Raw genomic sequence first — 129482 nt, 5'->3', positions numbered from 1 at the left:
TATACTTTTAAGGAAAAGTGACTGACTTTAGGCCGTCGGTTAACAATTTAAACATTTAAGTTTGCCTATATGTTTAAAGTTAATGATAAAACACACCAAAACTGAAATTTGAATGCGATAATGTTGGATTAGTTACGATGCTATCATGAAGTATAGATGTGTATGACGATGGTGATCAAGGAAAAAACCCAGCTTTGATCTGAATGTTCCCTTGGTGGTCCTATGCAAACTGAAAAAGGATATTTACTTTTTAATCGCCCAAAACTCTCTCTATAAGTGGGAATATATCGCTTTCCATCCTGCTTTCGGTCGGTTTGTCTGATGGTCGAGCATTCGGTCCATAAATCATTTCGTTTCTGCGCGATATCTAGATAATACTTTAGCCTAAGCTCATGCAACTTGGTTTGATAGTTTAAAAAAAATAAAACTAGCCATATTGAGGTTAACAGGTCAAAGGTGATCATTTGCCCATGGGCATGTAACATCAAAAAGAAGAACATTACATTTCCGCACGATAGCTAGGTCATCCATTGACCTTGGATCATGAATATTCGTATCATAGTTACTTGGGATAAATGAACCACGACTCTTTATTTGCAGGTCAATAGGTCAAATGTCAAGGTCATGAGGCTTGTATTTTGACATTCGAGTCGGCAGGATTTCTGTTGAACGTTTCAAATAGTCTGTATGAGTCACGCTCTGGGAAACATGGCTTAATGCATGTGCGTAAAGTGTCGCCACACATTAGCCTGTGCAGTCCGTGTAGCCAAATCTGGGGACGCTCTTTCCGCTTTAAAACTCCTCCGCATAACCTGAGAGTTGTTGATAGAATAAATTAAACTATTTACTGAATGCTATGCGCTGAAATACCATAATTTTATTTTCTTCAATAACAAGCATTTTATATCTTCAATACCAGTCATTTTTTGTCTACAATTCTGTTTTTGTTTTTATTAATTTCATTTCCGTTGATATACATTCATGCTTTGTTACCGTTCACCAAGAACAATACATTTTAACTCAATTGAGTGTTTCTTTGTTGAGTAAGATTTTTTCCGTGGCACGTAGACACTATTTGTTGGTGAAAAAACGCACACATTGTAATAATATTGATGGAAAACTGTACCTTTATCTGAATGACGACTAGCCCGAACAGTAGTGCCTTTCACGTTTTTTAACGAATAATTAATAGTAGAGGCTGTGTAAGGGTATACCCGGACAAAATTGGAACAGTTTTGAAACGTATATTTTCTGAAAGGTTACAACATGTAGATTCTGAAATCATAAAGTTCCCGAAAATTCCCATCCGGGATACCTAACAATCTAAGATGGCGTCCAAGATGGCGTCTGTGTTAATACTATGAACACTTATAAGGTTATTTCTCTAAAAGTATAACTATTTTTGTGCCTTAATCTTTAAAAATAAGGATATAATAGCAAACTTTTACAAATAGTTTGTTTTCATACTAAAATAACCATTATGGCGTCTAAAATGGCGGCCAAAATGGCGTCCATTTACCTTAAAAAGGCTTTTTTCAAAATTATTTAAACAATTTACAGGATTTTATTGTGGAAATTGTGGCCTTCATTCACGTAATGTCACAACAATAACATGTGTGTACTTATCGTTCTTTTTATTAACTTGAAAATCCAATATGGCGTCCAAAATGGCGTCCAACATGTCTACAATGTGCCTTCAAATGACCTTTTCTTATATTATGTAATAATTTTCACTTAATTTTGAAGTGGAAATTATCAATATAATATACATACTGTCAAAATTAAAGTTTCAACTATAATATTTGTAACTGAATTCAGGTATGTACAACGTTTCAGGTATGTTATTATAGAAGTGGGTGGGGTACCGATATTTTTACGACATACAATTAAACAATCGTTTATTGCTTTTTTTGTTTAATAAATATTTCAAGTACATTTTTTTTTGAAAATACACTTACCAATACTTACTATACTAATACTTGCATCATAAAGAGTAAAGATAAAACAACATTAGTCTTTCAGAGATCATAACCCTTTAAAACATATCATATAATAAAGTATACTTTCTACGCACATACTCTTTTAGAGTTTCGAAAGCAATTATGTTCCATTTCACCATTTGAATTAGTCTATACATATTTGAAAACAGAAGAAAATTTGGTATTACATACTTCATACTTTAAAGTAATTCATTCTAAATAAAGATGATTACAAAATGTCCAAACCATATAACCCTTATCCTATTTGAAATTGTGGCATAAAGTCATGAATCCAAGTTTCAGCTCCAACACATGAACCAATTACCTTTCTTTGAATTAACGACTCTGTCTGAATCCAACTATAATGTACTTATATAGACACCGTTTAGTCCACTGATTGGTTTGCACAGGATCCATCACAATGTTTACAGACACTACTGCATTTGAGTCCAAGTTTTCTGCAGGTACATATTGGATTGGCAGTCCAGGTAAATCATTTGTTGGCTCAAGGCATTTGGTTGAAACTTAGAATAGTCTAGGGTTCTGTAGCTCTTATCAGGAGGTTCTGAAATATGAATCAAGTGCAGTTGTCCTGCATTGAACATCTTTATGAGTACAAAATAACGAATTTGTCCAATACATAGCTGAGAATGTAGACCATAATATTTGTACACTGGATGGGTCAAACACTTTCAATGGAATGGGAATAATTGCAACCATTACACCAACGGTTGAAACAAGTCATCAAGGTAACACGTGAACATGTTATTGACGTTGAAAAAAAACAACAGAAATCATTTCTACAAACAAAAAAAAACAACAATATGGAAGAGACGATATTCAGAGAGCTGGCAGATTTGAATGACATTGAGACACCTGATGCAGAGTTTAAATTTCTCTTAAAAATCACTCGGCCACTGAAACTGCAGTTCCCAGGATGTTCTGGAATAATGCAAATGGTACAGAATGGAACACACCCAGAGTCATATATCGTGTTTATTCCTATGATTATTAGGAGTGCAAGTGACATGTCTTGTATCTACTCAACGTTGCACATTGTAGCACTGCAATCACATTCCTTGGATACAACACCAGTCCTTACTTTTGACCGACCTTTGTACTGGAAAGCTCTTAGCATAGTTACACATGATCCAGCTAAAAGTAAAATTAAATCTGTTGCGTTAAGGTTAGGCGGGTTTCACACTGAGTCGTGTTTCCGAGGCTGCATCGGGAGAGAATAGAAACCTCAGGTCTGAAAGAACTTTGAGAAACTATATATGCAGATAATACAGTAGGTCATATGCTTAGTTGAAAAGCTGTTAATAGGGCAGTAAGAGGCCATTTCCTTGTAGACGATGCACTGAAATCTGTATTGTTTGAAAACATGAAAGGACCACAGACTGATCCCCAAGACTTAAACAATAACTTCAATTGAGACTGATCCCGGTAATGGGAACGAGGAGAAAATAACCGTTGAAGATGACATATACAAGTTGAAAGACATTATGCAAACAGTTCTGAATGGAAAACAAATATCTGACGCACTTAGTCATAACAGTACAATACAAGACTTTATATGGAATGATATGAAAATGTTAAGGCGAACCTCACACAATTCAAAGCTGCTAGACTTTGGTTGCAGTATATGGAGATGATAGATATACTGAAATGTTTCTTAAGGCAGAACGAATAGTAAACTGGAGTCTACACCTAAAAGCTATCAAGAAATTATTGCCCCTTTTCGCGTCGACTGGTCATAATCTATATGTAAAGTCAGCATATTTATATCTTCAGCAGATGTTAGCTTTACCAGACAACAATCACAAAGTCCATGAAGCATTTTGTGATGGATACCATGTGGTTCCAAGATGTAATCGCTATTGGAGAGGTCTTTCGACAGATCTAGTGATTGAACAGGTTGTTAATGCGAAGCATTAAATCAGTAGGGGGGGGGGTCTGACGCGAGGACGCGGTATGACGGAAGCTTAGAGAGCACATTGGTTACTATCTGTTCAGGCAACAGCTGAAATAAATCGTTCAATTCAAGACTTTACAGATCAGAAAGTGGAGACAAGTGAAAGAAGCGAGAATTGTACGAGACAAAAAAGACAGAAACACGCTTCAAGAATTTCTAAATGAAAGGAATCCCTTTTCAGGAGAATCTCATTTGAGAAACAGTGAAACAGGTGTTATAGCAGACACATTTGTAAATGCAGATATTGCAAAAGAAGTGGGACAAAATATAGGTGAAAGACATTAAAAGAAAATATCAGACTTCAGTTTGAAGAGAAAAAAGACAGTGTAAACGTTAACGGTGAAGAGTTAAACGTTAATCCAAAACTTTTATTCCAAAGGCTTATAACTGTAGCTGACAGCTTTCAAGATGATGTAGAATGTATGTTAAACTTTACATAAGAACTTTCTGGGAATCCATCATCTTAATTCGAACCATCGGGCTTATTACGCGAAGCAGAGAAACCATTACTGGCAAATTCCATATGGGAACAAGGAGTATGTGGTGTAGATGAAATTTTAGATGACAATTTACAATACGTGTTGGATGGGGGCTCATTAATAAAAAAGATTCCATGGACCTGTGGAGAGACATTTAACACAATTTGTTTGCACTATACAGACTATGTATTAAGGCATTATGGTAGGGCATGTGTTGTATTTGATGGATATGGTGGCGGTCTCAAAAGATGTGACACACAAGAGGAGAACTAAAGGTATTATATGAGCAGAAAAAAACTTTGATGACAAAACTCCCTTCAAGACTAAGAAAATGTCTGTTTTGTCAAATTTTGAAAACAATCGGAGATTCATTAATCTACTATGTACACACATGGGGGAGAAATAAATACGTGTTGTCAATGCCAAAAAATATTCAGACGTACTGATAGTTGAAACCGCCGTAAAATATGCCTTAAATGTGCCAACAGTTCACAGTTGTAGTAGGTGAGGACACAGATTTGTTGATTTTATTATGTTATCATACTGACCAAAATGGAAATAACATGTATTTCACATCAGACCCGAAGAATTACTTGAAAAAGAAAAAGATATTGGATATAAAAAGGACCCAAAATGTATAAGCAATAGGCAATTGCAGACTCTTGCCCTTCGTGCATGCTTTCAGTGAATGCGATAAAACGTCACGCATATTCATTATTGGTAAAGGGGTAGTTTTCAACAACAAACGATGTTGACGGATACTCAATTTAAATCGCGGGCAAATGTTTTTTATCAGTCAGAATTGTTCTCATGATGAAATAGAAAATGCTGGGGAACAATCATTTAAGTGCGTGTGTAATGGTAAAAAGAATGAAAAATTAGATAGCTTAAGGTACATAAAATTTATTGCTAAAACAGCAACAGGTACATGTGTTGTACAAATTAAAACTTTACCCCCAACGCAAGCAGCTGGAAAACACCACAGCTTTAGAGTGTATCATCAAGTACAATTTTGAATTGGACATGAATCAAACACAGGTATTGGGCGCGTGTCCAAGTCACTTTAACACTATCAATATGTCATAAAACAACTTTTTTTCATAAAAAAAAATATTATATCAGATTGTTTTTTTTTAAACAAAAGTACCTGTTGTATTTAAGGGTAGTTTTTTAATGAAGATATTTTATCTGAATATATCACATGTGTCAAAGTAAAGGAGACATACGTTTTTTCCATTTGTTGTCATTTTATACTAGTTTATATTCTGATAAAAGGATTATGAAAAAAAATTCTGTTGAAAACCGGTGCCTTTAAACATGACCCGTTTTCATAAAGTTCCAATCTGCTGCTATTTTTGATAACCAGAGATTGACCCATCAGAAAAAAAACTTATTTTACGTGTTCTCTACTACAGTATTAATATGATATGTTCATCAGAATGCACACCATACGCTTTAAAACACAACTTAAAACAGGCAATTAAATTCCAAATTGATATTGTGACCTTCAATTTGATTTTGTCCTTGACCTTGACCTCCAGTACGACAATTAAAAATGATAAAATGTGTTGATCTAATGGCAATTAGTTACAGGAGTATTTATGTTTCCATTCTCAATCATAGTTTTCGAGGAGTCAAATTTATGATTTTCCTCTATTTCTACATAGTTGATGGCTGCCATCTTGGATGCTATTCTTGCTGTTACCTTGGTAACCAGATATTGCTTTACTTCCAGCAGAGAAACAAGTTTTACTTGTACTCTACTACCGTAAAGATTATTACATCAGAATGCACCATTTACTCTTGCAAACGTAACTTCTTTGTGGTAAAATGGGTAATTTTCTTCAAAATTTGACCTTTGACCTTTAATATGACCATGACCTTGACCTCAAGTATGTTTAAGACAGATGATAACATTTGCTAATCTAATGCCAATAAGTTGCAATAGTATTTATAATACTATTTCTAATCATACCTTTCAAAAAGTGATATTTCTGATTTAACCCCTGATCTTAACTTACGGCGGCCATCTTGGACGCCATCTTGGATTCTGAGGTTTCCCGGATGGGAATTCTCGGGAACTTTCTGAATTCAGAATCTACAAGCTATAACCTTTCAGAAAATCTAAGTTTTAAATCTGTTCTAATTTTGTCCGGGTTAAGACTGATTTTGGGTTCTACAGCCTCTACTATAAGGGCATTAAATAATACAGACCTCGTCAGAATAGTATTTGTTGAATACACACGTACGCTAGTCAATTGTTTCAAGAGTATGTATCAGTATATATCACCTGAAAGATATCGCTAAATAAACTGCGAAGAATTAGTAGCCATTCGGTTGAAGAACATGTAAGTTTCCTGTGTTGTGTACTGTATCTCCATTAACAGCTTCCGCAGGTTCGGCTGCTAAAGCGCGTAGTCCGCCAATGCGCTCGCACACTCTTGTTTATTATAGCCCCATGAAATACTCGTCATCTGTAAACGTGTTGCAATATCGCATTCGAACTAAAAAAGTGCATTACCTAATATGTAAGTCTTTTTCAGCTGTTTAGCGTATTTTTTTTAAATACAATATATAGTGAAATTTAGCTTACATAACATATTTCATTGTAAACATCCGTGTAGTAGTTATTATGTAGCTAATGCATAATGAACGCTGTAGTCACAAATATATTTAACTGACATGTAAGATGTGCATGTTTAAGAGAGAAAAACGTCTTTATACATTCCCGTAAGATCTCGTGTATGTTAAAGCGCCTACTTGATGAATCATAAATAAGAAAGTGCCTTTTAACCATCGGTATAAGCACGCGATGCTTTACCAAGGCAGTCGTGGGGACATCTGAAAATAAAATGGCATTTTTCATTATTCATATTGATAAAAAGTAGATGTAAAAAAGTAAATTCACTAAGAACCAAAACACATGCAAAGAAACTTTTTACAAATTGCGACAACTTTTTTTTTCAAACAAAGGTTAATGCATTTTATTGTAGTAACAGTAGTTTTGATACTATAATTTAAATATGAAGTCTGAAATTACTTTTCCGTTTGTTTTACAAAATTTTGAATACATATTACATGACATGATTGTTTTATAAATGATTGTTATGATACTATTTTCAGAATCGACGATTATCTGCTGCGGCTTGACTATCTGACAAAATCTCCAACGTCCATGCATCCGTTGTACTAGTATTATTAACACATAATGAAACGTATGATGCGCCAACACATAACACTCTAATTTTAAGCGCAAAGTCGTATATTCTTGACAAGTGAAAATTGCATCATCACATTGCATCATAATTGCCAGATTTACTGCACTAAACCAAACACTCACCGAGAATGGGAGCAGCTACATCAGCAGTGAAAGAGCCTGGAATGTATTCAAGCTGGGCGTAAGATTGTCTGTGGTAATGACTCAGTCTACTGATAAACTGTTGATACACGTGAGCTGAAACAGGAAAACACAGTTGTTGTAATTTAAAACACGTGTTGTAATTAAAATGCAATCATACTAAAAATGAATTGTGTTTGTGTTCTGGATGAATTTAAAATAATGCACTTATAATTGAACGTGTAATGATGACAGTTCCTATCGCGAAAGCCGATTTCGGTCCGATATTTTGGTTATGTTTTTTACACATAAGGTGAGTCAGATGGGGACATTTATTTTTCTATAGTATTTCCATATTTGGCATCACGAATGCTAACTTGTATTTCTTGAAATTTACAACGATGGTACCGTGTCAAGTTGTATAATGTCCATGTACCATTCGTTTTGCCGTTTTGGATAGCACACGAGCATGGTGTAGTATCATTGTGAACTTTCCAGGATCCATTGCGTTGCTATTGTGAAACCATTATTGATTGAAAGGAATTTATGATGGTTCAAGCACGCGATACAACATGTTAACAATCAAAATTATAATGTGAGTATTGAATAAGAGTTTCACTAATTATAACATCGTGTGTAAGTGGTAAAATATGCATGCATTTTAAAGTATATTCCAAGTTTGTTTCTTTTTAAATATATCATTTGAGAAATACTTTAGTGGCACATTTTAGAGAATCTACGCCGTTTTTGCATTCATCTAATGCTGCCTGTGGTAGCCCCATGATACATAATAACCTGAATAAGACACTCATTTAATTCATGTAGGTGGTATTATTATGTTGAAATAATACCTTGAGCGATCACGAATTTACATGTATATGTAAATATATATGTCAGGTTGATACATCTAATGCGCTTGCGCTTTACGTATCGTATTGAAATAATAATAAGGTTTGTTTTTATTGTCTATATATCGATACATCTCATCTGCTTGATTTTTATGCGTATTTTATTTAAATGATAGTTTGGTTTGTTTTCGATTTTAAGTATGCAATAATAAGCTGCACTGTTTAAGTTACTATTTGTAGGTCACGGTCTGTTAAATATTTACTTAAAAAGCACAAGGCACTTTTAGAACATTACACCGTCAGAGATTTTACATGTAACAAATCTACGGTTGAGGTCTACCGCGAAATCAGTTTCGGATATGAAACACACAGTGTTGTGTTCATATGTTACTATGACAATTCTCCGTATGTATTATGACAAGTTCTTATCCAGTCGTGAAAAGTATGCCATGCATTATCATAAAATGTTATAATATTTATCACGGCGCTTGGCTTAATGAGTATACCCGGTTACTCTAAAAACATAGACATATATCAATTCAAAGACCTCATATACTTATTTGCACAACATAACGCTTATGCAAAGTTCATGAGGGTACTTAAACTTCCCACTGTCAAGTTATGCATTGTACGTTTAAGTATAACGTCCTTTAATGTGTCTTTATTAAGTTCCGCTCTCGTGATTTGATGCATTTCAACGTCCCATATGCCTGAATAACACACATTAGACCGCGTTAATGTGAATATATCGACAGATCGGTAAATACACCGGCGTACATGTAGGGTAAAAATCTACTCTGACATTACCGTCGTTTCTTTAAAACCTTTAGGTGTGCCTATATGTTTACAGTTAATAAAGAAACACACCACAACTGAAACTTGAATGCAATAGAGTTTGATTCATTGCAATGGTATCTTATATATATCGAGTGTTATGACGATGGTGATCATACATGTTACATTGTACATCTCAAGTGTAAGTGAGAGAATCGAGCATTCTGACATCGCATCCGTGTTCATTTATGTAAATGGTTGCCTTTATTCTGCTTTTAATTAAATACGTTGATATACACACCATTGCAATGCATTCGCAAATAATAACGCCATTATAATACAATTCAAAAAAGTGTCGTCCGAGTGGTGGAAAGTGGTGTTTAGCGCAGAGATAATAGCTTTGTCACTTTGTATTATGTACTGTTAAAATCGTGGTATCATCATCATCATCATCAGCAGCAGCAGCAGCAGCAGCATCAACATCAGCAGCATCAGCATCATCATCATCATCATCATCATCATCATCATCATCATCATCATCATCATCATCATCACCACCATCACCACCATCACCACCACCATCATCATCATCATCATCATCATCACCACTACTTACATCATCATTATCAGCAGCATCTTCATCATCATCATCCTCATCATCATCCTCATCATCATCCTCATCATCATCCTCATCATCCTCATCATCATCATGATCATCACCACCACCACCACCACCACCATCACCACCACCACCATCATCATCATCATTACAACTACTAACATCATCATCAGCAGCAGCAATTTCATCATCATCATCATCATCATCATCCTCCTCATCATCGTCATCATGAAGGTGTGATTTTAACTGTCGAATATATCGCAATTGTTTTACATGAATAATTTCACTGTTTGTTTATATCCTCAACAAGATGTAGTGATTTGTGATGACGTGGTGACGTAATTCATGTATCGAGTAGAAATAATTTGGGCAGAGCCAGATTGCCAGCCTCTGTAAACTGTAAACTTCAGTGTGTGTGTTTTTCTATGACTCGTAATAGGGTATATATGGGACGTTTAGTAAATACAAAACAATATTGATTCAATTGAAACGACATGTATTTGGCCATATCCTGGGAAAAATACATTTAAGAATGTTCCCCCTTTGAATCCTATATCGATGATGTAGAACTCCAACGCAACACTTTTCAAACTTGAATATCTCAGTAATGAGTCAAGATTTTGATTTAAAATATTGTATGTGTGATCATTGGACTACATGCTGCGCAAGCTCACGATAAAATCATTCATCCGTGACGATGGGACACTTAAGCACGTGGGGTAGGTATGATTTCATCTTTTGCACTAGAATATGGTGAAACGCGATATAATTTAAATTTTTCAAATGTTTCAAATTTCTCTGGGTTTGAATAACCATATAAAAATGCCAGAAAGCGGATCACACAAGAATATGCCGATGGTGGTTTAAAACTGTTAGATATTTTTCTATTTTTAACATCCCTCAAAGCCAGTTGGGTGGAAAGATTTATATTTCAACCAGACTCAAAACTGATTAGAATATACACCAATATACTAAATAACTATGGCGGAATATGTATTATCAAATCCAATTTCGATGGAAAAGATGTATGAGACCTAAACATAAAATCTGAGTTTAAAAAAATCCTGTGTGGATGACTTAGTGTCTCACTGGAAAAAAAATGAAACATCAAAACAAAAGCAAATGATCTGGAATGAAATATTTATAAAAAGCGAAAGTAAAACGTTCTTTATGTAAACATAGTTCGGGAGGTATTCAATAAATTGAACATATATATGATTTTAGAAAAAGAGAATTTAACAGTTTCCAAGATATAAGTAATCTTTATGAAATAAATTAAGCACACTTGATAAAATACCCTCACATTGTCAAAAGCATACCCGTCTATTGGAAAAATAACGATGCTCACCATTAAAAATGCTAAACCTACACTTTTTGACCTTTCGTGAGTTTTGCACTGTGTAGGGCGGGAAATCAGTGCGCACATGCCCAGAAAACGGCGAACCGCCTAACCAATCAGAGCACGCCAAACCGGCCGTATGATAAAATTCCGAACAGTATTGAAAATAAAAATGTGCAAAAATGCGAAGCTAAAAATTCAAAAATCGAAGCTGAATATAATTGTAAAATGATTCCATCTGTGCGTCAATATTATTATTGTAACTTCGGCATTTTTCATATAGTTGAACACAAAATAGCCCTCCTGAAAAGTTGTGTTTCTGTAAGTTCGGCTTTTTGAATGGTGAGCATCGATACACTAATAGAAAACGATATCATTTTAACCATCCCGAAATACATGCTTAACAAAATCACAGAACATACACAAACTTGCAAACAAGTTTATCAATCTCTTATACCAAAACACAAACCTGAAGAGTTCAAAGAATTTGACAAATGGAAAGATACGCTTAATAATCCAGGTATTAACCAAAGAACTATCTTCAGTCTTTTAGTCCAATTAAATATTGACAGCAAACTTAAAAACTTCCAATATAAATTTCTCATGCACATTTTACCAAACAATACTTACCTACATAAATGCCATCTCGTTCCGTCAACATTATGCGATTTGTGTAGTATGCATTCAGAAACGAATATTCATGTATTCTGGGATTGTAATTTCATCCAAATGTTTTTGAAGGTATAGCTGACACCAAAAATGCACGTTATAAACTCCGTAATACTATTGGCTAAATACTTTATCTTGAAATGCAAACATGAAAAAGCAACACCACAAATGCATGCATTTTAATAATATAATTAAACTCGAGGAATTGCGACAACACAAAATAAATTACATACTCAATGGGCGCTTGTTATGCTCAATTAGTACACATACACTAAATAATCCTTTCAATATACTTTGTAACATAGGTACACCTACCTTAAAGCAACATACACTTTTGTTCTTATTTTTGGTTGCTGTGTTTCTATCCATATATGTATGTACATTTGCAATTCTATTCCATGTTGGTAAACTTTTATACCTATTTTTTCACACCAGCCATAGTTAGATGCTTTGTACCATAATTGTATCGAAAAATGTAAAACAAATATACTTTATAGTATATATTTCATACATTATTTGTTCTGCAAAATATATTATGTAATACATATATTACGATGGAAATAAAAAATGGAATAACAAGAAAAAAATGCAGGATACCTAGGTTACGATGTCTAAATCAACCGCATGGTGGATCCGTATGGCAGCTTCATCCTCCTCGAGTTGGACGTTCACCGGTGGATCGAAAAGGTTAAGCTGTTTCGGATGAAAAGTTTGGGATGACGCAATGAATCGTAGGCTTCCCAGAAATTGAACCACTTAAATTTTACCAAGTCATTTCAACATGTACCGGAAATAAATTTAAATTAAACCCGTTTTATCTTTATATTTAAAATTAACGTTTTAAAGAGTTCATCCTATTTGAAAAATTAAAACGATACATTATGGTGCAAATTATATAGAAGGCGATATTATTGTGTGTTGTTTGCCCTCAAACATATCAAACGTAATAGTTTTGATAGCGGTCATTACACCTCGCATAGTGTTTTATTCCCCAATTATATCCTATTAGTTTCCGTTTGCATCGATCTTATCATTTCAAGGCATGTGCGAAACGTAACGATTTTCTCGGAATCACATTACTGCGATGTGACACGAAACGAAACAATTCATGGTTTCCAATAACGTTCAATTTGGACATTTGACAAAAAATACAAACATACAATTTGTCGAAACCTGTTTCCTATCACAATGCATTAGATTGAACCCCAACTGAAGTAACTCACATGTAGGGGGGCGGCCAAGGCTCAGGCGCCGGAACGGGTATTCTACGAATATTTACTTGGAATATTGAAGGTCTAAAAGCCCAATTGTGTAATTTTGATATGTGTATATTCGATTAGAAAAATTTACATTTTCGGTTTACATGAACCTTGGAATGTTGACACGGATTATTGTTTGGAATATTTTACAAATCATTTACTATATTTTTGTAAAGCCAAACTGTGATTAGTCGACGGAAGATCAATGGGTGGTGTAGTCGTTGGAGTTAAACACAATATTGCAAAATATATTACTCGTATAGTAGACACTTTTGAGCACGGTGTAATAATAAAAATTGAAAAATCATTATTTGACTTTCATAAAGATGTTATATATATGAATTCCTATATACCCCCGGAGTTGTCACCCACTTTTTGAACGGAGTAATAACCATAGGTCAATTCTGCAACAAATTGAAGATATTATAAGTGAGATAAACGAATGTAGAATGCACTATGAAAAAATTATGCGGAGATCTCAACGCATGCACATCGGATATGTTAGACTTTATAGTTTGCAACAGCAATATTCCAGTGTTTTCAGGATGTTGATGGTATTCTTCATGGTGATATTGGTATGGTACGAGTAAACCGGGACTCCGTAGTTAATAGATATGGGAGAGAACTGGTTGACTTTTGTAAAGCATATGGAAGTTATTTGTAAACGGTCGATTTGGATCCGCAATTTCTGAATAACACGTTTATAATTTCGAATTGGCGAAGTACGATTGACAATTCCATTGTGTCACAAAGTTTTTTAGTTATATAGACAGCTTTGTTATTTTAGACTATCCAGAGAGTTGCCATTTACCATTGTCATTGTGTGTAAAATGTAAAGCGCCATGTACGAATACGTCAAATTCCAAAAGGGAGATTAGTGATTACAATATAAACGATGAAAATGCAGAAAGTTATGTGCAGGGGCTTACAGAAGTTATTTTGAGTGAAACTTGTTGTCTATTGGTAAATAAGCTGGACGATGTGGAAGAAGATACAAATGTTATAATCAGCGAGCTTGAGGGTGGTATTGGTAAATGAAGTGAACGCTTTAAGAGGGTAAAACGAAATTTTGCAAATAGGCGAACAGCGTGGTTTGATGCAACATGTAATGTTGCCAAACATTACTGTAGGAAACTGTTTCGATCTTTCAGATGTAGTCGTACAGATAGCGATTTAGAAATGTATCTCAATTCATAAAAATATTTTAAACAGCTGCGTAAGAGAAAACGCTGTTTATATCATAAGCGGGCAATAAGAAAGCTAGAATCCACATGCAACCGAAACTTTTGGGCATATATAAGGGAACTGACGGGCAAGCCACGCAGCGCAACAAATTTTACACTGGAGGAGTGGTATTGAACATTTAAGGGTGTTTTTACTCTGCCCAATTATGACTCACCGGTAGAGTTAGGCGACAACCAAGTAATTATTGACGATATCAAAGACGTTATATTTAATTCATGTATAATTATGAAGAAACATGTGCTTTAAAAGTCTTAATGTTAAGGAGGTTGTCGGTGGGAATATTATACCGAAGCAACTTATTTATGGTTAAAATGTGCTATTTCCAATGCTTAGTATATTGTTTAATTTATTATATATGACGGGTGAATTTCCAGAACGTTGGACTCAGTGTATCATTGTACCTTTGTATAAGAAAGGTAATATTAATTCTACAAATAACTATAGAGGTATCTCATTACTCGATGTTTTTAGTAAACTGTATATATCGAATATTACAAGAGAGTGGCATTTCATGCTGAAGCGTACGACTTCTTAAAGTGGTTTTCGGGTGGCGCACTCAACGATTGATAATGCATATGTGTTATATGGAATTTTAGAAATATTTTTGTTTAAAGAGAAAAGCTGTATAATTTGCGTGTGTCGATTTCAACAAAGCCTTCGATTCTGTGAATCTTCCTATTCTGTATAATATTTTATAAAAGCAATGTATACAGGGTAAACTGTTTGATGTTATACAATCAGTTTATGTCTCTGTAAAATCATGTGTTAGAACATCACAGGTTTAAAGCCAAAGTTGTTCGTGTCCTTTAGGATAACGTCAGGACTGTAAGCTTAGTCCGATTTTGTTCGTTTTGTTTATTGATAAGTTACATACATTACTAGCTGAAAACAATATCATCGGGATACAAGTGTTTTCAGATATAGTAGAACTATTTCTACTTATGTTTGCCGATGATATTGCACATTTGTCAGATACAGTCATTGGTCTACAAAAGCAACTGAATGTCCTGCAAACGTTTTTGTTCTAACAATATAGTAAGTGTAAATATTGAGAAAACAAATATATTGTGTTTTAAGAGAGGAGGACGTCCTTCTAGAAATGTGAGATGGTCTTACGCAAATTTAACTATTGATATATTTAATGGTTTTACATATGTTGTAGTATATTTTACTACTAAATCATCAATGTATAGAATGGCAGAGGCGCTGTCCTCGAAAGCTAAAAAAAGCTCTTTAATGTCTTTTGGATTCTCTTCAACAGTTTTAGTGTTTACCTTATAGAACTTTCTTAAAGCTGTTTGATAGTAAAGTTGCAACAATATTATTGTATGGTTCCGAATTATGGGGCCTTAAAACTATGCCTGCAGGATAAACTGTACATTAGGCATGTAAGCGTTTCATAGTTTCCAATAAATCTGCATGCAACGAAGCTGTACTTGGTGATTTTGGGAGATATCCAATGCATATATCATCATCAAAAAGGTGTATACAATATTGGGTTGGATTGTTGTGTATGCCAAATGATAGATACTCACGCCTTACATATAACATGTTAATATATTATGATAGTTTAGGTTATTGTAACTGGGTAACTGATGTAAGCAATTGATTGTATTTCAATGGCTTTGGTTATGCATGGGAGGCACAGGCAGTTATAAATGAGAAGCTATATTTAGATTGTTATACTAGGGAGCTTAATGATCAAAGTATTGTAAATTGGAGAGCACGGTGTGTTGGTAATAGTAAATTGTATCATTACATCAATTACAAAGGCGAATTCGGTACTGAACAGTATGTAAATGCTACCGATATCCATAAACGCAGGAAATGCCTCGCAAAATTTAGGCAATGCTTACACGACCTTATGATTGAGAAAGGTAGATATTTTAATTTGTAACGTGAATATAGAACTTGTGTTTATTGTGACGTCTGCGTTGGGGATGAGTATCATGTTGTAATTGTATGTCCATTATATGCAGAATGAAAAAGAACCATATTTTCCGCTTAATTACTTAAATAATGTAACACAAGAGGTATTCAAAAGACTTATGTCAAAAAGGAATGTAACAGCCATTGACAATTTTGCTATGTTTATATATTATACATTAGCAGAGAGGCGTCGGTTTATGTCTATATATGACAATTAATATTTTATGTACAGTTTATGTCTATATTTATATGACTAGTAGCAGATTTTGTTGACCTTCTTTCGATAGCAAACGGTACATAAATAAAGCATGATGTTTGTAATGTTCCTTTTGATAGTTACGCTTGCTTTTGCTTGTGCCATGAGACTATCTATTGTTTCGTTTCGAATAGGTAGTCTAGATTTAGGCAAAGAGACGAGCATTTCTTTTTGTTTTATCTTTAATAAATTTGACATGGAGTCTGTCACGGTTCAGACATTTTTGCGGGTAGGCGACGTTTGTCAAGATTATATGCAAATCTTAGGGAAGAGTTTGATCATCTATGAAAGCAATTACAAAAAATGTCATATATGTTATCTTATGCCTTAAATATAACAAATACTTCGTACACATTCTGATAAAGCCTGAAAGCTATTTACATTGATGTCGTTGACGTTACAACGTCATTTCAGCGAAATAACATAAAACGATTGTTCAAACAAGCAGTAGCTAGTCATTGGAACAATACAAATTTTAGTTTGTATATAACGTAAATGTCGTTAAAATAATATAAGTTAAGACCTAATTAGTTAGTAAATATGGTTGTATGGTAACACTTGTCAGGTGCACACACCTGTTGCTATGTATTAAGATTGCATATTGTATTTTGGCCGGTGGCCATATACATGTATTTACAATAATTTAATGCATGAAACATATCAGATGTCTCGTTCATATGATGCTTCCTATTTAAATTTCACTAAGGCGTACAAAGCCAGAAACGTGCAGTCACACTGTACGGTGTTTCTCTACTTGCATTACGGTCATAGAAAATTATCACGTTACACACTAGTGATATTTACAGTTACAGGTAAATACATTATTTTATGTGTCAACCACCTTTTTTCAGAATTTTTGTTTAAGAACGTATCTTCTGAACGAAAATCCCATTTCGGCGGAAATGGTCGTCCATGATTAGCTTGGACGGACTGCACACTAGGGACGACACTTGACGCACATGCCTTAAGGTACGTTTTACCAGAGCCTAACTGAAATAATGGTTTCATTTCGTTTCGTGCAAAACACAACAACGTATTTGCAATTTTAAAACGAGTCTTTGATTTATAAATGATCAAGATCTCTAAGATGACATGATAAACGGTCCGATTTTAGAGGTCTGAATAAGACAAGTGTCAACGTGTGGACTGAATGAGTGTGTGTATCTAAAAATTACCATCAATACATACAGCAACGGTTGATGACTTCGAAAATTACCACAAGCTCCAAGTATGAGAGGCTATGCATTTAATATTTCAGTACACTGGTATCGAACGCAGATTTTGAGTGAGTTATTGACGTTATTTGTATTGTCTGCGAGAGAGCATTCGAACGAGAGAGTGCTGGTCTTTGAATGGATAAAATTGTTTTCACTCCGTGGTCTTTAAAATTGTGTCGATGGATGAACAAGGCTTTGGCTTAAATCATGATAAAAATAGCAAATGAACGTGCATATTAGTCCCACGTATTATGACATAAGCTGCGAAACCTTAGGGATGCCAACGATCATGACGAAACAGTTATGTCAATTATACGCTAATCCCATCTCGCCTCGTACTCACGGAAAAAAATGTTTAGAGATTTGCCAATATTTTCTATAGCGTTCCTCTATCGTATTATGTTATACATTTCAGATTACAAAGGGTTTTATTTATGGAATGTTTCAACTTAATACAATATTGTGTTGTCGACTTTATTTATGAATGAATGTAACGTATAGTAATGTCAAAAAAACGCTCTTAGCAATGTGCTGTTGATTTAACGTAAGACTGTGTCAAATGTTACACAAAGCGATATAATAATACCGCAAAGCATACATTGCGTGCTAAGAAAACATATTTCTGTTCTTTGAACAAACAAAGTTTATTCAATGAAGAAGGATAAAAAATGTATCGATGTTTTCGATTCCATTTTTTTTGTAAATGGAAAATATTTACTTTATTTCTTTCACCTAGTTTGTAATACAATTTTCGATCGGTACATAGCAAAATCGATCGTTTAATATATTGCACAGATGGACCATTTTTCTTTGTATACTATCCTTAATTCAAATCCTCACTACAACAGGGCGCATGTAGTATACGACTGATACGTATCACTTCCAGTTTTGACATTCATATATGCCACTGTTGTCTGCATGTGTACATTTTGATTGCAATCGTTTAAGATACGCATTCTTTGCTAGGTGAAAGGTCCGGTTAGCCGTCACACCGGTTTAAGCACCAACAGCCTCGTATTGACCGTTTCATTGCGGTGATCTCAGTTTTAAACATATTATGTTTGTATTTGCTGTTTCGTAACAAATGAAGTGGATAAGAACAATAATGTATCTCCTGATAACAGTGCCTGGAGTTTAATTTTTGGTATATTGAACATCACATGACACATTACGCAGTTACCTACAAAAGATCCGCTTAATTGCGTTGTGATGTCGTGACGTAATGTATTACAAACGTTGGAGAGGACATACACCTTATATGACTTTAAAGCATGACATAATGCAGCCCTCTGTACATTAGAACCAGTTGAGCCGAATCAATGGACATCAAAAAGTAACTTCATTTTACGTTTATTATTTTGTATCTCAGTGCACTGAGCCGTCCGTGATCGTACAGCGGTGAGTACGTTGTGTTATGGCCGCCACAATCCAGGGTCAAATCGTTTGTTATATTCTTATATTTCTACACTGATATACTCCAGTCGGTTGTTCTGATGATCGTTTTCACATCGACTCACTTAATACGCTAATCGTGAGCATGTCTTTAGACTTCGGTTGATACAATAATTGTTATGGCTTCCGATGGAGCGCTAGCACTGGCAATTGTTTTGACCAATTCATGTATGGTCTGGTACTCCTTCCTAGAAACATCCAACTTATGTCAGATGGCTTAAGTAACCCTTAAGAACTGATATTGATGAAGCAAGATCACCGGAACTCTTTTAATGAAAAGATCCGTTCTATAACTGGAGGCCGTTTTATCAACAGATCTTAGGGGGATCTTACGTAAGATTCAGTCGTACGTTTATCGTAAGTACCTTGCACCGTTTTATCGAAGAAATCGCAGCTAAGATGTCGTAAGATTTGTGCTTAAAGCTACGACTGGGTAAGACCACTCTTAGCGTTCGTAAATATGGCGGCCATAGGAGCGTTAGACGTCGTGCGACCGAGGGAAAGGAGGCTGATTTGCCAAAGAAAGGGGTTTAGTGATCTAAGAGACGCTGAAATATTGAGTCGCTATAGACTAGATCGACAATCTATTTAACGGCTTGTCGCTTTGTTAAGCCCATACCTGTCCTAAAGCAGGTTTGATTGTTGCATCCATGTGTACTCATTACAACATATTTAATAGTAATTACTTTCATTTGATAGCGTTTTATAATTTCGGTTTATCAATCTCTACGTCCAAAAGGCATAATTTAAGGGTCGCCATGACCAGATATGTTGACTAGATTACCAGAGTGAATAAACATGTTTTAATATAAGATAAGATAAGATTTATTTTGAGTCGGCAAGACATAAATAGACAACATAAGCCATTAAGGCTTTAAAACCGACTATATAAACATGTGTATAAATGTAACAAGTATAAAACAGCTACAATATGGAAATAAAATAAAGCAAAATAAAGTTAATAAATATGATATGCATGCTAATAAGTTAATGAAATCACAGTATTACATTCTAATAGTTTTCATACTATTTAAAGAAATATTGTGCAGGAGGCCGCTGATCTTTATCTATAAGTTGATCTAAAAAAAAATAAAAAAAATAAAATACTGACGTAAAAAATTGTGAGTTTAAAGACTAAGAAGAAACCAAACACGAAATGAGCTAAGAAAGGGTGTAAAGACGAGGTATCAAATCGAAACAGATTCGCATTGAACTGGTCAGCAGCTTCCTCACAAATAAAAGGTCGCAAATACACATAAGCAAATATAAAACTGACAAGCATAGCAAGTTCACATAAGCACATAAAAAACTGACAAGTACACATAAGCATATACACACTGACAAGCACAGCAAGTACATATAAGCACATATAAAACTGACAAGCACAGCAAGTACATATAAGCCCATATAAAACTGACAAGCACAGCGAGTACATATAAGCACATAAAAAAACAACTGACAAGTACACATCAGCATATACAAACTGACAAGCACAGCAAGTACATATAAGCACATATAAAACTGACAATCACGGCAAGTACATATAAGCCCATATAAACACTGACAATAACAGCAGACCGAAGGTAGTTATAGATTTAAGGTAAAAGCAGATTTCATGCTAAACAAAATAATAGTGAAAAATATTAATGGTAAAATGTTCATGGACTGGTATCAAGCACATAAAGACTGACAAACAAGGCAAGCTTTGGGTCGTATTAGAAATTAGGTAATCAGATTACGTAACAAATAAAAAATAGTAATGAAAAGTGAATAATGTGACTGTCACTGGTGTCATGCAATTGGCTCTAAACATACAACATTAATGCATACATGTATACACATAGACGGGTACACAAATAGGCCTAAGCATTTCAGCGCAAACAACAAGCAGTACAGAATATGTATAGACAATAGAACTCAACAGGGTAATGTTGAACATGCAATACAAAAAGCACAAAACGAGCGCACAACGCACAAAATAAGCACAAAACAAGCACAATAAGCATGACAAAGAAGGGCACAGAAACTAGAAACTACTGATTTTGCAGTATGGTGTACCTGTGCTGTGGCCCTGTCCCAGGAACAAGAAGAACATTTACAGACATTTCCATTCCAAGACTGAATAAGATTTTTGAATTGATTATAATTTATGTTGGCTCTAAATTCTTCTGGGAGGGAATTCCACAGCACAGGGGCAGCATACCTGAAAGACTGCTTACCATAGGTTGAAGTCTTTACTCTAGGAATCTGTAAAATATTTGAATTTCTTTTTGCAACTAAGTTAATTAGTACTAGAGGCGCAAGCCCGTTAAGACTTGTGTAGGTTTCAATAGCCATAGTACGCATTCTTTTAATTTAGAGAGATTGAATTTTAACTTTTTGAAGCAAATCATGGTAAGATGAAGAAAAATCATTGTAAACAAATCTAAGTGCCCTTTCTTGCAGTCTTTCCATTTTCTTTGTATTGTTTTCAGAACAGAAATGCCAGGCCTTCGGGCAAAAATTGAAATTGGATAATATAAAAGTATGAAAAACTATCAATTAAGTTAGCTTATTTAGATGTTTACCTATTCTTTTAAGGAGATTTAATTGCCTACCCGCTTTTTTTACAAATATTCCCAATATGATCTTTGAAATTTAGTTTCTAATCGATATATTAATTTGTAATTTGTATGATAATGAATTGTCTAGCAGTTAAAGGGGCCTTTTCACAGATTTTGGCATATTTTGAAGTTGTCATTAAATGCTTTATATTGATAAATGTAAACATTGGATCTTAAAAGCTGCAGTGAAAAATCAAGAATAAAATTAAAAAAGGAAAAAAAGTAGCCGGTACCAGGGCTCGAACCAGTGATCCCCGGAGTCCTGGAATTAGTCTGAAGTAAAAACGCATTAGCCCTTTCGGCTATTCCGCCGGGTATACACAGTTTAAGTATTTGATGCCTTATATAAGCAATCTTCGTAGTTTCGTAAATTTAAACGACAACAACAGAACTCTCCAAATTATTCAATCGTTTCGCGTTGCAACGCTTTATAATTTTTAGGTTTGCAAATCGTCAAAAGATACATATAATGGCTATATTGGACTATGGTAAATGTTCAGTAATAGTGTTTTCTCACAAATATCATAACTAAAACGAAAATTTGCAAATCTGAAACAACCTTTTTCAATTTTGTCAATTTACTAAACCGTGAAAAGATCCCTTTAAAAGGATAAGTATTTATTTTCATTTGTTCGATTTTCATGCAACCAAATGTTCTATCGTTTCTGTTTAAAGTACAACAGTTCAATCGTCATTATATCTTGAATTTTAAATGTGGAAATAGTAGTCGGACAGTACATGTTTCGGACGTTGCTAAACATGTTTGTTTTCGACACAATTTAATGATTTTTGTTCAGATAATGTTTTTAAGTTGTCTTTGTAATGATTCACTGTATAATGTCTGGACTATTTTCCCCGATGATTATAAGTCGTAAACTTATCAAAGTTGAGCATGATCAATGTTCTGTCAATATTGGATTTAGGAATTTACAAAATACATGTATGTACAGCTGAGCAACATCAATCCCACAATAATGTCTGGTTAGCGCAGTGGTTGGTTCACATTCTAACATAGCCAAGGTGTTCTAGATTGACCACACCACAATTGATTTCAGTAAAAAATAATAATCTGGAGTTTGTTGTCAGACATGCATTTATTTATAAACAACTACGGGTCTGGGTGATGTACTGTTATGTGCTCAATAATAATGGACAAATGAAATACCAATCAGTGTAAAAATTAGTTCCAAATTGGCAAGGAGGTTACAAAATCATCCGATGTTCAGTTTAAATACTTGCTTGCTTACTTTTTATCAAACACATTTGTCTGATTTTCTTATTGTTGTTTTGCGTGATTGTATTAAATGATCACATTTGAAACGAATTATTGTGTGTTATTTTGGCTTGTGAGTCTAAGGTACTTGGCGAAAGGTGGCTTTCTGTCTGAGGTTGCTGAGCTTCATGGAATTAGCAGGTAATTTTTCGCATAAAACAGTAGGTACACTATAAGGAAGGAATGTATTGTAAAATAATACATAATAATACATAATAATAACAATTTAAAAGTATATCAATTTATGTGTATTATTATATAATAATGTTCCTATTGAAACTGATGTTCCACTATCAACATGACAAACAACATATTATGAATCAATGTGTTCTTTGAAAGGATCTGCATAAAAACTCATCACGTGGATACCTGAATAGTGTTATAGTTCTATGATTTTTTAATGAAATAAGACATGTTTTAATGTCATTTAACTAAAACATTCATAGCCTTGTTTTGGGCATCATAAAAACATTAATGATTCGTGCTTAAAGTATGAGCAGCTAAAGTCAAATTATTGTGAAAATGAATGTCTTTGCAGGTCAAGTGCATGCGATATTAATGCAGCCTTTGTCGACGCTATCAATTTAAGAATTGATAATGTAAAGTAAGAATGCTTGTTTTAAAATTTATATTAAAACTCATTTATGAGTTTAAATTTACAGTGATTTTTTTTGCCCAAAATTACAGCCTCTTACAGGCTGTTTCCCAATTGCAAAAATTAGAAAAAGGCTGTTTCCCAATGGCATTATTGTGTGTTATTTTGGTAGGTGCTTGTGAGTCTAAGGTACTTGGCGAAAGGTGGCTTTCTGTCTGAGGTTGCTGAGCTTCATGGAATTAGCAGGTAATTTTTCGCATAAAACAGTAGGTACACTATAAGGAAGGAATGTATTGTAAAATAATACATAATAATACATAATAATAACAATTTAAAAGTATATCAATTTATGTGTATTATTATATAATAATGTTCCTATTGAAACTGATGTTCCACTATCAACATGACAAACAACATATTATGAATCAATGTGTTCTTTGAAAGGATCTGCATAAAAACTCATCACGTGGATACCTGAATATTGTTATAGTTCTATGATTTTTTAATGAAATAAGACATGTTTTAATGTCATTTAACTAAAACATTCATAGCCTTATTTTGGGCATCATAAAAACATTAATGGTTCGTGCTTAAAGTATGAGCAGCTAAAGTCAAATTATTGTGAAAATGAATGTCTTTGCAGGTCCAGTGCATGCGATATTAATGCAGCCTTTGTCGACGCTATCAATTTAAGAATTGATAATGTAAAGTAAGAATGCTTGTTTTAAAATTTATATTAAAACTCATTTATGAGTTTAAATTTACAGTGATTTTTTTTGCCCAAAATTACAGCCTCTTACAGGCTGTTTCCCAATTGCAAAAATTAGAAAAAGGCTGTTTCCCAATGGCAAAAAGTAGCATTTTTTCCCCACAAAAATCTGACCAAAATTTGCCCAAAAATAGGCCGAACTTTTCCAATCAACTCAATTATTGATTTATTGAGCTTATAATACAACAATTTAATTCCCTAGCACTTTAAAATATAAATACTAGAAAGCTTGCATTTATAAACAATTGGTATACTGTAATTTATAATAATGTTAATAATGTTTAGTTTTTCCCAATTGCATGGACTATCGCCCTTTTTCCCCAATCCAAACGGCACAGGCTGTAAAATATTAAGCGAAACAAAAATCACTGATTTATTGAAAACTTTCAGAGAAATGGTTTTAATATTTAATTACTGTTGAACAATTTATATTTGATTCAGTATTTAATTGATTTAACTGCTACTTACTTTCTACTTATTTGAACTGCTCTAGAGTCCGTTTCCTGGGCATAAACCAGTACTTGGTGACTTTTGGAGAGAACGTTCCCACAATGGGGATGGAACTCGTAACCTCCTGGTTGCTAGAAGGATACGTTGTCCGCCTAGCGACCGGGAGGTTGCGGGTTCGACCCCTAGTGTGGGAGCGTTCTTTGGATTAAGAGATTTGCATAAACTAATGTTTTTTTTAACTGGTTTAGCATACATTTTTGAAAATGATGTATATAAATACAGGTACATGTATATCAATGAGCTTCAGCCCACGAGCCCTTGGCAAGTTAAATATATTCTGAGATTATTATATTAATAAAATGCTGTGTCTATTTAAATCAAAGTTAGTTTAGATACTTATATAATAATTTGACTTACTGTTCTAAAACATACTCCAACACATTTTGGGCTAGGCTTTTTTCCTTACCTAAATGAAGTACTGCACAGCAGCCTTTTGTGTCCGAATCTGTTGTTCGATCAATTTCTTTTTTAAACGGGTTATTTGTTCAATACAGAATGTATATTGTGCCTGCTGCACATCAGACGAGGTTCTATTGAAACAAATTATTTAATATTTAACATTCTTGAACATGAATTGTGAATTTAAGGTTTATTGAAGGCAAAACAAAGTTAAATATAGAATTACAAATGTATGATCATGCAACATCATAAGTTAATATTTAATGTGTATGGAACTTACATCTTTCTTCTCTTTATTCTGGTAGGCTCTTCACAGTGGGCCTCACACGGGCTATTTGGCGGATCTTCCTATAATGTTTATATATGAATGATTATGACTCGTTATATCACAGAAGTAAGCCAATATATTAGTTTAGCTAATACATATTCGTAAATTTATTTCTACTTTTACAAGTAAGAAACAAAAACTTTTATGTAATGTATGCAAACATGCACATTCAATGATAAAGATATTTTGATGGAACCTATTTATTAAAATCATATCTGCAATTAAGTAACTTTAACATTAACGTACTGTATGTCACATAAATCATTTGTTATTATGATACACATTGTTAAACCTTATTTATGTTACGTGCCATGTAACATTGACACGCTTCCAATAATTAATGTGCCAAATGTATACTGTGTTCTTGATTAAGTATCTTACCAACTCATGTCCAATTGAAGTACACGACGATGTTTTCTCATCCAAACATGGTTTCTTTTTAGCACCTGAAAAGAAATACAATTAAAACACTAAACAGCTGAACAAAATAAGCAATGAATTTATACATAATGCATAAATCTAAGTAATAATTATGATTTATATGTCAGACTTTGTAAAAATTAGTGACATACATGAACTGGACTGAAAGGTTTCCATACCTCCGTCGATTCCCACCAGTGTTTCTTCTGGAATAATGGCTACTTTATTCAATAGAAAACAGCAAACAAACAATTAACGACACGGATTATTTCGTTCAAAATCGATAGTCTAAGTTTCATAACAATATGTTTTTATGTATAGATCAAAGTTTAAATTTTACCTTCTGCTCCCAGTCTGTGAGACAGGTGCCATTTTTGTATTATGTAAAAATATACACTAACGCTTTCAAGTTAATGGCTGTCAGAACCAAACGCAGTAAATTTTGATTGCGTTAATTTCCTAACTAGCAATTCCACATGCAAGCATGCATAAAAACATTTTCAATGTGTCTAGCAAAATATAAAAAAAATGAATTAAAATGAAATCAATCATTTTAATTTACGATAAAAAATTGACAGACACAAACGCTAATATATTTTAAGAAATGATATCGATACATTTACTACACGTACTTCTCACAGGTGTCCGCCAAGAATTCCTCTTTCCTTCTGTTTGTAACCTCAACGCTCATCTTACTTTCTAAGAGAACGTAATTGTCCGTGCATGCCTGCACTAAACAGGCGGTCCCCGACTCCGACCTATTTGGCTTCCGTTTTCCCTTTGTCACTTTATCGGCCATCTTGCTTGTTTTGACAACAGACGACTTTGACATAAACGCGGGAAATCGAATGATGTCTGATGACGTATTTCGACTGGTTCGCGATATTCAAGATCGTACTTTCAACTAAAATCTTAGCTGCGACTCTATACTTACCACGGCGTTCATAAAACGGGTATTAGCGGATCGTAAATGAAATCGATAAGATCCGCTAAGAAACGATATGTTGATAAAACGGCCACCTGGTCTTTTTGCTATCATCTAAAGCAAAGCTATTGTCTTTAGTTGCACTGTAGTTGATTATGCAAACTGGATCTGTCTTAAGTCCAATTTGTTTTCCGAGGTTTTCAAGGCGTTTGTCTTTATCTGAAGGTCATGGCGTTTAATGGTCCGAAGTACCATAGCATTCGCAAAATAAAGATCGCCCAGAGACATTGTGAATAACCATTTGCGTCTCCTAGTTGCTAAAGGTACATACATTCTGAGCCCTAGAGTGAATGTAGAGCGACGAGATGAACCAACTGTAAATAATTGTAGGCCTATATTGTGTATAATGTTCATAATGTTTTCGCCGTGTTGTTATAATAATCTATGCAGTTTGCATTGGCTCTAGAATTCAGTCAATAACATGTCCACGTTTCCCAAAGATCTCATCTGCACATGACCAACCACTTCTAAACTCAGATTTGTTTTCCACAGCAAAGCGTCCTTTAGGACATCTTCCACCATTTTCTACTATTAATAAAGGTGTGAATTTAAATACTATGAAATCATTGCTTTATGAAATAATGTCATTAGCGAAATATTGAGATTAAATTACTTGGACTATATAATTACTGAATAATCACTGTATAACTGTTTACTGATTGCGCTGATTTTATAAATTCCTTATCTGAATAATTATGAACAGTCTCGTTTCTACGAAAATATCGTGAGATATGCAGCTGAAATACATTAAACACGTGCACAAAACCAGTTTGTAAAACCGTGTCGAGCTGACATTATAAATGCAAATTAGGATTAACATAAAATATTTTAAAACTTTGCTAAATCAACATAATTAATACAAAATATATTCGAACTTACTTAGTTTGATCGATTGTATGAACAACGAAACTCCAGAAATAATATCATCATTATCAAGAGTAAATTTCTATTAATGCTCTGTGGTGTTTTTTTTAAGTTCTTAATTGCTTATATGCACGTTTAGTATAACAGCTTCTTAACCCCTTACAATGTAATACAGGGTCAGTATATTAATATTGGGCGAGAGCGCAGATCAAGCACATTGAAATCGTGTACCCTTGAGGGGTCAGTAAGAAGCTGTTTAACAACGTTAACTTACCGGATACCCTTGAAATTCAAACATCAACGTAATTTAAAAAAAAAAAAAACATTTCGCCATACTACATTATTAAACGTCGTCTTGTTTACATCTGGGACGTCATTCAACGTTACTAACCTCATATAAAAAGCTACACATACAAAATCGGTTAATATGCTGCATCCAATATTTGCCTACATCAATACGATGACGATTAACTAAACTGATTTGCACATGATTGACATTTGTGTATAAGTTATTGCCAGTTTTGACACACTCATCAGCGTTGCAGAGTTGCAGACCCAGTCACGAATTGATCTTAAATTCACCAAGATAAGACACGTAAAAGTCTAACAATATCAATATCAGTCTACAATTGAGACGAGACTTCTTTGTATTATGTTATTGGGGTACCTTCCGAATTAGGGTGATTTGGAAATCTGACAATTGCTTTTACGAGATCATATTGGAAAGATATTGTATCGCTACGTCATTCTGTTTAAATCCGAAATACCAATGTATTGGTCGTTTGAAGTGCCGATACATTTGCGGATCGTTTTTTATGGTAAATAATATTGTTCATAGTATGAGTGATAATAAACAGATACACATCCAAATACATAAGACACTCTGTAATAACAACCGCATTACATGATCTTTCTGACATAGTATGCTCATAGTTTTGTAAAAAACTAAACACTCTATTATCGTTTTTTAATTACCTTATTACAATTAGTTTCATGAATTCCATAATAAATAATGATTTAACTGCAAAAATATCCGCTGAAGGAATTCTGATTTAAGTTAAAAAGTTAAAATCTTGCAAAGCTTCTGATCTTGTCTGTAATTATAATATGAAGGCCTCTGTCATAAACGTATGACATTGTAACAATAACATATCCAAAACGGTATTCGTTAGAGGTTTTATTCCTGAATTATGCCTTCTCGGTCCTATACGTTCTGCTTAAACTGTATTTCCGTTTAGATGAAATTAACTTAAGAATTACTGCATATCTCTCGATGTTGTCGAAGAAATAATTGCCAATTAGACTTTTCATAAGCATTCAGATAAGGAATTTATAAAACCAGCGCATTTCAGTGAACAATTTTACGGGATTATACGGTAATTAGACAGTCCAAGTAATTTAATCACAATGTTTCGATAATGACATAATTCAATTAAGCAGCTTTCAAGAAGCTTTTTAAATACAACGGAAATAGAGAATAATCATTACTTACTTATTTTCGTAAATGCACATTCAAATATCATTGGCGTGCCTTGATCAATAGTATTTAGTATACGCACCCAGGTACGGGTGGGTGTAAGGGGCGTGTTGCCTCGGAACAAAATGTTCCACTTGGAACGTAGTTTATTATGTAGCTATATAACACTTAACACAAGTTGTATACATGGCTTTGAAATGAATTGCCTTACAGATGAATGTAAGAAACTTTTCGCAAATGCATAAAGCCCTTTTTTCACAAAGCATTTGTCTAAAATTTACAGGGAAGTTACTTTGTTATGTCCTTTTATTCGGAGTGAAAAGTTCTACCGTCCTGCAGTCTGCTTTTTGTGGGGATTGTAAGTCATATACTGTGTATGTCCTCTCCAACGTTTGGAATATAATACGTTACGACATCACAACGCAAGTATGCCGCTCTATTAACAATGTAAGTCTCTGCGTATTGTGTCATGTGAAGTTCAATATACCAAAAACGAAACTCCAGGCACTTGGATCAGGAGACTTAGGATTGTTCTAATCCACTCTTATTACAAAACTATAACTACAAAGATAACTAGTTTAAAACTGCGATCACCGCTTTGGAACGGTCAATACGAAGCAGTTAGGGCTTAAACCGATTTTACGGCTAGCCGAACCTTAAACCTTGCAAACAATATGTTACACGCTTAACGCGCGTCTAAAACGATCGCAATCCAAATGTACCGATATAGATTAAAATGGAAAATATGAGTACCAGAACTCCAAGTGAATCGTATACTACACGTGATTTTAATGCACAGTTATCGTGAGGATTTGAATCAAAAGCGGAAAATATACAAATAAATAGTAGTCATCTGTCAAATATGTTAAAACAATCAATTTAGCGATGTATCAATCGAACATTGAATAACAAACTAGATGTTTGAAAATAGTAAATATGTTTCATCTTCGAATAAGCTCTTCTGCTAAAGAGCAAACAAAGAGTTGTTTAATGGGAATGATAAACTTCGGTACATTATTCATCCTTCTGTGTTGGTTAAACACTTCAAAGAACAAACACATTCCTTAGCATGCAGTGTAAGTTGTGCGGTAAAATATCTCTGTGTAACTATTGACAAAGTTTAATGTTAAATTGCAACATTCCAGAAATGAAATCCTTGATTATCTTAAATGTATTACACAATACGATATAGGAATTAAAAAAAAACTAGAAAATCTCTCAACGTTTATTTTATTTCGTGAGTACGAGGCGCGATGGGATTAGCGTATAATTGAAGTAGCTGTTTTGTCATGAACGTTGACATTCCTGGGGATTCCTAGCTTAAGTTATAATATGTGGAGACTATTTGCACACTAAGCATTCTATTCCGAGCATGGTTTAAGCCAAATCAATGTTCGTCCATGACCCAATTGTAAGGACCACGGAGTATCAACAGTCTTATTCCATTCAAACACGAGTTCTCTCTCGTTGAAATGCTCTCTTGCAGACAATACAAACAACGACAAAAACTCACCCAAAATCTTCTGTCGATACCAGTGTACTGACATGTTTACCGCATGCAACTCATACTTGGAGTGTGAACAGAGCGCGGTACTTTTCTTGAGTCATCTACCGTTGCTGTAATGTATTGATGGAAATTTTGGGAAACACAAACTGATACGACTTGAATATGTCATCGTGGTCGTGAAATTTTAAGACACACAAACGTATACGACTTGAATATGTCATCGTGGTCGTGAAACAAAAGCAATGGATGTTATCAGCGAATATTATGTCACGCCGGACTGATGGCGGTGAAACATGGATAATGGGTATTATCACAACGCCAAAATAATATGGAGAACAACACATCCTTGCCCAGACTTACAGACTATCATAAGTTTTCATTAAGTCTACACGTTGACATTTGTCATATTCAGACCTCTAAAATCCGTGCGTTCATCATATCATCTTAGAGATCGTGAGTTCGATCATTTATATATCAAGGTCTAATTTTTATAAAATAACAAATACGTTGTTGTGTTTTTGCACGATGATTTCAGTCACGCTCTGGGAAAACGTGGCTAAATGCATGTGCGTTAACCCTTTGCATGCTGGGAAATTTGTCATCTGCTAAAATGTCGTCTGCTGAATTTCTAAAATCATCATTTTCTTTATTTTTTTCAAATAATACTATCAGAATAGCAAACAGTTTGGATCCTGATGAGACGCCACGTTCTGTGGCGTCTCATCTAGATCCAAACTGTTTGCAAAGGCCTTCAAAATCCGGTTCCAGCGCTCAAAGGGTTAAGTGTCGTCCCACCTTAGCCTGTGCAGTCCGTCTAGGTTCACTATGGACGACCCTTACCGCCAAAACAGGGTTTTCGTTAAGAAGAGGGTTATTATTTCTCAGTGACATTCGACTAGGAAGCATAATATAAACGAAACATATGATATGTATCAACAATCAAATACATTGTATCAAAAAACATGTGTCGAAAAATAGTATGATCTATATTATTGTCAAATGCCCAAAATTGAACGTTATTGGAAACCACCAATTGTTTCAATTCGTGTCGTATGACAATACTGTGACTACGAGAACAAACGATACGTTTAGGACATGCATCGAAATGACAAGATTGATGCCAATGGAAGCTAATAGGATATGATTGTGTAATAAAACAATATACGAGGTATGCCCGATATCGAAACTATAAAAATATATTTCAGTGAAAAACAAAAACCTGGAAAGTGCAGCTATAATTTAAAGTTCCTCCCACATTTCAGTGTCGAATAGTTAACCCTTTGCATGCTGGGAAATTTGTCGTCTGCTAAAATGTCGTCTGCTGAATTTCTAAAATAAGCATTTTCTTCGTTTTTTTTCAAAGAATACTATCAGAATAGCAAACAGTTTGGATCCAGATGAGACGCCACGTTCTGTGGCGTCTCATCTGGATCCAAACTGTTTGGAAAGGCCTTCATAATTCGGTTCCCGCACTGAAAGGGTTAATTAGGTAGGAGTGCTGGGATAACAAACCATTGTATTTGCCGACTGAATCGTGTGAACGAGTTTGCTTAGTCGTTCGCCCGATATAGCTTAAATGATCTCCTGTTTTGTTGAATGTTCCCACCCTTTAAGCTATTTCATTGCACTCCTGTTTTATTTAGTTTTGCACTCCAATTTCGTTCCCTCGACTTAGTAAGTCGTTCCAAAGGCATAGCTAACTCGTTCTCACAAGTTAGTAAGTTGTTCACTCGAATAGTATTACGTTGGAACGAGATAGAAAAAAGAGGAGATAAATTTATAAATGGGAAGAGAAGGTCACCTCAATGTCACCGTAAACAAGTGTGTGTCTGTTCTTGTCTGTTGTTGTTTGTATGGTTTATGCTGTTGGGTACTTTGTCATCAAATACTACATGCCATAAATTGGTTTCCCTATTTATATTAATTTATTTATATTTATGCATACATGCGGAACTTCTTGCAACTTGACAACGTAGTTTTAAATTTAAGTCAAATGCAAGTCAAACTATATTTATTTAGAGTGCTTTTATTTTAGAAAACAGAAGTTGTATAAACAATTATGCAGTTGGATTCCACCTGTGACGAAATGTTTCGGGGTCAATGTGACACAATTGTAAGTAAATGACAATTACGAGGAAATGTTTAGGTATCGGCGTAAACTTGGTCGCAATAAATTTGAATGAAGTTAACATTACTTATAAATGGTATCTTATAATGAATGTAACTTAATTAATTTAATATTCAATTCATCGCCAATGTATATGTATTGGCTTCAGATTGCGAGAAAATAATGTTGATGCTGAAATATTATAAGCTCGATTTACAATTTCAGATATTTTGAATTTTATAAGTAGTCAACGTGTTTTAATTTGTTTTAAGAAAACAAACAATAGTTGAAAATTATTCGCTCGTTTCGCGTTTATAACGCGTACTAATTTTCTTATTTTTAAATTATGTTAATTCATAAACGAACCTGCATTTTAAGGTCTTTGTTAGTGGTATTTCACTGCGTGATTTATAATGTTTTTACATTCTGAATCTCTGAAAAAATGATAGCAAATGCGACAATCTATGACCATATATTTTACAGTTAACGTTTCAGTTATATAAATAACTACATTCTAATACAATAAATTAATTAAAATTCTCAATAATGACGAATATTATAATTGAATATTCCGCTTTGTTTCTTCATAGAGCTCTAGTGACCATGGCCGTTTAAGGATAGGTACTATGAACACTTACTTAATCTGCTCATGAACTCGCCTGATTAAAATACAAACAATGTCAGAAACGCACGTAAAAACAAATCAAATGAAATCTTTTTCGAACAAAGATGTCACGCGCCGTTATGCTCCTTTCTTGAACAATCATGTGTCGGCTTTATTTAAAAATTACTTCACCAATCAGATAGAAATTTTGTACGATTACTATTCCAATGGGAAGTTATTAAACGTCATATGATGTATGACGTTACTGGCAGGGATGTTAATTTCAAATAAAGCGTATTCGCAAGGAAGAGATCGTACTTATGAATTGTCATTACATTTCATTTGCAAATAAAAGCCTTGCTCTTGGAAAACATTGCTTCATGCATTTGCGTAAAGTGTCGTCCCAGATTAGCATACACGGTCCGAACAGTTCAATCAGGGACGACTCTGTCCGCCTTAACTCGATATTCTTCAGAAGATACTTACTTTAAACGAAGAATATAAACACAGTGGAGAATGCAGTCTCTGAACAGCCTGTACGAACTGCACAGGCTAATTTGGGACGACACATAAAGCACATGCATTGAGCCATTTGCTCCAGAACGAGGATGTATCAAACTACAGAAACCTCTTTGAAATGTAGCATATACCAGAATGAAGGAAACATCATTATTTATAACCTTGGTAGTTTACAAAATGCACGCGACCACTAGACCTAAATACAGAAAGAAACATACAAAACAACACATAATATAAACATAATTAAAAGTCGGGTAACTGCCTTGAAACGGTCAATGCAGAGCATTGCGAGTTAAAACCAGTAAAACGTCAAGCCGAGTTTTACACATAGCCTTAACATGAATGACATATTACATGTACAAATACAGATAGGAAACTCACACATTTTTGCGTTGGCGTCAATAGAACAAACTCACGTGACTTGTGTTTTCACTTCTCTCCCTGGAAGCCGATTTTGGCTCGTATTGAGGCGGGCCGCCGTTCCTCCACTTGATATCCCGGAACAGGTTCAACTCCTACACGAATTACAAGGTGGTCCAAACATCATATGACATGGTAGTGAAATGACAGGTTCAACTCCTACAAGAACGCCACCATGAGGGTGACATCATATGAATAGAGAGTGCAAGAACAGGTTAAACTCCTTCAAGAAATTACACGGTGATAGTCACATCACAGGACATGGCAGTGAAAGAATAGGTTCAACTCCTATACGAATGACACGGTGGGAGTGATTTTATAGACATAGAACTGAATGATTAGAGCAGAATGTAGATCTTGGAAATTGGGGAAAAATGCATGAGCGTAAGTTGTTGTCCCAGATTGTCCAATGCAGTCCTCACAGGTTAATAAGAGACGATACTTTCCGATTTTATTTTATATTTCGTTCACAGAAAGTGAATCTGAGCGAAAACTCAGTTTATAACTGCATATACTAATAAGCCCGGCTTTACCAGAACACTGATAATACAGTTAATTTTGGGTCACTGTATAAGTTTTAGTGTACGTAAGGCATATTTTGAAAAATGTCATATTTTGTAAACAAATGGCTTTAAGTATTCTCGTATCTGATCAAACTGTGTCAAACGTGTTGATTTATGATTGTTCATAAAATTATGTGGCTCTTTTTTTAGTTACGCTTGACATAAATATCCGACACACGTGCAGACAATCAGGCGGATACTGTCCCTTAATTCGAGGAAAATTCTTTCCGAAAATGATATAGCATAGTGATATATTGATAATTATATAATTAAACCGATTTGTTCACTAATTATTATTCATGCAAGTAACACAACTACCTCTTATTCAGAAATGGTCGATATAACATATATCAATCACCTTTCTATCAGGAAACATGTATCATCAAAAAACATGTGCACATAAAATGAGAACACAGAAAAAAATCCAATTTGTCCATTGCCCGATTTTAATATATTACCATTAATTGCTTAATTCGTGTCATAGCGAACTTAAACTACCCTCCGATAGTATGTTTCGGTAATTGCCTAAAGTCGCGCGATATGTGAGAAGTAACGGAATGACAAACTTTATGCAAATGGATGCTTATAGAATGTCATTAGGTTAAACAATCCATTAACTCCAAACAACATATGCCGTCAATGGGTAATGGCCGCCACGAAAACCAAAATGTTATCAACAACCCATTATTATTTGCTAAATTTGTAATTTACATCATCTTTATCATTTATTACAAAAACTAGTGAAAGCTCTCACAAGGTTTCTGAAAGCATTACAGGAAAGATGTATTGCAAAAAGGGTACTCTAACTGTTTGTTCAAGCATGGCTTGGTAACATTTATCAAGTTTACTTACTGGTATACTTACGCCACCTTGGGTCATCCGGAAGTTGCCAACCGGAAGTAGCTCAACCTGGTTGGTGAACGCCGAACATAAGAAGCGTGTAGTATCCCTCAATATCCCCCTGGCGGTCGATGGAGACATCGTAACCAAGGACATCCATTACGGGATAAAAACAAATTCAAATTTGATTCTTGGGTAAAATTAGATAAAATTGTTTAATTTTCGCGTAAACATGTCTGATTAAAGCATTTGAAAAAATCTAGTTTAAAAAAGACATTTAAATAAAACATATGCATATGTATTACATCGATAATAAATACAATATTGTTCTAAGATGGATCTGATCGTGGTATTCAGTGTTTATGATCATTGCTATTACAAATCTGAATCTTAGAAAACAATGACATAGAATTTATGTTTGGTTAAATTACACCTCGTCTTTTAATTGAACCAAAACGGAGCAATCAAAAATTATATTATGCAAAAAAACTACTTATATGAACCACGTTCTGGGAAAACCGGGCGAAATGCATGTGCGTAAAGTGTGCTTCCAGATCAGCCTTTGGGTTAAAGTTAGGGTTAGGGTTAATGCATGTGCGCAAAGTGTGGTGCTAGATTAGCTTTTCTGTTCACACAGGCTAATCAGAGACAACACTTTCGGCTTTTATGGAATTTTGTGTTTAACAAAAGTTTTTTTTCTGAACGAAAATGAAGTAAGGCGGAACGTGTCGATTGCACAAGCTTATCTTGGACGACACTTAAGGCACATGCATTAAGCCCAGTATTCCCAGAACGAGGCTCATATAATTGCACCATTTTCTCTACAGCTAATACCAAATGTACGACCACATATATTAGAACAGTATTACTTGTGTAAGTGGTATTGCGGATGTAAGCTATGAGCGGCGTGCCGGTTCACATGTCGCCCCCGGATGGGAGCGTATCGTGCAGGGCACGTGCGTACATGTGCACGGCGTCGAACAGAACAGCGGCGTATATTGGAACCTTGCTCTGCAGAACGGAGAGACGGGTTCTTTAAATATAAAAAGACCAATTCAATTAGAAGTAAATCTAATCAAGGACCAGGTTAATCAGGGACAGCATTTTCGCCAAACTGGATTTTAGTTTTGATGAGAACAATTTTAAACGAAAAGTTACATATAAGTGGATAGTATCGTCCCTGATTAGCCAATGCGAGCTGAATTGTCTAATCGGGGACGATACTTCACGCACATTCACAAGGTCCGTTTTTTCCAGCATAAGGCTCACATGTGTTTGAACAGTCAAAATTGGCCGGTCTTTAATCCAGATGGATAGCACAACATTCAAACAAACTCTTAAGCTCTATGCAAAGTTGAATTAAGTTAAAAATTAATTAATGTTCAAATGTCTTTGACAAGTTGTTAAAATCTCGTCTTTGTTTAATAATCAATTTATTTTGGTGTCATATACGTTTTGTTGATTTCCACACAAGGAGGTATATACTATTTCTTAGGGACAACACACGGAGACATTAATTGATCGAAAAAAATATGAAAGCAAATCAACTATGAAATCAATAAAACAACCCATACTCATTTCTCAAGAGCACTAAGTTACAGTCAGTTTTGTGAATTTGATTTGAAACATTACATAAACATGTTAGTATAAATAAGTTTAGATTTGATCTTTGCAGATTAAGGGTTTCATGTCATAGATTAGAAATTGAACAAGCCAGATGTCATATACATGAATCTATACCTTGCCAAGAGAGAACATGTCAATATAGCAATGTTCTTGAGGATGCATCTAAAGTTTTAAAGGAATGTTCCTTAAATAAATATGCAATTAATTAGACAATTGTATATAAATAATGTATATGTAAAAGACCAACGTGATAAAGTTTATTTGATGAATGCAATCTGAAAATACAAGTACCAACACAAACTTAGCCATCTTTGTAAATACAGCATTTAGTCAAACAAACCTGTATAAATAGTATTAAAATTAATTATGTATAATTTATTCCTCAATCTTGATCTCTCTTTTCTTATACATTCGAATTTGTGGTTTTAATGTTATTGTTATAACGTTGTTAAAAACGGATTGTAAATGCTGAAATCATATATTCCTAGACCTTTTCATGTATTGATACTTAATTAAATTCAATACTGATGACGTATCATGCCTTTACATATGTTACTACGTTTTGAACTTGTATACTTATAAACCAAATCATACGGTTAATCACTCGATTGACTTACGTTCAGAATGACGCGAAACTTCCTATGCATGCTTATTTATGGATGCTTTTGATCTTTAAGTGATTTCAGAACTGACCAGATAATTGCTGTCATTTGAGACATAAGAGCTGGTACTTGATATTATTCAATATTATTGACGCTTTACAAATGGGAGCGGACTAGCTATTAAAGTTGACAGCCTTGTGTCTTCTGCTAAAGATTGGCTCGGATTATCTGCGTTATTTCTTATAATATGACTAGCTTAAAGCAAACAACAACCCATTTATATTGTGATGTGACAAATGAAAAATCCTTTGGGAATTCAGTCAATTATATCCTGATGTTTTTGATAAAGCATTCTGGAATATTCTACTTAAATGTGGTGTCGTGTTCGATACTAGCGCTACAAAGTTTCCTTAAGAGAAAAGGAATGACACTAAAACGAGGCCGGATTATTTAGTTGATGGCTTGTTAGAAGACAGCAACAAAGTTACATATCTTGTTTTAATTTAAAACATAAAAGGGAAACAGGAATTTGATTGACCAAGCATTGTCATATACATTCCAAATGAATAACAATGTATAACAAGCATGCGACTACATTTAGAAAATAGATCAGTCATCTGTCAGAAATATGTTGCATAAATAAGGAAGCAAACCCTGTACACATTTATCCAAACGATTCGACAGAGTCAGACTACACGGGAGCCTCTTTCCGGGAAAACTGGGCTTATTGCATATGCGTGAAGTGTCATCCAGATTAGCCAGTGCAGTCAGGTAAATCAGGAATGGCACTTTGTCAGCCTAGCTCGTTTTTGTGTGTTTAAAATAGACTTCCTACTGGTACTTAATAGAGGAATGAAAACTCGATGCACCCGTTCATTGGCCGCTCTGTGTTCCGGCGTCTGACGTCATCCAGAAATTGGTCCCAATCGTCATTGAGTGGCGGACGAAGGACCAGCGTTATGACCATCTCGAACGACTGTACTTGATACGTGTTCAAGTCTTCTTTGGACTCGAATGGTGATGCAAAGTAACAATTCTTTATTATTCATTTTATATTACGGGGTAAACGCGTACTTAAATGGTACTTTCTGCGTTTTTATATCTGTATACTCATTATTGTGTCGCAGTATTATGATTAATGTTCACTTGCAGAACAATTGCAGACCGCTGGCATAAGCACTGTAGAGACCGGATATATTTACAGATCGATAATTAGAAAAACGTAATGTATCTCGACAATAGTTTTTATCTGTAATTAAATAAACGTGAACATAAACATTTCTCGTCCACTATTTTTATTTGCCCAATGTTGTTTGTCCAATTCTTTTAAGTAGATGTAGTTGAATTGGATTTTGCAACAGTGTGTTTTTACATTACTTTATCACTTAGTACTATGTGAAACAAAACGGGTAAATGCGTGTGTGTAACGTGTTGTCCAAGATGAGAATGTGCAGTCTGAACAGGTTTTTCAGGGACGACACTTTCCTCTAAGTGTAGTTAATATATTATTAGTTTTTGCATAACTTCTTCAGGTTAAATTTATTAAATATTTAAAAGTTTAATAAATATAATTTGTAAAATTTATTTATAATATTTTTTTTCAAAACACCATTAGGTCTAGTTGATAATCCTAATTTTCTGGTATATCTTAAGTTCTTATGAATATATGAGTTGTTTTTTATATCATGCTTATGTCTATGTTACTATATAGTTTTTATAACATTCTCAGGTTTAGTTGATTAATACATAGGTGTTCATAACATATTCAGATTAAGTTGATACATACTTTTATCATAGCAACCTGAAATTTAAATTATTTATACTTATTTTTTTATAACATATTTGGGTCTTGTGTATATACACTTAGTTTTCAAAACATGCCTATTTTTCAATAAAATATTAAGGTTTACTTTAAACTTAGTTGTGTATAACATCTTAAGTAATAGTTGATATATAATTAAATATAATTAATTTTCCGTGATATCTTTAGGTTAAGTTAATATATACTTAGTTTTGCATAACATCTTTTTGTTACGGTTTGTGTAAATGAAAGCTTATTAAGAGAAAATTTAATAATTTACGAACTAAACAATGTCACAATTTTCAAAAATAAATATATTCCTTGTTTTATGGACGTTAACACGTATATAAAATACACAGACAGTTCATAAGGTTGAAAACAAGACGTACGATACACGGTAGGACCGTTTGATTAAATACAGTGTGAATAGCACTACGTGAGAGGAAATTATGCGAATGGCGTATGCAAGTTTTCAACATAATTTACGCGTTCTGAATCCATCTGTATTCAATACATTTAATTTATTATGTTAATTTTGCATACTACATCAAACCTGGCATTGGCATCTATTTGTTTTTGCTTGTTGCTTTGTCTCAAAGAAAATGGTTAATTCCATATTTTGAAATTTCTTTTAATATTATTCTGTTTTTATTTTTAGTATCATTCGCACGTTTGCAAGACTTTTTTCATTCATTTCAGTGGTTTCGTTTTTTATTATTTGAACTGTATTATTAATGTGCGTTTATGCAGCCATGGACACGGTTTCATTTTTTAGATTATAAATAATTCAATTACTTCATCCAATTTTATATTAAAATCATATGAAAGTTGTAATTATGTATGAAAGTGCAACCTTACTTATAGATTCAGTTACAGGTTTTGTTGTATTGTTGAAAATAACACTGATTATTCCAATATAGCTGTATAATTTAAACTTCGCATAATAGTGTGTAAAAGTTAATTGCACACGTCTTTCATGACGCTAGCTGATGTAAGGCGTTTTTAAATTAGCACATTTAAGCTGTATATTGACTGCTGTAACAGTTGTGCTGGAAATTCGCAATCGTAAAGTCTAGTTATCAGCCTGGATTATGAGAAATGTGTTTATCTCAGAACTCTTTGTGTCAAACATCGTTCTAGCTTTATTGATAAATGGAATAGACATTGTCGAAAGATCTGATAACCATTCCCTGCCTGTCATTGAAACATGTGAAACGACAGATTTGTTCTGAAAGATAATTACACACGGAATGTTATCCTTTCTGATAGTTTGTTCTAATGATGTTTTGGATGAACAGTTGTGGTTCTCATCTGCACTTCAACAAGAGCAATTGTTGACTTATCACTGATTAAACGCTAGTTAACAAAGTCATCGTTTTGTAAAGATAAAGATTAAACAGCATGCGATCAGTAATGTTATGAACGATTTAAATAGAACACTATTACTTAGTGCCAGCATTTCTTAATTTATGAGCTTCGTGTTTATCAAATTAAGCTGAACACAGAACAAACCATTAACAAAATGCATCAAATAAGATGTATGAAATCAATATGACATTTAAGTAATTCCCTTAATATTCCGTAAATATTCACTAAATATTTATTCATATAGTTTTCTTTGTTTTAATGGCGTACTGCGTAATTCCATTTCGTTTCCTGATAAACAAAGTGAAACTCAAGTTGTATTTGTATTATAATTTCGAGTTTCTTTTAAAAAACAAGTGAATTTAGGATGACACAGTAAAAAATTCATGACGAACATTAACACCAATGAATATTAGTTGTTGTACGTTGTACGTTGTTTGGTTTGTGTATTCTATCGGAAAGTACCTGTGCCTAGTCGCCATTTCATGAAATTTGTTATGTTTCCAATCTTGTGATAGCTGGCTTCCCTGCTCCCTATGAAAGAGTGATGTCGTGTGATAGGAAGCATAACTGTTCCATTGAGTATAGACTTGGACACCTTTCCGGTGATGGCGTGATATCACGTGATAGCAGTCTACCTATTCCATTGGAAGGACTGCAGGATGACGAGTATACATTTTGATACCTTGGTGATGATAGCGTGATATCACGTGATAGATTGCTTACCTGTTCTATTAGTAGTAATGAAGGATAGTGAGTATAGACTTGGACACCTTGCCGGTGATGGCGTGATATCACGTGATAGCGTGTCTACCTATTCCATTGGAAGGACTGCATGATGACGAGTATACATTTTGATACCTTGGTGATGATAGCGTGATATCACGTGATAGATTGCTTACCTGTTCTATTAGTAGTAATGAAGGATGGTGAGTATAGACTTGGACACCTTGCCGGTGATGGCATGATATCACGTGATAGCGTGTCTACCTATTCCATTGGAAGGACTGCAGGATGACGAGTATACATTTTAATACCTTGCCGATGATAGCGTGATATCACGTGATAGCGTGCTTACCTGTCCCGTTGGTAGTACTGCAGGGTTGGTCGTATAAATTTGGACCTATCTGTTCAATTGGCAGCACTGCAGTATAACGAGTGAGGACTACTATACTATATATACGACTACACTATACTTCACTAAGACTACAAAACTCCTAAGACTAGGAAGACAGTAGTAGTGTCGTAGTAGTAATATTAGTAGTAGTAGTAAGTGTAGTAGTAGTAGTAGTAGTCGTAGTAGTAGTAGGAGTAGTAGTAGTAGTGTAGTAGTAGTAGTAGAGTAGTAGTAGTAGTAGTCTAGTCGTCGTAGTAGTCGTCGTAGTAGTAGTACGAGGAGGAGTAGTCGGTAGTAGTGTACGTAGTAGTTCGTAGTGTGTAGTAGTCGTCGTCGTAGTAGTCGTCGTCGTGTCGTACGTGAGTCAGTCGTCGTCGTTGTCTCGTCGTTCTCGTCGTGTCGTAGTAGTAGTTTGTCGTCGTCGTCGTAGTAGTCAGTCGTAGTGTAGAGTCGTGTAGTAGTCGTAGTAGTAGCGTGTATGTAGTCGTAGTCGTCGTCGTCGTAGTATAGTAGGTAAGTGTAGTCGTCGTAGAGTAGTCGTAGTAGTAGTAGTGGTAGCTAGAGTAGTAGTAGTAGTAGTAGTAGTAGTAGTTAGTAGTAGTAGTAGTTAGTGTAGTAGTAGTAGTAGTTGTCGTAGTAGTAGTAGACGTAGACGTAGTAGTAGCATAGTAGTAGTAGTAGTAGTGGTAGTAGTTGTAGTAGAAGTAGTAGTATTAGTAGTAGTAGTAGTAGTAGTAGTAGTAGTAGTAGTAGTAGTCGTAGTAGTCGTAGTATTAGTAGTAATAGTAGTAATGTAGTAGTATTAGTAACAGCAGCAACAACAACATCATCAGCAGCAGTAGTAGTAGGAATAGTGGTACTTATAGTAGTATGTTATGTTATATCAGAGCCTTGTCTGCTTTGACCAGCTATATATATGCGTAAAGCATATTAACACATGTTACCCAAAATTTGATTGGCTGACTAACTCGGGATCTCGAGATAGCTAAAATTCTCTGCTCTTTTGTTTAATAATCTGCCCTTTATTTACTGCAACGCTTTTTTTTAATTGCACTCCGCTTTTATTTAGTTTTGCACTTCTCTTTTTTCTATCTCGTGGCCGCTATATAGCTAACTCGTGGACACGAGATAGAAAAAAAGGAGAGCAATTTAAAAAAGAGAAGTGAATATCACCTCTATGCCACCGTGAAATGTTAATTCATTGATTCCACAGTTTTGCAAAAGATAACATCACTTTAGAATTTCATATACGTAAATAGTATTGTCAGTTGATGACAGTGTATTACTGATTGTGTAACTATTTTTTTTATATGAACATAAATGATGTGAAGCGTTTTGTATCTCCACACAATACCAAACATCTTTTTTATATATGTACTGAATATATATACTAACGTCATTTACATGCTTCTGCTGGCGGCTTACCCAAGAAAGACAATGACTTCTTTAGCGTAAGAATTCCCGGGTACATTTCAGTAAATTTTCCGTACCAGGTGTACATTTAAGTATACTTAAGAATACCCCAGGTACATGTACATATAAGTAGTACCCGAACCAACAATGAGCAGTACTTATAGTCTTAATGGTGATCTTAAGAACGCTCTCACTTAAGGGATCAATACAGAAACCTCCCAGTTACTAAGCAGACATCATATCCACTATACCGCGTCCACCGAACCAGCTTTAAATTCCTGCGATTAGAAAACACACACAATTATAAGATGCTAGATCTTAAAGCCATGAACATGTTACTCGTTTGAAGATTGAATTGTTTGGATGCATTACGTTATTTTTGAAACAATAATACTATTTTGAACACAATAATGTAAAATATTATTTATTAAAAATACATTGTTATCAAAGAAGCTTTTGCCTGTAAATTAGGTAGCACCTATAATCATATTATTGTTGTTGTTATTTTTATTATTATTATTATTATTAGTAGTAGTAGTAGTAGTAGTAGTAGTAGTAGTAGTAGTAGTAGTAGTAGTAGTAGTAGTAGTAGTAGTAGTAGTAGTAGTAGTAGTAGTAGTAGTAGTAGTAGTAGTAGTAGTAGTAGTAGTAGTAGTAGTAGTAGTAGTATTAGTAGTAGTATTGTTATTATTTTAGTAGTATTGTTATTATTAATAGTATTGTAATTATTATTGGTATTATTATAATGATAATAAAAATACTTATTATTATTACTATTATTATTGATTCACAATAAAATACTTTGTTTCAATCCAAAGCAAAGTATAACCCATTCACTTAAAATTAGACGCTTCTAGCAAAACCTTACCAGCGCTTCGTTAAGACGGTGCGGGACTGTGCTTGAATGTATATGATAAAAATCAAAGATATGATTGATTTGATTGATACAAATGCCCGTTGCTAGTCGCCTGTCTTATTTCAATTCAAAACAGTAAGTTAAATAGTTTATTTTCAACCGTCTTTGTTGATTTGAGTATCGAATATGGGGGCAATTAAAAACAGCATCACCTTGAATAAATCAATAATCGCAGAAAACATCTAAAAATAAAAGGAATGAAGAAATAATAACATAAAATCTAACAAATTTCTACTAATAAGTTGTTTAATGTTTATAATCAATACTATTTTGTTGGAATTCCATTTATTTTAACCGTGTCTGGATTTAAAACAGAAACTGTATTTGCAGCTTAAATACAAACAAACGGTAAAATTATTTCCAGTGTATATACTGAATGCGCGAATAGCGACAACACTATAACTCTAAAAAGAGCCGTTTTCAAATATCCATTCGATTCAAGATTGGGATGGATTGAAATCGCATTCAAAGGGTAAAATATGGTTCACAAATTTACTTGACACGACTGATGAAACGAACATTTTGTCAATGAAAATCCTGTTCACGCTTCAGAATTGAAACGCATAACTTTTCAATGTTTCCGCGTTGAGATGTGGGATATAAATATAAGACTTCAACCAAATTAGATGAGGCTTACAATTAAACATAGCGGAAATATTTAAAAAATAATAATACGTTGTATTTAAGTTTTCGGTACGTACAAAAACATATTTACAATTGGCCCAATGTGATGCAAAGTCTAAAAGATAAACAGGATATATTATTTCGTTATAATCGTGTTTACCATTTAAACGTATAGTCAACCTAATGCGTCCAAACTCTGTTTTAAAATAAAAACCTTTAAGTTGTTTGGATAACTTTTGCAAATATCTTGCTCTTTTTTCTGATGTGCTTGTGTGTGTTTTTTTCCACACACGCAATTAACTGAACGCAAAAATTATTACAAATGTTTGGAATTTTTAATAAACTCGAGACACCCTCAACAGACTATCCTTTGATAACTTAGCCAAACATTAAATATTACAAATGGACGCTACGAGCATCTTAGAGGGTAAACCGTCTGAGTTATGTATGCAAATCGTTGTCATTTTATGAAATGACACACTAACGGAACTCGTGTCAAATGGCTACATCAGTTGAACGGACATCATTGACTTCACTTAAGTGGAAGCTATTTATACAATCTTAATAATTAAATATTAAAACAAACAATTCAATATGCCCGTTGTGAACTATAGAACGATACGATACTTCTTTTAAACAATTTGAAACATCGATTTGAAAGGCGCACATTATGTATAGAATATCAAATTCTATGTCCGATGGTACATGTTGCCGAAAAGCTAATATTGAGCGGACTATAAAGCAATATTCTTGCCTTTATGTGATTATGCTTACGGGAATGTCACTGGAGCAATATCACGTTCTTTGAAATATAGTCAACGCCTTTCAAATTTACGCGTCATTTCCCACGCACTATAGTCACTTTCAGTGACGATTTACATGGGAATAAAAGAACTATTGTAATTAATGTAAACCAATACAATGTAATATGTGCATATACATACTAAATATGTTATCGAGATTGTCTTCACCCTGGATTTTGGTTTCTTCTTGATATTCATTACGATAATCTGGGAAGTGAACTTTACGATTTCAGCATTTCAGTCTGATTATTTATAGGTGAATACTAATTTAGAAGATAATATCAAGTAGATATCAAATTACTCAATGAAGTCTCTACAATAAAAAGTATGCGCTAAAACAGTTTTACATACACACATTTTCTTTACTTATATATGTAAACACGTTAACTTTAAGGGACTTGTTGACATATGCTTAACAAAAATTTGAATCTTTTTTGGCACATATCAATCTATTAAAAGAACTCTGTAAATACGGGAGCAAAATAGTGCTAATGACTCAGACTCATACTTAAAAACATAATCTTTTATGTTCATTCATCGATATAAATTGATAATAAATTTAAGCATTAACATCGCCAAACAATTGAATTATTTACAGTGCATATTCTTGTTTTGTCAATCATTTTACAATAATAAATGTGCTTATTTAAAGCATGAGGCATGCAATAAATACAGCCAAGAATGTTGAGTGGCTGTGGAAATAACGTTTTGATCCAAGGGTCAGTGTCTCCTGGCTATTTGGTGTAAACTATTTAATTTTGTTTTTGTTATAATGCATTCTTGAATAAAACTAGAGCTCTTTACTATCATTGCTTTTGTGTATCAATATAAAGCATTAAATGTAAACAAATATATGAACACGTCCATTTAATACCCGTTTTGATCCATTACTAACTTGAGCTTAAGTGGAAATTGTATTTTTCTATTTATTTCAATTTAATAATAAAATATTTATTTCAAATTTAAAAACCTCTTTATAAAATAAATCATCGAAACAGTGTTTTTTTACATCACGTGATGCATTCTATACAGAATAAAAGTTTTATCTAAACAAAATAATTGCTTTTTAGAAGCTTTGTTTCAGACGTCAACAATTGTTTCAAAAACATGGTATGAAGTGAAACGCAATTAGATTGGGTATTCTAAAAAAAACTATTATTCTCTGTTGTTTTACAATGCTAATTGACATGTCAATTGTCCAAAAGTACTTACTAATTAGTTGCAAGTTTGTTTCGCGTCTTGCGCGAAATATTTAGTATATGTGTTCACATAATATCGGCAACAATGGGGACAAATCATTTACTGATTCAGAAAGAAACAATAATAGAAGCATACACGACAGACAAAACAGAAAAGTTTCCTAAAATGGCTCTCCAGTGATTTATGTGTAGTGTACAATTACTTAATTACAAACGCGTTAAAACAGTCACTCAATGGCTCCTCGACCTACGTTCGAAGTATTTCAATCTTAGCAAATGGAGTTATGTGTAGTCACTGGTGCAAGTTCGTTCCTTATCTAAGTGAAAAGGATACCCTTCTTAATAACACTTTTTAAAAAACTGTTATCTAAGAATTGCATCGTATTATTGTTCAAGTACTTGAATTTTATACGTGAAGACATATCTATAAATTTGTTTTACGTTTTATCGCATGCCATACCCTTTTTCTCATGTTATATAACCATTACGAATATTTTTTTTGTTACACATGTGTAATATACTTTTAAAGCGTTTTTATTGGCTTACTTTTCGTTCGATTGACCAATCGCCTATTGTTATTTAGCTGAAATGACGTTGCAACGTCAAATAACGTCATGAAATGTAAACAACATTCGGAATGTATCATTATATTTGCTTAAATATTTATTTCATTTGCTCATTTAAAAGAATGTGATAAAATAGATCTGACACACTTTGTCATTTCATACCATATTTTATTAAACTCGTCCAGGAAATTCGTTAGTAAGCTCGGCAAAGGCTCGCTTACTAACGAAATTCCTGAACTCGTTTATTAAAATATGGTGTGATATGACAACTCGTGCCTGATCCTATATATCTCTGTTTTTCCAATACGAGCAACTCTACACAGTAAATACTAATACTATTACGCTGTCTGGTAATGCTTAACCAGACAGAAACGTATCGAATCTGTCATATTTACGCCAGTTTCTCTGTGAAATACCGTAGCGATGACTTGCTGGAGGATCCGTTGTCAGGACAAATAGCATGCTTACAGCGTTGATGCGAGACTTGTAAATGATTATACGACTAGTTTACCCCTTTCCAAGAAAAAAGCAAACAAGACGTTTGCAATTTATTGATAATGTTATACTTTTCAGAAGAATCTGTATTACATACGATTGGTGCATTGAGGTACCATCTCAGCTGTCAGAGAACAACCTTGCCTTGGACTCTATTTCATTAAACTGAGCCTCGTTAGCAGCCGGGAAATGAAACACATTGTTCGACACTTTCCGCTTGAGCCAGATTTTCAGTAAGAAGAGGCTCTCTAGAAAAGATGTCCATAAACTCCGTCAGTAACGCCCTTGGTAAGCATGTGCTAATCTAGTACGACCATTTACGTACATAAATTAACACCAAAACGAGACTCTTACCGTTTGCTTTATGACATAGATGATTACAGAGGTGATTCGATGGTTTTATTGTATGCGTTACAGATATTTTATTGATCTTTTATACTATACATAATAGTTTTCTTCAAGTTTTGCGTGCGATTTTGATTCACAATATAATGGTATATACGTACTCTGTTTACAGAACATAAATATGACCGCGGCATAGTGTGTGTATTTGTCGATCAGCAAGTTTGTTTAGCGATCACACATGACGTTAACATGTGTTATTGTCTATAACTTAAACAACGATATATTGATACGCGATTTACCGGATAAAATATCATGGTTATAAATACCCATGCATCATTCTTAGGACAAACAACTTATCGAAAACATAATAACAATGAATTATTATTAAAAAGAGAATTACAAAATAAACTAAGTAATCCAAAAGTCAAACAAAACCCATGAACACTGAATGCAAACCATATATCAATTAACATACAAACGCTATCATTAATTGAAAATTAACGACATCCAAGACGCTTTATATACGAGCCTCGTTATGGGAAAATGGGTCTTAATGCATGTGCGGAAAGTGTCGTCCCATTTTAGCCTGTGTGGTCCGCAAAGGCTATTCATCAACGAAACGTCCCGCCTTATATGGATTTTTGTTAAAAAGAGACTGCCTTTAAACAAAAAAAACCATAATAACGGAAATTTACATTACACACATGCATTAGGCCTGGTTTTCCCAGAATAATTAAAACAACTAATCAAGGGGTGGCAGTACCTTCTTTCTCAGAAACATTATCAAGCAAGAATTTCACAGTCTTACGGGATACGATGGTTATTTAAATACAGAGGACGCATTATTATTTACGTATGTTTTGAAGGTCTGTAAACGCAACGATCGTCTTTTTAATTCAGTAATTTGGTTTTTTGAGTGTGCTTGTCAGGACTGTGCAAAGCAGTACACGCAAGTATTAGAGTTATATGCAGCTACAAGTTCTAAAATTCAATAAAAATTCAATTAAAATCAATACAAACACGCATTGAACTCGCATTTGCATGTTTATACGTGCATGCGCCTTAAAGTGTTTCTCATACACAGTTTTCATCGACACGTGTGTATACAGTAACGCTTGCATTAAGTCTTCCAGTTTCATTTCTATAATAAGACCTTACTTTGTGGATGGAAGAAAATAAACAAGTCCCTTTAAAGGAAGTCTCTTCTAAGCGAAGATCTTGTTTAGGCGGAAAGTGTAGTACCTCATAAGCTTGTGCGAATGCATTAAGTCCCGTTTTATCAGTGTGCGGCTATATAATATAAACAAAGTGAATCTTCAGCTGGATATCCGCAATATTAATGCAAGTGGTCTTCAATGTCTGGCCAGGAACACTTTTCCAAACAGTATAACACAACACATATGTAGTAGATACGACGGACAAATACACAAGCAGCTAATACAAAATACATGTGGTCACCACCTAAAACGATCAATGTACATAAATGGGGTTTAAACCCGTTTTATACAGCAACAGACCTCTAACTCGACCCATACTCGACGACCCTTAAGCATACCATCATGAGCATGCAGTAGGGTTATGTGTATTTATTATTATATAACAAGTCTGAACAACGGTCTATAAATATACATGTATTGATAGATCTTTTGGCTGAATAACTCTGCACAGAGAATTATTTCTGATACGGAGACGTACTTGTATATATCGATATTACACATGTGACGCCATATTTATTAATTTTATATTATAGTAAAAGTATATGTTCACAAACCCAAAACCAAGGCATTAAAACAAAACGCACTCGTTAGATCTAAATTTAATTATAAATCATCGTATACATTAGATTAAACGTTTTGTTTGTATTACCGTCTACACAAATAAGTCGGCCACATTCAAGCTATGTTCCACTTGATAAGTATATTCACATATTTGATAACATATATATTTATTTAAATGTTAACAATAATTTTGCGAATATATACGATTTTTTAATGGTAGAAAATTCAACGAGAATAAATGAAAAAAATAGTGCCCCTGCCACAAATAAGCGTCAGTCGAGTTAGTGGAAAATAATTATTTTATGTCGTAATGCTGATATTGTAACCAGGCAATCAACCAAACCTGGATTTCATCATCAACCGATGGTTGTCTTGCTGGAAATTCATTGAATTACCATAGGTATATGTCAGATGTTTTAATTCATAAATTATTAATAATCCGCATTTATTCATCAATGATAATAGTTAAATTTGTGTTTTGAGGGGGTAGGGGGACAAATGTCTTTAAAAAACGTTATATTATTGCACTTAAGTTATATGACTGAGTGCATGAACGTTTCTTTCGAATGTTAAATGAAAGAGACAACTTAATATAGACTATACTACGACAATTTAATGAAAAAAGAATACATGTTGACGGCGAATATAATGCATTTCAAAAATGTGCACAAATATTCAAGCAAGACCACTACATTTTAGTATATACAAAACAAGGACAAAAGTTACAAATACAATTACAGAATATGGATATGAATACAAGTACAGTAAATGGCAAATAGATAATACGCCCATATTCCAATGAAAGTATGTTTTTTATCCTATTTTCAAAGCCACTATTTGTTTGGAGTAACATAGATTTATGTGTTTCTTCAAAAATGTGTTACCAGTTTAAAAAATATTACTCGTAAATAAGTGTCATTCGTAACACATGAACAGTTTATTTCAATGTTTGGTATTTATACTTGTTTATAGTTTAAGTAGTTCGATTACTCTTTGTCACTCCGTTTGTCTTTATTTCCCCTTTTGTCCGGCTTCTCACTGGAGACATTGCGAGCGCTCATCTTATCCTGAAGGTTCTCAATGTAATCCTCTGCAAAGTACAGCAGTTGACGCACTGCCAGTAACGCAAGAATGCTGATGTTGTCATCCAGCTGCATCTCATTCTCGTAATTCTTCACCGGAAGTATGTTGTTTCTAGGCAACCCGAGAATACCGGACACCATGTCCACCGCGGACTCAATTTTCTTGCTCATGAACACGTTGGAAGTTTTACTGGCAACATCCTGACAGTCCAGGTCGACTTTGGTGAGGAGCACTGCTTGTGGAATACCTTAAATGACCGGTTATATATATATAGGGATATATCAGTTCGCATATTTGTAAAATGAAAACCCCAACTGCAAAAAATCACGTTTTCATTATTTTGCAAATGATAATGAAGCTTTATTGTTATTACCCTTGTGATTCATGATTTTTTGAAAGCTTTTCATCTTTTCGACCAATTTTGCTGGAATTTCGCCAATAGTTTTAGCGTCGATCACAAACAGAACGCAGTGAATCTTTTCAGATACTCTCGGGTGGTGCACAAATCCGGGATTGTCGGGACATATTGGCGTAGCTGGGTTAAACTGAAAAGTATTAAATGACGATCAAAGCTTAATAATGCATATATATATAAATGGACACTTATTGTAAGTAACATGTATGGTATCGCACCAATCTCTAAAACGCATGAATACTGGTACGAAAGTTATATGCTTTTTGGTATTACCTCGTAATAGTCTGGAATGTTGCCATCGAGCAAGTAATTGCATTCCAGAATGTCAAGACCTTGAGTGACCTCCAAACCACGTGTGTCACAGAACCGGAAATTCAACGATGCTCCGGAACGCGCCTTCACTACATACGGGGTGTACTGTGTTACAGATAAGCTATTTAACATGAATAATCATGACAAAACAATGAGAACAGACAACTAAGTCTGGTCAAACTATTATTATTACTTGACGTTGTTTTTGGAGTCATGTTACCTAATGTCGCCGGCGCAAAGTATAATACAAATTAACACATAAAACCAGCTACAAGTAACAAGCAAAACCACAATTATCAACACAACTGAATTAACAAAAGGGTTGTTTAAACAGGTCAACGGGAACTCAACATAACCATTGGTTAAAATACCAATTCATACCGATATGTTTATTACATGCTACTTGTATTTCAAAGAAATATGTTTAGAAATAAACATTTTTAATGTGGGACAAAAGTTCAAACTGTCAAACTTTCGGTATTTCATATTGTTAAAATACGTACAGAGGTTGTAATACTGTGTGTAGAATTGCCACATCGAGCCCTTTGCGAGATACGGCCCTTGAACACCGAGTTGATGGTGTTGTAGAAGCTGGACTTGCCCGTCCCCACTGGACCCAACATCAGGATCCGGACATTTGACAGTCCCAACTCCCCGGAGGGTTTGAATGATACGATGTCCTCGGTAAGCGTTTCGAGGAACTGAAAGAATGTTAATATCAGATAAACATAAATATACAAATACATGTAATGTTCCCTGATGACAAGTTTGAGACAGACATTTATGTTGAAATAGCAAAAAGCATACACGTTACAATGTGCTTGAAAAAGTGCTCTTTGCACATTTGTGGCATTATTTCTGTGTTACATGGTTGAATGATGAAGATTATGTATTCTTATTATGCTAGAATATCTGTACAATTTAACATTTTAATTAAAGTAATTTGTCTCATTAAGATTATGAATCGTTATTAAATTTGGTGCGAATGATAAATTAATGCATATGTTATTTTTAAACTATTTTTATTGTTAAAATGTACTTTGACAATTTTATAATATTTATCTTATTAAAACTAATAACTTTGTGTAATTGTTATCATTTCAACAATATGAACATACAATTGTTATAACAATTACATGTATTATTATTATATTTATAATAGCCTATTTGACAAAGGTAATCTTCAAAAAATGTGTGTAGTTAATACTCTGTACAAATATGTATATATTGTTTAATGTATGTATATATTTTGTTCTCATTTTTTACATTTGGCGTAATGAATATGAAATGACTGACTGTAAAGTTTAACTGTTAAGGATCCATTTAACTGTAAAATGTCATAATGCGATGAGATCTCTACCTTTTCATTCCATTCGGGATTTTTTCTCCATGGCTTCAGCGGAGAATTGTTTCGTTGACCATCTGTAAATTAACAACTAAGGTTATTTTGACATATACATTCATTTGAAATAAACAGCGTTTTTGTTGAGGTAAGTGATGGATGATTTTGGACCAATATTGTTCATATTCAAAAAGAACTGCCATATAAATTGACATGTCTCTTGTGGTGTCAATCAGATACATGTGTTCTCATATTGCGTTTACTTTGCTGATCGTGTTTTATTTTACCGTGAACGCCTTTATTTAGTAAAAAGGCATTTTAACAAAATTTTACGATAAGCACACAACTCTACGTGATTTAATCTCTCTCGTTTGAAAGTTGATTTTTTTTTCCATTTTGATAGAATAGCATTTATGACTTTGTTATTGTTTTCTCAGTCTCAAAAGTCATTGTATGTCCTAGAAAATAGCATTGTATACTCAGCGAATGCGTTTAAGCCTATTAATGAAACGCACATGGAAGTGGTATATTGACAGTATTACAGATTGTAAATAATGCGTTGATTTTCTTTTCGCTTCTTTCCACACATACTGTTTCTAAATATTCTACTAGATACAGCAACACTTTCTGTCGTGGTGAAATAACTGTCCGTTTACTAAAAAATTGCTGTTGCTTATTTATATTAGATGAAGATGACCTACCAGATATAACACGCGCATTGGTTGTTCTGTTCAATGTACTCTAATGATCTACCACTGTGATACAATAGACTATCAAGTTAACATACCAGACACGTTGTAAACCTCCAGCTCTGTGACATGCATTGATCCATTGTTGATTTGAATGGCACTTTGCCCTTGGCTGTTGAAAGTTGAGAAAGCTATGCCTCCGTTTAACGGAAAGTAGCCTCCCGTTTGGGTGATCGTTCCATTGAATGTGTGAAGGTCATGTCCAGCTCCAAAGATCGGCCCATAAGACGGATTTGCAATCAGACTGTTAGCACTAGTTGTCACTGGATATTTCTTATAAGTGTCACTGCCTGAATACTTGAGTTGAAAGAGAAATGAATTAGCATCTTGAATATACCCTCCATTACTATGCCAACTGGCACTAGCATATCCCCCATACACCGAGCCCTGTTGGTTGTACAGTACCGTCACAGTGGGACCCTGGTTGTCACACTTCTGGTGGAAGGTTGTAGCGTTACATCCATCTCTTGTTATTTTATACAGCAGGGTGAAGATCTTGGGTCCAGTGCCAATGCAAGACTCCAGCTGATCCATAAACTTATCCAGCAACTGCCCCGCCATTGTGTCAAGAATCTAAACATGAAAGAACATTAAAATGAATGTAATTTCTGCCACGACATTAAGGCATTACCTTTTCAAATCGTGTTTCTCACTATGGCAAGTCGTAACGTTAGCGTCAAACATAATATTGATCCATTTACATGTACTGCTTGATTCCTCTTAACAATGTATGAAAATTATACTACAATTAACAAAACCGATTCAAAGACATCTTACCGCGGTTAAATTTTTATAAAACGGTCATAATATATTCATGCTGATGCGTGAACGGCCCGGTATGATAACAGAGGTTCGCTTAAGGATCTGACTTCCTCTTGCACAAAACGCAAGTTACTTTGAACATCGACTGGCCACAATGACGGTAGCTTGCTTAAGTTTAGTAAATTAGATCAACAACTAGTTCGTCAACATCTTGTTGAACATAACGTAATATGATATTCAAACGCAAATCGCAAAACATGAAATGGCAAAAACACGACTGCTTCATTGACGTCTTATTAAATTATTGCGTGCAAATAGTAATGCTTGTAAAAATTAGTATAATAAAGCATGATACAGTACATGCGGTATTATTGTTAAATACTGTGTAAGCAGGTCAGGAGTATGTCTTTTTAGAATATGCATTTCAGAGAGAAATGTATAGTGGATTTTTCTATCTATGATCAATCAATGGTGAAATCTTGAACATTTGATTTTTACGGTGTTAGTGCAAGAAAAAGAAAACAAAAGGCTATAATTATGTTATTCCTTTAAAACAATTAAGGAGATGTTAATAACGCTTAAAATAAACAAACACTATCGAGCTATGTTGTTTTTCTATTCACAACTCATGCATGTACAATGTGACATGTCTGTATATTGTATTCTGGGTCGGTGGCCTTTATTTACGAAATAAATTGTCGTGTCTTGTTTTGTCTATCTAAATACTTCACTATAAATCTAATCCGTTTCTCATAAAGAAAAATTATGATAATTGAAGTTCCATTTAAATTGTGACACTTTGGGGTTGATTTTTATTTACACTTAACTGTTTTCTAAATAGCATTGGGCAAAGTGAGAGTAATTGAGCTTTTTTAACTAGATTAACCCGATGTTTAGCATTGAGCGTTCCAAGGCGGTGATATCTTCAAGACATGCATATTTTTTTTTACCTCTACCGTTAACGAAAATATCACCTTTGTTCGCCCGGTTTACACCTTAATGTAAATTAGTCAACCAAGCGGACATGAATGTGTTTATTTTATAATATTTTAATCACCAACACAATCTTTTCTAGCACTCAATGAGTTTAAGGGTCACTGGTTTAATAAAGATGCATCTGACTTTTTTAATGTGCGTTGTTTTAATTGTTCATGCATCCGTCATGGAAGTGTTATACTGTTTTATGGACATTTTTTTAGAAATTGATTATCTGTTCAGATATTTAATTTTGTAAACATTAAACATACTTATTAGACGTTTCAAAGATAGCGACCAAAACGTGTTCGATGCATGTGTTAGCATGAACGACAATTGTCACCAACGATTGTTTACCTCAAGTTGTCGCGGGACAATTTTTTCATTGAAAAAGGAGCTCAATTTCGTTGTCCACAGAACCCTACGTGTCGTGCTTGAGCATGTATACGAGCATACGAGAATATGGGTCCCATTTTGGATTACACAATGTAAAAGGTAATTGTTAAGTCGCAAGATGCTACTGTCATCTAGCGACATGTATTTTTATGCATTTAAGACTTCAAGTGTTTGAGTAGTTAGTACATGTGTTGATTATTAACAGATCGAGAATGAAAGTGATTAACTTAGTAAGTAGATACTAGTTTATTATAATATTAACTTAACCATGCTATTATGAAATAAACAATAACGAAGTGCTTAGTCAAAATTCATTAAAAGGCAGTTATTTTCGGAAAATGACAATCTCTGTTTAGAAAATACAATACACTAACAGACTTAAAATTCAAACATATTGATGCAAACATATTTGTAAAATAGGGCAAAACGATCGTTTTGTAGCAACAGTTTACAGCCGAGGTAAAATTACCATATACACGTGTAACATAAACATATATGTATATAGGCAGCAGAAATATTCACAATTATTAAACATCGCTTACATTGTAAGTTAATCAACAACACCAATATCGCCCAGTTTCGTTTTCGAGCACATTCACATTTAATCAGTTCATTGTACATTTATACACTGCCGCTATCGAGTATCAAATTTTAAATATGTAAAGCAAGGGGGTGAACATACATAATGCACCAGTCGGGTTTAAGCGAGCTTTTGATGTCTCGGTAGTAATGATGGTGGATGCGTGCTATCGATATGCATTTTGACAATGAATTATCTGTTTGTTCAGATTTAACACGCACTGATAAAAAATTATGAAAGGGAAAGATGAGCAGCATGAGGTCAAGTGCGTAGTTGGACTTGTAAAAGATACACACGAAATTATCATACAAAACGCATGCCCTCGATGCAATATTTAGTCTAATCGTGTCGATGTATAAATATTTTTCCATAATTAAAACGTGTGTAATGTGTTATGTTTTATCTACGTCTATTGTTGAATAGTTTAAGCTGTTCAAATGCATCAGTGGTCTTTTGAATTTGAGTATAACACCAGTATATTGCATAAGATCAAAAAGCTGACTAGTTATAGCGTTTCTTATGTATGGCCAATTATCCAGTTTTTGTGTCGTATGGTTAACAGTTTACTTTGGGATTTGTTATTAATCACATCGCTGAAGATCTATTAATGTTTTGTTTATTTAAATGGAAAACGAAGTTAAACTCTCTCTACTAAACATAAATACGGACAGAGTGTCATTGGGCGCATTCAACGAGATATAAAACATACATACTTAAAAACAATCAGAAATAAGAACGATGATTTATCTAACATTATAATATCGATGATTATCCATATAAAGTTACTTTTAAAACCGAAAAGCAAACTGTCCTACGTAAACTTACTAAGTAACTATAGAGAGTCTGCTTTAAATCGGGAATATTACTTGAAGCTTATTTTTTTTATAAAATAAAGAGTACACAAAATAAGCAACTGACCTTGCAACTTTCCTAGTGTTTCTGTATGTGATCCACCGTGTACGCCTACTACTGCTTAAATTACTTTATAGAATTTTATCTGCAATTACAAATACTGCAACAACTCTAGGAGTAACAACATTATAGTTAAAATATATTATTTCATCTTAAACAAGTTTGCGTTTTTATATTTCTTTGTCTAACACATATATTGGGTAAATCATGTTGTGTTTATACAAAGTGTTTATTCTTATTATTTAAAATTCCCATTGAATACACGCGTCTGTAAAATTAGTATTCAATTTACCTATGTGTGCAATAAACTTTAATTTAGTCTTCCATATGGACCTAAAATCACAAAATAAAAAGACAGCTGTGTGTTCACAACGCGCAACACACATACATGTGCACATATAATGACGCCTGTTTGTGATAATATAATTGGTGTATTCACAGACAATAACCGTTTTTGTTAAACAGCCAGTATCAAACTCATGACGATGGAATTTCCATTCAATAACGTTTTCAATAAGTTCGTTGTTCTCTGAGGTCTACATATAACGGGACAAAGTGGTAATAAATGTAATTGTCAACATTCATATATTGAACAATTATACACTTGTAACGTATACGGGGGTGTTATCATACTCTTTAGATATACACATAATTTTCCTTCAGCCTACCGGCTTATGATTAGATATTCTAAGCAAATGATTAGGGCATATAAACATGAATTAATTTACTTCAATAAAAACTAACAACAACAGCCGAGACACTCAAAAACGCTTGCACCAAACACCAAATACAGTCACCGTGCCTACACTACGCCGGCTAGAATACCTATGCCTTAAAACAGTCCACCCATACATCACGCACACAGTGGACAATACAAGAGAATCTGGGCGTCATAAAAACTGGAGCCACCATGCAATCCAAACCTCGAGCATGGAACCTATTCCTGCAACAGCACTGTCACGCAGAAGCTACACCAGGAAAACCCCGGGCACCGGTCTGCTAATGCTCTGTTCTTCACTAACATTGCTAGGAGACTACTGTGAAGCCAAAACTACCTAATATACTCTATTTTGTATTAACAAATAGTTGCTCTTTTCCTATCGACATGCTTCTTACGGTGTCAGGATCCAAACTTACCTCGACACTTCAAGACACCGTTTATATACGCTAAAAAGTCACGTGACCCTTAATCAACATTGACTAATCAGGGTTAAACTATTATCTAAAAAAAACAGTAGCCTAACGGAGGTGTCAGCCTCTTCCTTACATGAAGAATTTTATCAATATTAATATTATATGTTTCTGGTTTTTCGGAGTGTTTAATGTAAACAACACAAAGGTTACATGCGACTAATTTTATTGCAATAACGACATATCGTTACATTCTCACCAACATGAAAATGAAATACTTTTTCGATAAATGTCAACAAAACACACAATCCGTAATACATAAACATCAATATCCCGATTAAATTCGAATGATGCAGTATTAACGTTCATTCCCTTGTAAAAGGTTTATCATGGTTTGATATTGTCTGTAATGTATTCATTTAGTGACACAAATATGAAGTGTTTTCACCTTTGTTGTATACACACTTTTTACATTTTCTAGAGCTCTAGTTTAGTTTGGCAAATCTTTGACGACTGTGAATTTGTTGCTTATTCTAATTTATTGCAACATGTCTTAGTACAATTAATCTTTTTAATTTGGTATTAATTCACTCGTTTCGTTAGTTTTGTTAGCCCAGAAAAGCCCTTATTAATTAAGACAATACACATATCTGTAAAATACCTGCAATTATATAACATTTGGAAATGGTGAACAATGACGTAAAGAAGTACATTTCTTCGTCGCGTTTTTCAAGCCAAAGCTGTAGTATGAGGTATTATAGAGGCATATGGAAAATTAATACGGTAGTTTATTTTTATAAAATTATTTGTTTTTAACTTTATATTAAAAGGTTGCTTAGGTGTATACATTCTTTGTATCAACTAATTCTAAAATATGTTTGTTTTTATAAAATTAAGTTTTTGATTCGGGGGTTTTTGATGAACATTTACCGGCATTTGAGGATGCAGTGGTAAGAAGATGTGTGGCAGCACTGAGGCAGGCGGCAACGTGGCTCTTGAGCAAGGTGGCTACCCTTGACGACTTAGTCAAGCATGTGGCCATGCAGAAGCTGCTTGATGGCAAGGACAATACAGAAATTTCAGAGACTCAGAAGGAAGCCATGGACGGGATTTGTAATTTCCTGAATGTTCGGGTACCAGAAACATATCAGCTGGTCCCACCAAACAGTCCTGCTGTATTGGTTCATTGGAAAGCCTTAGTACTAATTGCTGCGTCCCTTCAGGAGGACGAGAGGAAGTACTGGATAGAAACGTTCGGTTCTCCTGAGGGCTCAGCGGTGGAAGCAGCCCTTGCCGTAGGCCCGGAGGCTGTTGATAGTCATTTCCATCCGGACCGATTGGCTAGGCGGTTGGGATTGCGGACGGATGGCCCGGTTGAAGATATCCTGGAGAGGGGACCAGTGGCGAAGGAAGAGAGAGTTTCTCTAAAAGGAGGAGTTGCTGTGTACTGTGATCCGGTTTTTCATAGTGACATTTTGAGCGGACACGGTAAATTCAGTAGAAATATCTAGAGTCAAATCGATATTTATGCAATTTATATTCAGAACCACTTTTGTAGGCGTGAGCTCGAATCGCACTAGATCGGAAATCGTTTTGGCATATTATACATTTTTCCATTACGATTTTCATCAACTTAACATTGTAACTAGATAAATATTTACCGGAAAAGTGGAAATTTGCATTGTTTCAATAAATGTCTATGCTTAAAGGGACTTGTTCACATATTTTAGCATGTTTTGAAATTTGCCATTGAATGCTTTAAAAATGATAAATGTAAACATTGGAACTTAAAAGCTCCAGTATAAAACAAGGATACAATCAAAGAAACTTTTTTTCTATTCACAGCTGGGCTCGAACCACGGACCCGTAAAGTAAAAGTCTAGCGCTTTAACATCTCGGCCTTCCGTGCTCGTATAGATTGAGGTGTATTCTATACTAGTTATTAACAATCAATGTAGTGTCACAAAATATAACGATAACAACCGAACTCTCCAAATTATTCAATCGTTTTGAGTTTGTAACGATTTATAATTTATAATTTTCAGGTTTTTAAATCGTCAAAAGACACATATAATTGATATTTGAGATAATGGAAAATGGTCGGTTTAACTGTTTCTCGCAAATAACATATCAACTTTGAAACATTGTTTTTCAATTTTGCCAATTTACCAAACCGTGAACATGTCCCTTTAAGGGGAAATACCGTCGATATGCACCTTTAAATTATAGATAAACTATACGATGCTATGTTGCTAAATCTTTTTAATCAATCAAAGACAAGATGTAGTTATACCTGTTGTTTTTTTCATTGCGTTGTGCCTCAGAAAATCAATATATGTTTCCTTTGGTGTGCATCTAAGCCATGGTAAAATAAATGGTAATTAAATTAAAACGTCCTGGTATTTGATATGGAGTGTGATTCTATCCGGTTAATGTTTATTTAAACTTAAATGTTACGTTTACAACTAGCACACGCATGCTGGTATGGCTATTGGGGTTAGTCTTTGCTTTACTGGCGAAGATGTATGTTATGGGGACCCTATGGAGCTACCATCTGAGTGAAATGAGGTGGTAGTATTGCAGGTGTCTGGTGAGGATGCTATATGTGTTCTCTGTGGCTATAGAAGTATGGACAGAGTCTGCTGACATAGTGGTGAATAGTGTGCTCGAAAAGTTAGGTAATCCACAGCTGCAACAAATCAAACTGACGTTCGAAGTGAGGCCTTTATAGACGGTGTTCGGCATCCCCATGCAGCTGGTGTGAAAGTGAAGGGCAACTTTTCCCTTCGTGTTGAGATTTTGTCGGTACTTTCATGTAAATAAAAATAGTAAATACCAAAGGGATTCATAATCTGGCATGTTTCATAAAGTGTCATATGATTCAAATATGTGTATATTTTAATTAAGTTTGAACAATGAAAGTAATGCCTTTATCCACAATCTGAAGAAACATTGATTGATAAATACTGCTTAAAGCGTAATACTGACATATTAATAACGTTTACTGACTGAAGTTTGATACAACACATATATCTTTATATATTTTATATAAGTTCATGTCAGGTTTTGTATGGCGCTAAAAATACTTTAAAAGTAAGATCAAATGCATAACTGGCGCTCATCTAGTAGCTTGTGTGTGATACCAAAAACATACAACGGACACATTGTACTAATGTACCAGATAATGGATTTAGTTAAAACTCGAATCATTGTTGTGAACACAACTGTTAATAGATTTGTCAGTGGATGACCGGTGAACATTATATTTCAGAAATAAAAGAAACAGAGGCTAATGTCTATAATCACGAAAAATACTGAATCGCTACAGAGTCAAATGTATATTTTGCCTTGTATGTTACGATCTATCATCGTGCATGTGTACTTTTGTGTTCATTTCTTGATTGCAAAAATTGCAACTACACGTGCACTTTTAGTTCTTAAGTGCTTATTTTGCTGGTTGCAAACTACTTTTATAAATATTATCATGGCAATTAACTATGGTGTGAAAGTGAAACCGGGTATCGCATGTGTCACACGTTACGGCTCGTTGGTTTGATTTGCAAGGTTTTCCGCAGACGCCGCCAGGGAATTTGATATTTGGACCTGGATTCGGATGGCAGTCCCCGGATATCTTGATCAGGCGAGTGGCTAAGTTCCATTTTCCATTTTCATCTTCTTTCGAATGCTATCATAATGAAACCATTAGGAGAGATACATTACATTTCGGATATTGCCGCAAGTCGCGCGATTCGCGCGTGAAGAGCATCGTTTGGCTAATATTAATGTTAATGTAAGTTAATTTGATATGGTTGGATAATAGCGTATCTCTGCTGGTTAATGTAAACAGCCTATATTATCATGCTTAACACGTATGACATAATAGGACAGTTAAGTATAATCTTAATTGTTATTTACACCATAATGAGTCATCATTATATTGCACGTACTTCCAACTAATGTCTTATGCTTAGAGTGATAGAAATAGAAACGAACTTTCAAGTCGTTATAATAAAGAACTGCCTTGGCAAATTGTGTTTCACTTAGTGTGATGTCTACGCCCTATCGTTTCATCCGAAAAATCTCAACCCGCAGTAATTCATTTCCGCGTCCCCTTGGCGGTCGACGTAGACCAAGTAAACTAAAATATATGCAGTCATGGAGGGATGAACCACTGACTGTTCAAGCGGCCCTCACAATAAAGCTATGCTATAAATTAATTTCTATTTAAATACGGTATTTGTTGTTGACTTGTATAATAGATGGCTAGGTAATTTTAACAATACTTTTCATATTTGTTATCAAGCATACATGGATGTTTACATATATTTGGGTACATATAAAGATTACATATTAGTGTTGCATTTAGGCCGACTTGATATTACATAGCAGGCACAAGAACAATGTATAATTATTTATAAAATAAATCATCAAAACAGTTTTTTTTACATCACGTGATGTATTCTATGCAGAATAAAAGTTGTATCGAAACAAAATAATTGCTTTGTAAACGCTTTGTTTCAGACGTCAACAATTGTTTTATAAACAATTAGATTAGGTATTCTACAAAAACTATTCTTCTCTGTTGTTTTACGACGCTAATTGACAGGCCAATTATGCAGAGGTAATTACTTACTAATTGCACGTTTATTTCACATCTTGCTTGAAATATTTATTCTTTGTGTTAACATAATATCTGCAACCTTCAGGACAAATCATTTACTGCCTCAGAAAGAAAGAATCCAAAAAGCAAACAAGATAGAATAGCAAGTAAAGTGTTTTAAAATGCCTTTCCAGTGATTTATTTGTATTGTACAATTACTTTATAACCAACGCGTTAAAATAGTCGATCAACGACTCCTCGAACTTACGACCTGCGTTCAATAGTCGATCAACGACTCCTCGAACTTACGACCTCCGTTCAATAGTCGATCAACGACTCCTCGAACTTACGATCTGCGTTCAATAGTCGATCAACGACTCCTCGAACTTACGATCTGCGTTCGAAGTATTTCAATCTTAGCAAAATGAAGTTATGTGCAGTCACTGGTGCAAGTTCGCTGCATATATAAGTGAAAAGGAAACACCTCTTAAAAACCCAATTTAAACAATATTATCTAAGCATTTCATCTGATTATGTTTACAAGTAATCGGACTTAATACTTGTGTTGAAGACGTTATTTCATATCTATTAAGTTGTGTTACGATATCTTTGTTTTTCCAATACGAGCAACTGTACACGTTGCATTTTTTTTAAGTAGCGCCGTGCTTATCAAAGCGATTTATCTCGTTGTTGAGTAGCGCCGTGCTTATCAAAGCGATTTATCTCGTTGTTGAGTAGCGCCGTGCTTAGCAAAGCGATTTATCTCGTTGTTGAGTAGCGCCGTGCTTAGCAAAGCGATTTATCTCGTTGTTGAGTAGCGCCGTGCTTAGCAAAGCGATTTATCTCGTTAATAAGCACCCCTCTGGAAAAAAGGTCTTAAAAGGTATTTTCACGCTTTGGTGAATTGACAAAATAAATAAATCAAATGTTTCAGATTCGAACATTTTCGTTGTAGTTATGATATTTGTGAGGAAACAGTAATACTTAACATTGGCTATGCTCTAAAATATCCATTATATGCATATTTTGACGATTCAAAACCTGAAAAATATAAAATGTTGCAACGCAAAACGATTGAATAATTTGTTGTAGAGTTCTGTTGTTGTCGTTATATATTTTGTTATACAAGGGGAAGTGCTTATATAAAGAATACACTACCTCATTTTTTGTATCACCGCGGAATGCTACGTAACATAACACAGTTTTACTAAATAATATTATTTATAAAGTTCTCTTTTTTTGATGATGTTGATATTAACATCCATATATATCGTTTATGTTTGTATCTATCTAACCATTGTTTATATATAGTTATATTGTGTTTTGCTCTTCGTGTCTTGTATATGGAGGAATAAAAGTATATAGTTAAAAGTATATAGTTGTAAGCGATAGACTTTTACTCCAGGGGTCAGTGGATCGAGCCCAGATGTGTATTACTTTTTTTTCTTTCTTTAATGTTATTTTTGCTTTTTTACTGGAGCTTTTTAGATTCAATGCTTACAATTATAAATATAAAGCATTTAATGAAAAACTTCAATAGATGCCACAATCTGTACAAAGGCCCCTTTAAGGCATGTGCACGTATCGTTACAAATTAGCCTTTACATTCCGAAATGGCTTATAAGCGACACAAATGTTCGTGTAAACTGGATTTTTGCTAAGAAAAGACTTCCTTATAACGAAAAATACCATGAAAGCGTAGTTTCTAATTAAGCAGATGTATTTGTTCTCGTTTTCGAAGGGCGTGACTCATTTATATATTGCAATATCATTTCCCCTGTCCTTAAGAGCTTTTTGCTCTTACTTTAAAAATGTAATATTATTACGCATCCTGGTAATGCTTAACCTGACAGGAACGTATCGAATCTGTCAAATTTACGCCAGTTTCTCTTTGAAATACAATGTTGATGACTTGCTGGAGGGGCCGTTATCAAGATAAATGACATGCTTACATCGTTGGTGCGAGATTTGTAAATGATAAACTACGAGTTTATCTCTTTCCAAGAAAAACATCAAAAATTGCGATATTTACAAGTTATTGATAGCGTTAAACTTTTCTGACGAGTCTGTATTACATATTTACAGATTGGTGCATCGAGGTACAGTCTCAGCTCTCAGAGAACAACCTAGCCGTTGACTCAATTTCCTCGTTACCAGCCGTGAAATGAAACATATTGTTCGACACTTTCTGCTTGAGCCGAATTTTCATTTAGAATAGTATCAGTATAAACAAACAAGCCCGTAAAAGCCGGCAGTGGCGCCCTAATACGCCTGTGCGGACTAGACAGGTTAATCTAGTACGGCACTTTACGCACATAAATTAAGTCCAGAACGAGACTTTTACCGTTTGTTGTATGACATATAAAACATGATTACAAACGTGATTAGATGCTTTTAATGCATCTTTTACAGATATTGGTATTGATCTGTTATACTATACATATAGTTTTCTGCAAGCTGGTCGTGAGAATTTGATTCACAATCAATATGCCGGTATATACGCACTCTGTTTACAGAACATAACTATCACCGCGGCATAGAGTGCGTATTTGTCGATCAGCAAGTTTGTTTGGCGACCACAAATGACGTTAACATGTGTTATTTTCAATAACTTGAACAAAGATTTATTAATAAGCGGTTTACTGGATAAGATATCATGGTAACATACTCATGATTCATTCTAAGGACAAACCACTTATCGAAAACATAATGACAAAACAGTATTAGTACATATCTAAGAGAATTAAAAATAAACTAGCTAATCCAACGAATATCAACTACAAAAGTAATACCAATAAATCCATAAATAACAAGACTATTGCCGAGCAAAATATGCCCCCTACCGGCTGCACCATTGTCAGAATGTTTTGATATATTTGTTGCCAAAGCAACCAGAATTTTTGACGTAGGAACAAAATGAAATGACGTGCATATTGTCCATATCGCCATCTATTCATGTTTCAAGTTTCATGAAAAAATATCAAGAACGTATCGCAGGATCCAGTAAAGTGTGACGGACAGACCGACTCACAGACAGACAGACACACAGAGCGCAAACCATAAGTCCCCTCCGGTGAAACCGGTAGGGACAATACACATGCAAACAATATATAAATTAACATACAAACGCTATCATTCGTTGGAAACAGACGACAACGAAGACGCACTATATATGAGCCTCGTTCTGGGAAAATGGGGCTTAATTCATGTGAGTCACGTATTATCCCTGTTAAGCCCGTTAGGTCTGCACAGACTTATCATCGAGGAAACTTTCCGTCTTATATTGATTTTTTTTTAGAAGAGACTTCCTTTAAACAAAAAAAACATAATAACGGAAATTTACATTACGCACATGCATTTAGCCTGGTTTTCCAAGAATAATTAAAACAACTTATCAAGAGGTGTCAGTACCTTCTTTCTCAGAAACAGTATCAAGCACGAATTTAACAGTCTTACTGGATACAATGCATATTAAAATATAGAGGACGCGTTATTATTTGCATATAATATGAAGGAATGTAAACGCAAACATCGTCTTTTCTAATCCAGTAATTTGGTTTGTGAGTGTGCTTGTCAGGTCTGCACCAATCAGTACACGCAAGTTTATTTTTTTAAGTAACAGGCAGCTAAGCGTCCGTTATAAAAGTTTCAAAAAGCAATAAAATTCTATAAAAAAAAAGCGTTTGCTTGTTTATACGTGAATGCGCCGTATGTCCCTCATATACAGTTTTCATCAACACGCGAGAATTCAGTAACGCTTGCCGTAAGTCTTCCATGTTAATTTCTATGATAAGACATTGCTTGTATATTTTTGGAGGGAAGAAAATAGAAAATAGTTGACAAAACAAACTTTATTTCAATTTTTATTTCAACAAGCTTGAATCACAATCTTAGTGTGGAACTACACAGATAATAAACCACAGTATAATGCAACAACCATCCATATACCTAACAAGGAGTCAATATAAGGACTGTAGAATTTGAAATGGATTGTCGGGTAATTATCACAGCTTAAATAGAAAACAAAACACAACTGTCATTTAACGCAAACGTAACACCACGTGTCCATGCGCCAATCGTTTTATTAATTACCAGTACAAACAGTATCACAAAAGTTTATTATTATAGCGCATATACCAAATATAAAACAGTGTAAAATGCATCACAGCAAACCAATATTCACCTGTCTGAGTAATCTTGTTTGGCAAAAAGATGATCACATTGTATATAATCACCACAAATCTGAATATGGCAAACATATCGACCGTTAATGAGCAGGACATGACTTTGCTTGACTTAAGTTAGGAGTTAATATGTTGATGTCGGTATCGTACATATCCTGAGGGTTTTCTTATTGCACAAAACATAACCTACAATGAATGTTGTTGACATAAACACATCTAGCAAATCTAACGAAACCGGCAAAACACACATATATTATGTCAGCATAGTATTTATTCAATGATTATTAAATAAACGTAACACAAAGAATTACGCAAAAAACAGAAACAAAATACACGATCTATATACAACTACCTGAGAAATCTACAAATGCTGCTAACAAAGATGTTACGTCACAGTTTCTGTTGCAGTGTCGCATCTTGATTTTAGGAATGTGACTAGAGTAGATGCCTAACGTTACATTTTCTCTCACACAATTCGTGTATAACGTTATCGAGACAAGTATTGTCTAAAAATATGTCCCATAATTCCATACACATAAATGACTATGTTTCTAAATCAGAGAATTTATATATATACAAAACACTCAAGATAAATATGAAACCAGTATGTACATTTAAATAAGCTACTGTATGTGTCCTAGCATGTATTTATTTATAATATAACAACCTCATAAATAAGTAACAACATTATTTGATCTGCTTTCCGGTAGCGAAAAGCTGATGCAGTGGCATACTTGTTTTAACATGCTGAGCTATTGCACTTTTTTTTCACCCTTTGCATGCTGGGAAATTTATCGTCTGCTAAAATGTCGTCTGCTGAATTTCTACAATTAGCATTTCTTCGATTTTTTTCAAAAAATACTATCAGAATAGCAAACAGTTTGGATCGAGATGAGACGCCACGTTCTGTGGCGTCTCATCTGGATCCACACTGTTTGCAAAGGCCTTCTAAATTCGGTTCCCGCACTGAAAGAGTTAAAACTGGTGACATAGGTTTGCACTTACATTGACATTGTTTGGCCCGCAAAGGCTTATCAGCGACATCGGTTTCTGCCTTAACTTTATTTTCGTTAATAATAGATTGTACTTAAATGATAAATACCATAGACACGTAAAGTGTCGTACTGATAAGCCTGTGGAACGACACTATACGCGCATTCATTAACTCTTTCAGTGCGGGAACCGAATTTTGAAGGCCTTTGCAAACAGTTTGGATCCAGATGAGACGCCACAGAACGTGGCGTCTCATCAGGATCCAAACTGTTTGCTATTCTTATAGTATTTTTTGAAAAAAAAATTCGAAGAAATGCTAATTGTAGAAATTCAGCAGACGACATTTTAGCAGACGATAAATTTCCCAGCATGCAAAGGGTTAAACCACCATTTTCCAAGAGTGATGCTTATATGTATCAAGGATAAGTGTTTTATTAATTATCGCATTATGCAACTACGGATGCGACAGGGTTCAAGAAACAATGTGTCGGGATGGTCGCCTCCCTGTCAGACGCTGTCCTCTGCAATCATGTACGACGGGAAAGATAAATTTCTATGCAGCAGTCCCAGCGTTATTTTATTCAATGTTTCTGAAGTTTGTCCACCGTCGATCGAATCCGATATCTGTCTACCAAGTCTCATCGGGCGTTTAGCCGGCTGGGTACCGGTCGTCAGATCTTGAAGTTTTGAGTTGCATGTTGAGTTGAGAGCATGAGGATGCTGCGAGGAACCGCTCCTCTGCATACCTTTCTGAGAGGGAGCGTCATGCGCATTGAAAGCTTTGTCAAACACATTTTCCTCGGGGCAATCACAGTCATCTATTAGTGGAATGTTGGGATTGTAGTTCGGGAACACCGGGGAGAGGTCACATGAGCTGTTATTGAATCCATTGGTCCAATATCGTGGATGGATTATAGGCGCACCAAAGATCTCGCCCGCTGAATTGAGGTCACCATTTGGCGTGTTTTTACCGGAAAGGCGGGCGTGAGAGATGCGGCTCTGCCGGTGAGATTCATCCTCACCCTCGAGGAAATAGGTCAGCATTTTGCCTTTACCCTGTGCGAATATCAGCAAATGTATCATAAAGGCAGAATTGATCGTAAGATGTACCATCTATAACAAAAAACGAGTTAATGAAATAGCAAGGCTGCGTATGGACTTAAAAAAAAATATGGGCGACTCACTAAGTTTGACGAGCTTCGTTTTGACCTTCTCTTAACTCTTGCGGGAACTACCCAAGCAATGTACACAAACATGTCTTAAAAATTACGGCTTTCGACGTAATAAATCTCAATACCATTAAATCTAACGCAAGGTCAAACTTTCAAACACACAGATAGATGAATAAACGTTTCATGCTCATTTTATATGAAAAGATATCGACATACACGTTATTCTTAACCAAGCGCTGCATGTGCGGGGTATTCTTACCTTGGCGTTGACGATGCCTCTCTCAGTAAGTTGGTAGCCTCCCAGCTTCCTTAGCAGACACGTGATAGTCTCACTACAGTGGATCTTCAGGGCTGAAAACAGGTACCGACCGGAAATGAACTGCTTTTTAGGGCGGATGAAATGTATACCTATCGTTGATACAATAACCTTTTTGCATTATGTGTTTGCGAACTGTATTATATGAAGAAATTTCCAGTCGATCCAGAAGTATTGCATTCGTATTATACACAAGCTCGTAGTAACAGGACTCCCGGGTTGTGGGTGTCTTTGTCTTATCGCATTACGCAACACATTTTTTATATCCTGATCACGGAACCATTAAAAATATTGCGTGATTGTATAAACATAAACACATAAAAACATAAATACATAAATACATAACACATAAATACATAAATACATGAATACATAAATACATAAATACATAAATACACAAATACATAAATACATAAATACATAAATACATAAATACATACATCCATAAATCCATAAATCCATACACCCATAAATACATAAATACATTAAATACATAAATACATAAATACTTAAATACATAAATACATACAAACATAAATACATAAATACATAAATTTATAAATACATAAATACATAAATACATAAATACATAAATACATAAATACATAAATACATAAATACATAAATACATAGATACATAAATATATTTTATATTTTGTAGATATAACGAGTGAAATTGCTACTCACGGACTCCCGTGGACTCCATGCGGGACGCTGTATTCACCGTGTCACCGAACAGCGTGTAGCGCGGCATCTTCAAACCCACCACTCCGGCCACGCAAGGCCCTGCAGGGGAAAGAAGATATTATACCTGAACAGGCGGAAGGAGGTATCATAATTGAGCAGGGAAAATGAGACATTATACGTGAACAGAGGAAAGGAAGTATTGTGATTGAACACTATAATGGAAGTTGTATAATACAACAGGGAAAACGGAGATATTAAAAATAAAAAGCGTGAAGAGCGGAATCTTCAGTCCCACCAAACCGGTTACGCAGGGATCTGATGGGGAAGGTATGTACTATATTAAAACAGGGGAGATGAGGTATTATAATTAAATAGCGGTTAAGAGTTATTATGATAATTGAAGAGGGGGGTGGGCATGTGATATTAGAATTGAACATTAGAGAGTAGGTATAATTATTGAACAGGCGAACAGAGGTATTATAATTGATCAGAGGGAAAGAGGTGTTATAATTAAACAGAGAAAAGTATGTATTATAAGTGAACAGTGGAAAGGAAATTACTATAAAATTATGAAATTTCTTTTTTCAATTGTATTTTTCCATACGTTTTAACAAATGTAATGAATAATAACGCGATATGGATTTAAGTCGAATCAAAGCACACACCGGAATGCAGACCGATCCGCAACTTGAGTGTGTCGTTAGGTCTGTGACGTATCTTGAAGCGTTTTATTTCTTGAAGCATGCGCAGGGACATAGACGCTATCTCGCCCGCATGCAGGTCGTCGTTTCGCAAGGGCAGACCACTCACAACAAAATACGCGTCGCCAATTGTCTCAATCTTGTAGACGTCAAAGTTCTCCACGATGGCGTCGAAGCACGTGTAGAGGTCGTTAAGCATGCAGACGACCTGTGGGCAATCAAGGGCAACGTTTCAGAAAAATCTTACGACACATTTGATCTGTATCCGTTTGACATAGTTTAAGATTTAACGACTAAACCAGCGATTATGACTTGTGCTTCGCTTGAGTTGTTTATTACAAACTCATTACAATTACAAATAAATTATATTAACTGTAACAAAATATCACAAACGTGTTGCAATGTATACAAAATAAATGCTAAATATATATTTTATTATGCTATGGGTTTGTAATAAAAAAACTATAAAGATAATTGTGTACTGATGCTTTAATTAATTATGTGACTATTATATAAGAATGGTCTTTGAGTATAATTTAATCACAATGAGCTCTACTTTCTACAATTGACATTTGCTATCAAAGACCGACCGCCGCCCTACTATTCCCAATTGTGGTAATGTAAAATGAATCTGATTGCAATATCCCAAATATATCCTTTGAAAGGCAAACATGCTATTCGTTATGTATCGAGTAGAATTTGAAGTTTCTATTATTATTAGCTGGATAAACAAGACGAAGAATAAACATCCGATTTCTTTCTTTCTGCTGTGAAACAGAATGTCCTATCGCGTGATAGTCCGAATTATCGTGATAGTCCGAATTATCGTGATAGTCCGAATTATCGTGATAGTCCGAATTATCGTCGTGATTTGGCAGTAAATTTATAGCCGCGCGGGCCACTACGCCAATAAAAGAGTAGTGCGTGTTGTTTGGTCGTTAAGAGGTATGCGATATAATCAGACAATATGATTTGATAGCTGCCTACGCAAAATTTGTGGTTATTTAAGATATGCATTCAGTCATATAATATAAGCATACTGGTGTTCAATAAACATTACTCAATATCTATCCGTGGTATGTTTAGTTTTTTTCGCATGAACAGTTGACCTTCTGAATACACAATTGTGAACATAATAATTTTGTAAATATTGAATTTACGAATATTTTGTTCTATGCAGTTTAATCGAATATAAAATGTAACGTTATTGTGTTTTTTTTATGAAGTTCGCTTGCAGCGAAAACATAAAATGTAATTGTCATGCTGAAATTAAAACCTTCTTATTAAGAGAAATAACGCAAGTGTTAATGTTGTATGTACAAAAATGTAAGAGAAGGCCTCCGGACAAGGGTTGGCCAACGGACGGACACACAGACGGACCGACAGGCGAATAGATAGACAGTATGATTTAGATACAGTTCAGTTTAAGGTATTATTACTGCAATGCGACTTTTGGTTTTCTTTACTCACGCGACACAGATTCGAACAAGGAATATAATTAGAAAATAAACACATTCTGACGATGTTTAATCAAGAATGAGCACACAATGATGCATGCAGAGTGATGCAGATTAAGGAAGCACAACGACCGACGATCGACGCCGTACGTAGACTTATCACAATACATACCCTTGATAGCTTCGTGCTCAGGAGAGCTATAAACATGTTTGACCCATTCATGATTTCATTTTGATGCAATAAAAACAGATAAACAGGTATTGTTTTGGCTTCCCTGGAATTATTTTATTATGAATGGTACTAAAGCACACACATAAATACCGTTTATTGTGAGGTATAAGTTATTATTCTTTATTTTACTCTTCCGGAAATATAATACCACACATAAAATAATTATATATATATATATATATATATATATATATATATATATATATATATATATATATATATATATATATATATATATATATACAAACAGAAATGTGGATGCAACTGTTAATTGCATTGGTGATTACCTCCATAGGCGTGCTCTCCGCTGACAGGGCGGTAAAGCCCACGATGTCCGAGAAGTAGATTGAGACGCACTCGTAAACTTCCGGTACTACCGGCTCACCTTTCTTCAGCCGCTCAGCAACGAACCTGATGATTGAAAAATTCACTGATTTGTGCTTTATGAATTTATATTGTCATGCCCTAGATTGTTTATGTAAACATGTGTTTATGTACATGTACATTGTTCATTTTCACCGTTTATGTTGTGCATCTAAATGACTATGTCACTGTTATTTAATGCTTTTATTGGATGCTGTGTGGAAGTTAGAGCTGATAACAGCCGATGCCTACCTTTTGCGCTTCTTTATTATTTGTAATATCCTTTTTAAAAGTCTCATTGTATTAGCGTCTGTTAATATGGCAGCCATTTGCATAAACAGGAAGTTGATTTCCTGATGCTGACATAAGTGCACTCTGGGTAGTTTACAGTGACTACAGTATTTTTGACAGTTTAGTCATACGATATCATTTGTTAAATACTCATATTTCTACTTTAAAATTGTTTAATAAGGTAATAGTCATCTTTATAAATGATTTATTGATTTAATTGATATGTATTTGACTACTGTTTCATTGTAATATCGTCAGAAATATCATTTTAATATGAGTGACATTTACCGTGTCAAGAACGCTCAAATTCTATTGTGCGCTCTTGCGCGCTTTGCTGCGCGTTGTTTGTACGCTTTTTGTGCACAATTCATATGTGCGCTTTAATGTTATTATTGCACAACGTTATGTGTGCGCTTTTGGAGGGTATAAAAGGCACTGAAAATTCTCATTCGAGGACTCTGAACTTTGTTTTCCTAGGTGTGAGACCTATTTTCTTTTTCTTTTATGAGCATTTAAAATACAGTTTTCAATAAGATTTAGCTATTAAAATTAAGACTGAATTTTATAAATAATTTAAACTGCATTTGTCATCTTTTTAGGACATTATAAAATAGAGAGTGCAAATACTTAACATGACACATGTATATTGCTGTATTGTAATGTAACGGTTTGAGAATTAATCTGTCTGTTAAGAAATATATATATATTGAAAGTTGTTATTTATTTTATTTGTTATGAATGAATAAAATTTAGAAAGGTTATAAATCATGAGTTTGTATTTTTTTTGACAATTTTAAAACAACTGAATAGGCAAAATGTTATTCTTAGTTTACTGTTTATCAGAGTCCATTTTAGTTCTATGTTAAACTTGAACAAAAGCTTCAAGTTTGGAAAATTTGAAGAAATTGAAGTAAAATCACAGCTACCGCTCGGCTCGTGACAATATTGTTACACCGCGGTCACTCGTTTTACATTTTAATTCATGTTAGTCTAAAACTTAATTATTTCTATTATGACGCAATTGCAAACATATTGGATTTAGTAATAAATACAACTAAATGAGAAAATCTGTTTAGATTATATGCATGAGACCGTGCGCACTTGATACATTTGTAAAGTCAACACAACTGTAAAATCAAAATCGTTAAAAAAGTAAAATACGATCAATGCAATTCATATCATGTTGCGTTACAAAACAAAACGTTTCTTCAAGAATAGAACTAAGTATTGTATTGTAGATTACATGGTCCACATATTCAATCATATGCAAAATCAGTTTTGTCAGTTGGCATTTTACCGATGTTCGCAAATATCACATGGTAATCTAATATACTTTTTGGAATATGGATCATGTAGAAATATAATGTATTCAACTCGATGTTATTAAAGTTTGAACAGTGTCTTCCTTGATAAGCCTGTGCAGTGTCTTCCTTGATAAGCCTGTGCATTGTCTTCCTTTTTAAGCCTGTGCAGTGTCTTCCTTGTTAAGCCTGTGCAGTGTCTTCCTTGATAAGCCTGTGAAGTGTCTTCCTTGTTAAGCCTGTGCAGTGTCTTCCTTGATAAGCCTGTGCAATGTCTTCCTTGATAAGCCTGTGCAGTGTCTTACTTGATAAGCCTGTGAAGTGTCTTCCTTGTTAAGCCTGTGCAGTGTCTTCCTTGATAAGCCTGTGCAGTGTCTTCCTTGATAAGCCTGTGCAGTGTCTTCCTTGATAAGCCTGTGCAGTGTCTTCCTTGATAAGTCTGTGCAGTGTCTTCCTTGATAAGCCTGTGCAGTGTCTTCCATGATAAGCCTGTGAAGTGTCTTCCTTGATAAGCCTGTGCAGTGTCTTCCTTGATAAGCCTGTTCAGCGTTTTCCTTGAAAAGCCTGTGCAGTGTCTTCCTTGATAAGCCGGTACAGTGTCTTCCTTGATAAGCCTGTTCAGCGTTTTCCTTGAAAAGCCTGTGCAGTGTCTTCCTTGATAAGCCGGTACAGTGTCTTCCTTGATAAGCCTGTTCAGCGTTTTCCTTGAAAAGCCTGTGAAGTGTCTTCCTTGATAAGCCGGTACAGTGTCTTCCTTGATAAGCCTGTTCAGCGTTTTCCTTGAAAAGCCTGTGCAGTGTCTTCCTTGATAAGCCTGTGCAGTGTCTTCCTCGATAAGTCTGTGCAGTGTCTTCCTCGATAAGCCTGTGCAGTGTCTTCCTTGATAAGCCTGTTCAGTGTCTTCCTCGATAAGCCTGTGCAGTGTTTTCCTTGATAAGCCTGTGTAGTGTCTTCCTTGATAAGTCTGTGCAGTGTCTTCCTCGATAAGCCTGTGCAGTGTCTTCCTTGATAAGCCTGTGCAGTGTCTTCCTTGTTAAGCCTGTGCAGTGTCTTCCTCGATAAGTCTGTGCAGTGTCTTCCTTGATAAGCCTGTTCAGTGTCTTCCTTGATAAGCCTGTGCAGTGTCTTCCTTGATAAGCCTGTGCAGTGTCTTCCTTGTTAAGCCTGTGCAGTGTCTTCCTCGATAAGCCTGTGCAGTGTCTTCCTTGATAAGCCTGTTCAGTGTCTTCCTCGATAAGCCTGTGCAGTGTCTTCCTTGATAAGCCTGTTCAGTGTCTTCCTTGATAAGCCTGTGCAGTGTCTTCCTTGATAAGCCTGTGCAGTGTCTTCCTTGATAAGCCTGTGAAGTGTCTTCCTTGATAAGCCTGTGCAGTGTCTTCCTTGATAAGCCTGTGCAGTGTCTTCCTTGTTAAGCCTGTGCAGTGTCTTCCTCGATAAGCCTGTGCAGTGTCTTCCTTGATAAGCCTGTTCAGTGTCTTCCTTGATAAGCCTGTGCAGTGTCTTTCTTGATAAGCCTGTGCAGTGTCTTCCTCGATAAGCCTGTGCAGTGTCTTCCTTGATAAGCCTGTTCAGTGTCTTCCTTGATAAGCCTGTTCAGTGTCTTCCTTGATAAGCCTGTGCAGTGTCTTCCTTGATAAGCCTGTGCAGTGTCTTCCTTGATAAGCCTGTGCAGTGTCTTCCTTGATAAGCCTGTGAAGTGTCTTCCTTGATAAGGCTGTGCAGTGTCTTCCTTGATAAGCCTGTGCAGTGTCTTCCTTGATAAGCCTGTTCAGTGTCTTCCTTGATAAGCCTGTTCAGTGTCTTCCTTGATAAGCCTGTGCAGTGTCTTCCTTGATAAGCCTGTGCAGTGTCTTCCTTGATAAGCCTGTGCAGTGTCTTCCTTGATAAGCCTGTGAAGTGTCTTCCTTGATAAGCCTGTGAAGTGTCTTCCTTGATAAGCCTGTGCAGTGTCTTCCATGATAAGCCTGTGAAGTGTCTTCCTTGATAAGCCTGTGCAGTGTCTTCCTTGATAAGCCTGTGCAGTGTCTTCCTTGTTAAGCCTGTGCAGTGTCTTCCTCGATAAGCCTGTGCAGTGTCTTCCTTGATAAGCCTGTTCAGTGTCTTCCTCGATAAGCCTGTGCAGTGTCTTCCTTGATAAGCCTGTTCAGTGTCTTCCTTGATAAGCCTGTGCAGTGTCTTCCTTGATAAGCCTGTGCAGTGTCTTCCTCGATAAGCCTGTGCAGTGTCTTCCTTGATAAGCCTGTGCAGTGTCTTCCTTGATAAGCCTGTGCAGTGTCTTCCTTGATAAGCCTGTGCAGTGTCTTCCTCGATAAGCCTGTGCAGTGTCTTCCTTGATAAGCCTGTGCAGACCGTTTTTCCAGAGCGAGGCTAATATATGAGCCGTTTTATGTAGTCTCGTTCCACATTAGCCTGTGTCCGCAGAGGCTAATCCGGGACGACACTTTCCGCCTTAACTAGACCTGTAACGATTCACTCATCATTCGATTCGATTCGATTTCGATACCAAATGGTCCGATTCGATTATTTTCGATTCGATTCAAATGAAACTATTTGCAGCTTAATTTTCTATTTTATGTTTGGTTTGTCCACGGCATGAATAAATATGTTTGGTATTTGTTATTAACTTATTAAGTTATTATGTTGTACATTTGAAGTGTTAAATGTTTGAAATACAATTTAAAAACGTACATTGTTTTGTTAGTTACAAATTTATTGAACAAAACTTTCTGTTGAGTTATTCTTTTATAGCATAACATGCACAATGTATCACATGTGTTTTACAGAAACACAAAACAAAAACAAACATGTATCCTCCGTACACCTATTACCGGTGTACCCGAATTACCGGTGATATTTGTAAATACGCTACTACGTTACAGCACGCGCATTTTCATTTACAACTTTGAATGCTTAAGTCACCTGTAATACGGGTGCCCAGGATAAGTATATAAACATCGTCCAGTTGACTTCTTAACAAAATGCACACAGTTAAGTAAACAAGCCAACTGACTGATTTCTACTTACGTCAACAAAACACGTTTTTGAAGTTGCCTTTGTATCAGAACCATCGCGAAACCCAAAATGTTCCCATACTTTTGATTTTAACTTTGATGGTCTTTCAGCGTGGTTTAAGAAGCCATTTTACTGGCTGAAGTAATGCTCAGCATGTTATTCATTCATTCATTGGACGCCATATTGGCTACTGACCAATCACAAGACGTATTACAAATGACAAGAAAGTTTAGACGACGGATTTGAAAAGTAAGTTTTAAAATACCGAGCAATCGGGATTGCAGTGAATCGAATCGATATTAGCCGTATTGGTATCGAAATCGAATCGGCGGCGTTGAACCGGTGTTTCGATGCATCGAACCGAATCGTTAAAGCTCTAGCCTTATCTTGGTTTTTGCTAAGGAGAGACTGTCTTGAAACGAAAATTATCATAAAAGCGGAAAGTGTCGTCCCTGATTAGCCTGTGTGGACTGCACAGGCTAATCTGGGACGACACTTTACGTACATTCATTTAACCCCCTTTTCACAGAAAACGGCCATATGTATGTGTAATATCAATGGTGAAACAAATAAGTAACTAAATTAAGCACACAATATCAAAGGGTTATCAACGTTCTAAAGCACGATTTTATTAAATGAATGGAGATGGAAGTTACAAATTTAACTCGGAGTTTAATTGGACATGAGTTTTTGAGATTTTCTTCTCTTTCGCTTCACAAAACTGGCTATACACACACCTTTATCGCCTTTATCACGTGATCCATCTGAATATTAAGTTTGCTACATCTTGAGCAGCAAGTTCAATGTTACCTTGGCAAAACCCTAAGCAGCAGGTTCTATGTTACCTTGGCAACATCACGACAGCAGGTTCTCTGCTTCCTTGGCATTATCCTGAGAAGAAAGTTTCATGTTACATTGGCAACATACTACGAAACAGGTTCTCCGTTACCTTGGCAACATCCTAAGCAGTAGGTTCTCCGTCATCTTTTTCTCCTCGAACAGCAACTCTGTGCGGTCAGCGACCAGACTCTCCAGATTATTGGAGTATCGCTCCATCATGTACAGCATGTTGTCCAATATGTTTGACTTACTGAAACCAGGCAGATAATGTCAGATTTGCTGAAATAATATTCACGTGTTTTCAAATATGTTGGACGTGTGAACAGAAGTGAAAAACGATAGTTTTGGTAATATGTTTATTTACACTTGCTTAACCCTTTGCATGCTGGGTAATTTGTCTTCTGCTAAAATGTCGTCTGCTGAATTTCTAAAATAAGCATTTTCTTCATTTTTTTTCAAAGAATACTATCAGAATAGCAAACAGTTTGGATCCAGATGAGACGCCACGTTCTGTGGCGTCTCATCTGGATCCAAACTGTTTGCAAAGGCCTTTAAAATTCAGCTCCAGCGCTTTAAGGGTTAAAAGTTGCCGAAACTTAAAGACATTATTTAGTGATTTTGAATATTTTAATAGAACAATAATACTAAAAATAATAATGGTTATTGTTATTATAACTAGTATAATACTAATCATAATAAGTACAATATTCATTTGAGAGAACAAATGTTTATTATTCTAAGTCAATTACATTCCCTGCAACATCGGCTTCAGCTTCACACGGATGTCCTTGAATGTTGGTCTCATATCCGGATCTTCCGCCCAGCAGTCCCGGATGCAGTCGCTTATGTATGGCTCGCACGCCAGGTTTGCCATCTCCGGTCTGATCGAGGGACTCTCGCTCCGTAGTAGCTCAATGATTTCTAAATAAAACATGGCAATCGTGTCTTTCTATTACATGTCATACGGTATTTGGAGATTTCAAGCATCAGGACTATTTCTAAGAAACACGTTCAATAACAGCCGGCGTCTGGGTCAGGGTTAAAATGATTTAATGATAAGCCATGGTTAAAACAAGCTTGGCTACCTTTGCTGGAATACTCGGTGTCTCCCCACGGACCCTTCCGGCCTATCAGCTCGTGCATGATAAGCGAGAACGCGTACACATCCGCCTTTTGCGTGCCCACAGCCTCTCGGCTCGTGCTTCTGAGTACTTCCGGTGCGCGCCACACTAAGGCTGAGTTTGTATTAAAATAACTCTATTGGCATGATTATATTTGAAACGTTTCTAATGGTATTATAGTTAGCACAAAGGTCATACCAAATCAATAAGATGGTCGTATGAAATCCAAAATTCGTATAAATAAAATAAAAATATTTTTACTTTTAATTTAAATCGCATTTTCCATTTTGCCCCTTTCCCAAGTTGTTTGGCCGAAACATATCATGCTACTAAATCGCTGCATTACACCAAACAAACACGTCGTTTAACCTCAATAATCTCTGGATAGGAATTTTATAGATAGGTGTGTATTTGATTGCGTTTAGTGGCCAAAGCTTCTCAATTTAATAATGTCTGATCCGTTTAACTACAGTGGTCTTATCAAATGAACTGAATATAGTTGCTGCGTCAGGTCGGCTTATATTGTTGAAGGGACGCCTTTAGTTATTGAGGCAGGCTGAATGAACGTACCGGTGTAGAAACTACGTGCATTGCCCTTAACACAATTTATGGACAAAAAACTGATCTAAATTATTGTTCTAAAAGTTCATTGTGGGCAATAAACTTAAATTGTATTTGAAATAATGTTATCATTAATATGAATAACACATCTCAAAATGAATGTAAATGTTTTTATTTCGGTTGCTTATTCCAAATTGTTGGGCCAACAACCTCCAAGCAATTGATGAACTTGCTGTGGCCTAGGTTATTCTTTCAAATAAAGGCGTGTATTAAAAAGTTATTCAAACAAACAGCAGTGAACAAAGTGCAATCTAAAAAACATGCAATCCTGATGAAGGACATCATGGTCAATACAACTCTAAATCTTCAATAAACAAAGAAGATAGTGACATTACCGTACTCTGCCGAAACCTAATTACAAAATTTAAATAGGCTGAGTATTGCGTAACGCAAGATTTAACATGTTAGCACATGTTATCGATCATTGTAAGCAATTCTATTTCAATATTGTGTTCCTAGTAATTTTAACGACAATTCAGCTCTATCATTTGGATTCAACTATTACATCATGTCCACAAAAAAAGAACCTTGTTATATCATTTAGACAGTTGTGAACTAAAGATGTAATATTTATCTGGTAATGTGACGATGTTCTCAGCAATACAAAACGACCTTCTATGTGCTCTGTTACACCCAAATCACATGTTGTCGTGATTGTATTTACGCGTTAAGAAATAGTACAGTCTGAATTTTGAACGCAAAGGGACGAAATACATGAAATATCTCGTTTCTACAAACTCAAAATAGGGGTGTTTTTAATTCATTTTAAATAAAACTAGTTTGAGAGTATTCACATATACTGGATATTGCAAACTGTCAATCAATTAGCTGATTTTTCAAGTTTTTGTCTATATCAATCTACATCACATCACAATTTCTATCTACATCACGTAACAATCGGAAACTCTATACGGTTTCACTAAACTAATAATGCATGCGTGTAATGTATGCGAGCTGTAATTTTTAAATGGTGTCACAAAAACGACTGCTAAATTGGGTCGGTATAAGCATCTTGCGACGGAAAATTGAAAATCCTCAGTGGATTGAGTTTACCTATTATAAGGTAATTACATTACCGAATTTAAAGTGGACAAAACCTTTTTCCAAAAGCAATTAAGCAGTATGTAATTACGAATAAACTGGTTTAATATGTGGCCATACATCAGCAGGAGGCATACCGTTACGTAGCATGATGTCTATTACTTATAGCAAAACACCAATTGCTTACAGTTAATTTGCTATAATTTAGAGTGTTTTACATAATACAATGCTTGATTTACCAATGCGTATGCTAACACTTCGTATAAAGACAATACAACCGGGTTTTGTTGGAAATATTTAACTGTAATTTGTGACTCACACAAAAGCATATGTGATTCCTAATTAATTTCGTATGATGTCATCCTTAAGTATGTACAAATATTACCTTACTACACGCAAGCCTGGGTTAGGGTGTAACATTTTCAATATCTTTAATATGGCGTTGTTACATTTGATGGCGAGTTTAATTGAGCTTTCTGAACTATTTCAATATAAACCAATATAAATAAGAATTTTTAACAATGACATCTAATATAAGAGTGTGAATAAAATGTTAAACAATAAGACATTACTACACAAAGGAGAAATATATTTTCATAGTATTTCCGTAAATTTAGTTCTTTGATCTGAATCATTTTTCATATGACCTACGTTCGTTTTTTAATAAAGTGACATACTTTCATAGTAGTTCTGTGGGGAGGGCGACACACTTTCGTAATAGTTTTGTTGGTCCGGGAAGCTGCTAGCGCGCCCGTTTTCTAGCCTGTGCAGTCCAAAGTCCGTAACCATGAGAACCCAACGTGCGTCCACCAGACAGTTGCTGGTCTTCAGGTTGCCATGGTAATGGATCTCGCTGTCGTGGATAAATGTCATACCCTGCACGCGGAAGAGGAATTATGTGTACACATACTAAATAACGTTACACTTACGAAATTCTATCCTGAACAAGGACAATGCATTTGGTATTTTTTTTACTAAATAAATCAATAGTAACGAAGTTTGTCTACATAAACAGAGAATGAATAAAGTATACGCAAACTTAGTAACGTAAACATAATGAAGTTCAACACAGAGAAAACATACATTATACACACATAATAGCGCAATAATAACGACGTGCAACTTTACACGCGGAAAATGAATACTGTATTGACGCACAAAACAACTCAACAATAAAGAAGTTTTATCCTGGACACTTTAAATGAATACAATGTGCACTTGTTAAGGACATATCACTTTCTGAAATGATTGAAAATGCTTTGAAAATTGGATACCAATTTTTCTGCTACCTTTATAACTGTGATTTAAAATTAGTTATATATCAGTCACCACTGGAGTTTACAATATTAAACTGCATACTAAAATTGAATATGTCCATTAATTAGTTCTATGACCTGTGAAACAATAGCCAAATCGCTTTGCATCCAAACACAAATTGGAGACCAATTTGGCCCAAACTTTTTGTTCACACGTAAAAATGAACATCTGAAGAACAAAGTCTTAGAGAATTGTAATGTAATTTTCCCCCGTTGAGAAAAACAGCCCCTAATTAACACGTCTCACACTAATGACGTTCGGTATCGCCATTTTTTTCATTCATAACAAAATGTAAACAAACCAGCATGGCTCGAAAATGACACTAAAAAACTTTTTTGTACATCAAAACTACTCACATTTACAAAATATTAACTGTTATGAAAAATGCATACCTTGAAATGAACGATCACAACATATTTCTCAGCTATGACGCCTAAATAAACACGATGAAAAATTTACATGACGATGGTTTTCCATTTTTACAACCGTATAACTGTATTAATACGCCGCACGCATCACGAACGATAACTCTGTATGTTGTTGTTGTTGTTTTTTATAGAAAAACACTAAAAATGTGATAAATACATCATGCATACAGGGTTTTCTGATGTCTATTTGCATTTTATTCGTAATATACTTAAATTAATATCCAAAAAACACAAATTAGCTGCTTTTCAATTTTTTTGTTTAAAGATTTTATTTTCTTGCACGAACATCCGGGTTTTTAAAATGTATGTCATTCGGTCCACTTCCGACGATGTTAACAACAGTCAATAACAAGTGTTATCGACAAATTGGTGTTGGTGAGTTAACCTGTTTTGGATCAAGGTAAGTTAATCATTGAAATACGTTTATTAACTAATATAAACATTATTCTACCAACCGTTTAATTCTTTTGTGTTTCCATGTTTCGATTTACGTAAGGTAAGTTTCACCGTGTATCATAACGTAAAATTACGTGAATGAAAATTGAGAAAAGCATGGTGGATCATACGTGTCACAGTGTGTAGCGAATTCGACTAAGATATTGTTTAGTGCTTTAAACTTCATTTTTTGTGTACTCTTGTGTGTTACAATTGTTTTAATTATGGCTGTAATGAATAAGGGAAAGTCTGGAAGAAATAGAAGGTTGTTTGGACAACCTGTTGGCCGCAACAGTCACAAGAATAAGAGAAAACAGTCAGCTTTATTTCGGCACATGAAAGAAAAATACAAAACTGGTGTTGATAAACATGTAAGTCCATATCAAATAGTGACAATTACAAATAATTGTGGAACAAAGTTGGTAGTGCGTCGCATAAGATGCAATTCTGCGGGGAGCAGCAGGCTACTAAAGAGTGGTAAGAATAAATTGAAATTTAAAATGAATAAATACAAGAAAGAATTGACAGGTAATCGTGTCATAAATTTAGATTGTTTGCAAGAACATATATCTAGCATTACAGCGCATGTATGTTTGTGCCCCAAAGCAATTATTATTGCAACAAAAAATGAAAGCCCCATGACTCTTAAATATGAAAAGTGCAAGAGTGGACTTTTTAGCATTTTGATGGCCATATGTGCTGGATGTAACAAAGAGTTCAAACTTGAAACAAGTAAAAGACAGGGTAATGGACTTTTCGACGTTAATGTTAGAGCTGTTTGGGGAACTATGGCAAGTGGAGGAGGTGCAACTGACCTGCAAGAACAATTAAGCACTTTAAATATACCTCCTTTAACATCAAATATGTTTTCTAGCTTGGAACACACTATTGGTGAATGGTGGTCAAAGTCCATTAAAGATGAAATGTTGAAGGCTGGTGCAGAAGAGAGGCGTAAAGCTATTGAAAAGGGGCATTTTCATGAAGAAATCCCATATATTACTGTTATTTGTGATGGTGGGTGGTCCAAAAGGACACACAAACACACATACAACGCATCAGGTGGTGTAGCTGTTATTTTCGGAGCAGAAACAAAGAAACTATTGTACATTGGTGTCAGAAATAAATATTGCATATTGTGCTCTAGGGCAAAAAACATGAATACTGAAGTTAAACCACATCAATGTTTTAAAAATTGGCATGAAAGTTCTCAGGCAATTGAAACAGATATCATAGTTCAGGGCTTCCTTGAAGCAGAATCAACACATGGACTGAGATACATTTACATGATAGGGGATGGAGAAAGTTCTGTGTATCCCCAACTTCAAGAACAAATTCCTGTATGGGGTAAAAGTATAAAAAAACTGGAATGTGCAAACCACACGTGCAAATGCTTAAGAGCAAACCTGGAAAAGCTTGTGGCTGAAAAACCTCACCTAAAAGGAAAAGGAAAACTTACAAAACTGAATCGGGTAAGGCTCACAACCGCTGTGAGATGCGCTATAAAAATGAGATCTTCCGAAAATGACTCTAAACAATTGAAAAAAGACATTATAAACTCTATATATCACATTTTAGGCTTTCATGATAAATGTAGCAATTTCTGCACCAAGAAGATTGAAAAAGAAAACATTGACAGTGTTGAACAATTAACCAATGAAAATGGAGATAATGATTACTTTAATGAAATTATAGACGAACAATATGAATTTTGGAAATTGCCTTCACATCTTGAAATGGAAAACAGCCGAAATGCATTAAAGAAACAGTGTCAAAAGGCGGAAATAACAGAAGTAGTAAGGGATGTGCAAGTATTTTTAAACCGAATTGCAAACAAAAGCGATCGTTTGATATGAAATTTTACCACCAATTTATGCGAAAGCTGGATGTCAATAAGAGCAAAATTTGATGGAGGAAAGGTTGTGAATCGATGTGGAAGAGGATCTTGGCACGCACGATGTTTTGGTGGTGCTTTGCGAAAAAACCTGGGTGAGGAATGGTCTGTAAGAACATTTAATCATGTAACCAAAGAACAAGGTGGACAGTATTTTTTTGAAGCTGTGCACAGACAAACAAAGAAAAATTATGCAGGTGCCAAATATCAGGCTAAACCAGAAAGTAAATCATTAAGACGTAAACGAATATTTCAAAATTTGAAGGAAAACACTTGTAAAAAAGCTAAAATTAACTATGGCAGCAATTTAGATGATTCACCTGATGTACCAGCAGACCAACTCAAAATTGTGTGTGACCAATTTTATGAATGTCAAATATTAAAAACAGATACTGAAATAATCGATATTGAAAAAAAAACCATTAATCAATCCCAATCAGAATTGTGGAAAAAAGAAAGAAGTATTAGGCTAACTAGCTCCAACTTTGGAAAGGTTAATTCTCGCCGCAACACAAATGTATCTACAGCTTTAGTAAATAATATGCTGTATTCCAAATTCTCTGGTAACATCCATACAATAAGAGGACTGGCACAAGAGGACAATACTATAATAGAATATAAAAATGTTAAAGGAAATGTTGAAGTGCAGAGAACTGGATTGAGAATTTGTAAAGAACACCCCTTTCTAGCAGCTTCAACTGATGGAATTGTCTTATCAAAAGAATCTAAAGGACTTTTGGAAATAAAGAATCTGCTGCAAACAAATTCATATTTAATAAAAGAAGCTGTGGAAAAAGTGCCAAATTTTTGTTTGGAATGTGTAAAAGGGAAAATTCAGCTTAAAAAACCCATAGCTTTTATTACCAAATTCAAGGACAATTAAATATCTTTGAAAAACCATGGTGTGATTTTGTGGTAAGACGATCAAAACCATATGACAGGTTCATTGAACGAATACAAAGGAACTGTAAATTATGGGAGACGCAAATGTTACCCAAATTGCTAGCCTTCTATATGAAGTTCATGCTTCCTGAAATAGCCCTCCCAAGAATGGGAACATATACTGGAATTAGACAACCAAACAAACCATGGGTAAGTGTTGTCTACATTTATATGTTTTATGCTACCCCCTAAATTATTTTTGTGGGTATCATATATTTATCTGTCTGTTTGTCTGTCTATCTTAACAACAGTTACTAAATAATGTAATTCAATGACCTTCAATGGAAGATTCACTACCAAGAGGAGATAAACATACTATCAGCTTGTCCTAGTCTGATGATTTGTAACAAATGTATGTCCCTCACAAAGTTACCTTAAATTTTATATATATATATATATTTGTGTTTAAATATTCCTTTCTGGGTTATGCACTGACATCAATTTTATAATTTAGCTTTTTCCTAATACAATTACATTCTGACATATTTAAAGAAAATTAAATTTTATAACAATGCAACATTTGATGAATTTTATAATAATACAGAATTTCACATTTTTAATTAATGATTTTTATTAAAATAAATTAAATTTTTCATATATTATTTCATCTTTATGGTTTAGTGTTATGCAGAATTCGGGAACATGAAAAGGGTAAACATTATGTAATACAGAACTTTAAGATATAAGTTAATAAATGTTTATTTACTTCATTTCAGTTCATTCCTAGTCAACGAGTTGAATTGACGAAGACAAAATGTACAAGTGTTTCCAAGCCATTAGTAAAACCGTCAAAATTGGTAGTACATGTAGATGATCAAATAGCGGGTCCATCCCATCTATGCGATGATACATTGACTGATGTAAATAACAATTCAACACCAAAGGTATATAATATATATATTTATGATTTACTATTATTGACAAAACAATTTTTTAATAAAGATTTTGGTAATTTTGGTGATGCTTTCAATTTAATTTTAGTAACATAGTGAAATATTTAATAATGTACATTGAAAAAACTTAATTACCATCCATGCTTTAAAAGAAGTTACATTAGATACACTGTTACTCCAATATATCGCGGATGACGGGGTCCAAGCCATGCAACAGCGTTATAAACGGCAACATTTGAAAACCTAATGACTAAACGATAAATAGTTCGTAATGAAACATTTATATTTTTGTCACTATGTTTTTAATGGCAAATTATGTGTAAAACAACAAAAGTCAATTGACATATGCATTTTTAGAAAAATAAATTAAATTCCTCATATGCAAACTGTAAAAATTATAAATTAGTAAAAATGTAGGCATATTTAAATGTGGATTGTAGATTTTCCTTGTAACTTAGTCAAATAATCATCTAAATTACATTTATTGTTGGTTGTTATTAACTCATCTTGCTAAGATAATTAATAACTTACAGCAAAATATCATTTTTATGTCCCCGGATTGATTGATCAGTAGTATATTGTTTTTGGCCTGTATGTCTGTCATTGTATGTGTGCCAATACAAAAGCTTAACCTGTCCTTGGTTATGATTTTTGAAATATTTAATATAGCAACTTTATATTTGGCATGCATGTTTATGTCATGGAGCTTCTGCACATTTTGATTGTTGAAATGTTAAGGTCATCCTTGAAGGTCAAAGGTAAAATATATGGGTTCAAAGCACAGTAGGGCCTAGGGGGCATTGTGTTTCACAAACAAAGCTCTTGTTTTAATGTACAGAAATTATTAAAGTAATCATGGTTATCGCTGTATGAAGATGTCTGTATTTGTAATTACTCACTATATTTATACCCCCTTCGAAGAAGAGGGGGTATATTGTTTTGCACATGTCGGTCCGTCTGTCCGTAGGTCTGTCTGTCCGTTCACCAAATGGTTTCCTTATAATAACTCGAGAACGCTGAGGCCTAGGATAATGAAACTTCATATGTACATTGATCATGACTGGCAGATGACCCCTATTGATTTTCATGTCCAAGGTCAAGGTCACAGTGACTTGTTTATTTGGCAATTAATGTTTATGTTGATAGCAAATAGAATTTAATGTTAGTTGAACATGCATGTATTCTGATTATTCATGTATACATTTTTTTACCTCATCTGAGCACAATGTGCTCATGGTGAGATTTTGTGATCGCCTTTTGTCTGTTGTGGGGCGTGCGTCGTTTACATTTGCCTTGTTAACACTCAAGGTCGCAGTGGTGTAGTGGATATGGTGTCAGCCTAGTGACCTAGTTTGATCCCACTGTGGGAGCGTTCTTTACATGTCCCTCAAAGACACCAATTACTGGTTCTTGGCCCAGGAAACGGACTCAAGAGCGTTTATATAAGCCTTAGGCTTTAGATGCAATCTATCTAAAATAATAGGTTTAATTAACACTCTAGAGGGCACATTTATGTTCCATCTTTATGAAATTTCATCAGATGATTGGTGTCAATGATATCTTGCATGATTTTTAAAATAGTAAGGGTTGCTTTAAACACATGTCCACCAGGGGGCGGGCGGTGCATTTTTCCTTTTATGGCTATATATGGCTTTAGTAAAACATTGCTATCAATATAGGCCACATTTATTGACCGATATTCATGAAAGTTTGTCACAAGAATTGTCCTAACAATATCTCGGATGAGTAAAAAAATTGTTCCAGTTGGTTGAAAAACATGGCCACCTGGGGTTGGGTCATTTTTCCTTATATGACTATTGAAAAAACTTGTTTGCACTTTTTATGTCACATGTATTGTCCAATCTTCATGAAACTATTTCAAAATGTATCCGGTATGTTGAAAAAGACCACCATGGTGTTCACTATTCATGAAAGTTGGTTAGAACATTTCTTATAGTGACATTTTGGGATGCACAGGCCAGGTCAGTTCCTTTCACTCTCTCGTGAGCAACTTTGGGCCTTTCAGGCCGTCTTGTTTATAAATAAAATGTTATTATAGGAAGTTTGCACCAATAAAAGGACTGGTCGATGCAGAACAGCAAAGTTTGTTGGTCGACAGATTCGACACAAATGGATTGTTGATAAGGAAACCAAAAAGAGCAAATGGTATATTGGAACAGTGATAGATGTAGTATCAGGTAATTATATTATAAATATATAATTGTTTAATCAATTAATTTAACTCTTTGCCCCGCATACAAATTAATGTGGCTTGCAATATACAACCTTTGAAAACATGGTTACTAAAAGAGAAATATTTCATAATGACCAATATCTCATTTTTCAATACCTTTTCAAAGGGCTAATGATGTATAAAAAAACCTAATATAGCACATATATGTACATGTATACTAAGGCTTGTAATTATTATGTTTTATATACCACTGTAATAATTTCACATTAATTTACCAATTGTCCTGTTATAAACAAGGATATTAAAAAAAATTAACTAATGTATGCAAAATAAAAAAATTATTTATGATAAACTGCTTATTTATGAAAATAAGTCTTTGTTACCATCAATTTTTATATTGAAAAAGATGATATTATTAAAGTTTGTGATAAAAGTAGCAATTGTTAATTATTATTAATTTTTTTTAAATACTCATGATGCGCAATTTATTATTTTCTCACAATAGGCTATCTTGCAATTTTATATAATTTATTGAAGGTTTTCAACCTGCAAAATTGTTTCAAGTAGAAATTAATTTTACCGTATGGAAAATAGAAAGCCATAAGAAAATAAGAATTCGCAAATGCTGATTTTTTGTATTTTTTTTCCACATACCTATCCTGAAGATTCTTCAGATGCCTTTTGTATTTGGAAAAGGATTGAAATATTTAATGCGTTTGTTTAGGAAAAGACGGTGATCCACAAGCGGTACATGAAGTCCTGTATAAAGGAGAAGACAGCCCATATGAGGTGGACGGTCTTCAACGGGATTTAGATGAAGGCTCGTTGAAGTTCGTTGATATATAGACAAGAAAACATTGCGAAAAAGGTATATTTATTTGTCATTAGGTAAATTGATAAATCAGTTATTAATATATTAATTGGCATGGAAATTTCAGAAATGTGCTATTTCTCAAAATTAAATGAAATGACATAAAACAATAATAGCATATATGGATAGTGCCATCTCAATGGTTTGAAGAAACACTGAACAAAGTCAAAATTGGATGAATTTGAATGCCTCCAGTGTTGCTCCAATCCAATACTTAAATGTAACCAATGGAATAAAAGTATAAATAATTTAAAACTTTAATTTTTCCTTTTTGTCAATATTTATTATAAGTGTTTAAGGCACTTGACATGACATGGTCTCTATCTGCATGGATTGAAATCTTTGTATGAACAATTTGTATGCCCCCGGCGTGGTGCCATATAGCAGTAGAAATGTCCGTCAGTATGTCCGTTCGTCTGAAAATTTTAACATTGGCCATAACTTTTGCAATATTGAAGATATCAATTTGATATTTGCAATGCATTTGTATATCATGGATCTGCACATTTTGATTGGTGAAATGTCTAGGTCAACGTCATCATTCAAGCTAAAAGGTCAAATATATGGGTTCAACACAACGCATTAGGGGACATTGTATTTCTGACAAACACATATTTTGTTTAATCCTTGTATGACAAAGTTGGATTTGTGGCATCACTAAAGCAACCTTAATTGCATGTTACAATGCTTAATCAAGTGGTGTATTATTTCATCATCAATTTCGCATTTCATTATGACAAATACTAGTAATGTGCTGTTTACCCTATATAAATAAATTTAAAAAAAAATTAAGTGCACATGTATTACAATTAGTGTATATGTAGTGTGAAGGCAAAATGGTAGAATAACAAAATGAATACATTCAATGCATGTACAAATTATTACAAAATTTAGTAAAACCTGCAATTAAGAGATAATGTAATAGGTTTATATTGTTGTAATGTAACATTTATTGAAACATGTTGAAACAGTGTACAAAACTATAATGAAGATGTATTTGTGAAACACTATGTCCCCCAATATATTTTACTTTTGTCCTTGAATGATCACCTTGACCTTGAAGTTTTACCAATTAAAATGTGCAGATCCATTAAATACACATGCATGCCAAATAGCAAGTTGCTATCTTCAATATTGCAAAAGTATGGACTATTTTAAAGTTTGTTTGAAAAAAAACACATGGCAAAAACAATATGTCCCCCAGTATTATGTGGGAAACATAAATATATTATTAATATACACAAAATCATGCTTTCCACATTTTTGTATATATATTATATTTTTAATAATTTGTCATTTCTGGCCCACCATACTTTTTCAAGAGAACTATTTTTTGACTCCATTTGTTTACATTTTGTTCTTAAAAAATGACTTTATAAAGGAGACTTTTTTAAGTGTTTCTAGTGAATTATATTTAATAATACTCTAACATAATGTTCTACACTGGTATAGGTTCCAGCTGCTGTCAGTGGATATATGAATACACAAAGAAAATAAGGACTTACAACTCCCAAGAAGAAAGTGGTTTATGAGGTGAAAAAATGTTATTATTGACTATTTTTGAAAGATTTATTTACAAATGGTGCATGTATCACTGAAATATATGTTATTTTATTTGTACATATTGTTCCAAAATTAATATAGAATGCATATATAAGAAATTTTTAGTTTAAATTACCCCACCCACTTTTGACCATTTGAGGAAGTGATATGCCCTTAAATCATGCAACATATCGCTAAGATCTATTCTTCACACAGTGAAAGAATAATGTGTACGCAAACTTAAAGGGGCCTTTTCACAGATTTTGGCATATTTTGAAGTTTGTCATTAAATGCTTTATATTGATAAATGTAAACATTGGATCTTAAAAGCTTCAGTAAAACATCAAGAATAAAATTAAAACAAGAAAAAAAAGTAGCCGGTACCAGGGCTCGTACCAGTGACCCCCGGAGTCCTGGAGTTATTCTTAAGTAAAAACGCATTAGCCCTCTCGGCTATTTCGCCGAGTAAACACACAAGAAGTATTTTATACTTTGTATAAGCAAACTTCGTAGTTTCGTAAATTCAAACGACAACAACATAACTCTCAAGATTATTCAATCGTATCGTGTTGCAACGCTTTATAATTTTTAGGTTTTCAAATCGTCAAAAGATACATATAATGACTATATTGGACTATGGTAAATGTTCAGCAATACTTTTTCCTCACAAATATCATAACTAAAACGAAAATATGCAAATCTGAAACAACTTTTTTTTCAATTTTGTCAATTTACCAAACCGTGAAAAGATCCCTTTAATAACGCAACAATTATGAATTGCTACCCTAACACCGAGAAGGCATGAAGTAAACGCAAAGTAAATTACGCAACAATTACGAATTGCTTCCCTGAACACAGAGACGAAATAAGGTTTACGCACAAGAAATTACGCAACAATTACGATTTGCAACCATACACACAGAGAAGACTTAACGTATACGCACACTTAATAACGCAAAAACTACGAATTGTTACCCTTTACAAAGAGAAGGCTTAAGGTATACGCACCCTAAATAACGCAACAACTACGAATTGTAACCTTGTACACAGAGAAGACATACGGTATTAGTCGAAACAGCGCTTGATTTAGGTTTGATTATCATTTTACAACTAGCATATACTAAACATATAAGGTTCAGCATCTTGAAACTTGTCTAAGAAACTTACTTTGATAAGGTCGGACACCAGAGAGGATATGAACATATCATCCAGACTGAAATCTTCATTATTCAGAATGTCCTGAAGAAGAAAAAGATTAGAAGCGGGCATTTGTAAGCATTGATTGCATGTTTCGTAAATAGTTTGTGGACACAGCATTGTTTATATGTTACACGTTGATTGTTATGCGTACACAATTAAATATCCAAATCTTTTTGTTAATGTCTCTTGACAGTTTTGTAAACTTATTTAAAATATAATAATGATTATAATAATTCGCTTAGTGCACATATGTTTATAAAAGAGTCGAATTGTCAGCTTGCCTCATTAGAAATAGCATACGTCCTATTATCTGAAATAGGATTAAGCACTAGTGTTTGCACCAGTAAAATATCTGCGAATCCCTCGACTATCTTTCGTGAGAACAAGGCGAGAAGGAATTTACTTAAAACGCATCTAGATTTATCAAAAGAAACAGATCGGAGATATTGTTCACAAATTAAGCATGCTCTTGTTTAATTTACAAGATAAAATCTATATTGGTATTGACAAGATAAATAGTCACATCATTTCCGAATAGACGTTCTTCGGAGTGTGCTATATATAAAATGCTTATTAAATTTCACACTTCATGCGTCATGGGTAGTCTCTTTTCTAAACTTGATATGTTGTTTGATTTTGAAACAAATATAGGATTTTTGTTAAGAGAAAACTACATTTAAACACAATTATACTGATGAGTAATTCGTCGAAACAAAGACAAAACAAAACACTCGAAGATTATTTGTTTATACTTTATGTTGTCTTTAACACAATGCTTTCAAGTCCACAAAAGTTCCGTTTATGAACGAATTGTGACAGCGTTCTATTTAACGACGAACAGCAATATAAAAAATGTGTAGAGTTCCGCATCACAAATATTTTTACACCTAGCGTTTCGAGATAACGTCATCCCCGCAGCACATCATGTCGTCTTCTGACTTACTTGTAAGCTGCCCCTCTGACAGAACTGTGTCAGGATGTACACGTGAGGGGACTCCACGCATGCGCCGATGAAGCGAGCCACGTTGTCATGGTTGAGCTCCTTGCGAAGCTGCAACTGCTTCTTGAGATCTCGGTCGATCTCAACGTGGCGCCTCGAGATGTGCTTTATGGACACCACAGTGCCTTTGTAGCAGCCGATGAGGCAGCGCTGGGCCCTGGCGCTGCTGAACGAGCTGTCACGCTTGACTTCCTCACCAAGCAGCGTGGTTCGCTCCGACTCGTTATCGTAGGAAAATATGAACTTGAACGGATGGCTCTTGGACCTTTTCTTCTGAAACCATACCGAACGCTGTTTTTTTGTATAAGCCTCATTATGAGAAAACCGGGCTGTGCGTTAAGTGTCGTCTCCACTGTCTAATATGGGACGACAATTTCCGCCCAATCGCGATTGTAGCTAAAAAAGAGACTTCATTCAAACGAAAAATACCATTTTATCGGAAAGTTTCGTCCCTGATAAGCCTGTGAGAACCCATAACGCCTATGACTCAAGCCCTGTTCTCATATAACGAGGTTCATATTGTTTATATTTTGTAATTATGCATGTATTTATATGTATTATATATTATATTTATGAAACAAATCTCATTTAAAACGATTGGAAGAATTTGCAGGCATGATAAAAAAAACAATATAATAGTATTGCATTTATCAATTATATAAACAAAACACAACAACTGGGGCTTTCATTTCTAAGAATGAATATAGACGAACATCGTAGATTTACGTAACATAACATGCAACGAGAAACATATTCGTACCCTGACTTCGTATATGCAATCTGGACCAACAGTGAATGCACAGGCATTAAGCCACGTTTTCCCAGACTTAGGGTAATTTTCCTAGAATGTTCAATTAGAGTTATCTGCTGACTATTTTTGAAAAAAAAAAATTAAAACAAGTTCCCTTATGACAAATGACAGCATTATTTACTGAGAGCACCAACAAACACCAATCATTAATTCGAAAGCGAATTTAATTTGAGAGTATTGAATTGTACACTTTGATTTCGATCTTTTTTTTAATAGAGCCGGACGGCACATGCTTATCGAAAACAAAACTTTACGCTATGCATTAAGCCACATAATTTTGTCAGATTACGGCTACTGCTATACATGTGGCCCTTTATTATTAACAACGAGCCCATGTATTGATAATCCATATATGTGTTTGGACTTTATATGTATTGCCAATGTTATAGTATGAATGTTAATTTGTAAATCATTTGAAAATCAAATCTCAGTACACATACGTTATGATAAAGGTTCTTATGGAGGATTCCGCATTGTTTTATATATATATATATATATATATATATATATATATATATATATATATATATATATATATATATATGATTTTCCTTCCCGTTTGTTCAGTTTAAGCTGTTCTTTTATACATACAAATCCGTCCCTTTCTGTTTATTTTAAACTTTAGTGGAATTGTAATAGTACCTTCTTCATGTTAGGTGGTAAGAGGTTCTCATCCACGGACTGCACGAGCGGGGCGATGTCCTTGAAATCAACCTTCCACAACAGACGGGCCAGCTTCTGCTCGTACATGTAGTGTCTGAAATAGGACATGAAATGTCTAAAAACAGGTACAGGTAGTGTCTGATATAGGACAGGTAGTGTCTGAAATAGGACATGAAATGTCTAAAAACAAGTACAGGTAGTGTCTGATACAGGACAGGCAGTGTCTGAAATAGGACATGAAATCTCTAAAATAGTACAGAAAGCGTTTGATATAGGACAGGCAGTGTCTGAAATAGGACAGGTAGTGTCTGATATAAGACATGTAGTGTCTGATATAGCACATGTAGTGTCTGATATAGGACAGGTAGTGTCCGAAATAGGACATGTAGTGTCTGATATAGGACATGTAGTGTCTGAAATAGTACATGTAGTGTATAATATAGGACAGGTAGTGTCTGAAATATGACATGTAGTGTCTGAAATAGTACAGGTAGTGTCTGATATAGGACAGGTAGCATCTGATATAGGACAGGTAGTGTCTGATATAGGACAGGTAGTGTCTGAAATAGGACTGATAGTGTCTGATATAGGACAGGTAGTGTCTGATATAGGACAGGTAGTGTCTGATTTAGGACAAACAGTGTCTGAAATAGGACAGGTAGTGTTTGGAATAGTACAAGTAGCGTATCAAGTATGGCATCTTGTGTCTGAAATAGTACATCTGCAACAGGGACACAAAGAAATGATAAATGATAATCAGAATTGAGATATGTGCATATGGTTACTCTGGTAGTGTCTGAAATGAGCTGAAAGAACACAGGGCATAAACAAAGGAAACGAGTGAATGGTTTTAACGTTGAAAACAAAATTTCCATAAAATGATATTGTTTTCACGATCGTTGTGTCCGCCTCCATTTCTCTAACAAATTGACAGGACATGTGCGAAAAGATCATAAATATGTTAATTAGCAAATTGTCATTTTATATAGCGGCGGATAAGGTATCTGGACTAGATCTATATTTAATAGCATCATCCCCGTATTTCACATTTGAATTTGAAACGCAAATAAATCTATTTGAACCCGGTGATCTATGTCCAGAAATATTGCAAATAGAAAATTGACTTAAGTTATCAGCTGTTTATAGCCTCCTAGCGAGATCTCTCGGGACGCTAAATCTCAATTACCTCACACCAAAGCCGGCTGCTATCCCGACAATGACCGCAATTGCTATGACAACGGACAGAATCGTCCAAAGTGCTGAAACAGACCGAAAATCCACATGTGAACATTGCTAGTTTAAATGGACTCGTTCTCAGTTTGAGACTGCTTTTGAAGTATGTAAGTAAATACCTTAAATAGCTAGACTTTGTATAAAAAAATTATAGACCTAAATTATATTTTGAAAAATGAAATTTAACACAGACATTAGTGTGTACCCAGCGTCACTTGAGCGATTGTCGTTGGGATAAAAACGCTATTGGATGAACCACTCGGTTCTTTAAACTTCGTGCACCTTATTCGATACAATTTTATCAGATTGTATTCACAAAATATATAACATTGATGAACAAAAAAATAGAATAAATGTTTAGAAAAAGTAGTGCTAGAGAATAAACGAACGAATAGTTTTATTTCATGACAAATTTGTCTGATGGGCAGGAGAAATCTCATTAATGTAAACAATGCATCAAGTTCTTTACAGGTTCGTTCATACGACATATATAGCAATTTTGGCGGTTCAACAAATAAGAGTAACCCTGTCGGTATCGGCGAAACGTGGTCTTTATAAATTAAAGAAACAGTATTTGATTTTGTTAACCTATTTATTTTAGCTCGATTGCATTTCTATGCATTTCTAAGCCTTATGATTATTTGCAACGCTTAAGGTTCCGTTTCCTTTGATTTGAATTGGTCCTGAGTGTCTCTTGGGGAGATCTATAGAACGCCCCCACGGTTGGGATTGAACCCGTTATCTCCCGTTCGCTCGGCGAACACCATATCCAAATCGCCACAGCGCTTTTATTATATGGATTGATGGTATCATAAAAAGATTGTTACTTGATTTAAAATAAATTTCCCTATGTTTATGTTGGTTTAAGATTGCGAAAACCTAATGTTGTTAAATTCTCGCTTTCGCTTTAAAACTTTATATATTTTATACTAATATTAGTTGTCCATCTTCTGCATTTTTTATGAAAATAAACTCATTCCGAATTATTCAATCGTTTCGCGTTTGTAACGGGTTATAATTTTCACAATTTAAAATTATCATAATTCATATATGAAGCCGTATAGTATAGAAATATTAGTAGCATATTGCATGTACATATACAGACAGGAAACTCAAACATTTTGCGTTGAAGTCAAAAGCACAAACTCACGTGACTTGTGCTCGCACTTCTCTCCGTGGAAGCCGCATTTTGGCTCGTCTCGAGGCGGGCCGCCGTTCCTCCACTTGATATCCCGGAACAGGTTCAACTCCTACAAGAATGACAAGATGATGGTGACATCATATGACATAGGGGTGAAACAATAGGTTCAACTCCTACAAGAATGACAAGATGAGGGTCACATCATATGACATGGCAGTGAAAGAATAGGTTCTGCTCCTACACGAACGACAAGATGAGCATCACATCATTTCACATGGCAGTGAAAGAATAGAATCTACTCCTACACGAATGCCACGATGAGCGTCACATCATATTTCATGACAGTGAAAGAACAGGTTCAACTCCTACACGAAACGACAAGATGATAATCACATTTTATGACATGGCAGTGAAATAACACGTTAAAATCCTACACAATTGACATGATAATCGCATGACATGGGTGTAAAATAATAGAATGACGAGATGGGTTCTTCACCAAACGTTTGACTTTTCGTAAGATACAATGGATCTTGTTTAATTCTTAATGCTTGACATAAAACTCCAAAAGACGAACAGTCGGAAAATACCTCTTAATTTGAGGCCTTGACAATATCTCCTATACAGGTATAACCTGGTGAATGAATGATTATTGTTCAGTTAAAGCTATTTATTCACTAATTACTTTTCATGTGTGTAACACAACTCTCGCATGTTCATAAAATATCTTAATGAACGATCTCTGATATCCATCGCAATCGCATTTATATCGATAGTAAACATGTATCTCAAACGTACATCATGTGTAGATATAATTGCATCTACGAAATATTCAAATGTCTAAAAATCCGGATTTGAATAATATGTTAAATAATTGTTTCCTTTCGTGTTCAATCGAATTTACATGACCTTTCGATAATTCCTGACGCGCGATTCAGGTGTTTTATTTTGTGTCATATCGAACTTACATTACCGTCCAATAATACGTTTCGGAAATGGCCTTTAATCGCTCGAATCTGGAGTAAGATGCAACGACTGACAAAATTGAGGCAAATGGAAACTTATAATACAATATTAGGCAATACACTTTTATACAAATTAATATCTGCATTTGCAGGGTAATGGTCACTGCGAAAGTAAGCATGTTTAAGAGCAAACAGCAAACAAAACAGTCATTGATTGCACTAACATTGATATTACACTTCAATATGCAACATTTTGTAAAATGTACTTTAAAATACAAAAAAGAAACTCCTTTAAAGTTTCTGACAGGAAATAGACATAGAGATGCCCTCCAAGCGTTGGGGATGGCAATGTATACATACTGGTATGCCGACGCCACCTTGGGTCATCCGGAAGTTGCCAACCGGAAGTAGCTCTACCTTGGAGTCAGGTTGGTGGACGTCGAAAGTGAGGAGCGTGTAGTTGCCCTCCGCGTCCCCCTGGCGGTCGATGTAGACGTCGTAACCTAGGATACCTGCATTCATCACAGGATAAGAGCGCTGTTTAGTAATCGGTTTGTCAGATAAAAGCAATGCAATAATCAAGTTAAACAAAAAGACAGTCAAAAAGAAAAGAACAAAATATAATTACTTCAATCAAAAATAAACATGATGTTGTCAGATGAGAATTATCATTGTATTCCCGGTTTTATATGCATAGTTTTCTAAATCAGTGATATGATACATTTAAAAGCTTTATCTTAGAAAGTATGATCATCGATTGTGTGTGTGTGGCACTCGTCTTTTATTTAAACCTTAAAGGCCTGACATTCTCATTAAAGTACCAACATGTAAACTTTGTATGATAACGCAATATTCTCTTAAGAGAAAACCAAATTTACTACCACATATATAAGACCAGCAACACCTCTATATGGTATAGCGGACATAACTTTTATATAAGGTATTGCATACATTAATTATATATGTGGTGTTGTGGACATAACTTCTATATAAGGTATTGCAGACATTAATTATATATGTGGTGTTGTGGACATAACTTCTATATAAGGTATTGCAGACATTAATTATATATGTGGTGTTGCGGACATTACTTCTATATAAGGTATTGCAGACATTAATTATATCTGTGGTGTTGTGGACATAACTTCTATATAAGGTATTGCAGACATTCATTATATATGTGGTGTTGTGGACATAACTTCTATATAAGGTATTGCAGACATTAATTATATATGTGGTGTTGTGGACATAGCTTCTATATTAGATATTGCAGACATTAATTATGTATGTGGTATTGCGGACATTACTTCTATATAAGGTATTGCAGACATGAATTATGTATGTGGTGTTGCGGACATTACTTCTATATAAGGTATTGCAGACATTAATTATGTATGTGGTGTTGTGGACTTAACTTCTATATAAGGTTTTGCAGACATTAATTATAAATGTGGTGTTGCGGACATTACTTTCAATGTGGTAGTTAGGATTTGAGCTATGCGCATTACTTGCATATGTGGTATTCCGGATATGAGATATGAACATTACTTGCATATGTGGTGTTCTGGATATGAGATATGAACATTACTTGCATATGTGGTATTCCGGATATGAGATATGTATATTTCTTGCATATGTGGTGTTCTGGATATGAGATATGAACATTACTTGCATATGTGGTATTTCGGATATGATATATGAACATTACTTTTATATGTAGTTTTGCGGATATGAGATATGAACATTACTTGCATATGTAGTATTTCGGATATGAAATATGAACATTACTTGCATATGTAGTATTTCGGATATAAGATATGAACATTACTTGCATATGTGGTATTTCGGATATGAGATATGAACATTACTTGCATATGTGGTATTTCGGATATGAGATATGAACATTACTTGCATATGTGGTATTTCGGATATGAGATATGAACATAACTTGTATATGTGGTATTCCGGATATGAGATATGAACATTACTTGTATATGTGGTATTAAGAATATGAGATATGAACATTACTTGCATATGTGGTATTCCGGATATGAGATATGAACATTACTTGTATATGTGGTATTCCGGATATGAGATATGAACATTACTTGCATATGTGGTATTTCGGATATGAGATATGAACATAACTTGTATATGTGGTATTCCAAATATGAGATATGAACATTACTTGCATATGTGGTATTTCGGATATTAGATATGAACATTACTTGTTTATGTAGTATTGCGGATATGAGATATGAACATTACTTGTATATGTAGTATTGCGGATGTGAGCTATAAGCGCCGTGCCGTTGCGCATGTCGTCCCCGGATGTAAGCGTCGCGTGCAGGGCTAGAGCGTACGTGTGCACGGCGTCGTACAGGAAGGCGGCGAAGATTGGAACCTTTATCTGTAGAACGGACAGACAGGCTGTTTAAATATATAAGCACCCCTTAAATTAGAAGTTAGTCTAATCAGGGGCCAGGTTTATCAGTGAAAGCCTTTCCGCATACACTGGAAGTTAGTTTAAAGGGACCTACTTTTAAAGAAAAAATTATGTAAAGGTGGAAAATATCGCCCCTGTTTAGCAAGTGCGGACTGCACAGGCTGATCGGGGACGACACTTAAACACATTCATTAGGCCCAATTTTTACAGACCGATGCTCAGATGTGTTTCAAAAGTCGGTAAATGCCGGTCTTTAATCCAGATGGATAGCAAAACATTCAAACAAACTCTACTCTACAGCTAACTTTAATTGATAAGTTAACATTTATTAATATTATAATGTCGTTGACAAGTTCTTTTAATCGTATTGCCGTTTTGACGTTTTCATCAGTTTATTAATCAATTTATTAAATCATGTACATATTATTGAATTCCACAAAAATGGAGGTATATTTAAACTTTTTTAGGACCAGAAACGAGACATAAATTGGTTGTAAAAAACCTGAAAACAAAACAACTATGATATCAACACCACGACAGATACTCATTTATGAGGTTAATAACTAGATGTACGTACAAAATGACGCACAACTTTTTATGAATGGTAGTTGAGAACGTTATTGATCTTTAAGTGGTTTAAGCACTGACCAGATAATTACTGTCATTTGAGACTTTATTGCTGAAGCTGAAGAAATTAATTGACGCTTTACAAATGGGAGTACACTTCCTATAAAAGCTGACAGCCTTGTATTTTTTCTGACGAATTGGCTCGGATTATTTATTACACAATATTACTGGCAAAAACTCAAAACAAAAACCTAGCCATTTCGTGCCGTAACAAATGAAAAATCCTACGGGACATTCAGTCAATTATATCCCAATGTATTTGATCACGCGATCATAAATGCTTTTTTCAAATTAGGTACCAAGACCTGCACAAGCTATAAGAAAACTGCTAAAAGAGGATATTAATAAAACAAGACACATAATATCACACAGTAATCGAGTTTCTTTTTGCGAAATTAAATTTAATTGATAAATTAGAGCGAAGCAGATGAACGTGAATTTAAAAGACAAAGACTTGTCTTATGAATTCCACATTGATAAAAAACATTTACAAGCATGCAACAAGATTTAGCAAAAATATCAGTCAGACAACACTTTTAAACTATTTCCCAACGATTTGACAGAGCGAGTATTAAATGGACCCTCGTTCTAATATAAAATGACTTAATGCATTTTCGTAAATTGTCGTAATATATAAGTCCATACAGGCTGCAAAACTAAATTATTTTCGTTGAGATAAAACTTCCTTTAAACAAAAATAAATCCATGAAACGTGAGTGTCGCTATGATAAGCTTGAGCAGGCAACTTGCTTATATAGGACGACACTTGATAAATATGCATGACGCTCAACTTTTCTAGATTTAGTCTGAATGGGATGTGCTTCATTTTGTTACTAATTAGAGACATGTTAACACAAGATTCATTAAGGTATCACTGTTTTGCGCGATTACAGAAAGTAAAGAAAATAATGTAACTGCATAAAATCTTTGAACAATAGTTTTGGACAAAACAGCATAGATTTAAATATTTAGACCATCGTCAAGCTATTTCAAGAGGAAGCCGAAAGTTTGAGCGCCCATAATTTCATTAAGAAGTGTGTTTGTCATGTGTTTTGTCTCATGTATATTGCAAGTGCAGTTGGTTACTCAGCTTAGATTTAATACATCTCAAAATGATACGAATGATTTCCCAATGATGCAACGAGGGTTTCATGATTTTTATATTTGGGTAAAATGCCTTGACTGTGTGGAGTCCTTACCGCGGATCCTTTGTAGACCTGTGCGAACCCGTTGATTGGAGGCATTGTGTTCCGGCGTCTGACGTCATCCAGGAAGTGGTCCCAGTCGTCATTAAGGGGCGGACGAGGGACCAGCAGTAGGACCGTCTCGAACGACTGTACTTGATAAGTGTTTAAATCGTCTTTGGATTCGAATGGTGCTGAACAGGATATATATAACAAACAGTATTATACATTATACTTACTGGGTAAACGAGTACTTGAATGGTATGATTTGTGCCAACTTGCAGACATTATCGCAGATATATATTACAGCCTATCAAAATCAAACAATATTCTGTAAGCAATGTATATAACAACATAACGAGAATTACAAAAAACGTTATTTCTCTCGATAATAGCTTCAATCTTTAATGCAGTTAACGTTAAGGTAAACATTGATCACACCGATTTTCTGTTTATCCAATTTTGTTTGTATAACAATTGAAAATACATATAGTTGAAACGGATTTTGCAACAGTGTGGTACAACATTCAGTTATCACTGAAAGCCGCCCTCTGTGAAAAAGCGGCTTAATACGTGTGCGCAAATAGTCGTCCAAGATTTACCTGTGCATTCCGCCTAGCCTGGATTTAGTTAAAAATGACACTTCATCTTAACAAAATATTATATATAAGCGCCGCTTTTAACACTGAGCGTTTTGTACAGGCTTACACAGAACGCCACTTTACGAGCAATCATTAAGTTCATTTTTCCCACCGCCAGACTTATTCATGATTGGAGACATCCGTCATTGGCTGACCTACGAATCTACTACCTGCAAGTAAACTCAGACTACTTGAGCATCGTTTAATGTTAAAGTGTAATCAAAATTATATGTCGTTCAGTGATCGTCGCGTACTTTTGAGGAGGTATGTGTGCGGGTCCTCTGTGTACAGGCGTTCGTCCACGGCGATGACGACGTACTCGGATATCCGGTCCTCCACGTGCGCCTTCAGCAGACGACTGAAGTCAATCAGGCCGTGGTGGTCACCCAGAAACACGTAGACTAAAAACAAGAAACACGTAGACTTGAAACAAAAAAAACACGTATACTGGAAACAAGAAAGACGTATACTCGAAACAAGAAACAACACTTAAATTAAAATCAAGAAACACGTAGACTGTAAAAAAAGAAACACGTAAGTAGGAAACAAGAAACACGTGGACTGGAAACAAGAAACATTAAGATTGGAAGCTAGAATCACACAAAATGGAAACGAGAAACTCGTAGACTGGAATCAAGAAACACGTAGACTCGAAAAATGGGATATAGGACATATGTTATTAGGAGGTTTTTATTACTTTATCACGCGAGAGCTTTTACGTGCGCACACATTAATTTAAGAATGTAACTTGTTGAACTGTCAACCAGTGTGTTATGACTCTACTGAGAAAATGCATTCAATTATTCGATAACGGCTGACCTGATACGCATTCTCAGTGGTCAGCTATCTTATACGCACAAAATAGAGACCGCTAAATATAATATTTCGAAAGTACCCTATATGTATACGTTTATTGGATCATTAGTCTTAAAATTCTATAATTAATTGTTTGCAACTGCCACTGCTTGGTGGCTGCAGCATCTAGTCATCACACCGTTCAATTGACTTTAGCGAGTGTTGATCATGCGACGACTGAGATATTGTATACATATCAGTGGATAGCGGAGTGTATTTTCCATATTCTTTATATTTTACGTATCGAGTCGAGCAGGTTTGAGTGTGTTCTTTGATAGCCTTAGTAAAAATGCCTTTGTAAACGTAATCCCTATCTTCCTATCTGCTTATTTTTCAAGAAATCCGTTAGAATAATGTCAAAAATCAAACAAAATTCACCACTTTCTCATTCAAACTCTAATTACAAAGGATTTAGAACAAAGATAAATATGACCATAATTTTATTTAATCTTTAATAATTTTTCATCGGATATTCTAAATAACAGCATCCGACATGATCAAAAAATAAATAAATCAACGATTAAATTCGAGTTAGTTTCGAAAAACGCCTCATGATAACGGCCGTGCCTTATTATTAAATGGTCATGAAAACTACAACGAAAATACAATTATGCTCATGCATTCGGCTGAGACAATGTAAAATGGCATGATGATATGTGGACGTTACTCCTTGACCATATTCGATAGAACTATCAGATAAGTTGATCACAAAGACAGTTTTAAGATTTGTATCCGTAATTTGAAATAAAATGGGATGGGTGAGTGGATTTCTTCTTAAATAATTCTTATTTTGACATTATTGAAACAAGTCATTTACACGCAATATGTCTCCATAGCATGTAGAGTTGTTGACTCTCGTTTCCGAAGTCGGATATATCGAACTAATGGAAATTTCGAAAAAAAAGTTCATGCTTGGCATGTAGATACCGAAATACACAAGAATAATTTTAAAGGATTTTACAGAAAAACATATTAAATAACGGAAATTCCTGTGACATATCGCATTTAATCCGTTATTCATGTTGCAATTTAATACATGCCTAAGACATGTCCAAACTAGAGCATCACGAAGTAACAAATATTAACCCTTAAAGCGCTGGAGCTGAATTTTAAAGGCCTTTGCAAACAGTTTGGATCCAGATGAGACGCCACAGAACGTGGCGTCTCATCTGGATCCAAACTGTTTGCTATTCTGATAGTATTCTTTGAAAAAAATCGAAGAAAATGCTAATTTTAGAAATTCTGCAGACGACATTTTTGCAGACGACAAATTTCCCAGCATGCAAAGGGTTAACTACTTCGGGCATGCGTAGGAATCATCTTCATCGACATACATGTTATACAACTATCTTATCGTATTCCAAAGGGTACACATAAATAATTTAAAGTCAGGCATTTCAGTGTGATTCCGTTCCTCTTGACACAGGGTGATAAAACATAAAATAAAGATGAGAAAACATGCAGCCAGGACTCGAATCCTGAACACATGTATACATTACAAATGATCGACCAACTGAGCTATCCGGTCCGCTTACACATTGTCCACTACGTCGTAAACCAGGGAACTAGAGAAGGAGAGAGCAATGGTATCTACAAGAACATTGTTACTTAAATCCTATGTTTTAAGTGCTCGTAAGAATCGTTACATCCAGACGAGTCTAATCAGCATTCACAACATAGGATTTTGGTAACGATTAAGAAAGTTTGCTGTGGAAATATGCCTCTTATGTTGAGCTCTGTAATTAAACATAAACCGCTCCTACTTAACAGACGCAAACACCGATATATTACATTTATTTATTTTTTAAACTTCTCTGTGTAAAAAGAACGTTTAGGAAATTGTTTTAAATTAATACAAAACAGAAAATCTTTGGACTGGATCTCGGATACAAAGTATTATAAATACAATCCTGACTTACCGCAGTGGTTTTATAATAGGGAGAAAGGTCTACCCGGAAATTAAGAGAAGTAAGTCACAGGGAAAATCAGCGCGATATTGCTCAATTTTATATATACTAGCAACTGGTTATTTTAATAACAGTTAGTTTCTCCATTGTACATGTTCAATTGGTCAGGAAATATAAGACTTTTCTTCCATGGCAACGAGATGAAAATACCAGTCGCTATACCGATAAAGGATAAGACACAATATCATTAAAATATAAATTCCTATTTGGATATTCGACTGTTATAGAAAATAACAATATTCGAGATAAAAACTGCAGTTTATAGGACAACTAAAGTCTCATTTAACATTGTGTGCACACAAGCTTATCAGTGACGACGCTTTCCGCCTAAACTGGATTTTCGCTACAAAGATACTACCTTTAACAAAAATCCAATACAGGCTTTTATTTCATGCTTTCCGGTGGTTTATAGAGAAATATCAGTAAATTAAAACTGATAACTTAACTGTTTCAAACAGTGAAAATTATCAATAAAATTATCGATAATGTTCATTGTTTACTGTGAAATGACGTCATTGTTTTGACGAAATGACGTCATTATCCAAGCGAAATTCTTTAGTTAAACCCTTAAACAATTTATATAAACGGTGAAAAAAGCATAAAATAAAAAGAAAAAAAATGTTGAATTCGGTGGAATATCGATTTTAATTCACTCGTTATCATAGAAAAAATATATTTTCACGAGTGGCGCACGAGTCTATCATCAATCGTGAATTTAAATCGATAATCCAACGAATCCAACAAATATCCTCTATATCTGAGACGTCACTTTTAGCACATGCATTAAGCGCTGTTTTCCAACAGCGCGCTTCAATGTTATTATGGGTAGATGGTAATACATGTATGTTAGGTTCGTTTTTCAAAAACCTAGTCGCTATCAATCTTGAAAGGCGACCAAACGTATTTTAAGGAATGTCGCCTTACTTACTGCGCGTCACTTGGTATGACTTTTCAACAATTTGATACATTTCCTCGCCGGATGCGTAAGGTTCCGGGAAATATATGGCGTCATGCAACCGGATGTTGTGGTCCTTCATGAGCGTCTTCAGGCTATCGGCTGTCTCGTTCCATATTGAGCTTGCACCCACCACCAAGGTCACCCTAGGAAAAAAGAACATACTCGTAGAAAAACGTTTAGAAGTAATTGTTGCAAGTATACACATGTTTTTCTGGCATCACAAGTTATGCCAAGGCTACTGTAAATGCAAAATACTGTTATATGATCAAACATACACTTTAACGTGGTGCCATATGGATATGTCTACGTAATTTTAAGAACCCGTACCGTAGAAGCACGTTAATATAATGGCTTGCAATTGAAGTACTTAAAATAACGACCTCTTTAATAAATATAAAGAGTTTTCTACTCGGATTAGACTTGAAAATATACGTTTATACTAGACAGCTTAAATTTTGTTAAATACAATTATACATTATACCACATCGATCTTTAAAGAAAATACAGTGTGCGTATTGTAGCCTGAAAATCAGCTTTTTAAGTCGACATATAGTACAGTACATTTTTCATAATATCTTAAGGTTTAGCTGATATATACTTAGTTTGTCATAATATTTTTAGGTTTAGTTCGTATATACTTCGTTTTTCATAACATCATAAGGTTTTGTTGATAAACATGTATGCTTAGATTTTCATAACATAATAATTACAACTTCTGTCACATTCATATGAATGCTGCATTCTGATTGGATAATTTGTTCACGTGACCGGTTTTTCATTTGCCGATGAGCCCACTTCGTATGCAAATTTATACATGAATATTCATATTCTACTTTCTGGTCGTAAACAAGTTGCCAAAATGACGTTATGCTTTGCGCGAAACTTAATGGCTTTGTTTTTTATTGGTCAATAGCGAAATGACACTTTAATTTTTGCGCGAACTTCAAAGATATACCCGTTTGAAGGAGATGAAACCGAAACTGAAAAAAATCATTCATACGCTAGATTATAAAGGACTTTTATGACCCTTACCACGATAAAATTTCTCATTTTGAGTAATTATAAGAATTTAATAGTATTTTTCTGCATTTCATCGGTGTATGAACTGTCGGGAAAAATACACCTTATATATGCATAAACGCCGCTTTAGGTTGAATTGATATATACTTAGTTTTATATAAAATGTTTTTGTTAAGTTGACATAAACTTAGTTTTTCGAAACATGTTTCATGTGTTGTTTTTTGTAAATGGAAATCTATAAAGAGTTTCGAGTTTTGCTTATATGATAAGCAATCGAACTATGTTTATAATGAAACGTATTCTTAGTTTAAGGGAAATTTATTTGCATTCAAACGACAAGGACCTTAAAAAAGAGATGTTAGAAAGAGATCATAAACGTTTCTTACGTTAACAAAACAGATGTAAAGATACGTTACACATTTACGAATCAGCACGTAAGCTTGCCGAAAGACCGATTAACTAAAGGCAGTGTGGATATCACATCATGAAAGATTCTTATGCAACATGCTTTATGCAATCTTTCTAAAAAAATATAGACGTTATGAATACATTTGTCGTAAAGTAATGAAGATTCATGCCACAAATCTTTCATTGCACCAATGTAGATCAAGCAGAAGTGAAGAGTATTTAAATTAGCACGTGTCTTTATCTTGACTGCTGTAACAGTTGCGCTGGTCTGTAGCAAGGGAAAGTCGAGTTTTCATCCTTGATAACGAGACTTCTGCTTATCTGAGAACTATCTTTGTTAAGAATCGTTCAAACATTGTTGATAAATGGAATACACTTTGTCGAAAGATCCATATCCTTGTCTTTCATTGAAATATGTGGAACACAATTTATTTTATGGAACATTTTTGCACACAAAATGTTAATGTTTATAGCGATTTAAATGATAACATTCTTAATTCTTGCAAACGATGTGCATACATAACGTTTCAGAATGGCTGTGACTTGCCGTTCTCTTTTCGAAAACAGCTAATTTTGCATGACAGAAGCCAGTGAATGAGTCTCGCTCTTAGACAAAACTGGGCTAAATGCATGTGCGTAAAGTGTCGTCTCAAATAAGCCTGTGAAGTCCGCACAGGCTAATCAAGTTTGACACGTTCCGTCTTAACTTATATTTCACTAAGAAGATACCTACTTTTAACCAAAACAAATATCATAACATCGGAAAGCACAGACTGCTCAGGCTAATCTTTAGCGACACTTAACGCACACGAATTGCGTCCCTCTTTAGCGACACTTAACGCACACGCATTGCGCCCCTCCTTAACGACACTTAACGCACACGCATTGCGCACCTCTTTAGCGACACTTAACGCACACGCATTGCGCCCCTCCTTAGCGACACTTAACGCACACGCATTGCGCCCCTCTTTAGCGACACTTAACGCACACGAATTGCGCCCCTCTTTAGCGACACTTAACGCACACGCATTGCGCCCCTCTTTAGCGACACTTAACGCACACGCATTGCGCCCCTCTTTAGCGACACTTAACGCACACGCATTGCGCCCCTCTTTAGCGACACTTAACGCACACGCATTGCGCCCCTCTTTAGCGACACTTAACGCACACGCATTGCGCCCCTCTTTAGCGACACTTAAAGCACACGCATTGCGCCCCTCTTTAGCGACACTTAACGCACACGCATTGCGCCCCTCTTTAGCGACACTTAACGCACACGCATTGCGCCCCTCTTTAGCGACACTTAACGCACACGCATTGCTCTCCTCTTTAGCGACACTTAACGCACACGCATTGCGCCCCTCTTTAGCTAACACTTAACGCACACGCATTGCGCCCCTCTTTAGCGACACTTAACGCACACGCATTGCGCCCCTCTTTAGCGACACTTAACGCACACGCATTGCGCCCCTCTTTAGCGACACTTAACGCACACGCATTGCGCCCCTCTTTAGCGACACTTAACGCACACGCATTGCGCCCCTCTTTAGCGACACTTAACGCACACGCATTGCGCCCCTCTTTAGCGACACTTAACGCACACGCATTGCGCCCCTCTTTTGCGACACTTAACGCACGCGCATTGCGCCCCTCTTTAGCGACACTTAACGCACACGCATTGCGCACCTCTTTAGCGACACTTAACGCACACGCATTGCGCCCCTTTTTAGCGACACTTAACGCACACGCATTGCGCCCCTCTTTCTCGGCACGAAGCTCTTGGTTAAATGCTAGTTTTCAAAGTAATCAATATTGCTTCAATATTTAAATTCTACAGCACGTTTTTTCGTGGACTTATTAAAGATAATAATATAATATATTTCGTTCTCTCTGGAATGAAATGACACAACATATAAGACAGGCTAAGAACCTCCCCAATTTCAAGTTCACCGTAAAAACCCATCAGCTTGCTATTATTTGAGTTTTTTGTTTTGTTTTATTCTAGTGTTAATTAGTTGTTGTTTCTAGGTCAACTACATAAAATGCATTAAGGACCACAATGGAAATAAGGATTGACTCCCTTTTTTGTGTGCTATCCTTGTATTTTAATGTTTGTGACATGGTTTAAATTTTTAGTACACACATATATATACATGTAATAACATGTATTTACCAATAACAGTATTAGTATCTCAAAGTTTTAGATTAAGTTATATAATTTATTGAATTTGTATATACCTGTATCTATGTTTGCTTGATTTATCAACTAGGATGCTATTTTAATTTATTGGTTTGCTATTTCTTATGCCATCAGCAGACAAAACTTTTATGTGTAATTATATGCTTTATGTACCATGTTTTTCAAATTGTTAAAATATGAAATAAATGAATGAAAGAGTATATTTACTCAAAGCGAATACGACCTAATACACGGTCTTTGTCTGTATCACATCGAGCCATTCAGATATCTCGATAAGATAGAACAAATGATCACCTTAATACATACAAAATCATAAATGTAATCGAAAAAACACATCAATAATTCCCTGAATATTTATCTAAATACGTTTCGCTATTTCATCAGCGATTATAGAATTGCTGTGATTGCGTGATATCACGTAATAGCGTGCATACCCGTTCCATTGGTAATACTGCAGGACAGCGATTATACATGTATACGTGGACCTACCTGTTCTATTGGTAATACTGCAGGATGGCTAATATAAACTTTGACACCTTGCCGGTGAAAGCGTGATATCACGTGATGTCATGCCTACCTTTTCCATTGGTAATACTGCAGAATGGCAAGTATAGACTTTGACACCTTGGCCGTGGAAGGCTGGGTTGTAGCGAATGTCCGCCGTGTCTGCATGTCTTCCTCACTCCGGCTCATGGAGTCGTGGCATTTCTGAAAACAAAAAACATACTTTTAATAACTGACATCTTCAGAAAAGGTAACGTTTCGATGAATCTATATTTTTTTCATTTTTTGCCAAAAGGCATGATATGAAGTAAACTGAAAATTAATACGTGGACGCTTCTGTAAAATTAGAGTTTTAGTAGACACTGTTTGCTGTTGTTGTTTTTTGTTTAAGCATATAATCCTTAGAATAAAATTGAATATGTTCTTTCTACTAATTATTAATAATGAACATCGTTCAAAATAAAGATTTGATTGAAAATTTTAAGAAAATGAATAAATCGTGAACTGATTAAACTTGCACCATGATATTGACTTATTATATGTTTTAATGTTATTATTCAAATCAAGTGACACTATAGCACGCAAGTACTATAAACTGAACCATTCGCAGTAAATATGGTCAATCACACTAACGAACGTTCTATTTTTCGACAGTAACGTTTTAATATTTGCTGTATACAATGCTTTTTTTAAACAAAGTTGCTGCCAAATTAAAGCAGGTAATCTATCTCAATAGACGCATTCATGTATGGCAATAATGCAAGTAAGTTAATAATCGCTACTCACAAATCCGATACCGCCAGGCATTTTGTCTACATGTTTTAACTACCAACTCAGTTGTCTTTGTCTTGTTTATGACTATTCAAAACGCCATAAAAAGTAGTTTTCAATTTAGTTTCAACCCACTTAAACTACTCCAAATCATTACCATAATAATGGCTTACAATATTTTAATACAATGGACAAGAAACAGTTAAACACCATAATGTTTCGCAAAGTAAAGGGAGGCAATGCATGCATTGCAACATATTTGTATTGTTTCCGTTCTTTACACAAACATTATTTAGCTTTGCAAGATTGTGCAAACTGGAATGTACACTCAATTTTAGCAATTCCCTTGTTCAGGATACGCTTGTCACATTAAATATTTACATATGCATTAATTGTTAAAACTGTATGGACACAATATAAAGAAGTGACACTCCAGTTTCTGCAGCAGTATTGCATTCTTATTATAAACAATTAGTTGGTCCTTTTTTTAAGGCAAGTGACTTATTGCCCTAACAGTACAAAACAGCACAATGCGAAACAACAAAAACTCATAGTAGAGTAAAGCTGGGGTCACCGCCTTGGAACGGTCAATGCAAAGCGTTGGGGGTTTAAACCCGGTTTTAGAGCGCTCAAACACACAATTGACCCAGCAATATTCATGATACATATAAGGGTACATCAAATTTAATTTATAGCATTGTAACTCAAATTAAACAATAATAAAAGTATATTGAAACGCATTCAATTGAATTACCATTGAATAACTCAATGGTAGGAAGGAGACCAGAGCAACATAGTTAAAACTGTTTAAGGAACGATGAAATGAAATTACGAACAAGTGTCAACTATATCCCTTCATTTTAGAAAAAGATTTAAAAATATAGCATCATATAGTTAATATTTCATATTTCAGATCACAAACTTGAATTTCATAAAAATTTAGCACTGAACATTTATCAAGTTTGGTAGATAAATTTGTATTGTATTTTGTGTGGTCCTGCTTTGCTTACCAGTTATAAACATGTACACATATACAGATGTATATGTACATGTTTATAACTGGTTTTTAATAAAATAAGCCTTGAATAAAAGGCTAAAGGACAGTGATTGTTTATCTGATAATGTTTCTGATGTTTCAATTTTCCTAAAAAAAAGAAATTTTCGTTCAATAGCATACGGTTATGTATTTTGTGAGGGGACCGTTCTCAGCCAGCCGTCATAGAATTCGTGGAAACGTATACATTTGCAGCATAACAACAAAACGGAGACCTTTTAATGTGCCTTGTTAACAGCAAACAACACACACATACACCGGCCCAGTTAAAGCGGAAAAATGCACTCAACCTTGCTATGTTACTTAAATGAAATATACGAATGTAAACAGAGTGGAATGTTATTTGTTAGAACAAAAAGACTCATGCTGTGGTAGCTGACTATTTAATCAACAGCTGTTTTGTGTTCCTTTGGTTTACATTATGTACTTACGTAGATGCAAAACATTTTTATTTGATAGGAAAAGGGGCACTTGTGTTTGTTTTATTTCAACGTAACTTTGTATCGCCACAATGTTTTTTTTAACATTATATATATCAGAATGTCAGAATGTGAATAAAAAATTGAAACTGCATATTTTGAGATACAATCATTCTTCTGTCAGATTTTTTAGCAGCCTTTGTTCTGGTTGCCATTATTGGTGCATCAGAAAAGCAGAATAGTATTTAATAATACAAGTATCTGTAGAAGTATATGGCATACACAAACGTGTTGATTGTTGCATGGTCAATTCTTATGTTGTTTTTGCTTCAAGAAAAGGTTATTTCATGTTTCGCTTTCACTTCTGATTCATATTGTTTTCGTTTTTTACTTTGCAAGAATAATTATAGAAAGTCTGAATGCAAAACAGTTTATTACTTCTGTAATTATTTTCTTCGTGTTCAATTTCTCGTTGAATGCACCTCCAATAAGTTTAAGTGCCTTAAATATCATGTAATTTTACTTTCCTAAAAAAAAAGTCACGAGCTATGTTTCAGAATTCCTAGATAACTGAACCACCAACAATCTTAACTATAACTGAGATTGATGTTATTCAAAACTATGCAATTGTATTGGTGCATTTAATCACAAAATTACCCCTGACGCAATTAACTCGGTCTAAACATAATATGAAGAAGCTGAACCATGTTTTGTTCTTTTTTCACCATGCACGTTATAGTTTATCTAACGGATAGGTCGTTCCTTTGTTGCACCATTAAAGGTTATCATCTGTCAGAATACCGGAGGTCATCATTTAACAAGCAGATGAGAAACTGAAGACATATTCAAAAATTGTAACGAAAAAAATCTTGAGTTATTCATGCACATATTATGACACGCGAACATACTATATAATATAATTATAGTTATTAAATTATTGTAGTCCTAAACTTCAACAATGAAATAGTAAGGTTGTTATTATTCCAGTCGTATGACACGTTTTTTTATTTACTTTCATCGTTTATTCGTGGCTTATTTTTATTTAAAACCACTGGATACTACTGAGTGCGAACGCCACTTTCTTCCGGTTACGTTGCGGGATCAGATTCGTTTCAGATATGATCATATTGGCCCGGCTGATAATAATGATTGCCCGCTCGAGACGTCAATTTGAAAGTTATACAGAAGCGATATGAATAACGTACACATATCAGCTTAATCCCTTCTTTTTAACAAGACTTAAGAGCATAGCAACGTACATGTACACACGAATTTGATACAAGTGCGTAGAACAAAATAAAGAAACATCATGGATTTAAAGAAATCCTAATTAACAGCAACATTATCAATATTTTTCTTGTATTTTTTTCGGGTTTGCATTTTGTGAATTCATTGAAATACTTTGTGTTAATTAAAAGCTCTCTGTTAGAAATATTTAAAAATTAAACACTGGTTTCTTATTATTAAAATTAGTTTTTATATTTACACTTTTTGCGGATCATTTGCAAATACAGAATCATTGCATGAATAAAATGCGTTTTAAGTTTTTTTTAAACGCCTTTACCATGTTTACGCAATATTCTTTTATTAATGAAAAACGTGCAGGCCTATTCAGTTGGGTTTTTAAACTTTATTCAATTATACAAACAACGGTCGTTCATTTTGACAAGCACAATACTTCCTACGCACCTTTTTTTATGGTTTCTGGTGAACAGATAAAAAGTATCACATTGATTTCCATTGTTTGTACACTGGAATAAAACAAAACAAAGCCTACAGTGGTAATACTTAAGTTTTATGGGTTTTTTTTCAAATGATTTTATTATTCACTTCAAATCCATTCAACGCATTTTGTCATACGATAATAAAACAATAAGTGCGTCTATTTTTACAACAAATCACATATTTGTGTGCTATTTTATTGACAAACTGAACAATAAAAGTACTTTGCTGACGTCATGATGGGTCTTTGTATGGAGTCTTACCTACGCAGAGACAATCCCATGATATTTGCGTACGAAAATGTGCTTGATCGGGTATAAATTAATACATAAATTATTATTTTTTCGTTTATATATATATTAATACATTAATTTTTGTAAACACTCTCTATTTCTGTAAGTCAGGCATCAAACGACCGAGATATTACAAGTTGTTTATGTAGATCAATATGCATATAAAATCGTGAAGTTGGTAAATATAGTTCATTAGCAATACACAAACAGCCTCGTATTGTACGATAGTATGAGTCTCGTTCAGGGAAAACTGGGCTTAACGCATGCGCGCAAAGCGTCGTCCCAGATTAGCCTGCACAGTCCAAACTGCCTAATAAGGGAAGGCAAATTTGCGCCTTATCTTGAATTTTGTTCAGAAGTCTTCCTTCAAACGAAAAATACAATAAAAGAGAAAAATGTCGTGTCGGATAAGTCTCTGTGAAATGCAAAGGCTACTCTGTAACGACACTTAACGCTCCTGCATACAGCCTATTATTTCCAGAAAATGACTCATACCATGATCAGGAAGCTCTTCCGGTCCTTACTGAAATAAAGGTATGGTCTTCGCCCTGACAAACTAACGAAAGAAGCGGGAAATTCAATTTAGAAATAAGATCGTTGTATAGTATGTTTGCCACATGCGGTTGGAGTATTTTAAATTTCCTGACAAACGCTTAACACATTTTTCGCTTAAACAAAACATTTCAATATTTGTTAAATAATTCTATGGAATGTGTTTCTTTGAATATGATTTTATACCTACATTTAATGAAGCAAAATACATTGGGCATTCAATTCATATATTACAACACGCCCATCATCAAACCAAAAGCACAATGCAAAGCTTTAAACAGAAGCTAAACATTTTTTTTTCGAAATAATAAGGAAAAGTATTTTCAATAATTATCTTTAAAAGAGACATGCGTATAGCGGCTAGTCTTTAATAAGTGACGAGTGACCAATTAACTAGACATTACGACACAAATAACATCACTTTCAAGTTTTAAATACAAAGGAATTATCGAAGCAAAACATATTAATGTGATAAAACAGTGCAAGTAACTTGTCAAAGACTTATAGTTAATGAAACGATTATAATTTAAAGGGACTGTCAACCGCGATTGTAAAAAAACGAAAATTTTTAAAATACCGTATTTTGTACAATTATTAGTTTATATTGATTAAAATATCGCGGTTGTTATATTACATTACTTAAAAAAAGTTCATATTTTCAGATTATTTGGTAATAAAATTTCGCGATGTGTAATCGAAAGTACATCGCGAAAATATGTGACATAACGATATACACGCTATAAATAACGCAAGTAGATTGATCAGTTTATATATAAATTATATACAATTCACTACGCATGCATAATTTGCATTCCTGGGTTTACCACGTAACGATGATGATCAATCTACTTGCGTTATTTATAGTTAACTGGTAGGTTACCAGGTAGACATACCCAGTAAAATTTATTACAGAATATACTGAACATATGAAAACTTTTTTCAAGTAATGTAATATACCATTCGTGATATTTCAATCAATATAAACTAATAATTGTAAAAAATAGGGTATTTTAAAACTTTTCTTTTTTCGTCAATCGCGGTTTAAATAAGGCTGGTTCGACTACATCAAACATTGTGTAACAATGTAAAGCAAAAGAATTATGCATTTTCTCGGTATTATCTCTTCGGTTTAATTCTGCCTATACTTTGTTAGACTTGGTGTAAATTGCTGTATCGGAAATATTTGGAAGCAAATTAAAACACTGTTTTTTGCGACAGATGATATCTGTCTATTTTCGGGTTGCTAAACGATCTCACAAACTTACACAATTTTGAAGGGCATGTCTATTGACTTAGTGCATTTCAATTTTACAAAATATTTTTGTGTACGTTTTAAGACATATTTTCAGGAAATAAAGGAGCCGCTGGCGAATTCATTTCTAACTATCTATATTAGCGATATGTTGTTATGCTATGAACAAATGCCATGAGTCGCTACGGACTCTTAACGAGATTACAGTTGTATGATCCATTATTGTGTGCGACATAAATTTAGAGTAGTTTTATGATCCATTATTGTGTTTGACATAAATTTAGAGTAGTTTTATGATCCATTATTGTGTACGACATAAATTTAGAGTAGTTTTATGATCCATTATTGTGTGCGACATAAATTTAGAGTAGTTGTATGATCCATTATTGTGTGCGACATAAATTTAGTGTAGTTGTATGATCCATTATTGTGTACGACATAAATTTAGAGCACTAAATTCGCATGTAATGCGTATTATTATGATTTATTACAGTAATCACAGTTAATGCCCAGCGTTTAAGACCTTAACATTATAAATATAATAATAATAATAATCAAGCTGCTTTTATAGATTTACAGTAGTCAGGATTATTCTCGATTCAAAATGAAATGTGTTTATATGGATTTCCGCTTCCAGTTATGAATAAAAACCGAACTAGTACTAGCATAATATCAAGATATCACGTGCCATCGAAATGGACCAATAAACTCGTATTAGTCAGTGTGTAAATATTGACACATTCGTATCTGTACGTTCACACTTCCCTTTAATCGTTTTTCTTGTATTATCTAGAGTAACAAATAACAGACACAAACTTTTTCGCTCATGCATTGTCTCTTTCAATTCCTGAAACCTAGAAGAGGCAGTTGTCTTGTCTTGTTTCTCGCAATCGGATTCTTCTCAGATATAGAAAGTCGACCCGGTCCGATACACTGTATTCGTCCGACAGATACGAACGACGACCCGCTCCTTAATTTATAACAGTTTATAGTAACGATATGTATTGTAACGTTATTATTTGATAAATATCTACCGGAAACAGGCTATTTGTTTTTTTAACAATTGTCGGTATTTACGGAAATACCGCCGATATGCCCTTTAAGCATTAAACAGCTTAAATACCCTTAAAGACAATCTGAGCATAAAATGGCGACTAAGGTCTACTATTATACACACTGAAGCTAGCGATTTAACTGACTGACTTCTTGCCAGATATAGATCCACAGAAAGCGTCGAAAATTCATAAATCATGTGAAGAATATTTTGATTGAGCCTTGTTAATTGTTTTCCACCAACGCGGAAGTCAGTTTGTGCAAACTATTTCTCTAGCATGCGCAGAACGATTAAGAATCATAAACACGGTAAAATATTTATTTTCTAGTTCTATGTGATTTTATTTAAGAGAGATAGAGATAGATATCAACTGGTACCTTTAAAAAATAAATAGACATGGACCATGTTACGTATTATCAAGATTACAATCCACAACCAGCGGTAAAGAGCTTGAGAAATATATAACTTTCAAATCAATTATACTGGGTATTCTAGCCAGTCTTCAATAGTAAAATGAGAGAAATCGTGAATTGGAATATGTATACAAAGTAAATGATATTACGGAGATCATAATTCATACAATGCTAGTTTGATTTAACATACAATTAAGAAGTTATCTATGTAGATTCATTAAAACAGCTTTTGTAGTTTTGAAGTTAAACAACTAACCCGAAGACGTCAGCGCTCTTGGTTTGAGCTTCGCATAAGAATGACAAAGAATGGTTCATGCATTGGCAGATAAATCTTAACAATGCGAACATTTTGTTGATTATTACAGGAATTTATAAATATTTTCGTAAGTGAAATGAGAAATACATCTCAACATTGCCGGGCGGGTTGTTTGACGAACGTGGAGCTTAAAGGGGCCTTTTCACAAATTTTGGCATGTTTTGAAGTTTTTAAGTAAATGCTTTTTATTGATAAATGTAAACATTAAATTTTAAAAGCTCCAGTCAAAAATCAAAAATAAAAATAAAAAAAGGAAAAAATAATGTAGCCCGCAGCAGGGTTCGCACCAGTGACCCCCGGAATCCTGAAGTAAAAACGCTTTAGCCAACTGAGCTATCCTTCCAAGCATACATAAGATGCGTATTTTATACGTTATATAAGCAATCTTCGTAGTTTCACAAATTTAAACGACAACAACAGAACTCTCCAAATTATTCAATCGTTTCGCGTTGCAACGCTTTATAATTTTCAGGTTTTTGAATCGTCAACAGATACATATAATAGACCATGATAAATGTTCAGTAATACTGTTTCCTCACAAATATCATAACTAAACCGAAAATTTGCGAATCTGAAACAACTTTTTTCAATTTTGTCAATTTACCAAACCGTGAAAAGATCCCTTTGATATTGGCCTGTCAACATGCGATGTCCCAACCCGGAAGCAGGGCATTGCATGTCAACATGTTTTTTTTGTTTTTTTAACTTACTTATTATTGTCTTACACAGATTCATATCTTTTTGTTTAAAGTAATTTGACTGACAAAAACATTTCACGAAATTTTGATGGCATCGAAACCTCTTTTGTTACTATTCTTTATCAACACAACATTTCCGTGTATCGGACATTAACCGATCGGTAATTTTGTCTTCAATGACAGACATTTTATAATAATATTCGTCGGACACGATCAAGTTCATATGCGTGTGAGTTTATTGAACTTAAAGCGATGAAGCCACACTATGGGGGGGAGGGCGAATTAATTTAAAGAACGTCCGATTATAATACATAAAATATTATTTAGGACGTTAATCTGCGCCAAGGCCAATTAATGGGCTTCACGTTAAGCAGAGTGAATCGTTATTTTTATTTTAAAAATCATTCATTTCGCTTTATAAAATCAAACAGATAATATTAATAAAAATCGGCTGAAGAACAGACTTTTTGTTAAAGCGATGAATGACCTGTCAGATTAATGGTTTCATTTGTAATCTCTCTTTGTGTTTTAAAAACTCATAGAATCTCTTTCCGGATCTCTAAGAAGCGGTATTGTCGTCAGTAATGTATTTCCAATGACAGTCACCATACAGTCGCTTTACGAGTTATTAGCAGACCTGTCAATCGATTCATAAAATGAACTATCACATTTAACATAGCTTAAGTAGCATTTAGAAAGAGGAATTCGAATTGATCATCATAAAGACCCGTTTTCGCGGATATAAGAAATAAAAGCTGTAAAAGACATAACATTTATTATTCAATATTTTTACGAATAATGTATGAATTAAAAAACCATAAATATTACCCAAACATACTTACTTGTCACAATTTTCATTAACAATTACGTAGCAGGTTAAATAAATCTTATTTCTTCAATAATCTGAACCTATAAATAGAAGAAATTAACAAGACCAGCTCGATTGCGCCGTGTATAAGTACCATATAACCTTTATCAATTTTTTATTAGTGAATGGCATGTCTTTCGGTTTCAGTATGTTCTAAATACATCTATTTGTTAGCAGTATTGCTAATTTTTCGAATCTAAAAGATTAAAAATACGAAATGAATAATTTTTAACTTGGCAAATCGCATTTACATTCCTTGAAGTAGTCGTTAGAACGTCCATTTACACGTTAACCCTCTATGCTTATATATATGGTACATAACTTTAAATGGAAATGTTCACATAATTTCTTAATTTCAAAAACTAACATCAAATAAATATATTAACAAACATATAATTTTTGAATTAGTCTTGTATACCTATACATATAAGCGCAAACAATGGATACCATTTTTTTCTTTTTGGGAATCGAACTCGGCACCTCTGAAATCAAAATCTGCCTTCCACTAAAATATTTTCAGGCTCTCTGATTGAATAAAAAAGGTTTTAGCGCACTTTTAACGATACTTTAGGAGCACATGTATTTTTCTTGTTGTCGGTGAAAACCGTTGCAAACAACTAAAATATTTTATTGATTTCCATTGATGGTTATCCAAAAATAGGCCGATGCCTTTATAAAAAAAATGTTATTTTGCATTTTTAACTATAATGCATGCATGCGTTTTTTCATATATTACAATTTTTGAAAAAAAAGTGTTTGTCGAAAGTTGAACCAGTCCATTTAGACCAACATATTTAATTGTTCTTATCTTGTTGTTATGTGTATATATCTAATTTTGGTTGTTTCTTTATATAATATTCAAATCAAAGTATTGGTTTGTAAGAGCTAATAGTTTATTAGACATTTACACGTAAAGGCACATGTATTTATCAATTGCAGTTATTATCTACAAGTTTTGTTTGTTATGAAAACCTTAGAGAAAAAAATATCGGATATAATGCAAAGCGGTTGTCAATAAATGAATTTGACAATATTTGCGACATAAATCTGATAACGCTTAGATAATGTAAACAAGTGATTGTTTATGTATTTTGAGAGTGTCAATGAAGTTATATTACCTCTCAAAATCTCAGTTACAAACAAGCAACCTAAACGTTAAATGATAAGCAAATAGACAAGAGGGAAAATGTGTTTTCTTATTTGTGTACATACTTGAAAATAACAGATAAATAAAAGATTTGTGTTAAATAAAAGTTGAACGGTTTCACAACAAAGTGATCTTAGTAAAATCGTTAAACTTAAAAATATCAAATTAACGTGTACTCAATTAGCAGCCGGGTATTCGTTCATTTTGAAATTGTGCATGTAAATACAAATGACGTTTTCTTTTATCTTTACGCCGGAAATTATGGAAATTTTAAATACAAAATATAAATGTGCTTTATGTATAATTTGCTTGAAAATACAAAATCGAAACATCATACAAAAAAGGAACATGATGTCAAGCAGACGACTTACGTATCCGATCATGGGAAGGTTCCATGCCGCCGCCACCGTCGACTCACAGTGACACGATTCGTCTGGCCCGATGAACGCGATAATCCCGTTCCCGTAGTGTGACGTCATCGCGTTGATGGCGTTCAGGGAGCTCCGATCTGTGTCGTTAAAAAGGCATTCCAGCCGATATCCGGGCAGCAGCGACTTATTCTGATTCACAAAGTCCAGGGCACTAAAGAACGCACCGGCGAATGTCTTGGATCCTTCTTTATCACCGGCGGAAGAGAGGAAGGAGATCATCAGCGGGACACGTGCATCCTCCACCACCGACGCCGACCAGCTCAGTGCAGCCAGACTTATAGACCAGAATGTCACAGTTTGCCAGGTGACGCAAGGTGTCTGAAAATCTCGCATGTTGGTGTAGTTTGTTTACATTTTATATAAACACAATTATGCCTACACATACGGATATTTTTAACACATGTTGTTCAATGGTTATTTCGTTGTTGTTACTCGCAAGTGTTAACCGTCAAACATGTCGTACAGACTGTTCAGGTTTATGTGGATTTGAATCACGTCCTCTTGAATGTTAACATTTGTGTCTAAACTGCAAATTCCTATAGATCATTCACAAAGTTCCGTGTTATGATTAACTTCATTCCATATCTGTATTTATCCCCAACAAATGTCAAATTGAATATAAAACGTGTTGTTCGATATTTAATCCACTAATAATATATTTATATGGTTATAAATAGCAATTTAAATGAATACTGAAACCCAGTGTTTATCTCTTCTATCCGATAGAAAAAAAACACACACGTTAATACTGATAAAGTGAAGATGGGAGCCGTCTGTTTATTGTCATCGTAAATTTTAATATCCACCGATAGATTTACTCATCAAAGTGTACATTCTTCGGATTAAACAAATAATTTAAATTAAAAGTTAATTAAATCTGAATTTTTATTTATCACGCTGAAAAATCCACCAAAAATAAAATAATTACTTTTTAAATATAATATAAATATTGACACGTTCCTTGTAAACTCCGCGGCCCGTATAACGAAATGGTATGCATGCGACTATTATATAGAAACTTGATATAGTTTACGTTCCAAACTAAGTAATAGCGACGTGTTGAACTAATGAGGAAAACAGTTTTCAAACTTAATTACACAAATCACAGTATTGAATATTTGTATTCCCTCGCTCAGCGAGTTTAAGTCAAACATTGTTAAAGCGCTGAAGTAAAAGTTCAAATCCGAAAGCAAACATATCCCGGTGTTTCGAGTGGAAGTCCGCGTGATTAACTGTACCGGTAGCGGCGAAGTGTTGTTCGCTCTCACTGCCAGCTGACGGCTGCTAACCGCTACTGAACCAATACCAGCCGCGCACCGATACTCGCAGTAAGCAAATACCAGTGCCTTATCGGATCCATTTCGGGTCCATTTCCAAATATTTGGATGATTTATTAATGTAAAATAAAACTACAATAAAACAATTATGTACTATAAATAGCTGACTTGAATATTCATTATAAATCTTAATACTAGAGCATCCATCTGCTTATCAAAATCAGATAACAACGTGGAATTGATTTATTCTCGCTTTGCATAACTTTGTTATCACTGAGTACGTATATAATCTACATATAACATTTTTCTCGAGTTAAACTGCAAACGTATAGCTGTCACAGACAGCGTACCGGGAAAAGCTGTCCCTCGCTCATAAATGTAAACATCTGGTAATTTTAGAGATCTGATACTCGTTCTGAGGAAACTGTTATCATGCATGAGCGTACAGTGTCGTCACAGATTAGTCTTTGAAGTCCGCATAGGCTATTCAAGGTCGACACTTTTGGAGTGTTTGGATTTTTCGTTAACTTTAAGTCTTTTCTTAAGGAAAATCATGATAATTCGAAAGTGTCATCCCTGATTAGCCTGTGTGGAGTGCACAGGCTAATCTGGGATAACACCACGCATGCGCAATCAGTCGAGTTCTCCCAGAAGGAGGTTCAATTGTAGACTACGAGCAGTTCGTTCATACCGATGATATTTCGTTTAAGTGTATTTATCAAGTCGAATGCAACGATCATTTCTTTATAATTAGACACACCGGATAGTCGTTTTCTTATGGATCACGACTATAAATTATATAAGTTCTATAATTGGATGCACATTTAAATTTAAATACGAATGTAATTACTTATAAGTCATGCGTATATGTGAAATATATCGTGTGTTTCGTGAAGAATAATTATGAGAAAAATAATGCCATTCTATTAAATAGGAAGACTATTTAGCGCTTTATACTGATAACTAATGTTTATTCTAATGCTTCACTGTCCCTTTTGATGAAAAACTGTTATATGGATTGTATTGCATTAACTTGAACTGTACCCACAATACAACTCGTCAAGCAATGACATGCACTGTGACCCGTGAAGCAACCAGAAAGTAGCTTTTTCCACTTCGTTATAATTGTTACCTTACAGAAGAACGCGGCGCTGAACTGAAATCTGTAGAATTCATATTTAAACCCAATTTGAAACTCTGTAAGCAATCTGTTTTGCACGTGTTTGGAGCATTGTGCGTGACAGTGTAATAGTTAAGCACAGTTTCCTGTTATATTACTATGCCGTTTATATATTTTATTCCCCGCGCGTTTGGTCCGGATGTATATAATCTATTTCCCGCTCGTTTTGTCCGGGTAACGAAAAATAACACAGCACGCATTAGAACATGTATGTTTAAATCTATTAAAAGTACCTAGTGCGGATCAAACTAGACCTTTATGCGTATCGACCATTCCATGGCGGCAACCACAGCTTTAATTTTCTGCATGCTCTATGTTGTATGTATTGTCAAATAGTATATAGGAAATATGTCACTTGCCATAAATAACAGACCTGTTCGTGTGGACAAAAAAAATCACTTGGTTATATTCCTGGAGTTACAACTTTACCTACTTTACCGCTGATATTTAATAATCATTATAAATGTTATTAAGGTTTTTTCGCCATTGCCATATGCAAAGTGACTATTTTAATTGTGTTTGTTTCATACCAAGAAGTGTGGATAAAAATAAAGAAGGCCTGTCGATTCTTTCCACTACGGAGCGTAGCGGATACACTTTCGCAATGAACTGTTATTAATGTTGTTCAAAGCCAGCGAAAATGTTGTATCAACATAAAGGTTTAGTGCTCTGTAAAGCTTTAAACCGATTTCGGTTCTATATATATATGTAGAACTGTATTGTCATATTGTCACAAATGACCAAACACTTTTTGTACCCATTTTAAATATATTATTGCATCAAGTATTGATTTTTACTACATGGAATGTACATAATAAATATTGGCCTTCAATCAATTCAATTCTTAATAGTCATACAACCAAAAACATATTTTACACCAACATTCGGCATTTACGCTTTGTCATAACCGTACTTCAATGTTGACATTTCGCGTACGTATACTCAGTGGATTATGGTAAAGGGAAGCTTCCTGTGTGAAAATGGAGATATTACGTCTGTGTTAAGTATGTTTGTCATTTTAGTGTTCAGTAAACATTGTATAATTAAGTTCTGGGAAAACTTGGCTTAATGCATGTGCGTAAAGTGGTGAGTATAAGGTTTACTATTTACCATTTCAATTATCATGAGTTTTATAGAATTCTTCTCCGACCAAAGGTAGAACTAATGGAACAGAAATTATAACATCGGATTATTTTTATCTATTCACATTTCGCAAATTTCAAGTTCAGACATCCTTTAGTAATATACCAATACATTTAATGCCGACGTCCATCGCCGTGTTATGTTAGGAACGTTTTTGTTCGCTGTAAGAACATTTCTATTTCAGGTCTCATCAAACATCTAACAGAGATGGCCACATTAGCGAATCAATATCATGACGAATGCCGCCATTGTTATCAATGTCCATTCATATGCTGTGATTGCATTTTCATCGGTGATGACTCGCACTATGTAAACATTTTAAAATATTTCCAAAACATCAACAATGTAAACATGGGTCGGTCCTGCTGGTTCTATTCAATCCAATACCGGAATGTCCATATTGAACACTAGGAACCTACACGAGTAAACAATAAATTAACCTCGTGTACTCACTGTCGGTATTTTACCAAAACCGGTAATTTAACGCAAACACTTTAACATATTATGTGGGGTTCACAAGCGAACGTTAATGGATGTAAACACGCCGGTAGTTGGTGCTTTTCTTTAAAACACTTTTTAAAGCAATTTTCCTTTATCATTTCAATCAGTGCACAAAATACATTTTTTATGATTTTCATGGCAATGTGAAAAACACTACAATTACTTTATGTAATGTGAAATACACTACAATTACTTTATGTAATGTGAAAGACACTACAATTACTTTATGTAATGTGAAATACACTACAATTACTTTTTGTAATAAGCTTGTGTTATTGGCCAACAATTCGATGTGTCACGCAATCATGAAAATTGTAATTTTGCACGCAACGTGAAATATTGGCACCGATTTCAGACGTATTCTATGATTTATTCTTAAATCTTAAAACTGCAAGACAGATTGTCTTTTATGCGCCAAATACTTTTGCAAATGTATTCAATAACTTTATATATTTGCAAAAATAAAGTTCTAAACGATGTGGTTACATTTTGTCTAGCTGTGTTTAAATCTCTGTTAAACGCGTTCATCCTGCACCTTGATTTTGCTTATATGAGGGTACATTCTGTGTAAAATGTACAAAATACATTAAGCGGCACTTGAAATATTGGTGCCTTCATATATTGGACATACAAGGGACTCTTTTACAAACATTGTCTAATTTTTCAATAACGTACAAAAAATTTACTGTTTATAAAACAAAATATTCATATCAAGAGTTACTTTGTGGTATACAATAATAAAATAATTTGAAAGAGCTTTTTCTGATAAAAACAAATATCAATGTTGATATAAAGAGAAGAAATAGAATCATGGATATAAAAATGGAATTTCATGATATCAAACATTAATTTCATATCGAGAAGATATCAAAAATATCAAGAAATCAATTTTTCAGGTCAGAAATTCATTGCTTTTTATTTTCAGACTTTGAACTATCGATATCTTGAATTCAATTATTGGTATTAAAACAAACGAATTATTGTCATAAAAAAAACGATTTTTTGACACTCGTGTAAATATATATCGTCCAGAAATAGCTATACATTCCTGATTATTGATGATCCAGTAAAAAAGTTTTGGACGACTATTGTTTAAAGGTATCATAATATTTACTTGAATAATGTCTTTAAAAAATATAATACGTATTACTAAATATTGTTTTTAATTCTTCTTGTTTTTCTAAGCGAACAGTATCCGCCTTTTAAACAAAGTCTCAATATGCAACGTAATATATTTTTGGAAATATTGCGAGTAAACAAAATCTATTAAAAAAAAAATAAATGGCAAATTGTCCGTTGTTTTAAACTTGGAGTTCATTGTTAAGTTCCTCATTGAATATACATGAGCCGCGATCTTGGGCTTATTGCATGTGCGTGAAGTGCCTTTCAAATTAGATTATGAAGTCCACAAAGGTTAACCATTGACGACACTTTCCGCCGAAACTGGATCCTTGTTTAGAAGAGAATTCCTTTTAACTACAAATTCCATTGAAGCGGAAAGAGTTGTCCCTGATAAGCCTATGCGGACTGAACATGCTAATCTGGGACGACACTTAACGCACATGAATTAAGCCTTGTTTTATCCTGAACGATGCTCATTTTTAGCATGAGAGGGTTACATCGACTCAAGCCTTTAAAAAGGCCTTTCCTCGTTTT

At 34.5% G+C, this 129482-nt stretch overlaps 4 protein-coding genes across 6 annotated transcripts; 1 reads left to right on the top strand and 3 right to left on the bottom strand.

The window, feature by feature from the left end:
• Positions 1-50836: 50836 nt before the first annotated feature.
• Positions 50837-57517, bottom strand: LOC127873557 (interferon-induced protein 44-like). The gene is made up of 7 exons (XM_052417433.1): positions 57387-57517; positions 54750-55284; positions 53981-54042; positions 53124-53321; positions 52582-52725; positions 52267-52438; positions 50837-52140 (listed from the first exon to the last, which is right to left on the bottom strand). The coding sequence occupies exons 2-7, from the start codon at positions 55270-55272 to the stop codon at positions 51797-51799; spliced, it is 1443 nt and encodes a 480-aa protein (XP_052273393.1). The 5' UTR covers positions 55273-55284; positions 57387-57517; the 3' UTR covers positions 50837-51796.
• A 12218-nt stretch (positions 57518-69735) lies between these two features.
• On the bottom strand, positions 69736-112914 carry LOC127871184 (guanylate cyclase 32E-like). Its single transcript, XM_052413926.1, has 20 exons — positions 112809-112914; positions 108574-108746; positions 105078-105224; positions 104198-104376; positions 102194-102335; positions 100286-100437; positions 98970-99069; positions 97773-97845; positions 96566-96680; positions 95056-95385; positions 94080-94151; positions 83077-83275; positions 80702-80851; positions 80366-80537; positions 79726-79866; positions 74097-74220; positions 72085-72328; positions 71420-71518; positions 70676-70767; positions 69736-70300 (listed from the first exon to the last, which is right to left on the bottom strand). Exons 1-20 carry the CDS (start codon positions 112901-112903, stop codon positions 69752-69754), a joined length of 3348 nt encoding a protein of 1115 aa, XP_052269886.1. The 5' UTR covers positions 112904-112914; the 3' UTR covers positions 69736-69751.
• On the top strand, positions 84246-93030 carry LOC127871186 (uncharacterized). 3 transcript variants are annotated; one of them, XR_008045198.1, is made up of 5 exons: positions 84246-84544; positions 88129-88296; positions 90365-90503; positions 91224-91367; positions 92823-93023. XR_008045198.1 is itself a non-coding variant. In XM_052413928.1 (5 exons), the coding sequence occupies exons 1-4, from the start codon at positions 87485-87487 to the stop codon at positions 91343-91345; spliced, it is 507 nt and encodes a 168-aa protein (XP_052269888.1). In that variant the 5' UTR covers positions 87460-87484; the 3' UTR covers positions 91346-91367; positions 92823-93030. The 3 variants fall into 3 exon arrangements, 1 of the variants encoding a protein (XP_052269888.1); XR_008045199.1 differs by lacking the exon at positions 84246-84544 and adding an exon at positions 84545-84640 and having other exon boundaries at positions 92823-93025; XM_052413928.1 differs by lacking the exon at positions 84246-84544 and adding an exon at positions 87460-87562 and having other exon boundaries at positions 92823-93030.
• Positions 112911-124365, bottom strand: LOC127872539 (receptor-type guanylate cyclase Gyc76C-like). Its single transcript, XM_052415865.1, has 3 exons — positions 123666-124365; positions 122595-122652; positions 112911-112939 (listed from the first exon to the last, which is right to left on the bottom strand). Exons 1-3 carry the CDS (start codon positions 124056-124058, stop codon positions 112911-112913), a joined length of 480 nt encoding a protein of 159 aa, XP_052271825.1. The 5' UTR covers positions 124059-124365.
• Between the last annotated feature and the right edge of the window lie 5117 nt (positions 124366-129482).

The sequence above is a fragment of the Dreissena polymorpha genome, chromosome 3, assembly GCF_020536995.1.
Source record: "Dreissena polymorpha isolate Duluth1 chromosome 3, UMN_Dpol_1.0, whole genome shotgun sequence".
Classification (NCBI taxonomy): Eukaryota; Metazoa; Mollusca; class Bivalvia; order Myida; family Dreissenidae; genus Dreissena; species Dreissena polymorpha.
The sequence above is the reverse complement of the archived record's forward strand: the minus strand, read 5'-3'. Positions and strand labels throughout refer to the sequence as shown.

Coding starts and splice junctions, on each gene's coding strand:
- LOC127873557 (XM_052417433.1), bottom strand. CDS start 55,272: ATGGCGGGGCAGTTGCTGGATAAGTTTATGGATCAGCTGGAGTCTTGC. Junction 53,322..53,980: donor ATCCCGAATGGAATGAAAAG/GTAGAGATCTCA, acceptor ACATTCTTTCAG/TTCCTCGAAACGCTTACCGA. Junction 52,141..52,266: donor AAAAATCATGAATCACAAGG/GTAATAACAATA, acceptor CGGTCATTTAAG/GTATTCCACAAGCAGTGCTC.
- LOC127871186 (XM_052413928.1), top strand. CDS start 87,485: ATGAAGTTCATGCTTCCTGAAATAGCCCTCCCAAGAATGGGAACATAT. Junction 87,563..88,128: donor GACAACCAAACAAACCATGG/GTAAGTGTTGTC, acceptor ACTTCATTTCAG/TTCATTCCTAGTCAACGAGT. Junction 88,297..90,364: donor ATAACAATTCAACACCAAAG/GTATATAATATA, acceptor ATGTTATTATAG/GAAGTTTGCACCAATAAAAG.
- LOC127871184 (XM_052413926.1), bottom strand. CDS start 112,903: ATGCAGACACGGCGGACATTCGCTACAACCCAGCCTTCCACGGCCAAG. Junction 104,377..105,077: donor GCACACATACCTCCTCAAAA/GTACGCGACGAT, acceptor TATCCTGTTCAG/CACCATTCGAATCCAAAGAC. Junction 94,152..95,055: donor GTCAGAGGGGCAGCTTACAA/GTAAGTCAGAAG, acceptor TTTCTTCTTCAG/GACATTCTGAATAATGAAGA.
- LOC127872539 (XM_052415865.1), bottom strand. CDS start 124,058: ATGCGAGATTTTCAGACACCTTGCGTCACCTGGCAAACTGTGACATTC. Junction 122,653..123,665: donor ACCTTCCCATGATCGGATAC/GTAAGTCGTCTG, acceptor AAAATATTTTAG/TGGAAGGCAGATTTTGATTT. Junction 112,940..122,594: donor TTCCCAAAAAGAAAAAAATG/GTATCCATTGTT, acceptor TTTTGTTTTCAG/AAATGCCACGACTCCATGAG.